The sequence below is a fragment of the Ambystoma mexicanum genome, chromosome 7p (genome assembly GCF_040938575.1).
Source record: "Ambystoma mexicanum isolate Mex_15411 chromosome 7p, UKY_AmexF1_1, whole genome shotgun sequence".
Classification (NCBI taxonomy): Eukaryota; Metazoa; Chordata; class Amphibia; order Caudata; family Ambystomatidae; genus Ambystoma; species Ambystoma mexicanum.
Genome location: NC_090939.1, coordinates 743,615,994 through 743,760,172, shown reverse-complemented (window position 1 = coordinate 743,760,172; position 144,179 = coordinate 743,615,994). Strand labels below are relative to the sequence as shown.

Sequence of the window (144,179 nt, the reverse complement as noted above, 5' to 3'; positions counted from 1 at the left end):
GGGGCTATTAGCGCGACCGCCATAGCCCCCGGCGCTAATAGCGCGGGATCACGACTTTGGCGGACTTGGGAGTCCCCATTCCCCATTGAGCCCATTCGGGAATGCCCCATTCCCCATTGGGCTCAATGGGGAAAATTTGCGCTCTTACAGCCGGCGGATTTCCCGCCGGCGGTAATAGCGCGAATCTTCGGCGGATTTCCCCCCAGCTAAGGGCTGGGGGGAATCCACCGAAGTCCTGATTTGGCGAACCCTTAAATCCGGCGGTAATAGCGCTACCGCCAGATTTAAGGGTTACCGCCAAAGTCGTGATGAGGCCCAGTGTCTGCAAACGTTATAACAAGAGTGTACTGTCCTTAGTGTACTCAGGAGAACCCCGACAGGCCCATAGAGCCGAGGTTTGCTCCGAAGTACTTTAAGACGAGATAGCTGCACCTTGATATGGATGGGGGTGCAGATTTATTACTCCAACACCAATCAATAAGGACAACTCAATGGTTTGGCAAAGGGAGTCTGTTTAATGACTAGTACAAAAAACAGGGACTCATGGCAATCAGCAGTGATGCGATAGTCCGTCTCGCTTCAACTCCAACGAACTTCATACAAACTCATCATAATGACGTGTTACACTTAAAAGTTAACATGCAATTCTATTGGCTAGGAAAATGAAACTTTAATATAGGTACAATATCTGTATATGGTAAGGGAGTGAGGGGATTGGGTAGATACTGTGAGGTGGGCGTCTAAGCCCTTCCTTCAAAAATGACTACTCTAGACGTCACTAAAGTTCTATTAACTATAGGACCCTAGATTATTTGGTCCATTGTGATTGGGTTGGCACCAACCCCATGCATACATTTCCACTTTACTTAGCAGCACGCAGAATGGTCAGCCAGGTGCAGGGTGCCCCCTCAGGTACCTGGCCTTCCTCCAATTGAGGTTACAATCAATCATCACTTCAACATCTATGTATCAATTATGTTACTGTGGTTGGCCTCGAAACTGCATCTTCTGTCTGGGAAAGTTCGGATATCTCTTCCTGGGCAGATGGCAAGTGTAGGTGTGAACTCGTGCTTCTCCTCGCTCGGATGGTCACGTGATGCAGACACTGTGAATTTGCCTAGTTTCTCTCAATTTGTGCATTTAATTCTTATTCGGCTTGTCACCTGCCTACGCTTCCTTTTCTTGACCTTTCAAAGACAGGATATTCTGTTCTTAAGTTTCAATTAGATGTAGCTACTGTTCGTTCCTTCTATTGGTATGACCTTGGCTCTCCTGGCACGAGTTGCATCTGCTGAGTTTCGATTTAGCCGTCTCTTCTCATTTTGCTAGAATATGAATCTTGTCTTGTTTGGCCTCTAGTAATCTGAGTTGATTCTGCTTTTCGTGCAAAGTGGAATCGCACTTATAATAATGTGCTTCGTTTTGAGGTAGATTATGTATAATGGTGCTTGCCGTGCGATTCTTCTACTTAGCATAGCAAGCTGCACTGTTTTCTTAGCTTTCTTGCGGTTCCAAGCATATGTACAGGCCTAAACTAATCGACTGTATTCATTTTGCTTACAGCTTAACTCTCTTACGCTTTGATAGCTTTCTATCACTTTAAACTCACAATCTCTTTTCTCAGGGTGTTTCGTTTCTTTGTGTCATTCTTGGTTCATCATTTGTTCTATCTGTGAGTCCGTCCGGGCTCTCGTGCCGTCACCATTCATCTTCCATTAAGGCCTTTTTGGTTTCTTCTGGGACGGTACTTAGGCAATCTTCATTTCGTCTCATTTGTTGGTAGGGTTTTCTCAATGGATACCTTACTGTGCATGGTTGTCTGGGTATTGGTACTTAAATAGGTGTTGCTCTTCTGATGGGTACTGGGCAGAGCCCTACTGCGGCTCTCTACTGGTTTATTTGCTCATCATACGTCACATATTTTGGTGTGAACGTTCCAGGTACTTCAAAATGGGCGATGGGAGTTCAGGCTTTATTTGGGACCTCCTCTACATTAGTGTTTGGAAACACCCCCAAACACCCTTTCTGCCTAATAATATGTAAAAAATTGTAGGTACATATTTGCAGCCATATGCACATGACCGCCCCACATATGCCATTCCCACCCCACGTCAGCCCAGCTCCCGCCCCCGCCACCTCACTACTCAACTAGCATCATTATCATGTGGCTAAAAACCATAGGGTGCTAATCCACGGATCATCAAAGCCCCAGATCACCAGGAATCATTGTCTGAAGCATATCTTAAAGAATACCCTAAACACTCAACCAACTCAAGTAGCATAACAATCTAACAAGGAGGCGGCATACTTGGTCAAAAATGACCCGAGAGTCCCAGAATTTTATATTCTACCCAAGGTCCACAATACTTTAGTCAATCCGCCCGGTAGACCAATAGTTTCAGGTACTAACTCCCTTTTAGAACCTCTGGCTAAGTTTGCTGATTCCTTTTTGAAAGGTTATGTGCCAGAGATGCAATCGTTCATACAAGATTCTACAAGTGTTATCAACTTGATTGAACATTTTCCCTTTAACAGCAGTGAAGATATATTGGTGACGTTGGACATAGTCTCATTATATACTAAGATTCCACAATCATCTACTTTAGATATGATTGAAGAATTACTGCTGTCCAAACGCACACCTGGTATGACTCCCAATTCGTTTATACTTTGGTGTACAACATTAGCTCTTACGGAAAATAATTTCAAATTCAACAATAATTTTTTCCAACAGATCCATGGGACAGCCATGGGCTCGGCTGTGGCTCCGACCCTAGCTAATCTGTATGTGAACTCAGTAGAACTTCAAAGCATCTACAGTGAGACCAACATTTTTCGTCAACATCAGACCTTATGGAAAAGGTATATTGATGACGTGTTGATGATCTGGCATGGAAATGAACAGCAACTATTGGCCTTTTTTGACTGGCTCAATGGCATCAATCCTTTCCTGCAGTTCACGATCCATCATGACAGACACAAAATTGACTTTTTAGATCTTACAATTGAAGTAAATACCATCAATAACACGTTACAAGTTAAACCGTTTCACAAACCCACTGACCGTAACTCGTTATTAAGGTCTGACAGTTTCCATCCTAAAACACTTCGTGATAACCTTCCTTTTGGTCAATTTTTGAGGTTGAAGAGGAATAGTACCAATCTCGATACATTCTACGAAGAAGCAGCCAATTTGAGTGAGAATCTCATTCAAAGAGGTTATCCTCGTAAAATTGTAAAACGTTCTCTTAAAAGGGCTTCCAATAACCATCGACAAGCCCTTTTAGAGTATAAGAACAAATCTGTCGCACCAGATCCTGATGGTCTGGTGTTTGTGAGTACTTACAGTCCTCTGTCCCACAAGATTGTGAGTATAGTTAGGAAGAACTGGCATCTCTTATCTAAGTGCGAAAACCCCATTTCTGCACCTAGATGTGCGTTTAAACGTGGTCGCAATCTTAAAGAACTTTTAACCAGGAATGATATTAGCAACCAGTCCGAACCACAACTTACCATCACTGAACAATGGGGTCTTACTAGACCTAGTGGTCATACTCCGTGTGGACACTGCAAATGCTGTTCATCAACTAAACGTACCACATCTGTGGATATTGGTTTTAGGACACCCTGGCAACAACATGCCTTCACTAATTGCAACACCAGTGGAGTAATGTATGCGATTTGGTGCTCTTGTCCGAAATTGTATATTGGACAAACTGAACGTAAAGTGAAGACTGGTATCACTGAACATAAGAGCTGTATTAGGAACAAAACCATTACAGCTCCCATGGTCGGTCCTTTTTTGATTAACAATCATGACTGCGAAGATCTACAATGGACAATCTTAAAGAAGATACGCAGTACAAATGGTTGTATTACCAGCAGAAGTATCTTGATGAAAGAAGAAATGAGGTTAATATTTTTAACCAAAAGCTACTTGATTGGTCTGAACGAACAACTAGACCTGGTACTGTGATTCTAGTTTTTGGGTTGTGATTATATTACAACATGAACTATTCATGTTCATCGTCACTCCGTGTTCTGTTGTTTATTTTGGAGGTTTATAATTATGGGCACGGGGAAAGATGTGCCCAATCTCCGCATTTATTTTGAATTTATTTTGAATTTAATTTGGTTTATTTGAGTATGCATATAATTGTGTTGGTGCATTACATCTTTTCACCAGGATACTGTTTGTATACAGTGTTTTGCTTTCCGTGTCCTTTAATTGCCTTTGTTACTACTTAACAGTGCGTCCTACTTCACCTTTTCGTAATGGCCGCCCGTACTTCACTCGGTTTTGTGGTTTCATTCGATCGATACCATGATGCTGTGCGGCTTATATTGAGCCGGCGCATTGTATCTTATCAGTCCCTCTTTTATTTCAGAGAGGTTGTTGTCATTCGCGGAACATACGGGAGTCGGATGCTAGTTTCCGGTAAGGACATGACTTTACAATGATTTTTTATGGTATGTTTCAACTGCTTCCGGTGTCACAGTGGCCACGCATTTGTTTCTTGCAGGATTGTTCCATGGGTACTTGGGCATATGTTCCTTTGTTTGTGTTTCGAAATTACCGTGTCACATGTTACATGGTCCACCTTTCACATGGGCTTACGACTTCTGTCTCCGACATTACGGTGTAGCAGCTCCTTCAAAGCATAAGTTTTATTATTACTTTCATTTGTCGACAGCTGCTGATACAGTAACTGCACACAGCCTTGCTGGCGACAGGGATTGCATGATGTCACTTTCTGTTCTTTTGTTGTTTTGTTCTACTGATTGTTCAATCTAGTGATGGCTTTTTTGCCCATGGGTTTATTGATTTATCAGGCATGGTGAACAGTCAGAGGTGACATACGTTTAAAGCAGCGTCTCTCTTCTACATGACATTTCCCTTCAACTATGGGATTGGATATATTACGGTTCAACTTTATACTACGCTTCTGTTGATACCGATTTAGCCAGTAAGTGTGCTTTATCTTCATCATTCTTCATGTGATATTAATGACATTCTGGGTGTCACAATTTTTTGGTCCCATTATGATGCTTGACACTAGTTTGTGGTATTGCACTTGGATACCGCATACATTTAACATCAACATTTCTTTTGTTTGTTGTCGTGCTCTCTTCATTCGTAGGGCAATCCTTTCCAGGTACTGCGCTTGGTTTTACAGTGCACTGTTCATCACTACACGACCGACCCACTGTCTTGTACAGTTGTTCCCGGCCCACAGCATAGTAAGTGCAATTCGGCGGTATCTCCACTCTGCTTTGATGGCCATTTAGATTTACTGCACTCTTTGTAGACGGTTTATATGCCTGCCCCTTCTTAGTTTATAGTACCATTTTGATACTCCTCCTTTCCCTACGGAGGGCTCGGGGTTTGGTTCTATTGATAAACCGATATCAATTTCTATTGTGCCCTCTATGTTTTGACCGGATCACTATGAATGCAATTTAAGCCATTCATTTCTATTCTACGAGTTTAGGTACTATTACATTGCGTTCGAGTAGTGGTATATTTGAGCCCGGTGTTATACCAATATTCTCCAGATCACTTATGTGTTATTTTTAATTGTTTCTTGCTCTCTTTCAATGCACATTGGGCTTGAATTCTATTAATTTTATTCTTATGCCCTGAAGGTCTGCTCATTACTTGCATTTGACCGGTTGTAGGTGAATTTTTTCTTATAAAGGTCATTTTGATCTTGCACTTATGCCCATTGATAGAGCATACCACATGCATTTACTGAACTCATTGAATGGATTGATATGAGATTAGTAATTTTTTGTTCCTTTGTTTGGGTGTTAGGCCAAGACTGGTATACAGAGTTGTGTAACTGCCCAGTACCATTCACCACTGAAGACTTCAGACCTCAATTTATCCTGATGAATTTCCACTGAACTATTTCAACTATGAAGATGGAAAGAAACATGTCGGTTTTATGATTGGTCTTCTTTTGTGTTGATCCTATTGTCAATTAAGATGACATATTAAGGTTTCCTATTTTCGGACACTTGATTTTCTAGTAGTACAGTACTTGTTACTAACTATAATTCATCTGTGGTACTAGAATATTTTGTGCAAATAGTTTGCTGATGTTGGTGCACTTTTCGTGCACTTTTGAGATTATTATTGTTTTTTTTTAAGTATGCACTCTAGTTTTGTATGAGTTTAGTATGGATGGAGTGATTGGTGATGTGATTGAGTCTGGTTGTGTTGCACATTAATTTGAATGAATACCATTTGATACATATGTATTAGTATGTTTTGAAATGTATTTTATTATCTTTATGTTTTTGTTATATCATGAGATTTTATAATCCTTACGGTATATTTTATTCAATTAATAAATCAATTTTTCAATGATGTACAGGATGTGAATTGAATTTTTTCACCTCCCAGTGTGTGATGCGTTTTATGTGGATTTAATTGTATTAGTAACTAAATGTTTGAACTTTATCCAGTCTTGTCCCTTCACCCAAACTAGGTTTCATATCCCGGCCTCTTAGTTGGTCTATTTTCACGTGCTTTTTCCAGGCACGGCCGTGGGTATTCTTTTGCTTGGAATCCCTCTGTTGTTTTTTGCATAACAATCCCCAGCACAACCACCAGTATTTTGGTTATATTGTCACCTAAAATTGAAAAGAAAATAATCAAAAGCCAAAGGTAGTATTCATTCATTTCTTTTCTGTTGTCAATTTATTGTTAGGAAGCCTCTTTGAGAGATGTCATCCTGTGGATGTTGATGGTTTAAGTGAACTCAACTGCAGGTTTGAAGATGACAACGGCACTTCAAACAGTGTGAGGCCATCTTCATGTGAAGTAATTGTGTAGGTCTTACCTGCATTTTGAAATTTTAAATTAAAGAGGAAAGTCCACCTGTATCGTATTTTCTTTGTTTTGAGTACTTGAACAACAAGCCACATTTTTCTTCTGTATGGAGTTTCACTGAGCAAAATATTTGGAACAGCAAGGATCCTTTCCTTGGTTCTGAAGTCATGAACCTTCACAGGAAGTTCTGCAGCAGGAGCTCTGGGCTATATCCTGCATTTGCCTACCCTGTGCACTCCATCAAGTTTCTAGGATGACTCTGGAGGATCCTCGGTAAGTGTTGTAGCAAGTAGTTGCATACACGCTCCTATTTGGGACCTTTCCGACTCCTCCACCAGAGATCTCCATATACAACAAAAGGAATCACCCTGTATCTTGCATGTCTAGCTAGATATGATAGATTACTTACTATATTGTTTATTTAATACATTCACCATAATATGTTGATCCAGTTACCAATACAATATTTGTGATATTCTCAAATCAATTCATAGCGCCAAACCCAACCACAATACCAAAAATGTGTACAAGATAAGAAAGAACAATACAAATACCCCTATTTTCCTAATCAAGCAATTGCTCAGTAAACCACCACCAAACTACAAACAATAGGTATGGACACATTTTCTCTCAAATAAATTTACTTGCAATATAGGCCAAATGAGCATGATATGTAATTACATGTGGATAATAGCACATATCGGTGCCGTAGCATGGACATATGTACTTACAATGGAATCTGTGGCTATTTGGCCCAAGCAAACATGAGGTGTAAATACATGAGGAAACTGGCACCTATTGGCACAGCCAGCTGGACATATTTCTTACAATTGCATTACTGACATTATGGGCAAAGAGAACACAAGGTGTAATTACGTGGGGATTATAGCACATACTGGCTCATCCAGCATGAACATGTTTTCTTACAATGGCATTAGTGACTAAACAGGCAAAGCAAACATGAATGTGTCGTTAGGTGAAGATACTCATATGAGTTGTTGTAGACAAGGCGGACACGTTTTCTTACATCAGCATTACTAATTACATAGGCAAATAAAAAGTAAGGATGTTCTAACATGGGGATTCTTAAAAAATGTTTTCACAGCCAGCATGAGGATGTTTTTTACCATGACATTACTGGCTATATGGGCAAAGCAAACATGAGGGTGTAATTACATGAAGGTTCTGGCACAAATTGGCACAGCCAGCATGGACATGTTTTCTTTACAATGATATTCATGGCGGTATGGGTAATGCGAATAGAGGCGTGCTCATAAGTGGGAATACTGACACATATTGTACAGCCAGCATGAACACGTTTTCCTACAATCACATAGCTGACTACATGAGCAAAGCAAACAAAAGGCTACTTGCACATATTGGCACCAGGAGCATTTGCATGTTTTCTTCCAATAGCTTTAATGGCTATGTGGACAAAACACACTTGGGGGTGTAATTATATGGCGATACTGGAAAATATTGGCACAGCCAGTTTGAACATGTTTTTTTTAACTATCGTATTAATGACATTACGGGTAAAGTGAATATAGGTGTGTTCATAAGTGGCAATACTGGCACAAACTGGTGGCGCAAACATTAACATCTGTTGATCCAATGGCATTACTGACTATAAGGACAAAGGGATCATGAGGGAGTTCTTACATGGGGATATTGGCACATATTGGCAACTCGAGCATGACATGTTTTTTACAATGGCTTTACTGGCTATATTGTCAGGGGAAACATGAGTGTGTTCTAACATGGGGTTACTGGAATATATTGCTACAACCAGCATTGACATTTTTTTTTAAATGGCATAATGACTGGATAGGAAAAGTGAACATGCGTGTGTTCTGTCCTGGAGATACTGGCACATGTTAGTGCAGCCAGCATGGATATGCATTCTGACAGTGGCAATATTGGCAGTGTGGGGGCTCAGTCAACATGATCATGTCTTAAACTGTCAGAATTGCTCTGATTTTCATTTTATTTAAAAAATCCTATTGTTACATAGGAGAAGCTGAAAAGAATACCCCACACACAGCTAAACTTGGGCTCCCAACTTAACTTTTTAAATAGCTATTTAACAGTGACCTTTGGTTCATCTTTTGTTTGCAGGGCCAAACTTGAACACAGAGACATTCATGAATTAGTGAGGGGTGAATACAACACTATTGATATGAAGAGCATACAGTCCACATGAAGATTGCCAAGGACCAAGCATGACCCTTACGCAGAAACTGATGGGTCACCCGAAAAGCTCAACAGTAAATTCCTAATGTACTACCGAACACACCCACAAGAATCTGTGTGTGAAAGAGAGGCATGAATTAATAAAAATAGAGCCAAAAACTGAGGTCAACAAAACAGATATGCTTTTAAAGCGCTTTGAAAGGAGAGTGAGTTTATGGCCATTTGAACGTGCATCTGTTACTGGATGGGATTACACCAGAAAAAATCCAAGTCCAAATAACCGTACAAACTCAAAAAGATGGCAAGTTGCTGTTTTATTAGCAATTTTCTAAAACAGGGACTTTACAACGAACATCAACTTATGTACGCCCATTCTCAGTGATTGCCACATGAAAAACAATGATATACACTTTTTGTGTGTCAGAATGATGTCACGCTACGTAGCAATAGTGGAAAACCAATTAAGGGTTGGGATTGGTTACGGGACACATCTAGATACAATCATATAAGAGCTAGGTTTGTTATTGGCTGTCCGATATCAGGTGGATCACTCATGACTATCTCTTCAAACGAGTAATTTTAAGAAAAATAAGTTACACAGTGCTTCATTGCTTTCTCAAGCTATAAGGTCCTTCGTTATATGGACTAATACAATTAGTTGCCATGATTGTGATGTCTGGAACATTCGGTTCAAATAGCAGCACATAAGCCAAGACCCAGCTGAAAGTAGATAGGACATGAAGCTGCCCTACCACCCAATTAGCCCAACATCTCTCATCACCTACGCCTTCTGCCATGAAATTCTCTTTGTACTTGCCCTTGTAGAGTATTCTTGTCCTAGGAATGCAACGGGAGTGAGGGCACTCGCTATTGTGTCTGGAACTTCAAGTCCAAGCCCTTTTTCCAGCCTAAACTCACATGACAAGAGACCACAATTCTGTTTATCCTGCAAGCTTTTAAATGTCTTAAATGAATTAAGACTTGGCATCCTTTTGGCTTTTCTTGCACCTTAACATGAGAAGATTCATCCTCTGCACACATGTTCCTTTTCAGCCTAGATAGCTGACCTCGACTTCTCAGTTCTTGACTTCAGGCCAGACAGCCTCCCAATGCAGCTCCAACAACCTTCTATTTTACTGCGACACAGCCTTTCATTTTCTCTCCATGGCGCTTTGGCTCAATTATTTCATGATACCAATGTCCAGTTTCTGTACAATGGTTGCTCTGTCTGCAATTTATTTACTACTTGTAGCTAGCCTATATGATGACTTGATCTATCTTACATTTCAGCGTATGTACATTCTTTATACTTCTGATTTCTGCAACACTTGTTAACGTGTAATCTTCTTCTTCTACACATTTACGGTTCACTTGATTCCTTACTTCATAATTTCTCCTCTAGGATCTATACATCGTCTTGATTCAGTATTTCAGGACATTGTGCATACTTTCTTATGATGACATCAGTCCATTTTCTTAGCTCTTTCTCATATTTCTTCAGGAATCTCCTCCTGCTAGCTGTCATCAACTCGAGGGTACATTCGATATGGTTGTCTTAATGGATTCCTTCTTCCAAATACTTGCTGTGGTATTGGTGTAATAGCTGGTGTTAGACAGGGCACGATCCCATATCTCCAATACAGGGGAGGTAGGAGGGTAGGATCTCCTGCGGATGTGTACATCTGCTCCTCTACATTACCCACTATGGTTGAGTCCTCGAACACCTCCTCAAGTTTTCCTGCTTCTTTGAATCTTCTCTTGAAGAAAGGTTTCTTTGATATCCATATTTACGTCACCCCATTTGGGGTGCCCGTATTTTTTATATGTTCGTCCACACTCCAGGTCATGTAATTGCATTCTCCACTTGGGGTACAGAAGACCCAAAGTCCCACATAATTCTTATGATCTCTTGGATGCAGGAATTTTGTTCCTTCAGGTGCCACAATACTTGCTTTTATGTGGTCTCTGATGGTACTTTCCGTCTGCACGTTGTTCTCTGTTTCATCCTTCACATCAATCATGATCTTCACTCCTTCCATTGCTGTAATCATGTCGAGGACAAACCTGTTCTGTAGGGTCATTAACCTTATGGCCCTCAACTCTTCCTTTATGACGTTAAATCCTTTTGTGGTGACATGTAACAGCTTCCATCTGGTAATTTGCAATCCTTTGGCATTCACTGCTGCTTGGGGTCCAGCCATAAATATAGATGTCATTATTACAATTGCAATTTTCATTGTCTACGAGTAGTGCAGTCCCAAAATACGACTCTGTGTGTGCGAACGATCTTTCGCATAGTGATATAATATATAAAAGTGGTTTCGTTTCAGAAATTTCATCCTTATCTTCTCTTATGTTTTAGCAACACTCCTTCAAGAGAAGTCTTTCATCACAATCTCTGTCTGTCAAGGTCAAAACACAATACAACCTTATAGTCCGCTTCGTGAGCCTCTCCGGGCCTGAGAAAAAAATGGAAGCAGCTGACCTTCACTGTGAACGAGCATAAATTCTTACTTTGCAACATTCGGGGTAAAGCCATCTGTGAGAAGTTGTTTTTTGCACGCCATGTTTGTATATTGTTTGCGTGATATTAAAAAAAGTTTGTTTAAGGGACGTTATGGTTCTAAGTACAGCCGAAAGACCCCTGAAAATCGCAAGTTATGGTAAGCTATGAAAAATAACTCGCGCCACCACCGTGCACTGCTAAGACTAACACCCAGGACATCAAAGATGACATCGCAAATGTCATTGATGAAATCACTGATGACATCACAGGTGTATGTACTTTTCATGGAATTTGTGTACTAGGGATTTTTATTATAATGTTGCGAAAAAGTGTCAAGGATATTGCAATAAATATCATACCGTTATTAGTGCTTTGAACGATGCATTGATATAAATAGCATTGTATTATGGGATTCTATCTAGTATACTGAGCTACTAATGGAGTAACATAGCATTGTGTGCAGAGTACAAGATGAAAGTATAATATTTGTAATGTTAATATGTTGAATAATGAAATGATAATTGTCCTGAAATGTTCGAAAATTCACAAAATGGGGGTGTTCTGAGGACGTTATTCGTATTGTGTGATTGCTTAGCTGTATGCAATGAGGGAATGACACAGAGAGTAAAGTGGACGCCGTCCGCGGACACCGCGGCTGTTCGTGGACAGGGCGTGCTACATCCGGGTTTTTCCAGGAAATCCAACATGGAAAGAAGACTGTACGGATCAGCCAATCAGATGTCGAGTGTGTGGATTTGTGTTGAAAGAGACTGTGTGTAGTGGAGATGGCAGAAGTGGAGAAAGTCAGGGTGTTGGTGCTCGGAGAAATGTTTGTGCATGGTTTACAACAGTACGCTCAATGCAGGCATGTTGCAAAGAACTTTGATGTGAAAGGAGTGGAGGTGGTGTGGAGCACTGTGCCTGATTGCAATGTACAGGGAATTGTACAAGTTTGTGAGGATATGGCCACGATGAACAGTCCGCATGTGGTAGTTTTGCACTATGGTGCTTTCCATTTGGGCAACGTCATTGCCCTACTTTGTTGGCTGATTTGGAACGCTTGGTTCAAGCCGTAATGAAGATCCTTCCAAATGCGAAAGTCATTTTTTCTGGATTACTACCTAGGGCAATATGGGAGAATAGTTCAGTTTTTTGTCCTCAGCAAAACATTGCTAGGTGTGTCATCAACCGAGGCATGTGTGCCTTCATGCTTAGAGCTGGTAAGTTCTTCTGTAATAATGAGAATATTGATGCCAGTAATGCTGTTAATTTTAAAGAAGATGGCATTTTATCTTTTACGGGAAATGCCTTTCTATTTTGGAATGTAAGGGTTGCTTTGGAGAAGGTTATGTGAAGATATTAGGAGTAAAGTAAGAAAAAAAAAAAGAATAAAAATACAAAATAACAGGTGTCTGTCAAGCATCTCTAAAAAAAAAAACGTCTCTTTTCAGAGCCAACTTCATGAAAATCACTACGAGGGGGTTAGTATGTTCTATGTTACATGTATATGAAGTCAGGGATATTATGGTTAAGTTGTGCTACTAAAAACCTATGAAATTCAGTGAAAAAACTTTGTTAAAGGGACGTTATGGTTAAGTTGCGCTACTAAAAACCTATGAAATTCAGTAAAAAAACGTTGTTAAAGGGACGTTATGGTTAAGTTGCGCTACTAAAAACCTATGAAATTCAGTGAAAAAACCTTGTTAAAGGGACGTTATGGTTCAAAGTAAAACCGAAAAACCCCTGAAATTCGGCAGTTATGGTAACATAAGCAACCATAATTCGCGCCACCATGCACTGCTAACACTAACACCCAGGACATCAAAGATGACATCACAAATGTCATTGATGACATCACTGATGACATCACATGGCTGGCTCTCCCTTTTTATCCTTTACTGACATATCAAAGCCACAAAGTTTTCTTCAGTAACAGTCAGGAAGTAAAAATTGAAAAGGTACTATATTTGTAGACTTAGGGTCAAGTCACATCATATGAAACATATACATAGCGGAAGGCACAGGCTTGAAAGAGAGCAATCCTTTCTGTGCATGAAGATAATCATTAGGGTTATCAGCACTTTCTCATAGTTTTATTTTTATTACTCTACCTTCCCTGTTTATGCTCATATTTGTATACATTATACTCACTCTCCTTTCCTTTGGGTGCAGTCACATCATGTCATACACATACATATGGTAAGTAGCAGCTTTGAAACAGAGCAATAGTTTCTCTGCATAAAGACAATCAGTTAGGTTATGAACTCTTTCTGCTACTATTTCTGCTTTTTTGTTTACTTCACTGTCCCTGTATATACTCATATTTGTATGTGTTGTTGTCTCTGTGTTTTGTCTGTAATAATTATGTATTAAGTGGGTTTTATTATCTACTTATTACATGTTCCACAGTACGCTAAACTCTAATAAGAAAGCAGTTATCATTTCAGTATTCAACATGGCAAGATTATGAATATGGCACCTTCATCATGTATGCTGCACACACTGCCTATGTTTCTGCATGAGTAGCTTAGTATACTGGATAGAACTTCATAATAGAATGCTATTTATATCAATGCATTGCTTAATGCACTAATTAGCTCATGATACTTATCCCAATGATCCTTGACAGTTTTTGGTCAGCATTATAAGAATCCCTTGTACAGAGTTTTTATGAAAAGTAAATGCACATGTGATGTCATCAGTGATGTCATCAATGACATTTGTGATGTCATCTTTGATGTCCTGGGTGTTAGTGTTAGCAGTGCACGGTGGCGCGAGTTATGGTTGCTTATGTTACCAGAACTGCCGAATTTCAGGGGGTTTTCGGTTTTACTTTGAACCATAACGTCCCTTTAACAAAGTTTTTTCACTGAATTTCATAGGTTTTTAGTAGCGCAACTTAACCATAACGTCCCTTTAACAAAGTTTTTTTACTGAATTTCATAGGTTTTTAGTAGCGCAACTTAACCATAACGTCCCTTTAACAAAGAGATTTTTCACTGATATATATATACATATATATATATCATGCAAAAGAGTCTAGAAAAACATTTGTGTGCCACACAATTTCTTGTTGAATTGCTAGTCTTCCGGCAACTGAATTTTCTTCTTCCTGAATCATTTTGAATACATGTATTCAAATCACGTTCCTAGTTGCACAATCTGCTCAATTATTGCAATCAAAAGCCTTCTTGTAACCGGGCTGTTCTTCGGATCATGGAGAAAGGTAAGAATATTACAATTTCTCCTACAGAGCGTAGTGTATGACTGAAGAATAAACACAAAAACTGCACCCTCAAACCTATGTGTGTCATTATCGACTGGTATCATGTGTTATTCTTAAAATATATATTTTCCCAAAAATGAATCTGGGTATTGACCTCTCTATCAATTTTTAATGAGGAATTGGCGCTTGGGCATAGTGCCGATCTGGTTTTACTTTTTTCAAAGAATCTCTAAAAAATAGTCCATGCACTTCCTGCTAATTTTTAAGGAGTGTCCAATGAATTCCAGTCCAAAAGAAATGTTTTTTAAACACACACTTGCTTTACCGTCCTTCTTCTTGGTCATCGATTGAGGCGGCACACAAGGCAATTCTTCTTCTTGTCTTTCTTCACAGTCAGCGTGTACTAAACAGAGGGTCTTGCCTTTGTAGATTTTTATGTCACCCAAATGTAACCAAGCTCTACTTCCAGACACCCTAACTGCAGTAGGGGAAACTTCCTCTACTTGGAATGGTCCATTAGATCTTGGCTCGTGCCACCTACATGTGAAATATTTAATAAGCATTTGATATCCAACATACAACTTTGGTGGTGACAAAAATTCACTTGGATTGGTTACTGGGCAATCCTCTTCTGTGTTCTTCAACCCCTCCCTTCGATGCTTGCCTTTATCTGAAATGAAATAAACACTGGTTGTTATGCATGTCAAATAATCGTGCCTCTCATCACATAGATTCTGCGCTACACTCTGGGCATCACTTCTGACTCTAGATGGGGGCATAAGAGGCATCCTCATTTAGCGCCCTGTTACTAATTCATGGGGTGTAAGATGATTATCTCAACCTGGGTGATTTCGAAGGGCATACAAGGCTCGGGGTAGGCAATATAACCATACCTTTTTCAAAGGTAATCTGATATTTGCTATTCTTTCCTTTAGGAGGCCGATGAGCTTCCCACATATCCCATTTGCTTGTGGCCGATGAGCAGAAGAAAACGTATGCTTTGTGCTCAATAAAAGCCCTTTGTGGTCAAACAGCTAATTGACAAAGTGTGACCCATTATCGGACCTCAATACGTAGCCCACAACCCATCTTGGGAATAGCTCCTGTACTAAGAACTTCGCTGCACAGGTGGCATCAGGATGTATGCAAGGACCAGATTCAATCCATCAAGTAAAGGGACACACCACCACTAATAGATACCTATATACATTACATGTCTGCAGCATATCGATGTAATCAATATGTAAATGCTGAAACTGGCCATTTGGACAGGGTTTTACTCCTCTGGCTGTTCTTATTGTATGCCCAGCTGTGAACTTCTGACACACGATGCAATCCACAATGAACTGTACAACGTGTTCCAATAAATTGGAAACAAACCAGTCCTCTGCAATAGCGGCAGCAAGACTCTCTCAGGTTATATGCATGGGGTAATGCAGCTGCTCAAGTGCGACTTTCAGTAATGCAGCTGGCATCACTGGTTTTCCAGTGCTTTCAAGTCTCCATAGTGCTTCCGTGGGGGAATCTCTTTTAGTTGCGTAATTAACAGCATATTAAATCCCTCTTGCACCAGCATTCTTCTATTTAATACTTCTTTAACATTTTCAGTTTCGAAACTCGAAAATTTGGAAGAATACGCAATCTTTTTGGCTTCTAAATCTGTGGATTTGTTTCCGCGAGAAATAAAGTCTGTTTGTTTAGTATGCGCTGTGCATTTTACGAGCACTTTGGCCACTGGGAGTTGTAGTGCCTTAATGGGCCTGTCCAATAAAGCCACATGTTGCCCTGGAGTGCTTTCTGCGCAGAGATAACGCCTCCATTTCCAACATGATAGCCCTGAGTGTACGGTTGATGTCTTTGTAATGCTCAAGTGAAAAGCGAGCTAAAACATGGTGCTGGTAAGTGGCCATTTTGAACATTTGCTTCTGACCACAGTGAAACTCTGCATTTTGCGATTAACCGTTTTAGGAGGCAAACATGATTTACCAGCACCAGCAGTATTCTAGTAAGAAGGGCATGAGTTAATCACGTGGGATAGTTTTACATTGCTCATTCAAGGACAATCTACAAGATCAGGCTGAGATGAGCAGGTGCACTGATAAGGGTGCTGGGAACGGGAGCACAGTAGCATGAGATGGGTTTTTCCACTGTGAGGATTTTTCCACTCTAAGAGTGCCTGCGATGCTTACGGATCGTGAATTGACCAGAAGCACTCCTGGCACCTTGAGGGATTTATTCCATTACATCAACTTCACCTCCGAATTAACTACCCAGAGATAGTGCGGCTTACTCCAGTCCATGAAAGGCAAGACAACCAATCTTGCTTTACGTCCTGAGGAAGGTCTACAAAAAGAAAGGGACTTTATTATCAGTTCCAGGAGACCGAAAACATGTGTCGACTACACAATGAGTTTGAAATTATAGCAAACTATCTAACGACACCAGTAATAAAGATAGGGTCGGAATATGTGGTATAATTATTTTCATGAGCTATGTGTAGTATGAACTTCTATTTACACGGAAAATAAGAAAAGCCATTGCTACCTTGTGAGAGTGTATGGGAATTAATGTTGGAGACTATTAGGGTATGAACCTGATGTTTTGTATTTTTGTTGAAAAACTGTTTTTAAGCTATAGATACATATTAATATCGTAATAAAGATTGCATATATTTTTGTATTGACAAAATACATTTTCATGTAATACATTGATTTAGTGGGACCTTGTCATCCTTCATTCACTGGTCCACCCCTTGATCATATCTAATCTGAGGACCCTACACTTTTTAGAAAGCAAAACATAGTGGCACTCTGAGCAGGGTACTCATGAGGGAATTGATTTAGAGTACTAGACGAATCTGAGCTTTAACACAAAAAGGCAATTTCTTTGATATTCTAGGTTTGATAAGTGTTTGATTGTGTTTTCTGGATTTGATAAGAGATTGTGGAATATCCATTCATCATGTGAGTTCATTACTTATGGGGAAGGGAATCTCTGCATGCAGGGAGTGTCCCAAAGTGAAAATCTTAGGGTGGACTAAGAGTCCATATGATAAACTTGCTCAGACATGGGCTTGTGGTGCAGGTCTAAGTGAGCCATGGGATGAGATCATAGGAGATGCAAGTCCAGCTGAAGTGGCAGCTGGTTTATAGCAAGTGGCTGTAGAAAAAGGAAAGGAGTATTCGGATTTGGGCAGAAGAGGTTGGGTTTTGTTGCATGCGTTTAGAAAGATGCATCAACAAAATGTAGAATTGCGGTTGAATGTCTTGAAATTAGAGAAGGAGTTGACTGCGGAGAAGCAGATTGCGTTACGCAGCAGCTGCAGATGAAATTGTATCATGATAAGGCAGACCGCTATCAGGCAGTGGCCGAACAAGCTGCTGGGAGAGTTGCCCGATATAAATATTGGAAAAGGAGAGGGAGAGTGAATTCTCGAAAGGTGGCAACTGTAATCACCTCCACAAGGGTTGACTGGGATCCCGACTAGTGGGACAGAGACGTATTTGACAGCAAATGTTCAGGGAGTGGTTAAGACAGGGATACACCGTCTAAGCCAGAGCATGACAGGAAGGAGGTGACCGCTAAAACGGTCACACACAGAAGAGCAGGGCCACATCTGCAAAATACAGTGGGTGGGTTAGTAGATTTAACCAGGCTGGAGGAATTTACTCAGCATGAGGTTGGGGGGATTATCAGTCGATTAAGACAGAAGGCAGGTGAGCCTCTGTTAATATGGAAGGTGAGAGTATTCGACGGAAGGGCAGCAGGCCTTCTCAGAGATCCAACAGATTCCTGCAATTTTTGCCATTGTCTCATGAAACAAATATACAGGAGGTCTTGCGAGCAGGGCCGCCTCCTGATGCCCAGGGACGGGAAACAACACTTTTGTTGTTACAGTTAGCAGCTCCATATTGATGATCCAGAACATATGGCACTACATTTGGCACTACTAGAGTAGTGGCACTATAATTTGAACTGCCCCGCCTGCGTCCAAAAATGTCATCAAGACACTGCTGGTAGGAATGACAGGCAATTTAACAGATGAAGTGGTAGATGCCATCCCACAGCTAGCAGACCTGGGTGAATGGGATACAATTGAGGAAAAACCCTGAGAACAGGAAAGAAAAAGATAAGACTGGAGTGACAGAAGCACTGCTGGTAAGAGGTCCGATAGTCGAGATTCTCGAGAATCGAGGAAGGACATGTTTTTGGCACTACCAAAAGATGGGGTGCCGTGGGAATAAATTGACGGGATTGAAACACGAGAAATGTATCAGCTATACAGAAAAAAAGGGCTTGATGGAAAAGAGAGCTACAAATAGGCGAAACAATAGATTGTGAATAAGCAAGATGTGGACACTTCTCTTTCCACACCTCCGGAGAAGGCGGTGGACGAGGGGGCCTCAGGGATACCGTCACCATATCTGCCAACATATGCTGATTTGAGGAAAGTGGTGAGTACCATATTGGAGACTGAATCCAAAAACACGCATTCAAAATACGAATAGGATTGTGGTCAAACTCTAGTAGCATCTGCCCAACTTAAGGTGGACAGGCGACCTCATGTAAAGGTAAAACCTTTTTAGCAATCTGGGAATACACAAGAGGTTCATTCTTTGATTTATACCGGGGCAGAGGCCTCATTGATTCATTGAAATCCTTCGAGATTTAGAGGTCGACATTTTGCTATTACTGGCTTTGGAGGGAAAGAGACACCCGCAGTTCAGACAAGCATTGACATGGAAATTGGTCATTCAAAACGACAGAAATATCAAGTGTTGATTGTTCCGATACCTGAGTACATTATTGATTTTAACATTTTGGAGGGATTGACCTTAGGTTTAGAAAGCAAAACCTTTCAATTCGGAGTGACTGCATTGACTTGCACACCAGTTATTGTGGGAAAATTGAAGCTGCCCCCAGTGCAGGTTCCTTTGGCCAACTAACGTTTGTCGAAGAAACAATACAGCATTCCATTGTTGCACAAAGAAATTTCAGATACTATCAAGGGAGATGTTGAGGCAGGGGTGTTACGTCCCGTGACTACGCCATGGAACAATCCAGTCTGGCCGATCAAAAAAACAGTCCACAGTCCCGGATGCCATTATTCTGATTGAGAATGTGCAAATGTTTTTTCAGGGAATATGATCTGGAATGATTGATTTGGCTAATGCATTTTTCACCGTACCAATTGCAGAAGAGTGTCAAGAGAAGTTTGTATTTTTGTGGAAGGGACGGCAATATACGTTTGAATGTATGCCTATGGGATAATTGCATAGACTGATCATCTGTCACCGGCTGCTGGCAGAACACTTAGACAAAATACTGCGCAAACCTGATGTACAAATTTCGCACTACATTGATGACATTCTAGTGCAGGGAAAAGATGAGCAAAGTGTGTGGATGCACCTTGAAATAATCATGGAGTAATTGGGAAAGGAAAGCTGGGAGATTAATGAGAACAAGATCCAAGGTCCAGTAGAGACTGTAATCTTTTTAGGGATTTAGTGGCACAATGGACATCGAGAAATAGTGCAGAAGGCTAAACCAAAGATACTTGAATTTGCTAAACCCAGGAACATAAAACAGGTTAAGCAATTCATTGGGTTGTTTGGGTTTTGGAGACCGTATAAACCACGTTTGGGACAAATATTGGGCCCCCTCTGCAAAATGACATGGAAGAAAATTGTGGCGGTTGAGGGCAGGTGAGGTTGAACTAAATGCATCTGTACATGACAATTATGCCAATTGGAGTTTGTGGCAAAAGCAAGACAGGAAACGTGTGCCTTTAGGTTTTTGGAGTCGTAAGTTACCCGAGACAGGTGACAGATATACTCCATTTGAAAAACAATTGCTATCAAGCAATTGGGCTTTTGTGGACACAAAGCAGATTACAGTGAACCATGATGTATTCATTAGACCTGAAATTCTGATCATGCATTGGGTACTGAGCTCTCCTAAAACACATTGAATAGGACATGCTCAAGAGTCTAGCATTATCAAGTTGAAATGGTACATTCAAGATCGTGCCAAATCGGGGAAGGGTGGAGCGGCGAAATGACACGAACAACTAGCTGGTGTGCCACCTGTAGACGTTGTACCACAGGAAGTGACAGCAGTCTGGGAATCTCCTGTGAAATGGGGAGTACCGTATGGAGATTTTACAAGTGAAAAACAGAACATTCATGGTTTACTGATGGTTCAGCCCGATATGTAGGGGCTGAACGACATTGGAAAGCAGTGTCATATAATCCCAAAACAAGAAATATTTTGACACCGACAGGGAAAGGACAAAGCAGTCATTTTGTAGAACTGTACGCAGTGCGTCTAGCGTTAAAACAAGAATCTCCTGGTCAGTGTCATGCATACACACACTCATGGTCTGTGGCCAATGGCTAGCTATGTGAATCCAAGTGATTTGCCCGCGGCTGAATTTACCGCGGCCTAATCGTTCGCATGAGAAAGGTGCGAACTACCAAAAGTTTGCACCTTTCTCATGCGAACACACATACATTCTCACACACACACAACACACAACACACCCATAACACCCCCCCACCCACACCCTTAGCAAACCCCCACCCACACCACCAGCATAAACAAACTTCATCTTCATGCTGGTTCCTGCAGCGCCAGTTCCCTTTTACTTCTGTAGTCAGGAACCGGCGCTGCAGGGTCCTTTTCTTTCTTTCTTTTTTTTTTTAACGGAAGGCTGCGGGGGTGTCCCCCGCAACCTCTGCTCAGCATACCATAAAGTATAGTGAGCGGGGTGAAGCGGGGGACACCCCTGCAGCCCTGTTTGTTTTTTTTTTAAATGGAAGGCTGTGGGGGTGTCCCCCGCAACCCCTGCTCACTATACCATGAAGTATAGTGAGCGGGGCGATGCGGGGGACACCCCCGCAGCCTCCGTTTAATTATTTATTTATTTATTAAACATAAGGCTGCCCATAAAGTATAGTGAGCAGGGAGATGCGGAGGACACCCCTGCAGCCCCCATTTTTTTTTTTTACAATGCTACCACCAAAGGATCGAACGTTTGATGTTCAAACCTTTGGTGGTAGCATTTTTAGAACTTTTGATCTTTGCAACCATTTTTTAATGATAATTTCGTCCTAAACCAGCTGTGTGGCTGTCAACATGGCAGAAAAATGGGTGGAAGATTCATTCAAACAAATTGTGGGGAAAAGAATGATAGCAAGATATTGCAGAAATGTTGCAAACAGTAAGGTGAAAGTGTATCACGTAGATGCGTATTCTGTGACAGACTCGTTAAAGCGTTGGTTTAATTCTGTTGTAGATGAACATGCCAAAATGTAATCTGTGGATGCGAGGGATCGAGAAGATGATAATATGGAGGGTCTAGCCAAATGGGCACATCGAAAAGTGGGCATCTCAGAGAAAAAGCCACTATCAGGTGGGCACAAGTGAGAGGAATTGGAATTAATTCTCCTTTGGAAGTAGTGAAAACTGTGATTTTGAATTGTCCAATAGATTCAGCATCAGAGAAATCGACCTATTCCTCATGTAATTCAAGGTACATTGAAGCGAGGTATGTTACCTGGCCAAATTTGGCAGATTAATTATATCGGCAAATGAGTATGTTTTAGCCTTTTTTTGTCTCAACATATGGAAGAAAGGCTTTGTGAATCTTTACGCAATGGGATTGAGAAAAACAGAAAAATGCATTTTTCCAATCGATCACCGTGAAATACTTCGCTTCAACTGGGATGCTACACAATATTGTTGTAGGATTTGGAACTAATGGAAATTCTGCTTCTACAATCTGATTAAGAGGGTGCAAGTACTGGCTAAATCTCCATGACCCTTCTTTTCATTTTTTAATTGGATACACCGCAGTATTGCACAAGGACTCCAATGACACTGGGACTCCCTGTTTCATCAACGCTGAGATAGTCTCAAATATTCCTTAATCAGCTTCTTGAGAAATGGGGTACTGTTTTGCTCGGGGAAAAATTGCTCCTGGCTTCAGTTTTATTTAGTTTAAATTCACCTATTCACTTCAATAGGCCAATGTCATAGGGGTCCATAGTCCAAAGGACACTTGCTACCTTTTCTATGTCTTCCTCAAAGAACCCTAGTCTTTGCTGCATTAGCGCCATTCAATGTGGGACTTCCCTTTTCTCAATTTTCATCCAATATGTAATGCTTCTGAAAAACACTAGCTAATCATCTATACTTTCATCTCTGAACATATATTCATCTGTTATATCAGTCAATCTGTATCCCTTCTCAAGTGCTATAATTGTTCTCCATACCCTGCCTTTGTCATTTACTCCTTTGAGCATTGCTATTTCCCCTTGTACTATGGCTGCTTCCAAATCTATGGGAATTATCTGCCCTTCTTCCTCATCCATAGGTACTTGTGGTCTAAATAAAAATTCATCAGGTATCCTCACAGTTTTCCCTACTAATCCAGGTAGCCATGTTAATAAAATGCTCACCCCATACACAAAGATGTCTGGATCTACTGGGACCCCTCATAGAGCAACTTGTCCTGTAAATGCCAGTATAAACTCTACTATATTTAAATAGTGTATTCCTGGAGTGGATCACACTATTCCTTGATCAGTGAATGAAATTGTCGTGCTACGTTTCGTCATCAAATCTCTACCCAAACTGGCGTTTGTTGGGAATATGACAAGGGGACAGACATGTCACATTCCCCTAAAGAAACAGGTAATTTATCAGTAAAAGGAACTAAATTCATAGCTCCAGAGAACCCTTGAGCATTCATGGCAATACCTGACATTGGGTATTTTCCCCTCTCTTATGCAAGAACGAGTCGCTAAAGTGTCTACAAGAAAAGAAAAATATTTGACTCCTATCATCACATCGACCATTGGCTCCTCTGAGTCTGGTGTTACTGATAGTGCTGAACACATCAAACAACCCTGTGAAATGTCCTATTGACGGAACAAATTCATCCCTGTCCCCATAAAAGGATTCCTTCCTACCAAAGTGACACCCCCTATGGTAGGGGTTTGTGCTGGCCCTGTGTTCACATTCTGTTGTGTCTGCATAGATTCTTGTTTGTTTGTTTGTTTGTTTATTTTATTTGTATGGCGCTCCAAACCCAGAGGTAGAAGGGCGCTTAAGAATTTGGTTACATAGTTGAGAAGTATCTGTGTGTTGCATACTTCGTACAGGTTTATAATATGTACATATATATACAGAGGTCAATAAATAGAGCATGTGTAGTGCATACAATATACAATTTTCAGAGTAAGTACAGTGTCTAAGCTAGTAATCGCGCAGGTCTAGAGTTAGTGGTGTTGTTCTTTGTTTAGCAGCCAGCTAATGACCTGCTTCCTAAAGATCTGGAAGGATTCGAGGGTTTTGATGTTGAGCGGTAGGGAGTTCCAGAGTTGGGGGGCAAGCACTGTAAAGCTTGCCCCTCCAGCTCTTTTTAGGTGGAACCTGGGTACTAGTAGACAAAGAGTGTTGGAGGATCTGGTGAGTCTGGTGGCAGGTTTCAGGGTGAGTTTATTAGCTAGATAGGGTGGTGCTAGGTGGTTGAGGGCTTTGTACGTGAGGCAGATGACTTTTAGATCAATTTTTTGGCGTATGGAGAGCCATTTGCAGGCTTTCCTAGTGGCAGAGATCTGCTCTTGTCTTGGAATGTTGAGGGCTGCGTGCAAGGCGTTATTTTGAGTTACCTGCAATTTATTGAGTACGGATTGATTAGCGCCAAGGAACAGGCTGTTGCAGTAATCCAGTTTGGATTGTATTAGTGCCCTGGCAAGGGTGAGGCAGCTGTTGGGTGATAGGAAGGGTCTGCTGGCCCTAATGAGCTTGCCGGTATAGGCAGCAGCTGAGGCTGTCATATTGGTATGTTTGCTAAGGTTAGTGTTGGCATCTAGGTAGAAGCCAAGGGTCTTTACGCTTTTGGCTATGGGAATGGAATGACCATCGATGGTTATGTTGTTATAGCTAGGGTCAAGTTTGGTTAGGGTGTTGGGGGAGCCGACGATTAGGAGCTCTGTCTTCTCATCATTCAGGCAGAGACCATGGGAGGCCATCCATGCCTGAATGATGGAGAATATTTTGTTGATCCGGGCAGAGTCTTCTTGGTAATTACCAGAGATAGTGAGGAGTATCTGGGTGTCATCTGCGTAGTTAGTGTAGGTGACACCCAGATGGTCCAGTTGGTCGAATAGAGGCTTTGTAAATATGTTGTACAAAGTGGGGGATACACATGAACCTTGTGGGACCCCGCATGTGATGGGGATGGGGTCTGCAGCAGCAGTGGTGGAGAAGACTCGTATGGTTCTGTTTGCCAGGAAGGATTGTATCCATGTGATGGCAGGTGAGGAGAAGTGGGCTGCGGTGGCAAGGTGGTTACAGAGGACCTCATGGCTGACCAGGTCAAAGGCCGCTGAGAGGTCTAGGAGGAGTAGGATTGCGGCATTGCCTTTGTCTTTTATTTCATCAATCTGGCTTTTGAGATCAACAAGGGCGGTTTCAGTTCCGTGTTGAGGTCTGAAGCCAGATTGACGTATTCCTAGTAGTTGGTTGGATTCTAGGTATTCCTGAATTTGGATGTAGGCGACTCTGTCCAGGATTTTCAGTAGGAAGGGGACTGTGGTGATGGGCCTATAGTTTGTGGGTGTGGCCGGATCGAGGGATTGTTTTTTCAGGAGAGGGAGAACTCATGATTGTTTTAGGTTGCTGGGGATGGAGCTGTTGGTGAAGGATAAGTTGATGAGTTTGGTGATGAAGGGGGAGAGCTCTCTGGCTGCATCTTTTATGATTTGAGCCGGGCAGCTGTCTCCTTTACAGTTAGAGGGTTTCAAGGAGGTGATGATTTTTTGAACTTCCGGGATGGTGACTTTTTTGAACGAGAAGCCTGCGCTGGTGTTGTTAGGTGTGGGTAGGCTAAGGTTGGTGACATTGTTGTTGAATAGTTGTAGCCGTTTGTTTTCGATTTTAGTTTGGAGTCCTAAGATTTTGTTGTTAAGGGCGTTCTGGATGTTGGTGCACCAGGATTTGTCTTTTAGGCAGGTTTCTGGGGGCGAAATAGGGTTTTCTAGTTCCTTCAAAATTTTGAATAATTCTTTAGTGGAGGATTCTGCCTGAGTGATCCTGGTGTTGTAAGAATCTTTTTTGGTCCTGATTATCTCGCTTTTGTAAAGTGAGGATAGGTTAGTGAGGTTGGATTTGTTTTCCTCAGTGGGGTTAGTCTTCCAGGTGTGGTGAGCTTTAGCGTTCTCTTTCCTAAGTAGTTTGAGCTCAGGGGTGTACCACGAGTTCAGATGAGCTTTGGGTTTGGCTTTGCGTATTTTCAAGGGGGCAACGGTGTCCATTGCTTTGGCCATGGAATCATTGAAGGTGTCGATCAGCAGGTTTAAGTCAGCGTTAGCTGGGAGAGCATTGAGGGTAGGTAAGACCAATGGTAGTAAGGCTTCCGCAGTGATGTTGCGTTTGTTCCTGGTGGGGCATGCTGGAGCCATGGGGTGCTTATTGGGCAGTACCTGATTGGTGTTAACCTCAAGGGGGATCATGTGGTGATCGGTCCATGCCAGAGGTTGGGGGTCTTTGCAGGTTATGTTGCGATTGCCCTTGCGGTGGGTACATTTGTACTGGCCCTTGCTGTTGTGCCTGCTGGGCTTTTGGCGCCTGTGTCTGATAAGATGTGTGATCCTGGCCACAACCCTCTCATGTTTATGTGCTGTAAGGCGGTGGATGACCTGTCCCCCCGCTTGAATTTTGTCCGTTTTGTTGCATGTTTCCTCGGCTTCTACATACACACTCAATATTCAATACTATCTCCCAATTCCAACACAATGGGTGTGGCCCACTGGCAAACTCACCATTATATTCTCCCTGAGTGTTCTGACTTCCACCCTGGACCTTTTGAAATCCACCTTGGGTGTTCTGAAGTCCACCATGGGTTTTCTGAAATCCACCTCCTCTTCCTCTAAATCCTCCACCTCTACCTCGTGGCCAAAACCCATACCCACTTTGATCCACTGGGTGCACATTATTCATCTGCTGCATGTTGTTTCTTGCATTCCTCCTTCTTCTAGACTTGTCGATACTTCCCCTTATATAGCACATTTTGACAATTTCTTCTGAACTAACTTGGCTTCCTCAATCTTCCTGTTCTCATCTTTCTTTTTATTCTTCTCTTGTAACAACCAACAATGATACAGAAAAGTCAACTGTATCTCAGACCACTGCTTCGCTTCCATTCCTACTTGTTTTTTTCATTTGTCTCTGTACTTTTTCTGGCAATCCCTGACATAAAAGATGATAGTATAGTGCCACTTTTTTTCCCCAAGGTTCATGCGTCTCAAGTTGCCATCTCTCTTGAATATCCTGAAGATAAGCAAGAGGGTCTTCATAGTCTTCCATTTTACGTGTCATAATTGCTCCCATATCTGACGTATCGGGATACTGTACCCTGAGAGCCCTCCATACGCCTGCCCTCCAATTATTAAGTGGCGCTCCATCATGCACCTTGTTGTGTTCCATCACACTTGCATATCCCACTAGTTTCAAATTGTCGTCAACTCTCTCTCCAAGAATAGCTGCCAGTAGACATTTTATGTTTCCTATGGCCAACGTATTTCTTGCTGTCATTTTCTCTAATTTGTGTATCCATTTTCCAGCCCCGGACGTCAAACTAGATAACTTTCATTTTAAGTTATCCTTATCCATCTGGGCCATGAATATATTGCGGTCTTGCCCCCTTCTCTAGCAAGGGGAACTGTGTGAACCTCATTCCATTGCTGGACCCCATTATTCATTTAATCAATCCAGGGGTAATCACCCCTGTTCGTCTTCGTGCTGGTAATGACCTTAACCTACTCACCTAGGGTGGAGCCTCTCCTCCCACACTACACAATCGTCTGCGGGAAAGTTCGGGATATGGCATAGGATCTGGTGTTCTTTCCTCATGGCGTACCAGATCTGACCATCTTACCTCCTTATCCAGATTTTGAATTCCCAATGGGAAGCATGTACCCTCACCTTCAATTGTACGACCTGACTCCCTTTCTTTGTCTGACATTGCTGTACCCCAACTGGTGTGACTATCATCCTCCTCTTCTCTATCTAAATTTAATCTACTCAAAGACAATGCTCTGCATTCATCACTGAACATGTGTATAATATTCAAGTGTGATTGAAAAGGGACAGCTGGGTGTTGTGATATTATTAATAATGGTAGGGTATTGATTTATTGCATCTCCTCTCTGGCCCATTGCAGTTTACTGGTTTTTAAAATACTATGGCCAAATGTATCGAGTGAATGAATATACATCATTACATTGATGCTGTGCAACTCTACTTGAACATTTCACCTGAGAATTATCTGTTTAGACCGCGAGAATGTTGTGTGGATATTGAAGGTTGGGTGTGTAGACATTTCTTTAAATCAAACCAGTCAGAGAGTTGTCACCTTCAGCCACCTCATTGGGCTTTACTCTTGATGCCAGATTGACATTATTTGCCCATGTCATTGCGCTGGCCAAATCTGCCTAACATCAGCAGTTTTCTTTAAGGACGGTAACATCTTTTGTGTCTGTTATTCACTTTCGTATTTTGGCTCAGTCTCTTGTTTTTCTCGCATTGACTGGTAATTCGGTATTGACTGGACTTCCTATTTGTTCTTTAGCTCCACTGAAAACAGTTTTTCGTGTGGCAGCATTGCTGGTGTCTGGAGCTCGGAGGTATGACCATATTTCCCTGATTCTTTTGGAAATGCATTGGTTGACTCTTAATGGGAGACTCATTTTCAAAATATTGTGTATTGAACATAAATTAATTTATCCCAAAACCCCTTTGACAAACAAAAGATTTCTGGTGGTCTTGGAAAGCTGTGTAGCTCCGAGTCTCGATGTTTATACTTCGACAAAATCGTTCTTTGGTGCTGTTGTGAAGCTCTGGAACTCACTACCTGTGGATATACAGAAAGAGGATAAATAGTTGAGATTCAGAAAGGTACTGGATTTGGAACACTGTTGTTTGACTCTTTTATTGTTTTTTTTATCTTTCTTGTATTTTTAAACTATTTTTATTGTTGTAGTATTTGTTTTATTTTTTATAAATGTCATTTTGTACAGCACTCAGAAGCTTTGCCTTGCTGAAGCTTTCTAAAAAATTGGTAATAAATATAAATAAAATGAATAAATGTACATATTATAAGTGTTCTTCTGTGAAACAGTTCCCCAGATAGAAGGATATCTTGGGGGGGATCCCTGTATGAAATATATCTCCACAAGGTTTTCTAGTATTAACTACTGGATAGTGGTGACTGGAATGTTTGGGCATCATTCCTCAAAACTATACCACAGACATCTTTATCGGTGAGATGTAAGCATTGTGACATACCCACACTCCCATATCCATTCTTTAGATATGTTTTGCCAAATTGTTTGTGAATCTGAGGAATGTAGCCCCTCTTCATACATTGCTTAATCAGACCACCTGAATGAAATTTGTAAAATGTTGCTTAATGGTGTGAAAGTCATGAAGCACTATTCACACTACCTTCTCACATAAGATATTCGGATCGAAGGAGTGGCAGAACTGCTTCTTCATGTCCGGGTTAGATTCCAAAAGAATCCCAAATTACATTAAAAGACTTAAATTTATCTTATCTTACTGGAAACCAAACTATTCAAATAACCCATATCCGCTCTGCTGTTCCCCTGTAACCACGGAACATGAATATTGTCTAAGCTTTAATGAACTTGTACCTATGAGCTATACCCATGTTTTTCCTCCACCTAAGTGAATATTCTGTAACAGCGCCACGATGCTTTATGGCAGTTGGGCACTGTATAAATGTAAATAAATAAATACATAAATTATCAGAGTTGGCCAGGAGTATCTAAGATGTGTGTGTGTGTGTGTGTGTGTGTGTGTATGTGACGTGTGTGTGTGTGTGTGTGTGTGTGTGACGTGTGTTGTGTAACGTGTGTTGTGTTATGGTATTGGGATTTATACTTTGCCATTTGCATGATGTCCAAGCACTCTGGCGATCTAAAAGAGATGGGGGCGTGCGAAGTTAGTGGAGCGATAGGGGAAAATGAAAGACAGCTTTGCTATTCTGTCTATTCCCACCTACTGGAAATACCCTCTGTTCTGTCTGAAAGACCATGAGTTGCAAGGTGACTCCATGTCAAGAGGTACACTGCAATCCACTCCTAGGCTTTGCTCTTACCTTAGTTTTACTTCAGTCGATTGTAGTCAATTGAACTGACCCAATGCTCAAACTCCCAGCAGGCAATTGATGGTCAAGCAAATGCCCGGTAATGGTACATGGTGCCTCTCTCTACATGGAGCCATCAGGCAACCCTAAACAGAATCCTATGATTCTTAACCAAGAGGATCAGGGCATTTATGTAAACATTGCATACTTTAGGGGACAGAACACATTACTCAAAGCTCTACTTCCTGATGCGATTCCTTCTGCATCATGTACCTCTTCCATGGATGTATAGATTGCACTTAAGTGCTACAAACAACACTGATATAAGTGCTTTGCGAAGCAACACGTCCAATAATGAAACAATAAAGATCACCGTTTAGCATTTTAATGGTACCTGCTCTATTGAAAGCATGACAGGATGAGTTGAATCTTCTAGGATCTGTACAGTAGAACATATGGGCAGCATATCCTTTTCAGAAGTAGGCTTTTTATGTAATATAATCTTTTTGGGTCTTACATAGCATAACTCCAGCCTCGTGTTGCTCGGTTCTGTGCGAGAGGAGGTATTGCAGTCATCAGGGAGCGAGAAAAAGGCAATACGCGAAAAGCGGATCTGTTGAACCATGACATCTGTTGAAGCATGCAGCTCGGAAGCACCTGCTGTCTGTGTGCTGATTAGATCCTCATTAGATCCTAGCCTCTGGGTCCATTGGGTGAGGTCACGTTGGGTTTGTGCTGCCATAAACTTGTCAGATAGCACAGCGAGTATAGCGCTTGCTTTGACATCCGTGCAGAGCCTACCAACGGCAGGGCCAAACTCATCCTTTCATTCTACCGAGGTCGATAAATGAGCGCCGCACACCATGGGTATAGCAGCCCTTAGATGCCTGAGTGTTCGTAGCACTACATTATAAGAGTATCCCCACGTTCCTGTTGCGTTCTAGGGAGGTGTGCCCTGGAAGCCTTGTGCTCTGGCGGGATAGTTGGCAAAGTGAAGAGAAGTGACTGGAGATTGTTCAAGCAGCCGGGCAGCGGCTGTGTGCATGTTTTCTGATTGGTGTATGCAGTGTCAGATGTAATGAAGAGTGCAATGTGTTGGTTATCAGGTGGGAAGTTTAGGAGTTACTGGCCCGTTGCGGGACTGCTTGGTTACTTACTTGCATCCCTGGTTTCGAGTGTTCCTGAGGCTTTCCTTGCATACCTTGCATTGATGAGGGATCTTATCTAATGGTATGAGTAGGCCATCCCAAAAAAGGTCAATTTTCTACATGTTTCTGTGTTTTAAGAGACAGTCTTGAAGGCCCTCTGCAGGCGATACCAGGAGATGTGTCATCGATGGGACAATTCAATGAACAGTGTCAGAAAGGCATTTTTTTGCTCATTTTCAATGCTTTAAGTGCCTGAGAATTATTTACTGATTTGAATGGGGTGCTTGAGAAACCTGGCGCACGTACTGTTGCCTGATGGCGATCGGTGGTGTCTTGTTCCTGTCGGATTGATTAAGCAGTACCACAAGGCGTTCTTGCCCACTTCTCGATGTTCTGGGTACAGGCGGGACATCTTGCCCCGTGTCCTGTTGCTGGACTGGTGTGTGGTTATGTTTGTTGTCACTGGATTGGTTGTCGCCGGTGTGTGGGTCCAATTTTTCAGTTAGTACAAACTTTGCTTGAAGCACGCCCATGACAGACTGAATTGTCTAGATTTCAGAACTTCGCATCATTTCTCTATTTAATAGGAGTACGCAATAATTAGGATTTGATGAATATTGTCTAGAATATAGTGTACCATAATATTAATAGATTTGGACTGCAAAATATACGAGCAGTGTGACAGCCTTTATTGAAAGATAATTTTTAATATCGATTTACCTTGTAAAAAGAATAAGCATTTTTTATTAAATATTGCATTGTCTATATCATCCATAACACTTTACATCCACCTCTCCATCAGTACATTATGTGTATAGCTTTGAAAAATAAAAAAATAAAACATTGCGCATTTGTTTTTAGATGAGCAGGACATTTCTTAACCAGAGTAAACAAATAGCTTATGACACATAAAAAAAGATCTCTATTGAAAATCCGTCATGCCATGGCAGTTTTAACAGTGAGTGTCTTCATAGTGTTTTATTATTTTATGGCTACTGGTGCCCTCGTGAGAGATTATATATATGAAAATGTATCTTCACTGTAACTCATTTAACTGCCTTTATTCCAGCGCCACATAATGGAGATTGACTAGTATGGCAGCGCCGCCAGGGTCCGACCACGGCGGCGCCTCAGGGGCCATGGCATGGTCTTTGTGCCAGCCAAGCAGGAACTTCCGTGGCGGCAACAATGGGAGGGGGTGTGGCAGCAGAAGGTGGGGACCGCCCTCCTTACCTTTCCTGGCATCCGGTGTCCAGAAGAGGGGGCCAAGCTGTGGCTCCAGTCTCTTTTTTCCACTGCCCATGCCACACAGAAGTTGTTTTAACCCCGCTCGCCTTGCTGTGGCTGTCTCAGTCGAGCCATTATCTGGGGATCCAATTGCCACAATTATGTTTGATGATTTGTGTTAATGGTGTATTATTTGTATGTCGCATTTTGGCACTGTTGACGGGGACCTACACAATCGATTATGAAAAACGTTTGGATCATGACCAAATGTTGAACTAGATGAACTATGATCTTGCTGCCTGGGCTGTGGGTTGAGGGGTCCACCTCTGTCCAACTGGCCAAGCAGGCGGGGACGGAGGCGGTGGCCCCCTCAGGTTGCCCATTGGGTGGAATTGTATCCCAGGCCTTTGCATTGGACTGTCTGGTTGGACATTGACATTTGCATTCTGCAATTAACCATGGAGCAGCTTAGACAGCTAGTGGGCCAAAAAGGCTGCTGGCGGGTCGCCAGGGCTGCCAGGGTCAAGATCATGGTAACCAATTATGGAGGATGTAAAATGGGTGAGGTCCCCATCATAATTTCTGAGGAATGTTGCTATAAAGTGCGGCCTGTTAAAGGATGTGGTTCAATTCTTTTGTATGATACAATGTGTATTTTCTAAAGGCATGGTCATTACGAGTGCACCCCTAAGAGAAAAAGCTACGTCGACATGCTGCCCCGTTACACTGAAGATTTAGAGCAAGTCTGTGAGTCATGGATTGCAGAGCGGCTACAGGAATCCCTGTCTTTCATCACAATGGATTCTGTATGTCAGGAAATCACACTTCTGAAGTCCGATATATTCATGTATTTCAAGGTGTATAAATATTCTGCAGTGAATCAGCGGTTATCGCAGTACTGATTCGGTTTAGTAGCACAAAAGGGTCCAATGAACTGTGTGCACTTCTATGTAGGGAAGCGAGTTGCCTGCCATCTCCCACTCCTCCACTCAAACATGCCTAGCAAAATAGTGATGCTTGTAGGTATTTGCCACAACTAAAATCCCTCAACCTACCTTCCATCTTCCTTTAATCTTCCATAAGGAGCTAATCGCCTCCCGGCACTGGTACAGGAGACCCTATCTCCACGATGTATTCCACTGGATGAACTCCAACTGCCTCAAAATCAACCCAGGCAAAACAGAAATAATGATCATCACAAAAAATGAAGGAGAAAACCACTTCATCCCTTGGCCAAGGGAACACGGGACAACCCCAGCACCCTCACCGATTGTAAAAAACCTGGGGTCCTGATGGACAATAATCTCACGCTAGAGCCACAAGTAAACGCCCTTCTCAAGAAAAGTTTCTTCCTCCTGCGAGCGGCAAAGAGGATCCTACCATTCCTATCGTTCGCCAACAAAATAACCACCATCATCGCCCTAGTCATGTCCCGAGTAAATTACGCCAACAGCCTATATTTAGGCATGCCGGAAGGACTTTCACAAAAGAAAAACTACAACGTATTCAAAACGTGGCAGCCAGACTCCTTCTAAAACTACCCCGAAGAGAACACACCACACCAGCGCTGAAAACACTACATTGGCTACCAATAAAACAACAAATAAAATTCAAAACAATGTGCATCACGCACAGAGTGGTACACAGCGAAGGTGCTGAGTTCCTGAGAGACAAAATGCGTCTACATCAACCAACAAGAACGCTCAGATCAAGCATTGACATCCGCCTGGTACTGAAACCCTACAACAAAAGAAAACTTGGACAATCCTCCTTCTCTCATCAAGCCCCGAAAACATGGAACGACCTTCCAAAGTACATACGTAACACAAGAAACCACCTACTATTCAGGAAACTACTCAAAACCTGTCCTTTCACGTCGTTACTAGAAAGACCAGCCACAGGGGCACGCACACAACTAAAACATCTATGAACGTAGAGAGAGACCCGGATCCACACCAAGCAATCAATGAGAAAAACCCTCAGGAAAATATCCCACAACATACTAAACGACTAACGGGGAGACAGCAGCAATACGACCAAAGACCGTATACACAGCAAGACAAAGACAAAAAACTAGGACAAATCATCAAGAGGACCATGACCTTAAACCATAGCGATGCCCAACAGACCTAAGGACAACAGACAGAGAGGGAAAGGCACTACACCACGAGCCCCAATCCAGTGGGTGAGAAACAGAATGATTCATCATTACACACTGTCCACCTACTACACAGCGGGAAGCACAATGCCCCATCACAAAAAAACGACAACTAAACAACATCCTCAAGGGTGTTCACCCCACAGAAACCAAAGAACAACGGAAAGACAGTCATGACAGGAGGAAACTAACGACTGAATACACAGGCTCACCAAGAGGGAAGCACTAGAACGCCACATCAACACCACTCTGACCCTGAACCATTCAAAACCTCAACTGAGCAGTGCTACACTAGATAACAAGAGAATAGAGATATTACCAACCCAGTCCCACACCCGAAGAAAGGCTCAGACACACCTATCAATCCAAACAATACTCACTATGATACAGCAGGGTCAGCGCAGCACCAACAAAGCGAGTCGGCCCATGAGGAACCAGCATCAACCCAACCCACAGGGATACAACTCTAACAGAATCAGAAGTACCTGAATCAGGACACAGACCCCACTAACCCAGCCCTCAATCTTCTGCATACTTAAACCACACAAAGCCACACAACCCTCTCTCTCCCAGCAATCCGAATGCACTTTACCACACTGCATCAACAACACATAAACATCACCTACAGCACTCGAGGTCTCGCCCGATCCGATACTAGCACCAAAGCCCAGCACTCGGTGTATACTGAGCTGAAGCTGCTAACAGCACATCACTTCTCCCACTCTCCTGCTCCCTTCCTTCCGTCTATCCCTACCCGTTTCCTGTTTACAGATCCCCCAGAGCGCCTTGGGACCAATTCCGTTGGTGATGGTGCGCTATATTAGTACCTTTAAAATAACATTAGACCGAAGTATTTCCAATAATTTCCACCGAAGAAAATTTGGTTTGGAAGCACACCTGTGAGAAGGTTGAATGGCTGTGACTTTTTTAAACGTCGGAGATTTTAGTTTCCACAAAATTACAAACGTTGAAGAAATTCTTGAACATGTCCAGGCTGATCAGATAAATCTGCCTGTGTTTGTCTAAAATGTCGGCATTTTACAGATGTCAGATGAACCATACCTGTGGTGCCCTTGAACATAACAAGTATACAATCACAAGGTAGGCCATGAAGTAATTACACACGGAACACATACACCCATGTTTAAATGATTAGACCTGTTTGCTACAGTACAGCTTAAAAGTCTGTCTGCTTCATTGAAACCGCTTGGAAACATAGTTATGACGTCACATTCCAAGTGTGGCTCTTGTTAGCATGGGATATAATTTTCACTGTTTAACCATATCCGTGTAAGCTTGATTCCACCTCAGGTAGCTTTCATTGTCCTTCCTTTATTCTGATATTTTTTATTCTCAACGGCCGACACGTTTTCTTACTGTACGGACTGAGTTCATGGCTATTTGGACATTCACATCTGTAACCTCCCGGAGTGTTGACGCAACTATGGGAGCAACCCGCTCTTTGAAATGTGCATTCGTCGACATCTAAGAAAAAAAGACATAGGCAATCATTAACACAAACAGCAGGTGCATGTTTAGGCATTCACAAAGGATGTCCTTGCCAAATCTTAAAATCAGAATAAAGGACAGGAAGATATGAGGTAAGAAAGAGTTAAGAGAAATAAATCTCATGATTTCATATAATACTATGCTGTTTTATGCTATGTTAAATTATGTCATGTTATGCCCTGTTAATGAAGAATTAATACCCGATCCGGCCGGCCGGACGGATCAGGTGTTAACGGCCCGGGGCCCGCGTTAAAGGCCCGAGTGTAATGAGGGTGTTTAATTGGGGTTCCCAGGATCTTAAACACCCGATCCGGCATGCCAGAGAGGGTTTTATTTCTCTTAGCAGCCTGGGTTGCCAATTCAGTAAACCGGGGTGCTTAGAACATTGTATTTTGATTCAATGAACGGGACGCAGTGAGCCATTCCATTCATTCAATCAAAATACTTCACTAAGATGGTTGCCATGGATCTGGAAGACGGGGCTCCATACAGGAGCCCCTCTTCCATTTCCATGGCGGCCTGGAAACAAGTGCATCAACAATGCAGCAGCACCGGCAGATGCCGCCGCTACAGAAGAAAGCAGGTAAGTGAGGCTAGGGGTGCGAGGGATGGGAGGATATTTAGGCAAGGAAATGATGGTGGAAGATGGCAGTGCAGGGCGGTGGAAGCAGCAAGCAGGTGGCTTCGAACGCAGGCTTGTATCGATAGATTCAGCCCAGGTTCCGAGCAACCTGATTGGTGTTCACCTGTTCCTGGGTGCTAAATTGTGTTATGTTACCCTATGATATTCCTTAATATAAATCCCATTAAGTTGAGAGATGTTTTGTGATGTTAGGGTGCCTGGGCTTGTTCAAGGAGTGGCGTGTTGTGACACCAGCAGGGGAATCCAGATATTAGTCTACTGGAGCAAAGGAATAATCAGAGGGAAATTAGAGAATAAGAAAGAGGGCAGCAGATGTGACAGATAATGAGAGGGAGGGATGCAGCAGTGAAATAATGTTTTTGTGTTAGGATGAGTGCATGTCAGTCTGACATAGTTGTCCATAGTTATGAAGAGAGAGAGAGAAGAGTATGCCATAATGCGCTTTAGTCATTCAAATGTATATCCAAGTCAGATTTGGATGAATTGCCAGTTACTACTGCGATGTGTGCAACGGGGCCTGGATGCTCCCAGGACCCACACCAATAATTCACATTCACACACGGCTGGTGGCAGGGATCCAATGTTCCATTGGTGGGCTTTCGCCCTTATTTATTAACCCTGCTTAGACGTACGGCATGCTGCCACTCGGCATGCCGTCGACTGTAATCACATGACTGTGTCACAACTACATGCTGTAGCGGTTGATACATTTTTTTTAATGCAGGGTGTTGACATGTTTCATGAATGTTTGTGAGTGACCAGTGAAGCAAAGAATCCCCAACCAACCAACAAGAGTTCCGGGGAGTTCCCCCCTAAGACATTTTCTTTAAATAATAGGTAGAAATACTGCTTTCTACAAAACACTTTCTAGGAAACAATTAGTGAAAAGCCAGACAATAAAGTCGGTTTTGTAGCATTACATATGAAAACATTCAACACTTGCCAGATCACCAACCATTCACAGGAGTATTTTCCAAGGCATTTTCATGATGCTTTTTCCTAGAATATATGCCAGTGGTTTGTCTTTGTTAAAATAAATGTGTTTCATGCTAACTGTGCCCAAACATGTCCATGCTGGCTATGCAGATATTTGGCAATATCTCCATGTTAAAAGATACTCTTGCTTGCTTTGCCCATAATGACATTAATGACACTATAAGAAAACATGTTCATGCTTGCTGCACCAATAAAGGCAAGAATTTCCATGCCAGAACCCTCATCATGTTGGCTTGCCCATAATGGCATTTTAAAAGGCATGCCACTATAAGAAAACATGGATATACTGGTTGCATCAATATAGGCCTGTATGCTCACATGAAAACACTTTACATGTAGGGTTTGTCCACAATGCCAGTAAAAATGCTATGCCATCGTAAGAAAACATGTCCATATTGGCTGCACCAACGTAGGCTCTTCCCACATAAGAAAACTCCCCATATTGGCTTTGCCACCAAAATGTCAGAAAAAATTCCACCCACTGTCAAAAATATGTCCATACTGATTGCACCAGCGTAGGTCCTCCCCAATTGAGAACACTTATCATGTTGGTTTTGCCGATAATGCCAGTAAAAATGCCAAGCCACTGCAAGGAAATAATTCCATACTGGCTGCATCAAGTAGGCCAATATCCCCATGCAATATCACTCATCATGTTGACTTTGCCCATAATCCCAGCAATCCCATGCCACTGTAAGAAAACATGTCTGCGATAGCTCCAGGTGTCTTTCCTTCTACTGCTCATCCTGCACAGAAGAACCGGGAATAGGGGGTGGTGTGAATCAAAAACACCTCTCACTTCCAGATTGCTCACATGCACGGTTAAACCAGAGCACCTCTAAATCATGCCCCAGACGTTCTTAATACTTGGAGAGAAACAGGGCACCCCTTACAAACAATTGAGTCTGCAGTTTCCCAGAGTACGTGCCCAATGGCCCTGCAAGGCTGGGGAAACAAAACACCCCCAGCACCCAGCGTGCACTGTCTGGTGTAATGTAAACCGCATTTCCTTATAACGACACCAGCCCAGGAGCGCTTCCTCAGCTGCTTATTTGAGTAGAGGCAGCACTTATTGTTTTTGCTTTGCTGGCAATTTTAAAAATAAAAAGTTTTATTTAGGGCTGCTCCATAATGGGTGACAGGTCTGTGCCCTTCTGCCCATTACAGAAGAGTCAACACTGTTCTGCAGTGTTAGATGCATGAATCATTGGAGAATGTGCTGGGGCAATCCTTAAAATTGGTGGTGGTGCAGTCCTATGCTATTTTATTTTATGCTATACTGTTGTCTCTTGAATATTAGTAACCGGCGGCGACATTCCACGGGATACACTTAATGTGTATTGGCTCGTTTCAGAGCCATACCACAGTGTAATCCTGTGGACACAATTACGTGGATGCACTTACGTGCATCGCGCACTGGGTACACTGTCTTTATTTATTTTTCTGGCGACCTTGGAAAGGGAGAAGGGACCACACATTGTCCCTTCTCCCTTTCCCAAGGTGGCCAGTTTCCTACCATTCATTAGTATGGAGCAAGTTGGCCCAAAATGGCGCCCTGTTGTTCCATACTAATGAAGCAGTATGTGCGTTCTAGTGTTCCTAGAACTAACGCGTACTGCGACAACCCCTTTTCAAACGGCAAAAGAAATGCCGCTTGAAAAGGTTTCATCAGCATTAGTATTCCGGGGCTGCAAACTCGGGGAAACTAGTATCCCGAGACTGCAGACCCCGGAGTACTAATGACAATAACCGCATCACCGTCGGGACATTACCACCTTAAGGTAATGCCCCAGCGGCCACCGTTAAGGCCCTCGCTACTCTCTGGCCTGTAACTTCAGGCCCCAGGGGCATCACCTAAGGCGGTAATGGCCCACCGGCTCAGCCGTTATTGCCATAATATAATGCAATTCAAAGTTACATTTATTCCAAGCTAAACTATGTTTGGTTGTAGTGATAATATTAATGTGTGTAACTATACAGCACTTCATGATGGATTCCTCCAATTCTAACTGCTTTTACAACAGGCGCTGTTATCACCCAATTTGCAGGTACTCAATACATCAACTTCAGAAAAATGAAGGGTAAAGTCAGCCCTGTTGCGGGATTAGAATTTGCAAAGTGCAGGCTTACCCCATGACTTCAATGAGAGATTGACTGGTGCACTTTTCACCTGGGCCTTAGATGGTGTTATGCTCAGACTCTATATGTATTATGTTCTTTGCAATGTTATGCTTTTTATATTATGTAGAGCACAATAGTTATATGTAGCATGATGGTTACATGTGTGATATGTGTACAACAGAAGATAGAACATGGTGTGGTCGATGCCCACAACATAATGAACATCTCAAGTGTGTTAAACTTGATTACTGAACCTTCAAGGCATGCCATATAATTACAGGCACTTGCCTTGACTCGTAGGTGCCAATTGGTACCATGTCATGTGTGATGCTCACAAGCAGTTCTGGCTTCTCATCCAAGAGCACTTGATGTTCTTTCTCTTGTAGTTTTGTTTTCACATTTTAAATTTGGGCCTAAAAGTCCTAGGATGCAAAGAGCCAAGGCTGGTCAAGTGTCACCAGGCTTGGACTGGCCAGCAGGGCAAAAGGGCAGTACTCAAAGTGCAGGTAATGCTAGTAATAGACAGCTTTTTTTGCTTATAGTGGTGCAGTGTTATGATTATGGCCAAAGTGGGCCAGTTTGCTGAGTTACTTCACTCAGCATCTAGGAGTTTTGACCAGTGTTACGGAAAAATATTATTTAAAGGGCACATATTTCCAAACATTTTACCCAAACAAAAACTCCCCCTTGGGCACTGTTCAAACAGTCTGACACAAAAGGAATTCATTGCCATTTGTGAAGTGAACTTCATGACTACGGGCCCCTTTTTCAATGGCGCCTGAGCCAATTCTATGCCCCATTCCGACCCTGAGTATAACACATGAGATGAGGCCTCTTAGAAGATATGTAGTTGGTTTTGTCCACAACTTACCTACGCAGTGATAGCGGTCAGTGCTAACCCTGTAGCCCCGAGGACAGACACAAAGGAAGGATCCCGGCAGGTCTACGCATTTCCATTCGCACTTCTGCTCGGCGCGCTCCATATCCAAGCACTCGTTGATATCTACAGATAGGGAAATGGGACAGGTATTGTGTCTTTAACCGAAAAGAAAATGGGCCGTTTTAATTAGCATCTGATAAACAAACAAGCCCTCTCTTTGGCTAACCATCCAGGTTGTTCCACCAAATCGCCCAGTAGCACACATGGAGGATAAGGTTCTTGGTGGGCATACTAGGCACACTACAGAGATGCTTCGGATCAAATTTCGATGTCTAGGTTTAGAAAGCACAGATGTGGCAGATGCAAAAGAGTCGCTCTAGATGAGAGAGCTTCCGGACCATCCATAGTCAAGGCGAGAAGTAATAGTGCTCCCAATGTTGAACCAGCCAATGCCCGTATGGTGCCTTTGTACAGAATCCAAAAAAAGGGGAACTAGAAACATTCCCTAGTTCATAGTACACTCACGCGGTGCCATTAAACAAGTTGTAGCAGTTTGTCGAATGTTCAAATCCTATTCCTGAAACTTACGAAATTATAGTCCATAAATCTTAATGTAAAAGTATCCCAATCGCTGTAATTTCATGGAAGGCAATGTGCATCCAAAAATGCGTGTCCGAGGAGTAATTGCCAATGCATTTGAGAGCTTAGTCGATCTTCAGGGCTGGACACTATGAACATGACACCGCATCAAAATATGATACATACAAATAAATCTGGAGCAAATATATACCACACAATTGTCGATCACACCATACATTTGATGTACAAATGATAAAGAAAAGAAAGAATTTGAAAAAAACAGAATCAAAACATATGCAAATAAACCATCCATAGGGCGCTCATCTAGTAAAGCCCTAAAGTCCTCCCCGTGGCTGTGGAAGAGCCTTAGAGCGTCTACAGGGAAACACCCGCATAACAAAAACAATGGCATGTAACATCTGAACAATGCGGCATGAACATGTGTTCAAAGAGTAAAATATTACACATCGATATCGTGTGGGTGATGATTAGCTGGGAATGTGCAGTCATCCTAGTGACCAAATGGTATGATCCATCTCTACCTGTTGCTGATAAGGAACAATGAATAAAGAAAAGAAAACATGTGTTGGAGTAACTTACTCATTTGAAAAAATCACTAATGTAAAAGTCCATCTGTAGCTTAAATGGCAAGACATCTGGTCTTACCTGCCGTTGACAGGTTCATAGTGGCACAGAGCGAGTTAGGAAAAAGCTTGGGCCTCAAGCCTATCTCCATTATTTATGATTCTCTTGCTAACCAACGTGACATTACTGATTTGCATACGCAATGACATCATGTGTGCCTCGCGTTCCGCATGTCCTAGGGACAGGGCGCATGGGAAGGCAGCCACATTGTCGCTGGCATCTTTACCAACCAAAAATATAAGAACATCTCAGAGATGGATGCACATTGTTGTTCATGCCAAATAAGGCAGTGAAGCACTGTAGGTGTATACATTTACCATTGACAATGAGAAAGTGCCCATTGAGTGCCCGTACATCCTTTCTCATGCCCCATGATTTAGAATAATGTGGAGATTAACAAGGGGGGTCTTGGGAGTCCCTCTGCCAGACATTAGTCCTGGTTACGAGAGACTTACCCAGAGTCTTTAGCTCACTATCTTTCACAGAGAAGAAATATCCTAAACATATCAGTCTTTGTCCTGCCCTGGGGCGTCCAGCAGCGAAATGCTAGGCAATTCTCTTCTGAACAAGAGTACCAACAGCAACCCCACACGCGTGTTTCGGTCTGGTTGGATCTCATTAGTAGGGTGGAGCTGTGCCTCTCTAAGAATAGCGAGCAAGGGGTCCACGTCTGGATTCCCCTAGTAACTTAGGGTGAGACCCAAAGTTACTTAAATATGCAGATTAACAAGGGGGGGCTCCTGGGAGTCCCTCTGCCAGACATTAGTCCTGGTTATGAGAGACTTACCCAGAGTCTTTAGCCCACTATCTTTCACAGAGAAGAAATATCCTAAACATATCAGTCTTTGTCCTGCCCTAGGGCTGTCCAGCACCCAAATGCTAGGCAATTCACCTCTGAACAAGAGTACCAACAACAACCCCAGACATGTGTTTCGGTCTGGTTGGACCTCATCAGTAGGGTGGAGCTGTGCCTCTCTAGAAATAGTGAGCAAGGGGTCCACTCTGGGTAAGTCTCTTGTAACCAGGACTAATGTCTGGCAGAGGGACTCCCAGGACCTCCCTTGTTAATTAGAATAATGTGGAACATTGTACCAAGCATATGGAATATTCTATGATGGGGCTCAATGCATTTGTGTTATGGTGAAAGCTCTGTATATTGCAACAAACTGTGTCACAATGTGCTGTGCAACATGGACTCCTTTATACAGCAGGCTACATATTACATTCATACATTTGTAACAGCAAAGTTATAGGACTGTGAATGTATCTGTCTCAGAACAACATAGAATCAAGTACTTTCAACCAATTACAGGGATGAATTGCAATTTGCAGAACGAATTGCAAGACATACAGATCCATCAGTACATAGGGATAAATAAATCTCCAGGCTGTGGACAGCCTAATTATCTTAAATTCAAGGGAATACAAATCAGTCACTCAAGGCTAAAGATAGCATATGAAGTTGATTTATTCGTTAATGCCCCCCCCCCCCGGACCATGGCATCGAGTCGCTCTATCCAATAGGTCTCTCTTTGTTCTAGTATTATGGCTAGGTTCTCATGTATATTCAGTTTCGTAAATACCTCAACTATCTGGAAGCAGATCTGTGAAATATTGTACTTCTTCTCCACCCAATGGCGGGCCACAGCTGAGTTCATGTTACTGTTTCTGATCTGTGTTCGTTCCACCTTAGTTTGCCTTGTCGTTTCGACTGTCCAACATAATAAACCCCACATGGGCATTTAATCATGTAAATAATGTTTGCAGCATTACATGTTGCAAAGCCAGAGGCGTTGCTGGGGGGGTGGGCTAAGGCGGCTATAGCCCCTGGTCTTTTGGTTGTAGCCCCGGATATAATCTCAGGAGCTACAACCAAAAGGCTAGCTAGCCCCCAGTCCCGACAGTTCCGACAATAGCTTAGCCCCGGGTCTTTTCCAGACATAGCAACGCCCCTGTGCAAAACTATTTATCCTAATCTTCTCTCATGTTCTAGGATGGTTGATGGTGTTCCCCTTGGTTACAAAGTCACGACTACTACAATGAAAGCACAGAAAAGTCCCTTTTCTTGTTGTTAGAGGTTGTTTTCTCTCTGGTCTCGTTTAACAAGATGGTCTCTGAAATTAGTGCTCCTTTGGTACGTGAATGTGAGCAAGTCTTGGAACAAATGTTCCACTCTGGAATCACAGGTCAGAGTCCTCCAGTTCCTTTTTATCACTGATTTGATCTGGTTACTTTGTCCAGAGTATTTTGAAACATATACCAGAGAAGGAGTATCTTTCTTTTTCCTTCCCTCTGAAGGAAGTCCTTCTGGTTGTACATTGATTAGTCGATCAGCTGCTGTTTTGATCTACTCCGTCTTGTAGCCACAGGCTAAAAACTTCTCCCATTTGTTGATTTCCTTCACATATTCATTGGGATTGCTGACGATCGTCCTGACTCGTAGCATATGAGTAAAGGGCAAGTTCTTGATAAGAGTGGGTTGATGAAAGCTGAGTCTGTGCAATAAATTGTTGCAATCTGTTTGTTTCCGATAGATGTTTGTGAGATATTTTCCTCGTGTGTCCTGCTGGACACATTAAGGAAATGTATCTGCTCCTTTGATGATTCACTGGTGAACTGGATCCTGAGGTTAATGGTATTCATGTAAGCAAAGAATCCTTCTAGATTTTCCTGTGTCCCTTTCCAAATTCCAAAGATGTCATCAATGTAGCGTACCCACATGGATGTGTAATTGCACCACACCCCATGTTCAAGAATATGTTCTTTTTCAAATGTATGCATAAAGCAATTCGTGTAAGTAGGGGCCATCGTCACCCCAATAGATGTGCCTGATACTTGTAGATAGAAGTTGCTTGTACTGGAAATGGGAATTTTCTGAAATTAATTGAATGGCAAAAATATCAGAATAAATTCTTTGGGGGTGATGATGCCCCTACTTATGCAAATTGCTTTATGCATACAGTTGAAAAAGAACATATTCTAGAACATGGGGTGTGGCGCAATTACTTATCTCTATTGGTATGCTACATTTATGACAATTTTCAGCTCTGTATCTGCTTGGAACATTTGGAGGGAGAACCGAGATGGTATTTTTGAGGCCAGGAAGGAAACCCAGCTTGCTTGGTCAACATTCATCAATGGATGCCAATTACCTCTATGATTCATAAAAGGCTTAGATGCTTAAGAGTTTCATTACAGGTATGGTGGCAATGGTAAAAAGGAGTGCACTTTTAGATACCTCATATTTTTGATATATCACCTAATTAAGGGTTCAGATCACCTGGGTCATTTACCCCATGCCATAAACGTCCAATGAGTTAGGCGGTATATTCAACGTAGGAGGTTTTTGCTTCTACCACCATACCTTTAATGAGGTCCTTATTATATGGACTAATCAACAACATTGTCTATAGGACAATCAATTCTAGGCCAAGTCCTGGCTCATGTCGACCCAGGGAAGGGTTGGGGATGATGTTTAATGGTGGTCTATGAGCTCACAAAGTAATTAGCTCAGTAATTAAAACTATCAGCTTAAAATAGTGACTTGCAAAGCCATGTAATATGCGGTGTGGGAATGTCATAGCGTTGGTCTTGTCCTGTAAAGAATACTGAAGATGATCGAATCCTGATAGCCCATGCCATCTGTCACCAGGATACACAGTTGACAAAATAGAGCATACTTGAGTCACAGAACCCTCATTCAGCAGAACACACTGGCTGCTAGTACAATCAAAAGTAGTACTTGACACATATTGACAGTGGTTTATAGAGTGTATGCGGAAATGGGGTCCAATGAGCTGCAAAACACAACTTCAGAATACATGTCACCCCTATACTCCTCAACACACAGCTGTGTGGCTTTCCCCAACATAGATAGGCTAATCCTCAGAGTGTCCTTCTGTGTGATAGACATCTCCCACACCCTATGTTTCATCAAGCTTTCTCAGTTTAAGTTGGTATCCAGTGATAATAAAGAAAATACAATTACAAAGAATGCTATACCAGAGAAAAAAACAAATGGATATGGGGGTGGGGTAAAGGGGTAAAACGGGTGGGAATGGGGTTGGGGTTGGTTTAAGCACATAGAGAAACGGGGGCGTTTAGGTGGTGAAAAATTCGATATTTGTTTACTGTTATTGTTTTCGTTGAAAAAGCATTCTCTGTAATCACATAGAACCGTTAAAGTTAGCAGCATAATCTTCTTCCTGTCCACCATTTCCCTGGACAGCTTCCAGAAGCATCCTGACACTGCATGTCGGTGGCATACATTTGCCATAAACATAAACAACTATAAACAACCAGTTAAAAATCAACTTCCACGCACAGTTCAAGATTGCCTTTCTGGCCAATAAAGCACTGCCTGGATCACGTCCTGTCAAACTTTTGGGCCACTTCAGATCCACTGAAGCAACAGAGTTACTTCAACCAGGGCTTTGCACCAGACCCTGGCAGGGGTTTGGGGTGGTGCAGTGGTTTTATGCTTGGCCTGGGATCAGTCACTCGCTCCCTGCACTGATTCTATCCAGCATTTTATGTAAATTGGAAGCATGTGTAAGCCGCGCCTGCACTCTCTGCCTCTGCCCTGACTAGGTCTGCTAATTCTTTAAACCTATCGCTCGATCAATATGTACAACTTGATAAATGAATATAAATAATTATTTAGTTTAACTAAATGCCTATTTTGATGCTGTTTAGACATATTTTCGTTCAAATTATCTGAATCCAAAGATCAGTGTTCCAATGAACTAGAGGCTGTCATAGTGAGCATCTTTTTTTTACAAGGCAGCCTCACTTTTGGTTGGCCATCACAGAAATAAATAAAAGGGGTAGTACTTTAATTTATATTACCCATCTGTATAATGATATTTTACATGCATGCATATTTCATGTTCATTAGTAGAATCACACCCGGCATTTCCTTTGGTCTGACCTGCACATGCATCGTCCTCTCTTCACTTTTTTTTAAACTCTTTTTATTGAATTTACAACATGTTGAACCAATACACAACAACCCCCCACCCCTCCCGGAGGCACTTCTGCTCAGCCCCTGGCCCATTCCTTTCACGGGCCGGTCGGCAGGGTTCATTGTAGCTCCAACAGTTTTAGGCGCTGGGGGCACCCGACTACCCTAAAGTCGTCTTTGAGAAATGCCAAAGTTTCTCCCCAGTCCTTTGCAAAATTATGCACATTGTTGTTCATGGCATACGTTGCCCATTAGAGAGCTATAATTTCCCATATCTTTCACAGCCAGTCCTGCATCATGGGAGCTTCCGGGCTTTTTCACCTCTGCGCTATTAATGTCATGGCCGCCAGCGTTAGGATCACTCTCGCTTTCTCACGAGATCTGGGTTCCTCCGCTGCAGTGCTCCCTCTGATTCCCAGCAATATCTGCTCCGGTGGTCGACTCTCCCCTGGCCCGAAGGCCTGATCCTGTGCCCTCTGTATTTCTTGCCAAAAAGTCACAATTTTAAGACACTCCCACCAGATATGCTGTGCTGTGCCCTCCATCCCGCAACCACTCCAGCAGTCCCCTGGGGTTCCCAGGTATATCCTGTGAAGTTGGGCTGGTGTATAGTGCCAGCCTAAAAGGATCTTATACCAAGTTTCTTGCAACTGGGATGCTCTAGCTAATTTGGGAATCTTTCTCCATACTCTCTTCACTTTTAATAGACAGATCGCCCCTTAGAGCAGCCTGTGAGCATTTGACCTGAGCCATAAGCGTGTGCCTGACAGGCCACTGCGGGCCATTGGTTTAGGCCAATATGCCATCTTACTGGGATGTGTGGCGATCTCCACTGCCATTTGCATGTTCACCAGATGCTGTGGCAGATCTGAAAGTGGTGGTCTGTTAGGTTAGTGAGGAACGAGGGCAAATGCAAGATATCGTTCCTGTTCCATTGATGTGTGCACTATGTAACAAAGAAGTGTCCTAATAGTCAGATTCTGTGGGCACAATATGTGCATTCAATTGCAGGGTTCACAGTAAATATCTGTTAATTCCCCATTCAGCAAAAACAAAAGACCATAGTAATTTTAGCTTTTATAAAGCTGAGACAACGCGATGGGCAGACTGCTGGAGGTGCAGATAATTTTGAAGTCACCTAAAGCAGATCTTCATATGGTTTAAATCAGGAAAATGGCATGCAAGTATATAGGAGCAGCTGAATGTCCATACAGGAAGTCCTGCCCCCATCTTGCCTATATGTTGGAAACCGGAAATCGCAACATGAACGACACCAGTGATTGTGCCGATTCCACAGAGAGTCTTCGAGAAAAGGTATCCATTAAGAAAACCCTATATGCTGTACCCTCGTAGAGATGATAACCTTTTGGAGGAGATCCCCGAAGGAATATGAAGATGAAAGGAAAAGAGGCTGGTGACGTCACAAGAAATGAGCCTGACGCACCAAGAAGAGTGGTCTAAGAAGAAGATGCATAGACCTTATAGAATTGATGTCGGATTAAAGAATCGAGTGAACTTTCATATGCGGAATGAAGATTGCACGTGTGAAGAGCATTGCAGAAAATGAAAGTTGTTTTATAACTGTACAGATGCAGCAACGCAAGTAGACTAAGTGTTCATAAAGGCTAGCTAATCATAGTGACTAGACTGCAGGCAGTGCCGCCATTATATAGAATTCTTGACATTGCTGTCACATATTTAGTAAGACCCATGAAGAAAAGAAGGATTGGCGGGCTGTGTCGCAGCAAGAAAACAGCTGAAGATCGAGGACAGGCCTGGAATAGCTGTCTGACCTGGTGTCAAAGGATGGAGCAGCCAAGAACTGGTTATCTATCCTTGAAGAACAGCAGTGAACATGAGAAGCTGAATAAGCCCTTGTAAAGGTGAAAGAAAGAACAGCATGAGGGCCAACGTTTTTAATTAAAGACAATTAAATGCTGCAAAACAGGCCAAAATACGGTCTCCTGTCACGTGTGTCAAGGATGGGAATAGGAGTTGGGTGTACCGACCAGAAATGCAATAAGACTGTGCCTATCAGGAGCAGTGAATGTCAGAAGGCATGAGCGATGAGAGATGTTGGGAAAATTGAGAGGGGAGACATGGTCAAGTCCATCCGCTGGCACCTGGGGTACCAGCTTACGTGCTGCTAGTGAATCGAATGTTCCAGAAGGGTGCTAGCATGCCAACCAATTGTGGAAAGCCACTTATCGAAGGACCTTATAGTTTGATAGCCAATGGTGTGTCATGTATCTAGTAACTAATGAAGATGACTTGCAGTAGCAGTGGGCAGAAGTTGTCCACCTGACTGAAGAGACCCAATCACAACCCGATCCCTTAAAGAAAGTATACTTAGATGTTTCCCACAGTCCTATCACAATCTGCCATAGGTTTTTCTTAGTTTGCTTCGTAGTATGACATCATGTATGATGAAGTTTTGTTATATAAATGTGTTTTTAATGCAAAATGATTGAGAGCACGATCGAACGTCCATTGATGTCCATTGTAACTCCCTGTTTTAGACAATTGAAAATGAAACACTCAGAGGAGACATTTTGCCAACTTCCTGAGTTGGTCTTATTATTTGGTGTAAGAGTTATTCTGCATCCTCATCCTTGTATGACATGTTACTGATTAAAAGGACCCTTCAAGGGTTCAAAAGACATAGCAAGGAAGTAGAAGTTATAGCAACAAATGAAAAAGGCATAACACAGCATAACAGCTTGGTGTCCCACTTCCCCCTGTGCTCCTACAACTGGCCTCTGCAAGCAGCTCCCGGTTCATTTTCGCACTTTGGTTACTGTCAGTCCCCGCCCCCTCCCTTTCTCTACCTCTCTCTCATGCTCTCTTTCTCTGTCTCTCTCTTTCTCTCTCCAATAGGTACAATGTAACCAGTATACAACAAGGATCTAGATATGGTGAAAATATGCATGTCAATTACTGAATGTGTTGCACTTCACAGTGCATCAGTACCTGGTAAGCCCAAACCAGTTTTTCGAGCCATGGTGCGCACATCCACACACAAGAGGCGAAGCATAGCATGTGACCGCATTCACACGTTGTTGTAAGCTTTCCTTTTGTACCTGGCGGCTCCTGGTCAACTGTGGAAAGGGCCACTTCTCAACATTGGTGAGGAGAAGATCCTACTGCCTGACTTGTTTGATGAAAAAACTGTGCTGTGCTGGGGGACTGACTGAGGACATCCACGACCCCCAATCCCAAACAAAAAAATACTCTGTCACTGACTGTAATTTGCAGCCAGCCCCATAAGGTACCATCTTTAGGATGACGGATTTGGGTGCAGCTCTTCCTGCAGAACTGAATTGGCTGTGGGTGCTCTCATGGGTAGTGAGCTGCTGTAAGTTCTGATCCGGGATGCAGAAATTGTGGGAAACTATATATTATGGCTGTTCCTCGTGGTCTGATAATTGCAAAAGAACAGGAGCAAATAGCTCTTGCACAAGGCTTGACATCATTATTAATGACATACAGCCTCGTTGGGAAACTGCCGGTCTGGGAAAAAAGTGCTGGTATTTCCGTATACCAGCACTTTTTCGGATCGGCAGACTACAAACTTGGTGGTGGGGTGCATGGAAGAACCCAAACAATTTTGCCTAGTGCACACCTTTTTCTTAAATTAGTTAAAAGTATTAAGATGCTTAGCGGGGTGCAGGGGAGAATATCAACCCTGACACTGGGTTGTACCAAACTATGTGAAAACAGCAGGTGTCCACAACCTTTGTGGAACACTCCGTCCCTTGCACACCCTGTAGTTGAAAACACAACCAAATTCTCTTGCGTAATTTCAAAAATAAAACTTTATAAAGGGATGATTTCGTCATCCATGAATTTTGTACCCTAATTAAGGTTAATTTAGACAAACAATAATTCAACATTCAATTTGTATCAGACAGAAACTTGGCTACAACAGGCAGCAGGCCCAGCATTCTCTCTTGCCTTACCAGAAGGCTACAACATTATCAGGGTAGATAGAAACTCAGGCAAAGGAGGAGGAGTGTCCTTCATCTGAAAACCCCCCCTGGCCCTCAGAGTCACACCTCCTACTAGCTTCCCCTCCGCAGAGCTCCAGTTGGTGAAACTTGCACTCTCGCCCACCCAAACGATACTCATTCACCTCATTTACCACCCCCCGGCCCCTCTCCTTCTTTCGAGGAAGACATCACGAACCTCCTATCCACCAACAACAAACTTGCTTCTCAAAACATCCTCCTAGGAGATCTCAACCTAGGCCTTCAGGACCCCAACGACCTTCACACCCTAGCTGTGGAAAATTCCATCACACATCTGGCCTTCAAACACAGAGTCACACAACTGACTCATTCCAAAGGTTGGACGCTGGACTGGGTGTCCGACCTCAACTGCTCAATCACAATTCTCCAAAATGACCCAGTAGCCTGGTCACATCACCACCTCATCCTGTTTTCTATCCTGGGATCCTCCCCGTCTAGTGCCACCTTAGCCCCCCCACTCTATCTAGAAACTGTCACAACATCACCATTGATAGCCTCCAACCCCTCATCAACAACATCCTAGACGAGTCCAAGTTCAAGAACCTTGATCCTAACAAACTGGTAGACCTCAACAACAATAATCTTAATTCAGCGGTAGATATTGCGGCACCCCTCAAACTAAGAAAAGCTAAACCCATCGCACACCTCAACAAGTGGTTCACATCAGACCTAAAAACCCTCATAAACACTAAAAGATCCACCTGGCGGAAATCACCCACCAATAACAATAAAACAGCATTCACAGCAGTTTCCGCAACCTATAAAGTGGCTATCCTATCCCCAAAAAAAGAAGCCTATGACTCCAGAATCCAAAACACCAAATCAAGTACCAAAGAGCTTTTTAGCATCCTAAAAGAGCTCAAATCCCCAGCAACTCCCTCACAGGACTGCACCAAGGATGCAGAATGGTGCACAAAAATCCAGCAAGCTCTTGCTGACAAAGTCACCCTACTACAAAACAAGATTGAGCTAAAAAAAAGGCTATCCTCTCTAATGGCCCCCTTCCCTCACCGGCCACAGAGAAAAATCTACAACACTGCACACCCTTCACGTTCTCGCAAGTAACTCCAAAGGAAGGAAGTAGAAGAGATCATAAAAAGCCTGAAACCCTCTCACTGTCAGGGTGACCCCTGCCCAGCCTCCATCATCAAGGAAGGAGCAAAAAACTTAGCCCCCTTCATCACCACTCTGATAAACCCTTCCTTCTCATCCAACCAGGCACCCAACAATCTAAAGGAAGCCTGGGTTATGCCCCTCTAAAAAAAAAAACAACCTTGATCCAAACATCCCCACAAACTACAGACCTATCACCACCACCCCCTTCCTTCTAAAAATCCTGGACCGGGTGGCCTACTTGCAAGTTCAGAAGCATTTAGAGGAAAATAATCTCCTAGGCCTTAGACAATCTGGTTTCAGGCCCAGACACGGAACTGAGACAGCTCTCCTAGACCTAAAGATCCAAATGGACGAGGCAAAGGACAAAGGCAAGCTAGCAATCCTCCTACTCCTGGATTTATCTGCGGCCTTCAATGTGTCGACCATCAAATTCTCACCAGGCACCTCACCTCAGCTGCAGCATTCTCCACGAATGCATCGGATTGGGTCAATTCCTTCCTCTCCAATCAGACCACCAGAGTTTTCTCCCCTTCAGCCTCAGCAGACCCCACACCCATACATTGTGGAGTCCCTGAAGGCTCTTGTGTATCACCCATATTATACAATATATTTACGAAACTGCTATTCGATCACCTGGACAACTTGGGTGTCATCTAAACCAACTATGCAGATGACACCCAAGTCCTCATCCCCCTCACGGGCTGCTACGACCAAGACACTAAACTTCTGAATGACATCTATCTTGAAATCCAAGCATGGATGGCCACCAACAGTTTATGTCTCAATGATGATAAAACCGAGCTAATGATTGTGGGCACTCAGGCACGTCTGAATACACTTAACTCCAGGTACTCAGCCTTTGACATTGATGGCAACGTGATCAATGTTTCCAAAAATATAAAAACATTAGGGGTCTATCTTGACTCAACACTGTCCCTCAAAAAACAAGTCAGCAGTTTGGCGACTTCCACAGCATATACCAATAAACTGATCTACAGCTGCAAATCATACTTATCTACCAGTAGCTCCCTAACACTCGCTAGAGAACTAGCACTGCCAAAATTAGACAACTGCAACACACTATTCCTAGGTACCTCTGAACTCAACCTAAACAGACTCCAGGTCCTCCAGAACAATTCACTGAGAGCAGCACTCAGCTTACCCATATCTAGCCATATTTCTACTCTTAGACGCAGTGCCAATTGGCTGCCTTTTCGTGATAGAATCACATTACGCACCCTGGCTATCACGCACAAATGTCTTACAAACACAGCCCTAAATATCTATCCGAAAAAATCTGCAAACACCAATCCTCCCATACCACCAGATCGACTCACTCTCACAGCCTGGTGGTACCAAGATTCAACCTAAAAACAGCTGAAGGAGCCAGCTTTCCAGTCCAAGCAGCCAAACGCTGGAACTCCATTCCCATCACTCACAGACAAGAACCATCCTTCCTGACTTTCAAAGCCAGAATAAAAAACTGGCTGAGCAACAAACCCTCCATTAAGAAGTTACCCATCTTTGTATTGCTACCATACCGCACCTCTACCCGACCGCCTGATGCACCGCTGATTATTTGTCCTATGTTTATGCTTCTGTACACATGCCTCTTGTATCCATTTGCTGTCAGACCTATCTGTAACCTGGGTCCCTCATTTGGCGGCATTATTTGCCTGTCATTGTACATTTCCTCACCGTGTATGTCACTCCTAAGATTCTCAAGCGCCCAGCTGCCCTAGGGTTCGCTGTGCAATATAAATAATAAACAAATACAAAATACAAAAAAATACAAAATTGTTGCTTAGCTTACAATAACAGGCAAATTTCTGAGGTTTTTTCGGTTTTACTTGTAACCATAACGAGTTTTTCCATGGAATTTCATACGTTTTTATTAGTGCAATTTAAGCATAATGTCCCTTTAACAAAGTGTTTTCAGTGAATCCAGGGATATATAGTAACATAGAGCTATATCCACTCACATTGTAATGACAGAGACCAATCGTAAATTCATCAAGATTCTCGTTACTGTTTTAGATGAGTTGAAATATTTCATCTCTGCAGAGCTTCAGTGCTGGTGACAAGGTAGTATTGATGGCTAGGGTAATCCCTGTTCTTGCACTTGGGATGAAGCCAAGAGCTGATTGGCATGTGAGGGACCCCCAATGCATGCATTAGACTTTTTCCCTCTTCTGCAGATGGAGACGGAAAGCTGCTCAATTTGACTGTGGACACTACTTTTTACCGGATATTTCGCAGCAATGAAATAAGTACTGTAGGAAAGAATCCCTTATTAACCACACTGCACATTGTCCTCTAAGCGAGTCGTGGTAGGGTCATGCACCTCTGGCTGGAATGACTAGAAATCGTCGATCACATTATGAAATAATACAATCTTCCATTGAAGGAAGGGGGTGCGTGATCCCTCTCTTCCACCTTGGTAGTCCTGTGGGGGTATCCCTGCGAAACAAGTTAAGACCCTCCCGAGACAGATCTTCAGTTGTATTGTGCTTCCCCGTTTCCAGCTGCCACCATATTACTGGCAGAGTTTGAAGTGGGCGTATAGTAATGATACGATGTTCGTCTACTTCATTGTGCCCTTACTTTTTGTCCGATGAGAACCTCGGCCCTGCTGGATCTGCTGGAATATCACATCCTGTTGAGCTTTCCTGCAGCCGCTGGTTTGTGTTGTTTATTTGGCATTGGTAGAGTACTGTGCATCCGAATTGGTCACAGGAGAATTGGTCGCAATCCTTTGTGCGCAATTTGCTGCATATGTATGTGTGGGGTGGGTTTAGGGGTATAATAAATGGACAAGGGTTAAGGGTCTCCCCCACAGATACAATCGGCAAAATGCAGCTAGCTGTCAAAAAAAAAGATAAAAATTCGACCAATTCTCCAACGACCAAGTTGATTCGATGTAATCAACCCAAACCGTTTATTTTAGTAGTCTGCTTGGGACATCAAGCTCATTCTCAAGCCGCCTCAGAGCCCTGCTCCGGCAGTATTCCGCGTTTGATTGTATGCAACCTATGAATGTAATAGTACTGCAGGCACAGCTGTGTGTGTAGTTAATGAGTGGGTGGGAGGGTTGGCTCTAGTCTTTTACGCGTCTCTTAAAAGGTGCAGATGGTTATAAACGGGAGGTTGTATGAAGCTGGACGCTGTAGGGGACAATGACTGACAGTAATGGTGGTCATTCAAGATGCATTTTCTTTCACTGTGTTTGTTTCAGGTTCTGTAGTGCAGTTGTAAAACACAGTAGTGGAGAAAAGGTAGGACCCAGGTGTGGGGTTTGTATTGCGGGGTGGGGTTGGGAAGCATGGGCGTAGGGTAGGTGGGCAGTGGGGGCGGGCAGGGCTGGGCCAGCAGAGAACACATCGACTCCTGATTACTGGTTGAGAGTAATTCTCAAGGAGAGTAAAATTTGAGGAGAACCATCTCCGGTTCCGGAAGCACCTCAAGACCTTCCTCTTTGCTTCTGCCTTCGCTCCCCCTCTGATCTGTTCTCCCTCGGCACTGTGCACCTGGTCACCCTCTGTCCTCCGGGCCCAGGTACCTGCTCACACTGTCACCCTCCCGCACTCCCTCCGGGTCACCCCTTGCAATGGGGTCTGTACCTTCACCTATACAGGTCCCCCCTCCCTTTCTTCCAGCACTTATCAAACATACTCATTCTGCCGCCTTAAACCCAGCACTTGCCACTTGCTGGCTGCACTACCATTGTTTGTTGCCTTATTATTTATCAATTTATTATAATTTATCTCTGTCTCCTTCCTCTGCACTCTCCTTTTTTCTCCCCCCCTCCTTCCACTTTTCCCCTTCCCCCTCTCCCATGCACTTGCACGTTCTCAATGTCACTGGGCCTAGTAAGATTGTTGTTTTGTTCTCCCCTGTTTCCCCTCCCTTGCCTTGTCGTGCTCTGAAACACCTGTGTATGAGCGCGATATCAATAAAATATATCATATCATATCAACTGCGTTGAACGTCCCCCAGGCACATGCACTCCATACAACTTGCAAAGTCGAGCAGAGTTTCTCTGTCAGAACAGATTTCCTGCCGGTGGGGACCCCAAACCCCATCACTGGCATTAGGATCCGCCCATCGGGAACCATTGTTATCTCCTGGCAGAGAGACTCCCCTACGTGGTAGCCAGAGTGTCACTGGGCAGATAAGTGTTTATTTATTTTTGCATTTGTTAAGCGCACTAAACCCGAAGGCATCAAGGCGCTGAACTAATGCATGGTGTGAGCAGTTGTACCAACATCATTTGTAGAACTCACCAACACAATACCAGCTGTTTGTGCTCAATCTGTAACCATCTGGGCAGTTGCACTGGAAGCTCCCAGGTGCATTGACACAGCCAAGAGGGCATCCAACTGTGCCAATGGGCAGAAGGCACTCGTTGATATCTGCAAATGGGATTGAAAGTATGGGGTGTAAACTGACAGTGTGAACAGCATGGACCAGGTAAAATTCAACACGGAACAGAAGGCCTGCTACCTCTGCATGATTTTTGATCCACGTCAACTTCATATCCTGTTGGGCAGTAACACATGGAGCTTCCGAAGGTGTTGGCACAATGGTGCGAGCAGCCGCCGTTACTGACAGTGCATTCATCCAGGTCTGCAAAAGAAGAAGTGATGAGGGTGGAAGACTCCAGGACACACCACACCACTGGCTGCTTGCCCATCAGTGTTCAGCAAAGAAGTCAACATGAATCTAAAACATCTCCTGAACGAATTGCTGTATTTGTACAACACATTTACTGAACTCGTACTGTTTTCACCTCTTCAAATCAGCTTCACCAAAATCATTTAATGGGTGAGCTTGAACCAGATCACTGGTTATCTCGAAGTCAACAATCCCTGTGAGTCCCTCCAATGTGTGCTCCACAGTCTCCACTCCACAGAAAATGCACTCAGCCATTTGTATTAGCACCCTCGGTGGGTGTAGCAGCCAATGAGGTTGCTTCAAACCCGGGCTGAATCTACCGATCCAAGCCCAGGCTCGGAGCTAACCGAGTGGTCACTGCACCCGGCGCTGCTGTTGTCCCAGCTCCTCTCCCTCCTGGTCCCATATCCAGCCCCTACACACCTACACCACCCCACTCCCACTCCATCCACCCACCCAAATCTCCTTTCCTTAAGGGTTCCTCCACCCGGGCCGCGTAGCTTCCTGTTGAAGCCATTGACATGGAAGAGGGGCTGTGAGTGGAGCTCCGCCTTCTATTTCCATGGCAACCCTGACTCTCCCCGGCCACTGCTGCGAACGAAGCAAAGTGGCTGTTTTTCTTTTCTTTTCTATTGCTATTCGTACCTACAGGGTTTGCCTCAGGGTGCTAATAGCAATATTTGCGCATTCTGCAGGCTTCATCAATCCAGTAACGGCAGTGGGGCCCAGTGTTAAGCCATTACCTGCCAGTGAAGCCCACGGCACGCAGGATTATTGCTTAAACAATAATAATTCTTAGCGCAATATAAAGACATCTTTAGCGATGTTCATAGTACAGTGCTTAAAGCACAGTACATTATAGTCAGGCAAACATTACTCAAACTACTAATATCAAACAACCATATGCTACAAATGTGAAAGTTCCTCTACTTACAGTAAACACAGCCAGAGCACCTGTACACTGAGATCGCGCCTCTATAAACACAGCAACAGTACCTGTACACCCAGATAGACCCCCTCTGTATGTTTTAGCTCACGCCACCCTGCCAGAGGAGAAATACCCATCTCAGGAGGATCGCTCAGGGGCAACGTGCTCGCCTTGTAAGCAAGACGACACAGAGCACCACAGGTTCGATCCCCGGGTCCACGCTTAGAAACCTCTGGGTATTAAGCATGTTATAAATAACCTATCATATCATATAATATCATTTGTATAACAGCCTGATCCTAATAACAATGACAACTCAACACTGAAAGGCCAGGCAATTCTTCTCTGAACAAGAACACCAACCACAACCCCAGGCACGTGTCTGTCTTGTTTGGCATCATCTGCGGGATGTGGTTGGGGTTAAGCATCTCTCTAGAAACACAGAGCAAAGGTTCCCCATCTGGATTGCCCTTATTGATTAAGGGTGAAACTCCAAGCGTTTTAACATTTGGCAAAACATGGAATTATCCCTCTGGAATCAAAGAAGGGTAACAAAGAAATGAATGTTTGGGAGGTGGCCACCCACTTGGAGGGTGATGTATGGTATTGTATCATTGCAACGGTCACATGAGCTGACATTACAACTGCCAATGAGAAGTACTATAAAGAGAGAACCTACTCATTTAAGTTTCGTGGCAGCCATAATTTAGGGATGTCCATGAAATATTCGAATGCAAAATGTCTGAGGGAGAAAAAAACGAAGGTTATTTAAATGCAAATGACTTTTGTTTTTTTCTACCACTGACATTTCTGGCAACCCGCCCCCCACCCCCCTTATTTACCTGTTGGCGGCACACCGTTGTCTCCTCCATCCCTCTGCAACGCTGGTCCCCTTCACTTATGTAGATTGGAACCGGTGCCGCAGGGTCCTCTTTTTTTCTTTTTTAGTTTATTTCATTGGGAGCAGGGCACACCCAGCACCCCCTGATGCCATTATAGTGAACAAGGATAAGGGGACACCTCCATAACCCCCGCTCCCCTTGTTTACTATAATTGTACCAAATGGTATATTTATTCAAAATAATCAGCTCTACGAAATATTTGTACAGCCGAAATTCGAACAAATATACCATTCGTTTTTTTTTTCTCTAATAGTTCTGTGGATACCATAATTTAGTGGGAATGTCACTTGGTTTCCAGACCATTAACCATCCTTGCGCTCCAATCACAATTTACTAAGAAGCTAAACATGTTTCCCGGCCTCTTGTCACTCAGGTGATTGGACCAGTTTTTACTAGCAATATTACGAACAACTGTCGGCCACATATGACAAACATATGACAAACATGTGTGGTCTCTGTAAGGCTTAATTATCCGTTCATTATCCGTTGGATAACACATGGGCGAGTAGAGCGCTCGCTTTCACATCTGTGCAGAGCCTGCTGACGCAGGTTCGAATCCCAACAGGTCAAACTCAGCCTTTCATCCTTTCATTCTTTCGAGGTTGATAAATGAGCACCACGCATCGTGGGTAATAATAAGCAGTGCTAAGGTGCCTGAGGATTCGTAGCGCTATATAAATGCTACATTATTATTATTATTAGTTTTATTATGATTCCTATTTATGATACACTCTGAAGCACCATTTGGGCTTAAATCAATTGTTTGCAGCATCACTTTAGAACATTATCCTTGTCTGACCCAAGAGGTCAGCATGACACGACTGTTGCAAAGGAGACTACTGTTAACCAGAGCCGCAGGCACCTATGACCCCTTGTACATGGGGAGATTTTACACAGCAAAATTGCACCTGGGGATTTGAGTATGTCCCTAAATCCATAATCAAATGGATGTATCTGAAATCTATAGAGCAATCTTTTTTTCTTGGACCGGATTATAACAAAGCAATCATTATTATACGAAGAGTACTATATCTCTCACTTTAGGTGAAAACACCTGTACAAAAGGTAAAGCTAATGTTGTAGAGAACAGTTTTGCCTCCCATAAAATTATTTTAACTCTTTTTAGATCATTGTCACATGCCAGAATTCTTTGTGAGATGGTTACCAGCTGCCTGGGTTTCTATCTCTTTCTGTCAACAGCACCGGACCTTGTTGTGACATGTGTTGTTTTTTGGACACATGCAGAGTCAACACCTGGCCCTACCTAATTAGAGCTGTAGCGTGTTCTGGTTTGAAGGTAGTTTAATATGCCATTTGGCAACCCTTCCACATTGTATAAGGGTAAAGTCACAGAGGAGTACTGTGATCAAATAGAGGATCGGGACCAAAGGCTGAGTTCCTTTATTTATTTATTAATTAACATTTATATAGCGCACATCAGCCCTTAGGCATCGTGGCGCTGAAGGTCATAAGGTCACGGAATTCCGAGGTGACTTGCAATATCCTTTTTACATATGTAGGGGGTATTTTATTACTTATAATAAACGGCCACACATTGTCAATACCTGGCCTCTTGCTTAATCTATTGTAAGTGATCTTCCATTTGCTGATCCATTTAATCAATATAGAAGCTGTTTGAATTTAAAAAGGTAATCTGCAGCTTTGCATGTGTTGCAGAAAAATAGTTTAAACATTTAATACAATGCATTGGAAATCTTGTTTCTTTTGCACATTAAGATAGGTAATAACATGCAGCTTCTTGCTCACGTGTGTTAAGCTTCAGCAGTGCACACATTAAACATTCTCCCATAAACGGTTCCTTGTCAATTAATCGCTGTAAAGTATCCCCGAAAACAATTTGGCAAGCAAAGCTTTTGAAAGGCGTGTAACGGCTTTAATGAACTCCTGCAGTGACATCTGGAATTCTGACCTTTGCTGGCTCAGGCAGCAGGCATTGTGATGTCACAACTGAAGCATAATAACTGATGACAGAGCAGTTCTGATTTCACAATTAGCCTGCAATAAGAACACTTTTTCCAGGCTTTCATACTGATATATGTGATTGGATGACGCAGGGACGTCATTTGGGGGTTGCAAGGGGTCGCCTGAGGTCTCCTTTTCTACCCCTGTGGTCTGCCTTGCAACCCCTAAAAAAAACTTTAAAAAACAACTTCTTTTTAAATTGAAGCTCCTGGGCTGTGGCCAGCGCCATGTGACTCTTTGTTTCTGGAGTGGCAGGCTTTCTTGTTCAGATCGCTTAAAAAAACACTTTGAGCAGTGACCCTAAATAAGAAAGAATAGGAACAACACATCATTTGTCGTTCTGGAATTCTGTACAATAATTGCTAGACTCATTAAAGGTTTATTTCAGGCACACTTCAGGGGGGTGAGCCACTAATTTAGTCTTTTCCTAAACACCTCAACATAGCCTTTCATCCTTCTGAGTTTGATGACTACAAACACACGTTGGGTGATATTGTATGTATATTTGTTCTATATAAAGCGCTTAAGCATAAGTGCTTTATGAAAACACATCATTATCATTTGGCTTTGGACGTCTGCTTGCATTCACAATAATTTGGTAATATGGGCCTATACACACTGATATTAACGATATGATGATCCATTCTTGTATGAAATGTATATCACATTTTAGTGATATCATAACCATATTTTTCGTAGTGTAGTTAGAAATAATGCTATGTGATGCACATTCCTGTTTTGTCAAAGGGTGAAAGGGTGTGTTCCATCGCTTCTGGTGATGTCACTTTGGGGTTGGGTCAAAAGACATCACTTGCTGTGATGTCATCAGAGGTCAAGGATTGTGTGATGTCACTTCCGCTACCCCAGGCATTTTGGTGAAATGACGTCCCAGGGATGAAGCTACAAAATCTGCCACGCGGCGTACTCACCGTTGCATGTGCTTTCGTCGTCCTCCAGGCGGAATCCTGGCCTGCAGCTGCATTTGTAGGAGCCGAAGGTGTTGGTGCAGCTCTGGTGGCACTGGTGTGATCCGGTAGCACACTCATCAATATCTAAGGGGGACATTGGAGGGAAGCAAAAGAGAAGTCTTTCTTCTTTAAAGGTGGAGAGACATTGACAGGCACAGCTAAAGAATACTCGCAGACAAACATTCTGCCAATGTGACCATCCTTCGCTATTGTGGTGAGTGATTGTCCGCGGACCTCTGCAATGGATGTGTACACATTTTATCTGACTAGAAGTTATTAATAGTGGGCAGAATTTATTAAGCCGGAAATAAGAACAAATAATGTTTTTCTGATGCATGTCCAGCAGCCACCCTTGAATGCAGCTGACAACAAACACAACAAAGCATAAAAAGCACACACTCATGTTCACATTTTGGGGTGGCTGAAATGAAAATGGTGGTGAGACCCACATCAGTTTCTGCCCACTCCCTCCTGGAACTACTGTTACACTGTCACGTGGCAGCCTTTCATCCTGTGTGTTTTATACCTATTGCAAAACAATACAGTTTAAAATGTCATTCCGCATCACTATGGGGGCCTTTGTCAAGATGCCAAAAGACCCCTGGAGGCATAGGCATCGGGCAATTATTTTTGTCCTGTGGTCTACTACATTTTCCATTGGACAGAGGTTTCCAACCAGCAGCTCTCTAGATGTCATGGACTACAAATCCCATGATCCAGCAGAATTGACTATTCAGGCTAGCGCTGATGGGAACTCTAGTCCAAATTATCTGGAGTGCTGAAGTTTACATACCCCTGCCATAGCAGAACAGACCTGTGGGTCTTTGTAATTTGGCAAATGTTTGCACTCTGACAAACAGGGGTATCTGTGCAATGTTCAGTAATGATGTGATTTCTAAAGTGCGAAAATGCTGGGGATTGATAATAGTCTTCCATGTGGGGTCATTGTACTGATCAGGTCAATACACCATTATTTGATTGGATCAAGCAGCGAGGGGCAGGTTGGCCACTGAATGCTTGAGTGATGAGAGTGGAACTGCCTTGTGTGAACTGGGCAGGCATGTTCTTTGTCCTGTTGTGTCCATCCACTTTCACAAACCTGCTCTGTGCAGCGGGAGCCACGGACACACCCTCAGTAGAAAACTGTGCCCGCCTTACCTACTATCTGTAGCCATGAGCTGTCTAGGTGTAGTGGGTCTAGCTGATGAATTTGTTGCAGTGGCAGGTCCAGATGGTTTGTACTACACTCCAAACAGCCCTAGCCAGCAAAGTCAATGGTAGAGATCATGGGATTTGTAGTCCAAAACCTCTGGAGAGGCGCATGTTTCAGACCTCTGTTGAATCACGCGCCTGTCCAGCATTTGCCCTTCCAGTGTATTGTAGAGGCTGGGTCTTAGATTTACCCACCTCCTTAGACCTCCACGGAATTCTCTAGGTGACCGTATGCTGACACCTGCAGCTTCTGAACGCCAATGTATGCCACTGGTATTGAATGTACTTGATGTATAAGTTGCGTATGATACGTAGATGGAAAATAGTGGACGTGTAATACTGCTAACGCCCATCAGCTTATGTAGTTGGAACAGAGCAGGCTTTTACTAAAGGGCTGATGCACAAATGTTAATGGGTATCGTTTTATAAACTGGTGCACTAAGAAGGCATTACTGAATGCATTATCATATAATTAGTATGCAAAAATAGTGAGAGAACCATTTACACATGCGCAACTGTTTAAACAGAGGTGTAGCAACACTTTAGAAATGCATGACTACTTACTAATTATTGTGAAACATCCATATTACTACTGGATCTGGGGTCTTGCTGAACAGAATTAATGATTCACAGGTAATTTGCCAGTGTTGAAGAGGGACAGAATTCGGCAGCACGATTGGTGGCCAGGCTGCTGAAGTAGTGTTTGTCCAGTCCTGAACAGACTTCACTGGCTCCCTGTCGAGCGAGAGCAGAGTGAAGTTCAAGGCCCTTTGCTTGGTGCACAAGGCGATTCACGCTCTGTCTTCGAGAGAAAAGTGTTCCATAGGCCCCCAACCGAGGTCTTCGCTCAGCTAATCGTCATCTTCTGTCTGCCCCGCTTTTAAGGAAGGTAACCTAAGGGGTTCTTTTCTGAGGCAGCTCCCTTAATTGGAATTCGCTCCCTTTGGCTCTTAGGAGATCACTACCTTGCTTTTCGTAAAACTCTCAAAACATTTCTCTATCCTCAATGGATGCTTGCTTTCTGTCTCTTCCATTGTTTTTTCTCACATGACCCTTTTAGGTTTATCCTGTTACAGCGCCAAGATACTTTCGGGTGGTAGCAGCGCTATACTGAATTTCTGTAACCTAACATAACTCTCAAACAGGTGCATTAAGGCCAAACTGTTGGGGCCCAGATTGCTCCCCTTTCCATGTGTCTTATGTGGAGCTCTGTGTGGCACGCCATTTGTGCCACTGTCACTTTTCTCAGTTGGGAAATATGCACTTAAAAGACACAGGGAAAGGAGATAATTGGGGGTCTCAAAAGTGTGCAGTAGGCACAACTATGTGTGATTCCCTCTTTAACACCAGTGACTCACTCATTCTGCACTGAATGACCTTTGAGCCAGCAGTGATGTGTATGTTACAAAATGATTAGTAATTAGTTATCCATTTTTAAAGTGTCATTACCCCTTTGTTAAATTAGATGCTCATTAATAAATAGGTTCTTAAACTTTTGATGCATGTGAATTGTACAGTGGCAGCTGGTCCATAATGGGCTAGGGGGCATCGACCCACTGGGTCTTGGCCCCCTCTCACCCATTATGGAGGAGCCGGCAGTCGAGGAGCCAGGCCAGACAGTTTAGTGCCCCAGCGCACATGCTTAATGAGCCATGCAAGGCTGGGGGCGCTTTGCTTCACCAGCCTTGCATAGCCCACTGGAAATGCTGGCTGGTGAACTGCATGTCTGTATTTGCGAGGGGGCACTCCTGCGCCTCCTTGCACATACAGACATAGCAGGCAGGAGTCGGGCATCTCATCACCCACGCTCAGGCCCCTGCACACATGTGCAGGAATTAGGAAGCTTCCTGATTCCTGTTAATGCTATCGGGGGCTGGAGCACTGGGGAGGAAACTTCATGTATTTATTATTTAAATATGTTTACGGATGCAGGCATGCTTATGATGATGGGTGCTCGTGCGAATGAGAGAGTGCTTGCTGTGTGTATGTTGTGTAAATGTGTGTTTTCCTCATTTATTCATTATTTAAATATGTGTATGGATGTGTGTATGCTTGTGTTATGAGTGAGTGCATGATGATGGGTGCTCGTGTTAATAAGAGAGTCCTTGCTCTGTGAATGTTGTGTGAATGTGTGTGCGTGCTGGTCCGTGGAGCTGATCTTGGCCAGTAGGGGGAGGAAGGTTGTACAACAAAGGCATTTTAAAAATGCCTTTGTTGCACAATCCCCCTCCACACTGGCCAAAAACAGCTCAGCTTCAGAGGGGACAGGGATGGTATTTTTTTTACTGAACATCTATGAAGCTGTCTAGTAAAAAATACCATGCCCACCCCTGGAGCGCCAGTGCCTGGCATACACACATAACCACATTGATTGTTTGCGTATGTGAGGAGCTGGGGACCCAGGGGAAGTTATGTCATTTTTTTTACTGAGCATCTATGATTGATGTCCGGTAAAAAATACCATGCCGACCCCTGTTCCCCCCCAGCGCCTTGCTTACATACAATCACATTCATCGTGTGTGTGTGACTCACTGGGGCCCAGGGGACAGGCATGGCATTATTAACTGGGAATGTCCAGTAAAGAATGCCAGGCCACTCCACTGGGATTCCTAGAGCTGAACATGCAATGTCATGCCTGACCCCTCAGCCCCCCAGTCCCTCGCATGTACACATAATTGATTATCTGTGCATGTGATGCACTGGAGGCCTGAGGGGTAAGGCATGTCATCTATTAATAGGTATCTATTATAGATTCCCAGTAAAAAATGGGCCCCCGCAGCACCTCACACACACATAATTAATGTGCCTGTGAGGTGCTTGGGCCCCAGGAGGTGGGCATGGCAGTTCTAACTGGGCATCTATGCCTAGTAAAAAATGCAATGGCTGTACCCTGGGACCCCATTGCCTGAAATGCATCTGTCCACAGGGCCCCCAGCACCTCACACACACGCATAATCACATTAATAATTAATGTGATTATGTCTAAGTGCAAGGCGTTGGCGCACCATGGGGCAGGCATGGCATTTCTTACTGGACATGGTTGATAAAGCAAGCATGATAAGTGGTATTATGAATCTAGACTGTCATTTTTATGCAATCAGTCTAGCCATTTCTTACTGTGTCATGACATTTTGTATTGGGCCTCTTTGGTAAAGCAAGCATGATAAGTGTTATTACAAAGCTAGACTGACATTTTTATGCAACCAGTCTAGCGATTTTTTTTTACTGTGGCATGACATTTTGTATTGGGCATTTTTGATAAAGCAAGCATGATTAATGGTATTATTATTTCTGTGGCATGACATTTTGTATTGGGCATCTTTGTTGAAGCAAGCATGATAGGTGTCATCATGTAGCTCGGTTGGCATTTCAGTGCAGCCAGTTTGGACATGTTTTCATACTGTGGCATGCATTTTTAACATGGGGATACTGCCACATATTGGCAGAACAAACGTGGACATATTTTCTTATAGTATCATTGCTGGCATTATGTGCAAAGCAAACATGAGTATGTTCTTATATGGGAATAATTTGGTAATAATGGTGCAGTCAGCATGGAAATGAATGGGCACAACAGCCAGTGTGAAAATGTTTTATACTGGCACATATTGTGGTCAAAGGCATCATGAAAATGTGTGGAAGAAATGCTCCTGTGCCCTATTGGTGACTTGCATCTATTGGATTTTCTCACGAGTTACCCTACAAAACCAATTGCAAACTGTTTGGCTTTTTACCCAATTTTTCTTAACAGTGTGCTCTAAACTGCACTATTGTAACTAATTATTTCTTTTTTTAAATCATGGGGGGAGAACCCTCCCGAGCACCCCTTCATTGGATCGGGCTCCCTCGCTACGCTCGGTCGCTGTGTGATATGGGGGAGAGATATGTACGCCCCTCCAGTTAAAAAATTAACCAGCCTCCACTGGAATTGCACATCCTTTAATGCTTAGTTAATGCATTTTATTGTCAATAATTAGGTATTAAGGCAATGGGTCTGTGAGTTAAAGTGAAAAAGATACAGGTTTTGTGAGGTTTACAACTTGCTCCATCAACTGTAGCGGTGGCACAGGCCTGCCAATATATGATGGCCAGAATGGTACTTAGCATGACTTACAGAGTGTAAAAAACGTATATGTAGCACATTTCTATCCATCGTTTTTGATAACATCAGAAAAAATGACTAGTTGTCGTGTACACTTGGTTTATCAACTGAATCAAACATTAACGATTAATCGAAAGTTGAACAGATTAATAATAGAAAAATCTACTTATTAATCCAATGATTCAAATAAACATAGTGTGATTTAGTTTATAAAATTAAATAATCACTACCACCATACTGAGCCATTAAAATGTAAACGAGGAATAGGGTTTCCTCTTTTCTACCACTGAAATTCAAGGGCTATTTATTGCAGCTCAGCATATGATGTTTTCAGGCAATTTATTCGCAATAAAGTTAGCAGAATACTGTGATTAAAAAGCATAAAAGCTAAATAACAGTTCCCTGAAGACACCTGTAATTTTGGTACACCTTGCTTTACCTTTGCACGTTCTTTCATCGTCCAATAGCTGAAATCCTTCTCTACAGCCGCACACAATTTCCTTTTGCTGCGTTGGTTTGCAGAGCTGCGAACAACCGCCATTGTTGATGGAGCACGGGGAGAATTCTACAGTAGACACAAAATACCCATGTGTAGTTTTGCAAATAAATCACAAAGTAAATCACTTTACGTAAGAAGTCTAATCAAGAAGAACACACAGCTGTTTTACAGGATAATACCTAATAAGTGTTTTAAAAGAATATTACAAAAGTACAGGTTTTGATTGCTTTAATTGAACGGACTTGTAGAGGAGATGCCAAGCTCGATTCACAGTCCAACCGCCCATTTTGAAGTACCAGGAATGTTCACGCCGAAATATGTGACGTATGATGAGCAAATAAACCAGCAGAGAGCCGCAGTTGGGCTCTGTCCAGTACCTATCCAAAGAACAGCACCTGTTGAATTACCAACACCTAAGAAAACCTGGGCAGTAAGGTACCCATTGAGAAAACCATATCAACACGTGAGACAGAATGACGATTGTCAGAATACAATACTTGAAGAAGCTAAAAAGATACTAAAGGAAGACGAATGGTGACGTCATAAGAACCCAGACTGACTCACATATAGAAGATATGATGACCTATGAATGATGAAAAGAGACGAAACACCATGGATGTGACATCATGAGCCTAAAGTGAAAAAATTGATGTCAAGATATCAGAAATTATGCCATATGCACGATGAAGATATTCAGTTAGTTTAAACGTGTACATTTGCAAAGTAACTGCAAGAAGCACAGAAATCGTGAGGCCTGCTTATGCTTAGTAGTAAGCAAGCGCCACCTATACATATATCTACCTCAAGGAGCACTTTGTATAAGTATGCTTCCACTATGCACAAGAGCAGAATCAACCAAATGTTACTAAAGGTCTCAAGAGGAGAGTTTTGCAGCAAACAAATTGAGAAATAAAGACAGAGAGAAACTCAGACGAGGGTAGCCATGCCAAGAAGCCAAGGTCATATCAGCTGGAACAGGCCGACAGTGGATACAATGAAGCGAAAGAAGAACAGAGTATCCTGCTCGTAAAGGTCAAGATAAGCCACAGATGGCAGACGGAGGGCAGAATTCAATCAAATACATGAAATTGCATGAAGGAAAGGCCGATTTCACTGTGTTGGATTCACGTGACCAAGCAGGTAAAAGGGATGAAACTTTCACACCTACGCATGGACCTTGGCCATGCACAGACGCCTTAACTTTTCCAGACCAAGAAGCAGACTCGAGGCCAACCACAAAGAAATAATTGACACATGACCACTGAAGTGATGATTGATTGTAGCAATAATTGGAGGGAAGTTGGAGGGAAGTTGGGGGTGCAGATGAACACCCTGCACCAGGCCGGCTATTCTGCATGCTGCTAAGCAAGTGGAAAAGTCTGAGTGGGGTTGATGCCAACCCAATCATAGTGGACCATGTAATCTAGGGTCCTATAGTTAGTAGAACCAATGAGACATCGTACTTTTAGTGACGTTTACAGTAGCCATTCTGAAGGAAGGGCTTAGTTGCCCCACCTGACATTGATTATTCAATCCCCTCTCCCTGTTACCATATACAGATATAGGGCCTGATCATGACTTTGGCAGTAACACCAGCGGTAATTCCGCCGGTGGTATTAGCCCTACTGCCGAACTCCCCGGCGCTAATAGCACCGGATCACGAGTTCGGCGGTAATGTAATTCCCCATTCCCCATTGAGCCCATTCGGGAATTCCCCATTCCCCATTGGGCTCAATGGGGAAAATTTGCGCTCTTACCGCTGGCGGATTTCCCGCCAGCAGTAATAGCGCAAATTTTTGGCGGATTTCCCCCCAGCTCAGAGCTGGAGCAAAATCCGCCGAAGTCCTGATTTGGCGGACCCTTAAATCCGGCGGTAATAGCGCTACCGCCGGATTTAAGGGTTACCGCCAAAGTCGTGATCAGGCCCATAGTACCTATAGTTAAGTTACCTTCCTAGAACCAATTAAGTTGCATGCTAATTTTTAAGAGTTATATGTCAGTAATGGTGAGTTTTACTATCAATGTCATGTTTTTTCTGAAATTAATTGGAGTTGAAGCGAGAAGGAAGATCGAGCGATTGCTGATATTCAGAACTCCCCGTTTTTTGTACTTGTCATTAAATGGACTCCCTTTGCCAAACTATTGAGTTGTCATTGATTTGATGCAAGAGTATTAATCTGCATCCCCATCCATCTCAAGGATGCTGCTACTCATCTTAAAGTGCTGTTGGGAAACCCCCAGTCCTACGGGCCGGCTGGGGTCCCTACTGTACACTTGGAAGCAGAGATTGATGGTTCGATTAGAATCGATTAGATAAGACACCCATTGGCCGTCAATATAAGTAACTCTGGGTCCTCGGCAATATCACGAATCCTTCGCCATCCGGCTAAGTAGAATGAGAGGCTCCCCGTAGATAGTGGTTAGTCTAAGTGAAAACCCTGCAGGATAGGTCTGAAGGAACCTGTGCTTTCCCCCACAAACCCCTTCCCACTTCTACGAGCAGCTAATCGGACGAACGGCAAGGAGAGGCGGTAATGAAGTCAGTGATACCGAGCATCCAGAGAGGAAGAAAATGCGAACAGTGAGTGAAAAAGACTAAATGCTTTGGCAAAAAGATACATGCCTTAGAACAAGTAAGGGAAGGTAACGGAGGGAGGTGGGACAAAAATAGCGACAGAATAAGAGTATAATATAGATATGAAGGGAAAACATTGACTCGAGGGTGGCCGAGCAATAGAGAGAAATACCGGGAGGATACCCGAGAGAAAACAGAGAGATACCGGGAGGATATCTGAGAATAGAGAGAGATACCAGGAGGATACCTGAGAGAAAACAGAGAGATACCGGGAGGATATCTGAGAATAGAGAGAGATACCAGGAGGATACCTGAGAGATAAAGAGAAGAGTATACGCCCAGATACCTAGGTTTCAATGTAGCGCTAGAAGAAGCCTGCATTTAAAGTCCTGAAAAAAATAGGACACTGTAGGAGACCAAAACGATTAAAGACGTTTTTGAAAGAAATGGGCTTACATTCCATGTCGGAATAATGATAGGGGCATGAGATTTATGTAGCTGGCCAGAGTAATGTCTAGTCTGTCGTGTCTGTCATTTTTGGGGGAAATAGCATGAAAATGGTGGGATTGAATAGAAAAAATGTTGTATGACATGAATTGATGATTGTTGTTTGAAAAAGTAAAAGTAACATTTTTGTGAAAAAAAAACAGGATTGCGACAATTGGTGCTCGCTCATATTGTTGATTTTGTTTGAGAAACGTAAAACATAACAAAGGGCCTCATTACGAGTATGGAGGCAGCCATGCCCTTAACAAGGGCATGGCTGCCTCCATACCGAATTCCAGTACCGGGTTCTTCCAGTGAGGATTTACCGGGCTATTCCAACCTAGGAGGACCCGGTAAGTCCTCATTGGAAAAACGCATCCCCATTCCCATTTCAGCACCCATAGGGCTCAATGGGAATGGGGAGGGAGCTAATAACAGGCCTATTAATAACAGGCCCATTATTAGCTCCCTGGATCCTCACGGGACCCGCTAAGGACGCCTGGTTTTACCAGGCGTCCTTACCGGGTCCCGCAAAGGGAACCTCGTAATAGGGCGTCCTATAATGAAGGGTGCCGGTCCCGTACCAGGACCCTTCATTACGGGAGCACCGCCTGCCTCGTAATGAGGCCCAAAGTGTTATATGAGGAGAAAATAAACTGATTTAAGCATGGAAAACGTTACCCCATTAGTACACTTGTGCAAACAGTTGCCAAAACATGCACCTAAACTGAAAAAGTACAGTGCAGAATGGGTTAAAGGAACCACCCACAAAATGTTTATGACCCCAAGGCGGATTGCTATCTAAAACGGTCCTGCAACACATGACGACATATTTGCACGCCACGTGTACTGGGAAAAAGTGAGTTAAACACCTAACTAGTTTAGAGCTTTGGAAGATGTACCCAGAAGAAAAGAAGGAGGAGCCACCGTTAGATTGGATACTTAATATATGCACACAGGGGGGTGAAACGCCTTCTGCGCCACCCGCCCCGTCTGAACCAAAAAGCAAAGCCAGTAACGACGAAGGATTATACCCATTGAGAGAGCTTAAAGCAGCCACGGGATATAGTAACCTGGCATATGAGTCACCTATGCAAAGTAGTGACGAAAGCCCAGAGAAATATAGAGATAGAGATATCACCTCCAAAGTCCTGAGGGACAAGGAGAGAAAAAGAAAAAGGAGACCAAGCACAAGCATGTACATCTCTAGATATGAGTAGAGAGGGAAAGAGATGGAAAGGAGATGAGTACAGAACTAATGATATGGCATTCACACAGAACGAATGGATGGGAGGTCAGATTTTATTGAAACTCGACGGTAAACGCATTGAGGATGTGAGACAAAAGGGAGAGTCAGATGATTCAAAAAGGAAAGAGAAGGAAAAAGAAAAAGGATTGAGAGATGATAAAATCAGAAAAAAGATAGACAGAGACGAGAGCAGTTGTATCACGAAGAGCAAGAAAGAAAACGCGATTATAAGCCAAGAGCAGCTAATGCTCAGGACAGGCAAGAACAAAAGAGAATAGAAGAAGAAGAAAAGATACAGGAAAAGAGAATAAAGAGACTAAGGGATGAGGAAATACGAAGGGCAAATGAACGTAGCGATGCGAGGAAACAGGAAGAAGATAGGGCCAGAGAGGAAGCGAGGAAGCGCAGAGAATTCATTGACGACATAGAACGTAAGCGAAGACAGAGAGCACAAGATCTTGAATATCTGGAAAGAGAGGCTAAAAAATCTAATCCAGTAGTAGACTGGGAAGATATAGAAGAATTCTTTCCTGAGTACGATTCAGTACCAGACACATCTAGGGCAAATATGGAAGATGACTTCGACACCAGAAGCATCGGCGAGACGATCGATAGAATATATGATGAAATGGGGCTACAACACGCACCCCAAGGCAAAGGAGAGGACGACCGTCTGGAGAGCACTCAGTTGTACGACACTGAGGACACCTCCCAAAGTAGCAGAAATAGAGAACTGTCCCCAAATAGGTTGACACTAAACAGGAATGAAGAGGATGAGAGAAGTTGCACGAGTTGAGCACAGACAATATCAGACACAGAAAGAGAGGAATATGAGGAAAAAGAAGATGAGAGAAGACGCGAAAAACGCTTCTCTAGAGGAAAGGGAATAAGATGGTCAGATTCTAGTGAGTCTGCACCTAAGGCATCAGAGTCAGCCACACAATCAGATCGACATGAAGGAGTATCTTACAGTCAGAGGGGGGTGTCTCCACCACCCTATGTGAGCAGACTGAGGACATTGCCAGGTAGACTGCAATGCAGGAATATTACACCTGCAGTGGATAGGAAAATGATGAGAGAAGACAAGGAGTGCCATGTGTTACAATTCCCGTTACTAAAAAAAGGAGGAACAAGGCCACAGTACATACCCTGGCCACACATGGATCGAGAAAATCTGAAAAAAAAGCTTCCAATGTTGACATCGGGAGCCAGAAAATGGATACATGATTTAGAAAAAATTACGGGAGGGAACATGTTACCTATCAGGGATATTAAGGGACTTTTAATCGCCATACTTGGTGATATAGCTGACGATGTGTGGACACGTGCAGGTTACCCTGGCATAACTACACTTAATACTGCGCATGATGGAGCACCATTTAACAATTGCACATCCCTGGTGTGGAAAGCATTACGATTGCTGTACCCGGACACTTCAGACATGGGAGCTATAATGGCACGAAAAATGAAGGAGTCAGAGGATCCTTTGCTTTACATCCAGAATTTCCAAGACGCATGGGTGTTGGAAACTCGCGAATCTTGAGGGAAGTCCATACCCGTGCTTTACCATATATTATGCCAAGGGCTACCAGATCAAGTACAGAAGCAGCTCAAGAAATTGGTAGCAAGAGAAAAATCGCAAAAAAGAGGCTGCACGAAAAGCTGAAGAGGCAAAATTAGTGCAGAAGAAATTTTCAAAATATGCCATTGAAGGGGCAATGATAAGTAGCACAGACGGATCGAACATACAGCAGGTCAATAATCAAAGGCAGGTTGATCGAGGCAATAATGGGTTTTTCCCCAGAGGGAGAGGCTTTCGAGGAAGAGGTTTCCAGAGTAGTCATCCAGAGTAATCAGAGAGGTTTTCAAAACATGCGAAACGGCAATCAGGATATGTCAAATAATCAGACCACTGCCAATATGTTGGACGAGTGGGATGACAGGGCATCTAGCATGCACATGCCGAAGCCAAGGCATGGTGCAAAATGACCAAGGAACAAGAGTAGGGATGGTGAATCCACCTGTGTTTTTACAGCAGGGTGGAAATGGAGTTGCACAAAATCACATGGTGCAACAGCAAGCGCCGGGAGCACAGCAAAGCTTGCAACCACAGACTATGACACATTTTCTACAAGGACAGTCTCAACAGTCACTGATGCAACTGTTACAGACAACACGTACAGGACAGGTACTGAATTCTGGAATAAGAAATAACACTGGTGATGGAGGAAGTCCATTCTCTCAACATGGGACAAAATTATATATGGACTAGGACAACTCACTGGGAAACCTGATGTGTTTTATCCTATCAGTGACACCATGAGGAACCAAGGGTAGATGTCTGTATAGGGGATAAGGAGTATTATTTCTTAGTTGACACAGGTGCAACACGCTCGTGTATACGTGAAGGCAAGTTTTCTTTATCCGGCGATGCCATAAATACTCAGGGCTTCACAGGAGCAACAAGTCGTGTTCCTTTTACCAAAGAACTTCCAGTTTCCATAGGAGAATGTGACATGAATGTGACACTGCTATATTCAAGGCAAACCCTAGTAAATATATAGGGATGAAACCTAATGACGAAGTTAAACATAACAATCTCGTTCACGGAGTCGGGCATAGTATTTTCAACTCCAGGAATGCATTATTTGAACATATGCGAAATGATTAGAGCATATGCAGGACAAACGGCTATGACAGCTGTTCCATTGGAACTAGAAATATTCGCGTATGGAGTGCCTATATTAATGTCATGGCTACCAGGCATTACAGACAAACAAATGAGAACCCCAGATGAGTTTTTATTTAGGCCAAGAATATCTATGCATGAGGAAAAGGGACAAGTGTTTCCCTTGGCAATACACACAACCATAGTGCGAGGAAAGATGGCAATGATCAAAGTTGTGATGATGAAGGCAGACAATGGTGCACAGTAATCGCCATTGAGGAAGGATACAGATTGACTGACATCACTGATGGCGATCTGTTTGAAGAACAAACAGGTGTAGATGAAACAACAGTTGAGGTTAATCTCATTTATTGGGTGAAAATGATCAAAAGACAAGTGCCCCAGAGAATGATGCTGGCACAAAAACGTCTTGAATATTTTGATGATGACATGGAAAAAGTGCATGTCTCAGTGTGGACTACAGGCCCTTATGACGTAGGCTTGTTGAAAGGGGTCGGAGAAATAAAAATTAAATTGAAGCCAGGAGCAATTTCACCAAAAGCACAACAGTATCCCATGTCCAGGAAGGCAGTTGAAGGGATTTTCAAGACAATTTCTGCTATGCTGGAGCAGGGCATTTAGTGACATCAGAGTCGTCAGCAGTTTATCAGATTAAAAAATCAAAGTGAGGGTCTTGGCGTCTAATCCAAGATCTTTGCCCGATAAATTATATTGTAGAGGCCGAGTTCCCTCTAGTAACTAACTAGTCCACAATCCTATGTAACATACCCATTGAGGCGAAATATTTCACAGTGATTGACAAGTGCGTCTGAAAAGTACAAGGTTACCTCAGGGGTACTGCGAGTCTCCTTCGATTTTCAACAGGGTCCTGCAGATGGACTTAAGCAATATTGCATTAGAGAGTGTTGTCTTGCAATATGTGGATGTCATCTTAATTTGCAGCACGACAGGGGAGACGTGCAGACACGATTCTATGCAGCTATTGACTGTATTGGCTGAGAAAGGATATAAAGTTGACAAAGAGAAGTTACAATACTGTCAACAAGAAGTGCTGTACATAGGCCAACTGATCTCACATGAGGGGAAAAGGGTTACCCCTGAAAGGGCTGAAGCCATATTAAACACAGCCAAGCCACACACGATAAAACAAATGCAGAGTTTTCTAGGATTATGCCATTATGTCAGGGCATGGGTCTTTGACTACAGCTCTTATACCAAGCCCTTGTAACAAGCCCTATAGAAAGCACAGGGGACGAAAGAAATAATTGAATGGACCGAAACCATGTAAGAAGGGTTTAGCCAACTAAAAAAGGACATTTGCACGGCACCAGTTTTAGGGATTCCCAATTATGCAGAGGAATTCTACCTGTTTTCATACACGAATGGCAGTGTTATGACAGCAGTGCTCACACAGAGAACCACATTGGCGTACAAGCCCCTGGTATACTACAGTGGGAATTTGAACCCAGTGATGAGAGGTCACTTCCCGTGTGAACAAAGTTCAGCTCCCACAGCATTCGCCATAGAGAAGGCTACAACCATTGTGATGGGATGCTCAATGATGTTGTTCGTCGAGCACACACTATTTGCCATTCTAGAGAAACCGAAAAGCACAATGACATCTCACATAGCTTCTGATTATGAAGTGATCATATCAAATCTATCGATTAAGATAATTCGATGTAAGATAGTGAACCCGGCTATGTTTATAGTAGAGCCGGACACTGAAGGAGAGCCAATCTATGAATGCGCAAACTATGAAGAATTTTATGATGAGATTCCCAGAGTGAAAGAAAATGCATTGGCAGAAGGAGAAATCGTCTTCACTGATGGTTCTTCAAGAATCAATCAAAATGATGGGTAGAGATATGCAGGCACTGCTCTGATGAAGCACACGGCAAATGGAGAATTTCGAGTACTCATTAGTGCACGATTACCATCTTATTATTCAGCACAAGCTGCAGAATTATTGGCGTTGATACTCGCATTCGAGAATCATGCAGATCAGGAAGTGACGGTGTACAGTGACTCCGCCTATGTAACATCAATAGTGCACGCAGGCCTAGCGCGCTGGAAAAGGGGGGGCTACCTCCAAGCGGACAGCACGCCAGTGCAGCACGCAGCCTTATTGGATAGGCTCATTAAGGCACTACAACTCCCAGTGGGCATAGCGGTCGTGAAATGTGCCACCCACTCGAAAGGGATAGATTTTATCTCACGTGGATGTCAAGCTGCAGACACGGAAGACAAACGCGTGGCGACGAAAAACGAAATAATAATGGATGTGGAAATAACTGATGTGCATGAGAGAATGATTGTTGTATGAAGTGAACCTGAAGGTTATAGCAATATGGAGAAAACCTAGTTAATGGAGCTCCAAGGGGAGGCACCACAGGAAGAGAAAACCCTTTGGAAGTGGCGAGGGTGGTCTTTAAACCCCTCTGAGAGCTCGTGGTGACAAGACAGCACTGGTAAACCGGTGATGCCTATAGCCCTATTGAAAATAGCACTGGAACAGTTACACTATACAGCACACATGAAAAAAGAGAATCTAGCAGCGACAATTGCTGAAGACTGGTTTATACCGAACTTGGCAGAGCACCTGTTAAGATGGATTTCTGAACTCTGTCCTGGAGGGGCAGAGGTTCAGAAGGCCAGCCTAGTTTCTTGGAACAGGGTAACCTCTGGACAAGCCAGACCAATCAGGGTAGCGATCGCAGCGGTCAAGACTAGGTCTCAAGAGGGGTGAGAGTGACTGAAAGCCCGCAATGAGCACACAAAGCGAGGACACTTACAAATTACTCCAAGCAGGTGTTATATTAAAAATATAGACACATTTATTACAAGGCCTTTGTAACATTGACCGTAGCGAGAAATCACAATAAAAAACCAACACATACCAAACCAATACAATATATATACAAATACAAACGAGTCTAACGAGTTAGACGCACGAAATGTGTAGACCACCTAGATGGGGAGGAAAACAGGCAGTGCGAATAATAATTAGACCCAGTTCGCCTTCAGAGGCACCTAAGTAAAAGGAAGTCCAAGCCCTACGAAGAGTGGAGCCTTGTGCTCAAAAGTACCTGCACACGCTGGTGCCAACGGGCAAAAGGGGAGTCTCTTTGAGGGAATCAGGCAGTTTAGTTCGATGAACAAATGAAGATGAACAGAGCTCCGCGACTCAAGCGCAGTCTCCACTGGGCGCAGAAGCAGAGCGCGAGTACACAAAGGCGTGCTGTTAGACACAGCGGGGAAAAGCTATGGGCTCCTGCAGGAGGGCGACCAGTTCCTAGCGATGCTACTCACCGGTCTCCAATGCAGGCAGACCCAGGCTTCTCCGCGTCAGTTTCAGTACTGGCAGGTTCCGATACGAGCAGGGGACGTCTCGGCGTCGTGTAGATTCCACAGCAGCAGAAGTAGAGTTGAGGATGTCCCAAACGCAGTGAACCCGCACAGTTTGTTACCACAGCAGGGCAACGGAGCGGCCGTGTGTATTTCAGCCCAATGTACACTAATCACTTCAGACCTGGGAGTGCCAAGTGTACGAATCGTATGAGAGTGACAAGGACTCGTAATACAACACAACCTGACGGCGGTTACAGAGCAAGACTCCTGGGTAGGCTGGTCAGTCTGCTGGATGGCCCAGAGACACTTCCGAAGGCTTACGTGCAGGAGATGGTGAAGATACCGAGAATAGTTGTTCCCACTATTCCAAGGGGTCGAAGTACCAGTACAGGCCTTCTCGTTCGATCAGAGGTAGAAAGGGTTTCACAAAGCGACAGCAGTGCAGAGGAGCAGTCCTTCAGCGGGTCACCAGCGATTCCTCGGTTCAGCCTCGTGGTTGCAGGATATTTGGCTCCTGTATTCCTTTGTTCGTGAGAACTCAGGAGATCGACATGGTAGTGGTGTTTCCAGCCCCCTCTTATTCACGGTTCCCTTTGTGCCAAAACAGAGTGGACCCAATGGGAGATCTGCTCATAAAACACTCACACCATACGTGGACCTATCACGGACCACGGGGGTCCCAGGAATTTACGACACCCTAGACTATCTGGCGCCCAGGATGTGTATTGGGACCAGACATACCAGCCCACATTCTGGAGGCACACACAAGGCCTGTAGACGCCCGCGAAAGCATCTGTGTTTCGCGGGAAAGTACATGCCCAAATAAGGAAGGCCCCGGGTCAGCTCGACCTGGGGGAGTTGAAGGGGGCAAGACGGTCAGCGGACAGGACAAAGAGCCTCGTGGTCTGGCCATTTGGAAGCCAGGCCACCATTTTGGGCTAAGCACGAGCAACGCGCTTAAACGCCAAAAGGAGCTCAAAAACACAAGAAACAATCGCTGCCACCAATCCCGTCCGTGATTCACTTGCACCGTTCATTTACAATCCAAAGAGAGTATCTAGGGCCTGTAGAAGACTAGAGACCCAAGAGAGCAGTAACTTAGCTTACAGTGCCCTCTTGTGCCATGTTGCGTGAAAGCTGCAACATGATAAAAGAACTACGGAAAACAATGTTTCCCGGTACTGACTGTCTTAAGGGCATGTCAGTTTCCCCGTAAGAATGGAGCGAAAGCCCAGAGGAGTGCGGCAGAAGGCTGCAATTCGCTGGCAAAGTCTAGATCATGGTGAAAAAAACAGCAAAAATGTTAGGGGTTGCCACATGGAATTAAAATTACCCACAATTAAGAAATCTTTCCTAACACTCGCCCCTCCCAGACTATGGACAAGGGGAACTAATCCACCCCTGGATGAGTCTCGTATTCAGGTCAGTTGAACATTCTGGACAACCCATCAGCATTGCTATGTTGGACACCTGGCCTATGCTCAATAGTGAAGTCGAAGCCTTGTAGACTTATGATCCACCTAAGCAACTTTGGATTCTCCCCCTTCATGTTCATTAGCCACTTTAAGGGCTTAGGGTCAGTTTGCACAGTGAAGTGGGTCCCATTGGGTTAGGGCTTCAGCTTCCGTAGGGCCCACACAATAGAGAAACGTTCTTTCTCCACTGTGGACCATCTGAGCTCTCTGTCCTTAAGCTGGCGACTAATAAAACCAATAGGGTGTTCCTTACCCTTCTCATCTACTTGCGATAGTACAGCTCCTATCCCATTGTCAGAGGCGTCCGTCTGCACAATAAAAGGTCTTTGATAATCAGGGGCCCTGAGGACAGGGGCCTGGCACAAGGATTCTTTTAAGCCGTTGAAGGCCTTCTCACACTCGTCGGTCCAAGTTACCTTCTTGGGTTTCTTCGGAGTAGTGAGGGCAGTCAGAGGGGCAGCTATGGTGCCATAGTCTGCCATGAAATTGCGGTAATACCCCGTGAGTCCTAAGAAGGCTCTCACTTGGGTCTGTGTAGTGGGGGTAGGCCAGTCTTGTACTGCTTGAACTTTACTGGGAAGAGGCTGTATTCTCCCTCCACCTACTTTATGTCCAAGGTAAACCACTGAGCCTTGTCCAATCTGGCATTTACTAGCCTTTATGGTCAAGTGTGCTTTCTGAAGAGCCTGGAGCACAATCCCGAGGTGTTTCACATGGTCTTCCCAGGTGGCACTGAAAACTGCTATATCATCCAGATATGCAAGACAGAATTCACCCAACCCATTGAACACATGATTCACAAGCCTCTGGAAAGTGGCAGGTGCATTCTTCAACCCGAACGGCATTACCCTGAATTGGTAAAGGCCGTCTGGAGTAGAAAACGCTATCTTCTCCTTGGCATGTTCTGCTAAAGCTATTTGCCAATAGCCAGCAGTGAGGTCAAACGTGCTGAGGTACTTGGAGGCACCCAAAGTATCCACCAGCTCATCTGTTCGAGGCAAGGGGTGTGCATCTGTCTTGGTGACAGCATTCAGAGCCCTGTAATCCACACAGAACCTCAATTCAGAAGTGCCTGCCTTTGGAACCAAAACCACAGGGCTGGACCAAGGACTACTAGAGGGTTCAATCACCCCAAGGTCTAACATCTTGTTGACCTCGGTCTTAATGTAAGACCGTACTTTGTCTGACATCCTGTATCCCCTACTTTTGGTAGGTACACTGTCTCCTGTGTCTATGTTATGTTTGCACTAAGGTGTCAAACCAGGCGACTGTGAAAACAGGGGGGAAAACTGCCTAAGCAAACTTTTCACCTCAGCCTGCTGATCAGAAGTCAGGTGAGGGGCCACTCGGACACCCTCAAAGGAGCTATCTGAAGGACCGCTTTGGAACAGGTCGGGGAGAGGTTCAGACTCCTCTTCCTCAACATCTGAAGCCAGTAGCAGTGCTGCGATTTCGACTCTTGGGACGAAAGCCTTCAGCCTATTTACGTGGAACACTTTTGGAGCCTGTCCAGGCCTTCCAAGGTCCACTAAATAGTTAACCTCACCCAGGGGCTCCACCACTGTGTAAGGGCCTGACCATTTGTCCTGTAAAGCTCGAGGCCTTATGGGGTTCATGATCAGGACTTGCTGACCAGGTGTAAAGTTGATGAGGGAAGCTTTCTGGTTGTACCAATGTTTCACCAGCGCTTGTCCTGCCTTCAATTTATCACTAGCCAAGCCCATCAGAAGTACTATCTGTTTTCTGAGCCCCAGCACATAATCTACTACGTTGGTAGTAACAGGGGGAGTGGGCATCTCCCATCCCTCTTTGACTATGGCTAAGGGTCCCCGTACAGGATGACCGAACAGAAGTTCGAAGGGGCTGAAGCCAACACCCTCCTGTGGTACCTATCGGTAGGCAAACAGTAAGCATGGTAAAAGAAGATCCCATTTTCTTCTCTGAGGTTCTTCCAGAGCCCCAATCATGCTCTTTAACGTTCTGTTGAAACGTTCCACCAGACCATTGGTCTGGGGGTGGTATGCAGAAGAGAACTTGTAGGTGACCCCACATTCTTTCCATATAGCCTGCATATACTTTGACATAAAGTTGCTGCCTCTGTCAGACACAACCTCTTTAGGGAAGCCAACCCTAGTAAAGATGCCAAGTAACGCTTTTGCAACTGACTTGGCAGTTACAGTTTTCAATGGGATGGCCTCAGGATATCTGGTTGCATAGTCGACTAGCACCAAGATAAACCTATTGCCTGAGGATGTCTGCGGGTCAAGGGGACCAACGATGTCGATCCCTACCCTTTCGAATGGTATTCCCACAACTGGGAGGGGTACCAATGGAGCTTGGATTGTTGAGCCACTCTTACCAGATAACTGGCAGGAGGCACAACTCCTGCAGTGACTTTCTACTTGCGCCCCCATCTTGGGCCAGTAGAAGTGCATGGATAACCTTTGCTTGGTCCTCTTAATACCAAGGTGACCAGCAAGGGGCACTTCATGCGCCAACTGCAGGAGGAAGGGTCTTATAGCAAGGGGAACCACCAACCTCCTATGGTCTCCTTCTGTAGACTCTGTGGGCTCACTATACAGGAGTCCACCTTCCCAATAAATCCGATGCGTCCCAGGAGGTTCACCCTCAAGCTGGGAGCAGGCCTGTCTCCTTAGGCCTTCCAGAGATGGGCACTCACGTTGGCCTTTACTGAATTCTTCGTTGTCAGGACCACCTTCTACTAACAAGTCTTTTAGTTCAGGATGGCCGTTGGGGTCAAATACTTCAGGCATCGCCACCTCCTCGTCAGGCCCGGGCGATTGACCAACTTCCTCCACCACAGTGGTAGGTGAGTTCGGGGGAATATTTTCCTTCCCTCGTTTTGATTTTCTTACTCCTTTAGCCTTGGGTTTCCCCTTTGGCTGGGGCAGCGCATTGGTCTTGGCCAATGCTGCCCGTGTTTGAGACCGTGTGCAGGGTCTGTCGGCAGTGTCTCCTACGAGCCTTAAAGCCCTGAGATCATTGCCTAACAAGACCTTTCCTGGGACGTTTCTCTGAATGCTCACTGGAATCCTGACTGCTGTACCATTTAAAGTAAGATTTACAGGTATTACGGGAAACATGCGAGGTGGGCCGTCAGCCAACTTAGTGGGCATCAGAGTAGCTCTGGCAACTTCCTCTGAGTCTACCAAGGTAGAATCCACTACAGTTCGACTGCACCCACTATCCCTAAGAGCTGGAGTATCCACTCCATTGATAAGCACGTCTCTTTAAAGTAGTGCTTGTTATTATCTGGAATCCTAGCATAAGCCTCTGCGACTTTAGGCTCCCGGGAACCCAGGGAAACTAAAACTACCTCAGCTTCTATCCCGCTGGGGAAGGAGTCTGAGGAGAAGGATGCTCCTGTAATCTCTTCTTCCTCGTAGGAGGAGAAGGCCAGATTAGCGGAGTGGACCCCCAAAGGTTTAACCTTACACCGGGGATCCCCCTTCACGTGGTCAGTTGCTCCACAAGCAAAACAAGATCCATTGGGTCTGTTTACATAGGGAGGCTTATTGTAACCAGAGTTCTGTTTCGGAGGCTGACCTCCACTACCCTGTGAGTTCTCTTGTGTATTACCCTTATTTTTCTTTTTGTGGCCCTTTTGAGAAGAAGATTTATCAGATTCTCCACCCTCCTTAACTTTGGACTTTTTCCCTTCCTCTTGCTTACCAGGATGAGTTTTGTCCTTATGGGACACTCAATTGACACCTATAAATCTGCGGCAATGGCCAGCTTCTTAGGATCTATCTCCTTCGAATCGGCCAAATGCTGCTTAAGCTCTGGGGAAGAAGATGCAAAAATATGTTCCAGCATGACAAGACTTATCATACGTTCAAAGGTAGAAACCTTATAACCTTCGACCCAGCCAGTCAAGTTTATTAAGGATTCGGTTACATAAAATACCCAAGTACCACCTTCTTTTTTCTTATACTCTCTGAATCGTTTTAAATATTGGGCAGGAGTCTTTCCAAACTTTATTTTTTTTTGTTGTTTTTTTTGCTTTTATCAATCTTTTGATTTTGCAAAGTAGTTTGCTTCGTGTCCTTTTTTTTTCTGTGTTCTTTTAGTTTCTGTTTGTTGTTTCGTTACCCACCATTACTTTATGCAGTTGAGTTTTCTATTAGGCGTTCTGGGACCTTCTTTGCGCATTCATCCAGGGCAGCTTTTAGAATTTTTGCCGTCGCTATGGACCACGAAGTCCTAGACCCACTCATTAAGCGAGACCACCACACTTCTTCGTCGTATTGAGAAAAAGGTTCCAATAGGGGGCCGAGAAAGGATCTTCTCCATATGATGGCCTTTGGGCAGCTTAAGAGGAGGTGTTTTACTGACTCTTTTTCAGATTGGCTCTTGCACAGACGACAATGGTTTGTAGCAGAGAGGCCCCTTATGGCCCGGACCTCGTTGGTTGGCAGTAAATTCAGCCTTGCCCTGATGAGAGTTGCACGTAAGACTCTGTCTTGAAATCTTTTGAATATTTCGAGAGTCGCATCCAGTTTTTTCGGTGGGGCAGGTAGGTGTTTTAGAAGTTTGTTTTTTTCCGCAATTGTGTGGGTTTCGATCCTGGTCCATTTTCTTTTTTCTTTTTATTGGATTTCCGATCAGAGTCTCTTCTGTGCATGCAATGTTTTCTAGGGAAATTCTTTGTTTGGATGCCCATGTGGTCAACATTTTGCAGGTCTCGTTGTTCATTTCTGTGTTTATCAGGTTATAGAGCGGAGTAGATTCAGGCATGAGAATTTTCCTGAAGAGTGACATTTCCCCGGCCTCTTTGGCTGCTTTCAGGGATCTGAGGCCTAGTTCTCGTCTGATCCCTGCGATCGGCGTCGAATTAGGAAGTTGGAGTACCTTCCGCCAGAAGTACCCCTCCAATTTTCCCCAAATCGCCGTGGGAAAAGTGGGCAGGGCATCTCCTCCATAGACCAGACAGGGGACCACTTTTCCTTTGTAGAATTTCAGGACCGGTAACAGAGAGAATCGTCCATACTTCCTGTCGATGATCTGCGCTTGTGTTGTTAGCTTTCGTGTTTTTTCCCACATATGTTTCTGCATTGCGACTTCTGATTTGGAGCTATCCATCATCACACCGAGGTATTTGTAGTTTTTGACAACCTCCAAGGCTGCTTTTTCAATGTGCCAACTCGATTTCTTTTTTGACGTCTTCCCTGTTGGTTTTTCCATTATCAGGATTTTTGTCTTTTCTTTGTTAATCTCCAGATTGTTAGCGGATATGTATGAAGCCAGATTGTCTAGTTGTCGTTGTAGTCCTATTTCTGTCTGGTCAAGGAGGATGATGTCATCGGCGTAGAGAAGTCGACCCAGTGGTGTTTGGCCTATTTTTGGAGGGAAAGATCTTACTCGGTTTGCACTTTCTTTGTAGTCGCCCAGAAAGGAGACAAATAAGGCCGGGGTCAGGGGGCATCCCTGCTTGACTCCTCGGAATGTTGGAATGACTTCCGAGAGTAAGCCTTGGTGGTTCAGTTTAACTCGCATGGAGGTTTCTTTGTGAAGGGCTTTGATGGGTTCCAGTAGCGATGGCGGGCAATTCCAAGCGGACAATTTGGACCATAACCTCTCTCTGTCGACTTGGTCGAAAGCCTGGGTAAGGTCTATGAAAGCTAAAAAGACCTTCCCAGAACCTTCCATGATTTTGCTCTTCAGAACTTGAGTTCCGCAGTTTTTCATGAAGCCCGCTTGGAACGGGTCGTTGCAGTCAGCCGATTTTGCCCAAGTTTGAAAGCTCCTTTGTAGGAACGAGCCGTAGATTTTTCCAATAGTGTCCAGCGAGGCAATGGGGCGGTAGTTTACAGGGGCCGACCTGTCTCCTTTCTTGTATATAGGGGCGACAACTGAGGTGGACTAAGAGACTGGAATCGAGTTGGACAGGGTACAATTCTGAAAGACTTGACTGATGAAGGGGGCCCATTCTGACGGGTGATTTTTCAAATCGATGTTGGTAATTCCATCGGGACCCGGGGCTCTTGAAGATTTTAGCCTTCTTATGGCTGATGTAATGTCTTCGATATCGGAGAAGTCCTCCCAAATATTGTGAACCAATGGCGGGGTTGTACTGGGAGCATTCGGCTCGGGGAGTTTGAAAATAGTGGAGAAATGAGTTGTCCAGGCAACCTCGCCGACGCAGTTTGATGTTGAGGAGGACGTTCGGTTGTCATACTTTTTTATCAGCTGCCAAAAGGCTCCGGAATTTTTGTCCGCCAATTTCTTTAGCATTTCTTCAGCGTCATGTTGGTAGAAAGCCGATCGATGGAATCTTAGCCAGGATTTGTAGCTTTTTTCCTCTTGCAAGTAAATTTTCACTGCATCGCTTGTTTTTAAGTTTGCCGCTTGTCTCTTCAGTTTCTGAAGTTCTCGCCTTCTGAGTACTAGCTCTGAGTTATACTCATGCAGCGGGTTCGTTGAAGGCCAATTTTTTTTGTGTGGTTTCACGTAGTATGGAATTAGCACAGGTTGGTAGTCTGCTAGATGGTTAGGAGGCCCAGATTCTCTGTACTGTTGACTTCCATATTTTTTCGTCAGTTCTCTGATTCTTTCGCTTGTAAGTCTGAGTCGGTTTCCTTGGGCTGTGGGTTCCGGGGCTTCAGGCAGGAATACTCTTGTGCTATGCTCCACCGGCCAGCTGGCTTTCAGGATGTTGTGATTGCTCTCAGCGGTCCGCAGTATCTCGAATGAGGTCATCCGGGCTAACATCTCCTCGGATGTAAAGATGTAGTCTATAGTCCTCTTTTGCGCAGCCCTTTTTCCCAAGACGGGATGTGGTTTGATGGGAGGAGGGCCTCTTCGATGTTATAGAGGTTTCTGGTATTCATCAGTGTCTGCCATTTCTCCCCACGTGACTCAGCCTTGTTTTTTACTCTCTGGTAGATGGTTTTTTGTCTCTTTTTTGGGCACGTCGCGTTTAAGTCGCCGCTTATTATTATTTGCACTTCTTCTTTGGCTGCCAAAATTCCATCTATCTCTGTTTCGATGATGTTAAGGAATTTCTCATCCGTGATCGACTGCGGGTTCCAGTACGCAGTGATTATGGCCAACCATTGGGTCTCTTTTTGGTTTTTGTTTCTGTTCTTGTATTTCTCGGCCTTTGCATCAAAAGAGGGAGCCCATTCAACAAGGACTGCTAGGTGGTTTTGAGTAGCGGCCAGTCGTTTCTTGATTGAAAGACCCACACCGTTCCGGACTGCTATCAAGAGACCAGAGGACGGGCGACCCAGACGACCCTTGCTGGCAGGGGCAACCATGATAGAAAAGCCATCGATACCTGGTTTGTCAAGCAGCCATGTTTCTTGTAGCGTTATAATGTCATATTGCGCCAGATTGACTTCACCCGGTCTTGTAAGGTGACTGAAACCTCTTGTGTTCCAGGACATCATTGTGATGTCTGAGCGGACTTGAGTCGTTGTGTGTTGTGAGGCTGCTGAAATTGAAAGTTGGGTTGTTTCTCTGTTTAGCAGACTCACTGCTGTTGATTGCTATTTTGTCGTCGAGTACTTCGGCGCTTTAGGCAACCACGCTAGGAGTTGTTTTATAGGCGCGAATGATGATGCAGAGTTTGAGGCTTGCGGGGCTAACTTCGCGCGCGTCTCTTCGTTTGAGATGGCGTTCATTTGATGCAGAGTTTGAGGCTTGCGGGGCTAACCTCGCGCGCGTCTCTTCGTTTGAGGTGGCGTTCATTTAATTTCTTGATGTTTTAGGAAAGCCTTTTGGAACTGGGCTTGTGTTACTTCCTAACTCCGATGGTTTTAGGTTTGCTTTCCTTTTAGGACCTGAGTCCTCTTTGGCAAGATCATGTGAGTGAGCCGTCCGTTGGCTTGAAGGTTTGACTTGATCATAGGTGCTACAGTTTGTTTCTGTTGCGGGTTGGTATTTGGTGGACTGCACGTTCGTTGCAGAATTGGTTTCCTTTTCAGCAGTACTTGTCCATTATGTGATGGTGTACCCGCATTTGAGGAGATCGCTGGAGTCGGCTCTTGAACCCCTTCTCACCGCGTGAATTTTGACGTGGAGGAAGGCCTTAGCCCTATGCCCTTTATGGTAAGGTTCCACTAGCGTAAGGTCTGCCGTTGTCAAGTGGTTTAAGGTTTTGGAGTGTTTCAGGATTTTTAAGACCGTTCCTCTGTTCAATGTTATGGCTTCTGAATTTTGTGGAGTCTGTTCAATCTTGAAAATAATAGACGGCGGGTAGTTTTTCTTAGGTCTGTGGACTCGTGAAGAGAATTTTAGTCTGTTCGGACTAATTTGCCTTTTTGGGCTGTAGCGTCTCCTTGGGCTGTCCGGACTGCTTCTGCTTCTTTTCTTGTGGTAGTCGTCATCCTTTACTTCCGCTTCTCTTTGGCGGTTTTTTGTTGGTGATAGGCAGTTTCTTATTTCTTGTGGGCCTCTCGGGTTTCTGGGGGTATTAGCTTGGAACTCGTCCTTGCGAGGGCCGCTCTGTCGTCTACGTTTTTTCTGGAGAAGAGAGACAGGCTTGTTGCTTTTGGATTGGCTTTTTTGGTAACCAAAGTGCCAGTTCTGTGGTTCGGCAGCACTCGTCGGTGACAGGTGGATTGTTAGGTTCATGAGGTTGTCGTCTCTCATAAAGTCGTCCGTTGTTATTGGGGACTTTCTTGAGTTTAGCTGGACTCGAGGATTCTTTCTGAGGCGCACCCGATGATGTTAGTCTCGGAAGTTCTTTTATTTTGGGCCTGGCTGAAGGGCCGGTTTGAAGCGGTTGGAGATTTAAGGCCTTGTGTGCACCACACTCTGAGGTTTTGTCTGTCTGTAGTGATGCCTTTGCTGTCTCCACCCTCTTTGGGGACGTTGACACACCGTCCAAAGTTTTCCTCTGGTTCTGGAATTCCTGCAGCTTTGTATGTTGACCTTTAGGTTGTAGGTGCGGGGTTGAGGGCTCTCGTGACCCGTTTGCTGTCGGAAGTACATTGGTTAAGGCAGGAAGAGCCATCAAGGACAGGCTCTCTTTTTGTTTGTTCAGAGAGCCGGAGAGTTGACAGAAGACTGCTTGTTCCCCGGCCCTCGTTGGTGGGATGTCAACTGTTGCCCAATTGGGAAGCCGTTTTCTGTTTGGGAGCCTTGATCTGCGCAATCTTTAATCTCGATGGGTCTCTGACTCGTCGATGTAGGGGTCACTCTGGTGGTCGTGAGCAGGATTTTATTGAAAAGTTCGGAGTCCAGTTTTTCTTTTGCTGCAATGTACCCTTCCAGGTAAATCAGTTTCGTATGGGTCATTGCAAGCAAGGTAGTTTGATCTTTGAGTGAGTCACTTATTGCCTCGTATAATTTGCCAAACGGGGCAAGTGCGATGGTAATTGCAGACATTAGGGTTGCTATGTCAAGCCGCTTGGGAGATGACTCTTTCTGAGTTTCGTCCTGTTGCCGCTCCCCTGATTTGCTTTTTCTTCTTGGTGTTCCCATGGGCGGTGTCAAGAGAGGGGATGGATTTTGCTCCCGACTCTTTATCCTGTCTCTCCAACTCGAGTCCTTTGCGATTGGAGATAGGTTCACTTGTTGTGGGGAAGGTTGATGGGGGAGCTGGTCTGGTTTCCCTTTCCGTTTCCCTGATTTATGGACGCTGAGGGGTGTTCTGTTTGAGGAAGAGGTTCCTTGGAAATCTCCGCTTGACCCATATTAGGGGAGAGAAATTCCGGCAGCGACAGTACACTTGGAGTAAGCAATGGCAAAGGGTTCGGTGTGGTGGAGTTGGGGGTTACTGGTTCCAGAGCTTCACAGTTAGTAGGGTCCGTATAGTTGATAGGAAATTATGGATTTTCAGGGACTGGTGAGGTTAACGGACGCGGGGGCGCCTGGGTTGCCTCTCCTGTACAAGGAAGATTAGACGGGTCTTTTGCTTTATTGTAGTTTCTGAAGTCAATTTGGGCAGGCATGCTTCGAATTTGTGCTGTTGGGTGCTCGATGGTTACTTCTAATATCTCTGCGTCCGTGAGTTCTTTTAGGACGTCGTATTTTCTTTTCCGTTGGCTCACAAAGTATTCCTTCAGGGAATTGTATATCACCGTTTTGGACAAAGATTTCAGGGCAGATGGTTTTTTTGTTTTTGTTGTGGGCGGTTTGCTGAATGAGTTTTGATTTTTTTAACACTGCTGGATGTGCCGCCTTAAGACCCGGTCTTGGTTTGTAGTTTTTTTTCTTAAGAGGAGGAGTCATTGAAGGCGAGGAGGAAGACTCTGTAATGTCTAATTCCACGATCGAGTCGTCTATTTGGACACTAGATTCCGAAGACGGGGCTTGCAGCCTTAGCCCCTCAGACAACGTCAAATTTTCTTCTGCTGGGCACCGCTTTGCTCCGCCTTTACTTCGGGGCGGGGTCGCGTTTTCAGAGGCGTGGAATAAAGCCGCCGTCCGCTTCTGTTCTGATGACGATCCTTGGCCCTCCACACCCTCTGGTGCGGCGGGGAAGTTCAAGCCGATACATCGACCGGGAAATGCGTGGATTCACACGGCGAGTGAAGAGCGTCCGTAGATGGCGGCGAGGAAACGGTAGGTGGAAGTCAGTTCCTGGGCTCCGAGACGTGATCCTTACACGGCTCGTGTGCGGATCCAGGGAAGCAACAACAAACCGGCAGGCGAGTCCCTCGCAGTCCGCTCTTCGGCAGGCTGCACTGGGGGCGAGCCGGGAGTTTGCCCCGCCACGGGTTGCGCCGGCTGATGAGGCACGTCCTTTGCAGATATCTGTGAGCCTCTCGAGGAGTCTTCGGCCTCTTACGGGCTGCTTGAATTGGTAGAATCTACCGTACCCGGGACGGCTGAAGTGAATGTCACCTGGCAAAGGGGTGTAGGAGACCCCACTCGTAGCATCGAAGTTACTGATGGTGAAAGCCCGCTAATGGTCCCTGAGGCGCTGGTACCCTTGGGGGCTTTGGTGAGAGATAGAATTAGAGGCGGGCAACCTCGAGAGCCTGTGGTCAATCGGGTCGATGAGCCACTGGAAGGCTCTGGTCTGTTGTGTGAAACGCTGGTGCTCCGCATCCAGTGCCGGTCTTCCTCCTTATCCAAAGGGGGTTTCAGGACCATAGTTGGGAGGCTGCTAGGCCTGCTCACGGACTGCCACAGACTGCAGCTACTCAACTCTGCTGCCAAATCCGCGGCCGCTCTGCAGTTCTGAAGGGGTTTTATGCACCTCCCACACACTCTGGAACTGCAACTGAAGAGAGACTCGGGTCACGGTAGGGAAGGCCAGAGTAGACTGCCACAGACTGCAGCTACTCAACTCTGCTGCCAACTCCGCGTGAGTTTGCTTTAACATTGCGAAATCCGCTCGCTCAGCCTTCGACATTTCCATAATGGCACTACAGCCAGAATGGGGCAGTTTGCTGAGTAACCAGGCAATCTTATCAGCATTGTCAACTTGTTGAACTTCGCATGCATACTCAAACGTATTCAGCCAGTCCATAATGTCATTCTTTTCCTCATACACACTGAGCAGATCTTTTGGAAACCGTGGATGAGAGGAGGCCCCAGACCCATGTCCAGGACCCTTGGATCCATTTGCAACCTGAAGCTTGGCCAGTTCCAACTGGTGATCCCTGTCTTTCTGTTTTTCTGCCTGTTCTATTTTTAGCTTGACCCTATTGAACTCAAGCTCTTCCTGTAGTTTGGCCATATTGAACTCAAGCTCCTTCTGCCTAAACAGCAGCTCTTGCTTCTTGAATTCAAGCATTGCCTCCCCATCGACACTGGCAGAGGAAACATTAGACATCTCATCCTCCCTGTCCTCGCGGTCGTGGCGGATCAGTGCAGCGGCAGAACCGTCGGTTCTACCAATGAGAGCAGCCCCACCTCCTTCCGCACTGTCCTCAGAAGTTATAGCGTCAAGCTGCGCTTCTTGCCACGCCACGATTTTTTGGATCATATCCATTTTGGTGCCTTGAGAGGAGACACCTCTCTCCGCACACATCTTTTTCAATGTTTCAGATTTAGAAGCATTTAAAGTTAACAAGGTATTTGTTTCCATACTGTTAGATAGGACTATGGCCTTTTAAAAGTTATACTACGACAATTCACTACGTGTCCTGGTAGGAATAACTTGAAATGCCTTCGCTCGTGCGCAACACTGGATACCTTCAGTCGTGTCCCACCCCTGCCACCAATTTGTTAAGATGGATTTCTGAACTCTGTCCTGGTGGGGCAGAGGTTCAGAAGGCCAGCCTAGTTTCTTGGAACAGGGTGACCTCTGGACAAGCCAGACCAATCAGGGTAGCAATCGCGGCGGTCAAGACTAGGTCTCAAGAGGGGTGAGGGTGACTGAAAGCCCGCAATGAGCACACAAAGCAAGGACACTTACAAATTACTCCAAGCAGGTGTTATATTAAAAATATAGACACATTTATTAAAAGGCCTTTGTAACATTGACCGTAGCGAGAAATCACAATAAAACTCAAGTAAACCAACACATACCAAACCAATACATTATACATACAAATACAAACGAGTCTAACGAGTTAGACGCACGAAATGTGTAGACCACCTAGATGGGGAGGAAAACAGGCAGTGCGAATAATAATTAGACCCAGTCCGCCTTCAGAGGCACCTAACTAAAAGGAAGTCCAAGCCCTACGAAGAGTGGAGCCTTGTGCTCAAAAGTACCTGCACACGCTGGTGCCAACAGGCAAAAGGGGAGTCTCTTCGAGGGAATCAGGCAGTTTAGTTCGATGAACAAATGAAGATGAACAGAGCTTCGCGACTCAAGCGCAGCCTCCACTGGGTGCAGAAGCAGAGCGGGAGTACGGAAAGGCGTGCTGTTAGACACAGCGGGGAAAAGCTATGGGCTCCTGCAGGAGGGCGACCAGTTCCTAGCGATGCTACTCACCGGTCCCCGATGCAGGCAGACCCAGGCTTCTCTGCGTCAGTTTCAGTGCTGGCAGGTTCCGATAGAAGCAGGGGAAGTCTCGGCGTCGTGTAGATTCCGCAGCAGCAGAAGTTGAGTTGAGGATGTCCCAAACGCAGTGAACCCGCACAGTTTGTTACCACAGCAGGGCAATGGAGCGGCTGTGTGTATTTCAGCCCAATGTACTGGGAATGCCAAGTGTACGAATCGTGTGAGAGTGACAAGGACTCGTAATACAACACAACCTGGTGGAGATTACAGAGCAAGACTCCTGGGTAGGCTGGTCAGTCTGCTGGATGGCCCAGAGACACTTCCGAAGGCTTACGTGCAGGAGATGGTGAAGATGCCGAGAAAGTTGTTCCCACTATTCCAAGGGGTCGAAGTACCAGTACAGGCCTTCTCGTTCGATCAGAGGTAGAAAGGGTTTCACAAAGCGACAGCAGTGCAGAGGAGCAGTCCTTCAGCGGGTCACCAGCGATTCCTTTGTTCAGCCTCGTGGTTGCAGGATACTTGGCTCCTGTATTCCTTTGTTCGTGAGAACTCAGGAGATCGACATGGTAGTGGTGTTTCCAGCCCCCTCTTATCCACAATTCCCTTTGCGCCAAAACGGAGGGGACCCAATGAGAGATCTGCTCATAAGACACTCACACCATACGTGGACCTATCACGGACCATGGGGGTCCCAGGCATTTACGACACCCTAGACTCTCTGGCGCCCAGGATGTGTATTGGGACCAGACATCCCAGCCCACATCCTGGAGGCACACACAAGGCCTGTAGACGCCCGCGAAAGCATCTGTGTTTCGCGGGAAAGTACATGCCCAAATAAGGAAGGCCCCGGGTCAGCTCGACCTGGAGGAGGTGAAGGGGGCAAGACGGTCAGCGGACAGGACAAAGAGCCTCGTGGTCTGGCCATTTTGGAAGCCAGGCAACCATTTTGGGCTAAGCGCGAGAAACGCGCTTAAACGCCAAAAGGAGCTCAAAAACACAAGAAACGATCGCTGCCACCAATCCCGTCCGTGATTCACTTGCACCGTTCATTTACAATCCAAAGAGAGTATCTAGGGCCTGTGGAAGACTAGAGACCCAAGAGAGCAGTAACTTAGCTTACAGTGCCCTCTTGTGCCATGTTGCGCGAAAACTGCAACATGATAAAAGAACTACGGAAAACAACGTTTCCCGGTACTGACTGTCTTAAGGGCATGTCAGTTTCCCTGTAAGAATGGAGCGAAAGCCCAGAGGAGTGCGGCAGAAGGCTGTACTTCGCTGGCAAAGTCTAGATCATGGTGAAAACAACAGCAAAAATGTTAGGGGTTGCCACATGGAAGGAAAATTACCCACAATTAAGAAATCTTTCCTAACAGCACCCTGCATTTTTTATGGTGAACTGTATAATCTGCCAACAGTTCACGGCTGGGCATAAACTACGTGTAATTAGAGGAGTCATCCCAAGACCCAATGGACCTTTTCAGCACTTGCATGTCGATTATGTCGATATGATTCAAGTATGTAACGGGTACAGGTACCTAATTGTTGTGGTGTGTCCATTCTCTAGATGGATAGAAGCAGGCCCATGTACACACCCAAACTCTACCTGTGCGACCACATTTCTGATAAGTGAGGTCATGAGGTCAGATAATGGTCCTCACTTTGTTAATGCAGTATTTCAACAGATAAGCTTATTGATTGGTATAAAGCACAAGTTTTCTTCGGCGTATCATCCCCAAGGAAATGTGATATGTGAGAAGCTCAATGGCTTGTTAAAGGAAAGGATAGCCAAGTTGAAGCTTACTCTAAAGAAAGGATGGCTACACTGCCTTCCACTGGCACTGTATGTGCTCAGAAACCAGTCTGGTTCTGACCACCTCTCATGCCGCATGAAATTGTGACAGGCAGAAGGATGCACACGCCACTAACACCCCGAATTAGAGCTATATGTTATGCTCAGCCAACAGGGGAAGTGTTCGGATCAGAATTGCAAAATTACTTGAATTGCATGACATCTTGTTTTTCTGTAATTTCAGGACAGCTGCAGCGACGACAAAAGGGGTGCAGGGCAGCACAGAACACAGAAGTAGATACTACAAGAGACAAAATTCAAGGTTTACGTCTACCACAACTGTTCCCTGGGGACACGGTCCTGGTGAGAAACCACACGAGAAAAAAGTGGGACGAGCCAAGGTTCAACGGTCCCTACAGAGTGGAAGACGTCACTCCCTCTGCAGTCAAGTTACAGGGAAGAAGAGCCTGGATATTTTTGGGTGCCATCAAGCCATACATCGGAGAAAACCCTCTGCCCTCACCCCAATGCGTAGATACTACAGACGACGGGGACGAACCACAGCACGTGCAGACGAGATCCATGACAAGGAAGAAGGACGCATGACCAGCAAAGCAAAGGCAAAGATTTTTTGTGCAAAGTTGTGGCTTAATTTTTGGACCTTTCCTCTGAGCAAAATAAGGGAATAAGGACATACACACGGACACTATGTGCATCCTAAATGCAGGGTGAAGAAGAAAATTACACGGCTAATCCACAACATAGTCTGTTGACTTTGAACTTTGGACTGAGGCATACCGAAGCCTTGATAAGAAATGATATGCCAAATTTTGATCGTGGACACATAAATTGGAAGAAAATACAGTATCCAGACTCTTTCAACACAGAGGGCCTCATTACGAGTTGCCCGGTAAAACTGGGTTCATTACCGGCATGCCGGAATGAGCGGGTCCGTGCTCGTATGAACCCGCTAATAGCAGGGTGATTACGAGTGCGCGAGCACGCGTGTTACCCCATGCCGGTAGTTGCAAAACCGCTATGCCGCCAACCCCCCTATACCGGCATTGCGGGTACCGCCCATTCCGTAACCGCGTCATAACAACCACTAAACACTGGCACGGTAATACCGGCACGGTATTACCGTGGTCACAAAAAAGGACCCAGAAATTACGTCATCGCGCCGGAACGGGAAATGAGCCGGAGGCCATGTTTAAAAACACAATCCATTGCAATCCTCCATAACCACCACTACACTCGTGTTGTTGTGTGCCACAACTGAAGCAGGATGTCGAAGGCCACCAGTAAATCCTCCCAAAGGAAGATGAAGCAGCGTTTTTCTGATGCTGAAATGACTATGCTTGCTAACACCCTCGAACAGCATGCAGACACAATCAGGAGCACAGACCTCAGGCATGCTGCACAAACCAAAAAAAACAGGTCTGGCAGGAGGTTGCTCAGAGGGTGTCGGCAGTGGGGAGCACCCCAAGGAGTGTATGTGACTGCCGGAAGCGCTGGGACAGGAAGATCCTGGCGGAGAACAGGAGGGCCGCAATGGCGACAGGCGGTGGCCCACACTCCCCTGTGAAGCTCACCGCATGGCAGGAGACCACAAGTGCATTCATTGACCCGGAATCCATAGAGGGTATAGGAGACCAGGAGTTCGGTGCTGCAACTACCACAGAGGAAGGTGAGTGAACCATCACATCCACGTATACCAAAACATGATGTGGCACAAGTGATGTGGAAGTTAGACTAGGCAAGGCAATGCATGTTCCAAGGCTACATCAACACATCCATAGAATAATGAGTGCCACACCCTGCACCACATGCATGCTGAGTGAAAATCCCAATCCCAACAGAGGTGCAACATGACCCAACCATGCCCATGGGACCCACCACACAGACACCAAACCAATGCTATGCCACCAGCCATGCATTTATTGCCAACATGTCCCCTCAGTACACCAAATGCCACACACCAGAAATGAAATGATGCCTGAATGTATGAACATATCACACCGCAATACATCATAGCTGCCATTTGACAACATCACTGATGACCTGCATCTCTTCTATCTCCCAGGCACTGATGAGGAAGGTGGAACACAGGACAGGGGCGCGAGTACATCCAGTGCACGCAAAGGGACCAGGGCCACCGCCACCCCCCCGTCCAAGAAAATGCCTGCAGCAACACCCAGTGTGCCACGCAAGGCATCAACCCTGCAGGGGGCACCTGCAGCAACAGAACAGCAGCAGGCACCCAAATAAGTGGGAGTTGTTCCGCCAGCCACTACAGACGTTGTGTCCACAGAGGTGGATGATGAGGCTGGAATCATGTCTGGAATACCCACCCCAAGCCCCACTGCCAGCCCCCACCCACCTGCGGAGTCTGAGAGCCTGGACGATCCGTGTCTCCATGACTCTGACCTTGGAGAATCAGACATTGGGATCTTCCAGGAGGACAGTGCCCAGGACGAGGAGCCCACGCAGGTGCCTTCCACCACCCTGCCAGCCACCACCCTGACAGCCACCACCCTGCCAGCCACCCGTACACCTGCGGCCGACACCTCCTTCGAGGCTCGCCTGGCAAGGGTAGAGGCCCGCCAAGAGTCAATGCTGCAAATCATGCATCGACAGGTCGACGCTGGGAATGAGGCCATGAGGGCCATAGCCACGGCCATTGCAGCCAATACAGCTGCTGTGGAGGCATCTACGTGTGCATTCAGGGAGTGCAGGGGGTCACTGTCACAGGCCCTTCTTGCAAACATCCCGCAAATGCAGCGGCAACACTTTGGCCCAGCCATGGGACTGACAATAGACACCTCCACTACAACAACCCCTTCCACCTCGGTGCAATCGATCCCTGTGCGGTTAACGCGCAGGAGCGCACGGCGCTTGGCCATGGCACCCCCAGACCCAAAAGTCTCAAAGAAATAACAGTATGGCCAATGACAATGTGATGAACTACATTGGTGAAAGGAACACTGTTTGTTGCACACATGGGGACATTTGGGATCTGTGGGGTGGGTGAGGGAGTTTGTTGGGGTATTTTCTGGGGTTTGTGGGGTGGGTGAGGGAGTTTGTTGGGGTATTTTCTGGGGTTTGTGGGGTGGGTGAGGGAGTTTGTTGCGGTGTATTCTGGGGTTTGTGGGGTGGGTGAGGGAGTTTGTTGGGGGGGTCTAGGAGGGGGGAGTGGGCCCATTTTTGCAGTTTTAAATAATACACAAGTAGTGAGAAGAAAAATCCATGGCTGGACATTGTTATTTTTCATGTGCATCCATTTAATGTGCTACGGTGTTCAGTGCCCAACTCCCAACATTCTCTGTGTGCATGTTCATATTGGCCCAGTGTCTGACTGACACAAGTCTTTCATAGTCCCTGTGTTTCAGAAGTATACTTGAATTAGTGCTTGCCGTACAGCATGGCCATCCCGTGCATCACGTACTGGCAGTGGGGCTACTTCACCTCCGTCTCCGTCCTCATCATCCTCACCCAGCCCATGCATGTCAATGTCAGGTGACAATGGTACATGTCGTGCAACATGACACAGGCCATGGTGATCTTTGCCACCTTCTCAGGCCTATATAGGAGTGCCCCACCAGACCTGCTGAGGCAGCGGAACTGCCCCTTCGACAGGCCAAAGGTCTGCTCAATGACAACACGGGTACGGGTGTGCACACAATTGTACTCCTCCTCATGGCCATTCTGCGGGTTAGGCACGGGGGTGTGTAGCCACGGCCTCAAGGGATATTCTCCATCACCAGCAAGCAGATTCAAATAGGTGTGTGTCACTCTGAACTCCCATAATTCAGGGAGCACAGTCATGCCGCCAGTTATTTGGTGAGGCCATGCACATGTCCCTGTAAGCATGAAAAAATGTTATCTAGGTGCAATCTGTACTGTCATGAGGTGTGGTAGTCTGGTTGGCATTCAATAGATGATGCAGGGTGTAATCATGCATGCTGAGGCAGATATGCTGTGGTAGTGCAACGATGTTTTGACTCCAATTCATGCTGTTCATTATTTACTATGCATGGTCACACTGCCCACATAGCCACACTTGCCATCCTGTTCATTCATGCATTGCTTGCCATAACCATGGTGGCCTGGTTGTGCCTCTTAATTGTTCTCATTGATATGCATTATTTGTGATATGTGGCCCAGTGAAGTGTCATGTATCGTTTGACTGGTTCAGGTCAGGAGTGTTTGGCTCTGCATGCATTCTCCAATCACCGGCTATTCCCACCCAGGTGCAGTATTGCCCCCCCCTCATGCATCCCCACACATCAGTACCCCAAAGCACTGCCATGGGACGGTTGTGCAACTCACCAAGCAGCCAGGCACGTGGTCCGGCATGTCGCTCCATTTGATGGGGTACCGTGGATTTACCCAGTAACATGGCATCATGTGTTGATCCAGGAAATCGGGCGCAGCAATGGGTGATGATCTTCCTGGAGTCACATACCATTTGCACATTGATGGAGTGGTGTTGTTTGCGATTGCGTTACACGGCCTCTATGGCATGGGTGACTATCAATTCCACATGGGTGCAATCGATGGCACCGACACAATTGGGCATGCCTGCCAGTGCATGGGAGCCTACTTTGGTTTCGGCTATCTCCTGGGCAGTCCGTGGTAGGGATATGTGGGTGCTTGCATGCTTCAGGAGGGCATCCAGCACTTGCTTCAGCATGCGTGAATATAGTGGTTGTGAAATGCCATGCAGCTGGCCCACTGTGTGTTGGTAGGTGCCTGTGGCCAGGAAGTGTGGCACAGACACCACCTTTAGTACTGGGGGGATGGCAGTGCATATTTCTATGTGGCTGGCAATGTCGTTCTGTATCATGTGCACTATGGTGGTGATGGTGTCACGGTCCAACCGGTACAGGGTGTGGATCTGCTCAGGGGTAGGGTTGAATGGGCTGGGTCTGGTGCGAGGTATTGCTGGCTGCCTACGAGGCTCTGGTGGCTGCGCTGGTGGGAATGGATGGGCCTGTCTCAACCTCCTTCTCCTCCTGTGTCTCCTCTGTGCTGCCTGTTCTTGCTGCTGTTGTTGTTGTTGCAGTTGTTGCTGTAGTTGTATCAGTATAGGCAGGTCCTCCTGCGCCATTTTTGCAAATGCTAGTGGTGGCATTTTGGTGTAGGAAGGGGTGTGGTGTTTAGTTGTGCTCCTTTTGTACTGGGCAACTCTGCATTGCCTACACCGGGGGGGGGGTTGTGGTGTGTGGGTGTGCTCAGTTCATACTAGCACAGCCTCCTTTGACTCCACCTGTGGGGATTGTGTGCACCTGTGGCAGCTGCCTTGTATCTTGCTTGCTGTTTGCGGGTGGTCCGCGATGCCTGTTTTGCCGGCATCATGCAGCCCGTTATTACCGGGTTCGCAATGCCGGTATTTGCATGTTTGCGTGGGTTGAAATTACCCCCTATTACCGGCATGCCGGTATTTACTACCTGAAGAGGCGCGTGTACGCGCCTATGCTGCTATTAGCGGCACCGTTGTTTGGTATGCCGCTAATACCGGGGTTCCAGCTCGGAATGCTACGGAACGGTAAATGATGCCAGTATTTACATACCGGCATCGTTTTTCCCTTACTGGCATACCTCGTAATGAGGCCCAGAGACTTTATTCTGACTCGCCTATGGTGTCGCCTATGGTGTCGCACAGTAGTGACATCACTAAAGACATCTTAATCTATTTCGAGTTAGTATTGAGATCGTACCCATCGTTAGTGGGAAGGCTCACTAATATCACTAATATCACTGAATTTCTTCAAGATCCAGAAAACGAAAAGACAATAAGGAGGCTGCTCACTGTGATTGCCGACCAGTTCCTTTTGCTTCCGGAATACAGGGAGGTCAAGACAAATGTCTCTGTCACCAGAAGATAGCAGTTTAGCAAGCAACGTCTTATTTCGCCTAATTGAGGACTTTCCAGATCTTGTGCCAGTGTTGGCGCTCTCACTTTCATCAGAGACGCAGCAAACTCTACACAGATGAGCATGCTCCTGCATGGTATTGTGATGCAGGTCGAACTTTCTAATCATCATCAGAATTTCCGGAGAAGAATGTAAACTTTCCAATGAGGGACGATCGAGAAAGTGTTGCCAGAGAATTCACTCTTGTTTATGCTGACAAGGACACTGTATGTCTTTTGGAGTGAAACAGATAAGAGGCATTGACTGGGAGCTTGTTTATTTTGAACACGCACAATAAAGACTTGCTGAACATATTACCTTATTTGACATTTTCGTATACATAAAAGAGAACAGTTTCCAGAGAAAAGAGACAATATATTATCCCTGCAATCGTTCCACTATCTGCAACCTACAAGCAGAAACAGCAGAACCCGGAGATAACAACATTACCTAGAATGTATTAAAGAGTTAAGGCCTCATCACGAGTTTGGCAGTAACCCTTAAATGCGGTGGTAACGCTATTACCGCCACATTTAAGGGTCCGCCAAATCAAATCTGCCGCGATTTAGCTGATTTTTGGTGCTATTACCGCTGGCAGTAATACCGCCGGCGGTAATAACGCCACACATTTCCCATTGGGCTCAATGGGGAATGGGAAATTCCCGAATGGGCCCAATGGGGAATGGGAAATTACCATTCTGCCAAACTTGTGATCCGGCTCTAACAGCGCCGGGGGTTTGGCGGTAGGGCTAATAGCCACTGGCGGTAATACCACCGGGGTTAGCGCCCAACTCGTGATGAGGCCCTTAGTCTTATTTCCTTAGATGATCGAGATGGGCAACTAAAACAGCAATCTTGTCATCCCTCAGGAGGAGAGGCGCTCGTATTGTCCCGGAACTAAGTGTTGTAGGTTAACCTATAGAGGAATCATGTACCTATGCATTGTATTCATCATTGTTTTACTGTCACTGACGATTCGAACTGCATTTTTTATTGGTGCACAAAGCGTTTCGATTCCAGTGCACCCAACTAATGATGTAAGCATGAAAACCACAAAGGCACCCAGACCTTACATAGTCATTCCAGTCCCTAGAAGGTCTAACAGAGGAATGAGTGAACTTGAGATGGATGTGATTAGCAATGACAAACACACACTTTTGGTAACAAGCAAGTTGAAATTCCGGAAAAAATGTCGGCAGAGCAAGCATGAGAAAAGGTTAATGAAAGACTCACACACGCAAACGATGAGTGCACATACACCAGGTCTAGTGTCAATAACTGCAGAACCATAGTCTAAAGAATGGGAGAAGTTTGGACAACCTACGATGAGAAGCTCCACACCAAGAGAAGTCAAAAGGCAAATGGAAAAAGCTGAACTTTTAAAGAGACAAGAGGAGTTGGAGAATAAACAAACAGAGACAGCATTGACAAGCACCCCCAATCCAGCAATGAAAGGGACAAGTGCAAGTCCTACAAAACTATCACGTGCAAAGATGATAGCCGAATCAATATGGCCATTCCTAGCCAGAGCCAGGAAAAGACAAGAGAACAAGGAAAGGATTACCAGACTTTCTCCTACTGAAATGGTACAGATGAAAATGCCTGGACCATGGATGGAGATACCTGAGAATCCTCCAGCGAGAAGAAGCTATATGGATGCTATTAAGGATGTGATGATAGAAAACTACATGAAAACCTTGAGAATCAGGAGAAGCGCACAAGAAGACAACAACAAACTAAACGACTACCTGGACAGTACAGCACACTTGGCAAATAACATCTGGTACCAACATATGAAAGAAGTTGGATGACAAAATTCTGAGGAAGAATGCTTTGTTTGCGCACTCCTACCTTATAGCATGGGGAAGGCAACGATCTTCGAAGCTGTGGAAATTGATGTCCAGACAGCCCACTGTCTATCACAAATAGAAATGTGCAAGACCAGAGGCCAGTTCATGGGAAATGATGCTTCACTCAAATGGGCAACTGAAGCAACTGACCCAAATGAAGACGATTATGTCCAGGACATAAAGACAAGAAACAATGGAAAAATAAAGAACATTGTGATCAGATATGAGAAGCCTGGAGTTAAAGGAGCAGAGATCAGAAGAGAGGCAAACCAAACACTGAACGTTCAAGGAAAAACACCACAAGAAGCTTGGAGTTGGAAGAACAGAGGCCAAATGCAAATTTGGGGAACAGTGTTTTCACCAGACGGATGGGAGAAAGGAGTAGTGATCTGCAGAGCATGGATGGTCATCGACCGTTACCAGGGTACTATTGATATAGTACAGAATGGATGCAAGCCATTATGGCCAAAGCTTGCAAGACTGCTAACATGGGTTGAGGACAGAGGAGGACCCTTGCAGGTAGTACCATTGGAGAGCCCAAAATTCTGCTTCAGAAATAATGGTACAAGAGAAATGGGAGAGAATCAGATTGTGGCCGAGTCTTTGACTCTCCAGGAATAGTACATGGTACTGCAGTGATCATGGATCATTATTGGGCATGTGGATCCAAAGAATATATCAGATTGCCGAAAAATTGGGGAGGTATATGCACACTGGTGAATGTCCATGTTCCAGCGCTGGTGATTCCAAAAAGTGATCAGAATATTGACAGTTTTCCGAAAGCAGATGCTCACCTGAGAAATAAGAGCTCTATGGAACTGATGAGCTGAATGAAGAGAGAGAATTACTTTTCTGCTAAATCAGAAGAAGCCTTTCATGCGATCCCGTATGAGCACAGGTTGTTCAGCCTAACCTCATCAGTGTTCATGACAATTCTGATGCCAAGAGTTCAGGTTGGAGCAAATACTAAATGGTTGCAGATAACTAGATGGGAGTTACTGCAGACCATCAACACAACCATAAAAGGATTCAATGCAATCAAGGAAGAGTTAAGGGCGATTCGACTAATGACTCGCCAGAACAGATATGTCCTTGACATGATCACAGCTATGGATGGAGGTGTTTGTGCAAATGTTGGAGAATCATGTTGCACATTCTGACCTTCGCACAATGATGAGAATGAAACTTTAACAGAAGCCATAGGTATGCTGACAAAACAACAGAATCCGACGAAGTTCACTAAGTTGATGATGACAGTTGGTTTGGATCACTATTTTCATGGGTTCCACAATGGATGGCAGATGCATTCAAATTCCTAGGAGCACTTCTAGTGATGATATTGCTTGGATTCTGTGTTATCAAGATAATAATATCTCATTGCCAGAAAACTGCAAAAAAGGCCATAAGGATGAAGATCATGATTGATGTCGAGTCAGGATGGAAGCCTAAGGACCTGACTGATGAAGAAATAAGAGACTTTGTGAAAACCAGCCTTTATGCACCAGAAGGAACAAATTTTCGATCCATCTTCTATCCAAGAAAAGGTGTCCAGTCAATTGGTCGAAAAAAAACTGGTCGACTGCAATTTGGTCGACGCAATTTGGTCGAAAACCAAATGGTCGAATTTTTTTTTATTCATATATTTATTTTTCGGGTTTTCGTTTAGTAAAAAAAGGGGTTTTTAGAGAAAAAAAGGAGGTTGGGGGGGGGACCCCCCCAAAAAAATAAAAAAAAGGGTTAAAATAAAAAAAAATAAAAAATTCGACCATTTGGTTTTCGACCAAATTGGTTCGACCATTTGTCTGGTCGACCAATTTTTTTCGACCAAATGTCTGGCAACCCAAGAAAACATAGAAATTATGAGGGAAGATGGATCTATTGTAGTCTAAGTGGACAATGTCAACTAATGACTTGGAACAAAGATGAGCACATAAAAACAGCAGGAAGCTTGAAGGGAGTCATAAAGATATGGACCCCAAACAGATATTTCTTCAGACCTCTATGTGTGGATCCAGAGGATGAGGCAAAAGTGGATCCAGAGGATGAAGTAAAGGTGGATACAAAGGAAGAAGTGAAAGTGGTCGAAGAATCACCCAGAAGGGGGGAGTGTAGAGGAGGTGCCAAGCTCGATTCACACTCTGACCGCTAATTATGAAGTACCAGGAACGTTCACGCCAAAATATGTGACGTATGATGAGCAAATAAACCAGCAGAGAGCCACAGACTGACTCACTTATATAAGATATGATGACCTATGAATGATGAAAAGAGACGAAACACCATGGATGTGACATCCTGAGCCTAAAGTGAATCAATTGATGTCATGATGCCAGAAATTATGCCATATGCACGATGAAGATATTCAGTTAGTTTTAACGTGTACATATGCAAAGTAACCGCAAGAAGCACAGAAATCATGAGGCTTGCTTATGCTTAGTAGTTAGATAGATTGTGGCAAGCACCACCTATACATATATCTACCTCAAGGAGCACTTTATATAAGTATCCTTCCACTATGCACAAGAGCAGAATCAACCAAAGGTTGCTAATTCACAAGAGGAGAGTTTTGCAGCAAACAAGTCGAGAATTAAAGACAGAGAGAAACTCAGAGGAGGGTAGCCATGCCAAGAAGCCAAGGTCGTATCAGCTGGAATAGGCGGACAGTGGATACAATTAAGCGAAAGAAGGACAGAATATCCTGTTTGGAAAGGTCAAGATAAGCCACAGATGGCAGACGGTGGGCAGAATTAAATCAAATACATGAAATTGCATGGAGGAAAGGTCGATTTCACAGTGTCGGAATCACGCGAACAAGCAAGCAGAAGGGATGAAACTTTCACACCTACGCATGGACCTTGGCCATGCACAGACGCCTTAACCTTCCCAGACCAAGAAGCAGACTCGAGGCCAACCACAAAGAAATAATTGACACATGACCACTGAAGTGATGATTGATTGTAGCAATAATTGGAGGGAAGCTAGGGGTGCAGACAAACTCCCTGCCCCTGGCCGGCTATTCTGCATGCTGCAAAGCAAGTGGAAAAGTATGAGTGGGGTTGATGCCAACCCACTCATAGTGGACAATGTAATCTAGGGTCCTATAGTTAGTAGAACCAATGAGATGTCATACTTTTAGTGACGTTTACAGTAGCCATTTTGAAGGAAGGGCTTAGTTGCCTCACCTGACATTGATAATCCAGTCCCCTCTCCCTGTTACCATATACAGATATAGTACCTATAGTTAAGTTACCTTCCTAGAACCAATCAAGTTGCATGCTATTTTTTACGTCAGTGATGATGAGTTTTTACTATCAATGTCATGTTTTTTCTGAAATTAATTGGAGTTGAAGCGAGAAGGAAGATCGAGAGATTACTGATATTCATGAACTTCCCGTTTTTTGTACTTGTCATTAAACGGACTCCCTTTGCCAAACTATTGAGTTGTCATTATTGATTTGATGCGAGAGTATTAATCTGCATCCCCATCCATCTCAAGGGTGCTGCTACTCATCTTAAAGTGCTGTTGGGAAACCCCCAGTCCTATGGGCCGGCTAGGGTCCCTACTGCACAGACTGAAAATAATATACTTTGTCAACACAACACGTAGAGTTTATTATATAAGTATATCAGTAAGTTTATTTTAATACCCAAATATTTCAAGATCTTAAAAAAGTCAAAATCCACAGGGTTTTCCCTTCAGAAATGGGGTGTCACAGCTAAAGCCTCACACGTTTCCCAGTTTACCTTATAAAAAGAGAAACTGTAGAACTCAGTGATTAGTGATATGAGTTGCTGGATGGATTCTTTTGGGGATTGTACTACCATCAGCACTAATTTGTAGGTGTACACAAGTGTTTTAACTTTGCCTTAGTCAGGTGAGTCTCAGGAGCAGCCATATTCCCTTACCTTCTGGGCTGCAATCTCAAAGGATATGGTAGGGAAACCACTTGGGAAGCAGCCTTAGGGGCTGGTTGATGATCAGTGATTAGTTGTACATTCATTGTAATCCGTTTCTGGCCTGTTTCATGTACTCTAGTGGAGGGGTTTGAGTGTTTTTTCAATCATTTTTTTTACCAACTTGTGCTATTGTGATAGGGTTCTCTTTTATTTTTGTATCTTCTGACCCTGTTTTTCTGGGCTGGCCTGCACAGAGTCTGCAGACCCTGGGGTGTAGTTCTTTCTTTGTGTCTGCTTTCTCCCAGTCCCGCCCTCCCCCTCCTACCCCCCAGCAGGCCCACCTCCCCTGATTGGTAAGTCTACCTGGTCATAACTGACCTTGCCAGGGCAGCCCCTGCAGCTAAGGGCCCCAATACAAAGGGCGGCTCCCACAGAGGTGGCTCCAGATTGTGTCAGCAGGATAAGCCATGGGCCAGCCGTCAACCAGCAGCAACCATCCAGGTAGGTGTGGCCTGGGTGGGGAGGAGAGCAATCACTCTACTCCAGAAGCCCTGCCACTCTACCTGCCCTCAGACCATTGCAGAGCAGGACATTCACACTAACCTGCTTAACAACTAGATAAGATGATGAACATTAGCCTTTGTCGCATCGAGATTGTGAAGGTTAGCCAGTGCCACACTTACAACTATGAACTTTAGCAAGTGCCACACTTAGATAGAATTGTGAACATTAGTCTGCTCAGGACCCAGACAAATTGTTTATGATAGCAAGTACCACATTTAGATAGAATTGTGAACATTCGCCTGCGTCACATCTAGACAGGATTATTAATGTCGGCCAGTGCCACATCTAGATAGAATTGCGAATGTTAGCCATTGCCACATCTAGACTGCATTGGGAATATTACCAATGCAACATTTAGATAGAATTGTGAATGCTAGCTTGCTTCGCATCTAGACAGGATTTTGAAGGTGGGCCGGTGCCACATTTGGATATACTTGTGAACATTGGTGTGCGTCATATATAGACAGGATTGTGAATATTAGCCAGTGTCGGATTTAGGAAGAAATGCAGAGCTATTCACACGCCACATCTAGAAAGAACGTGGAAATTTAGCACATATCACTTGTAAATAGCGAGGCCAATAACCAACCCACTAACAATTTCATCCCTCTGCATACACCTCTCAAACTCTAACCAAACACAACCACAACAAACCACACAAACTTTACTACACTGCAACAACAAAATAAACCACACATAGCTTTGCACAACAGCACACAACGGCTACCGACTGTAAAGCACCCCAAGCTCAGCGAACAGTGTTAACCAAACTGAAGCTGCCAACACCACATCACTGCTCTCTTGAACTTATCCCGCTCGTTCCCACTAACTCACCCCAAACCCCCTTTCCTTTTCAGATCCACCAGAGTGCCAGGGGACCACTCCTGTGGTGACAGTGCGCGGTACAAATATCCTTTAACATGAACATTAACATATTGATGTGGTTGTGCCTTTGATGTGAGTATTTTGATCAACCGCAACGGTTCTAATACAAAATTTATTAGGGACATAAAGGACAGTATTAACTGGTCTCACAAGTGATGTTTAAAGGAACTGAAATTTACCCTCCCCTGAAGATACGGGCTGATGGATTTTCATACAACAGTCAAAACTCCAAGATAAAGTCATGGTCCAATCCAACTCTCTCCATCATTTCAAACAACTTTGACCACTCAACCCTTTATAATGCTTTTTCAACATCCAGTGATAGGACAAGCTAGCGTGTGCTTCCCAGGGGGTATGAAGAAGTAGTGTCAGAATAGATCCAGTCATCACAATTTAATGAAATCCTGTTAAAAATTCGATAATCGCTAACACGCTAGGCTTGTCAATGTTTAGTTGATCTTCACAAATCATGCAATGACAATTAACGTTGATCTTAATGTAAGCAAACAACCTCCCAGTTTTAACTATTAGTACATTGAACATGTGTACTTCACAATTGCTTTTGCATGTTCCTTCAAGAATAAACTAACCCCTGGTGCCCACTTTTAAGAATGCTTTATTTCTATGCTTGTGCAGATTATCCAGGATATTGCGGCATGAGAGTGATTATTTTGTGGAATAAAAAAAGCGAATTGTGTGGAACAGGGTTGTATTTGTTGTGGCACTTGTGTCGCACATTTGTTTTAATTTACTGGAGGATGTGAGAGAGCCAGAGTGTAAGAGAGCCAAGTTGTGAAAGAGAGGAAGTGTGCGTGAGAGAGCCAGGATGGTATTATTTGCACTTTTTGCATGCTTTCATTGCTATCAATTTAACTGAAAGAGTCCTCAATGTCCCAGACTTGACATAACAGGGTTTGTTTTGCTCAACATTTTTGGTTTGAAACGGAAGGCCTATTTTATATTATTAACTTTATTGATCATTATTGTTTATAATGGTGCAAATATTCACACTCTATGTTGTCCAATGATCCAAAACACACACCTTCTCTCACCATTTTTCCATCACAACTTAAACTTACAAACCTCCCACTCTGCCAGTCATGTGCATACTCACTAGCTCTGTCACACAATCAACTCACAGCTCACACTCCCCAGTTCCCGACACACTCCCAACCAGCTTCCCACTCACACCTTAATCTCCCCATTTCTCTTGAAGTCTCCAGTCCTTCATTCTTTCTCGGTATCTCTTTGCATGCTTACCGGTAACATACTTCCCAGACCGCCATGCTCGTAATGAGGGCCACTGTGTTTTTGCAAAAATTGAGTTTTAGGCGCTCTTTTGAAAAAACTTGCAGATTTGATGGTGTTTTTATTAATCACGAAAACTGGGGGTCTCTTGCAAGCCGGTTCTTTGGGGTTATTTGTGGAACTCTCTACACGCTTCATAGGAGCTTCGGCACATTGAGGGTCCTCATTGTGGAGTGGCAGCAAGCTGTGGAGCGACAGCTGACTCATGATGGCCTTGGGGAGTGAGATAGCAGCTAGTGGAGGATTCTCGCAGAAAGGTGCATCTAACGATCAGGTCAACATAGCGGAAACCCCATCTGAATGTACCAAGAGGGTGGAGATTGAGATGGAGAACTTGTTTGACTGATCTACTAATAGACCATCGTGGTTGCTTAATATGGTGGCCAGGCCTGAATGATCAATGTAGGGAGTCTATCTTGATCAGCGTCTACTGAGCCTTGTTTAGGAAATGTTTATGTAAATACATCTTTTTTTTGTGTGATAGTTTCATCTAATTCACAATTCACTAATGAATTAGCGTGCAAAGAGACCCATTAATCTAGGGCATTAAGAGAAAAGGGAATGGATCCAATAGGCCTTTACAACAATAATTTGAGAAATCTATTTTAATGACTATCACTCAAAGACAAGGTTTAACCATTTAACAGTTGGCAGTATGCTCTGAGTGAAGAGTTGCGGTGTACATTTGTAGCGCATTAATTTTTAGTACTCTCAAATCACTACCTAAGCTTGCTAAGTTTGCAGAGGATATTGACAAGAAATCAAAAGGATGTGAATCAGGGCGTGGCTTAGTGCTGTACATGATGGTGGCTTAGCTCTTTAGCTCTGCTCCTGGCAAATCAAACAGAGCCTTCTACGAAGACATAAGGAGTCTAAATGCACCTTTTCCCGGCGCCGGAGACTGTCTGTAGGGTCCAGTTATCCACCGGAGACTTTATGTAGCAAGGCATGGCATTTGCGGGTGGTACTGAATGCCCTGCGTTGAATTGCAGAGAAGCAGCCTTTGCTGATGCTTCATGCGCCCTGAGGCTCTTACCTCACAAGGACGACCTTTGGCCTTTGACGGAGCCCTATACACGGTGAGCAGATTACATTCTACAAGAACGAGCGTTAGTAAAGGAAACGAAAACATTAATTTAGTGTATCTCCCCATGTGGCTCTTTGGGAGATATTTTTTATTCCTGAATGTATCAAGATATTTTCTATCACAATAAATTGCTAGGTGCACATTGAACGGCCCTGGGTCTTTCTCTAGCAAATGTCAATCTGAGGCCTACAAGTGACTAAACCATGTTATAAATAACTTTGGGTCCTAAATAGACATTCAGGTGGGACTGCAACATTGTTCAAAATGTCTAACATAACATTATGCAACTTTTTAGAAAGTGCAGAAGGTTTTTGGGACTGTTGCAAGCGCGGGAGGAAGCGTGGCTTTCTCTGAGGTTATATTAAGAGCTGCATAGTCTTTATTATGGCCTCTTCTAAATGGAACCTCGGTAAAGAAACATCACACGCACCTGCAAGCGCGCATAAAATACCAAAGAGTGCATATCGCCCTTAAAAAAAGAGGCAAGTAGTAATACAATGACGTTTATCAGTTACATACAAGTGGATCCAAGGTAAAATCCCGATGCGGGTCAGTCATAAGAAGCCACAGGGTACAGTGACAAGATGTCTTAAATGTGTACCTTGTCTCAAATGTGTGAAACCTTGGTCTCAGCCTAGTATGTAGCGCACAACTGAGATGCCTTTCTCTTTATTTTATGCAGATTCAATTTGAGATGGTACACAACTCGTATCACAACCCCTTTTTGAAATACCCCGGGTCACAATGTACCATAAACCAGGCCGGTTGGTGAAAATACAATATATATATTTTTTTAAAAATTCTAAAAAATCATGCAGTATTTATATGAGGCAGCAATCACCAACGGGGTGATAATTACAATGAAAATGGAAGCAATGCACTTAATTGACCTTCTCCTAGAACATATATGAAGCAAAAGTGAATAGGAGCACTTTTTGAATTAGGCAGCAGGTAGTCAGGAATAAAAGGCACTAAACAGAATCAAAAACCGACCTTCCCTCATACAATAAAAGGCAAAAAAACAGATTTTAAAACAGGGGCGTTGCTAGGGGGGGTTAAAGAGGGGTATAGCCCCTGATCTTTTGGTTGTAGCCCCGGATAGAATCTCAGGAGCTACAACCAAAAGACTAGCTAGCCCCCAGTCCCAACAGTTCTGACATCAGCGTAGCCCCGGGTCTTTTCCAGACCTAGCAACTCCCCTGTTTTAAACCCTTTGCAAAGGCCTAAAATGACACTCGAATTTTACAAATAATTACTTAATGTGTAGTCACATTATGACATACATATGTTTTATCCCAATAGCATGTATGTTGTATCACTGGCAACCACAAGGCAATGGATCAGCAAAAGGCATACAATTCGAAAACTAGTGGAAACATGCTGCAGCCAAATGACACGTTGGAAAACTTGCAATTTACCTAATTCCTGTTTAAAAATGACACAAACGAATTTGAGGAAAAGACGGGTGAAATTCTTGAATTCTCAATGCGGTTTTTGGGCTGGGCAATGGATGTATATCGCAGGGAAGGTATACAGGTGGAAATAGGTCTCTAGCTGGTGGATTTCAAATCTACCGTTGAGAATACTTTTCCCCCTTCAATTTCTGACAACAGACAATCAATCTTTGGCAATGGAAACCTATCTAACTAGGAATGTAAGACATTCCTATTTAGCCCCCTCAGGTCAATACATAGTCTCACACTTCCATTAGGCTTGCGCACTGCTACTATGGGGCGTTTCCACTCTGCTGCTTCTGCTTCTTCGATGGTCCCTTCACTTAACATACATTACAACTATTTTTCGACATCCGCATGTGAAGTCAGAGGTATATCGCGTGCCATGGACCTCATCAGCATGGCACCTGGTTTCATCTTTATTAAATGTACAAATCCTTTCAAACAACCAGTTTTCTTCTCAAATATTTTTGGAAACCAGAGATACAATACAAGGCAAAAACAATGTGGCTACAACCACCAGACAAGGGTTTCAGAAAATGTGGAACGTGCTCGATGTGTCAGTACGCTTTGGATAGCACAGTTACCTTCCAGGATTGAAATGGAATTTACATCAACATCAAAGAGCCAATCAACTGCCATTCGAAATATGTCATATATGCTAATGTATGTACCTGCCAGCTTATCTACATTGGCAGCACTGTCCATGAGTTACGGACGAGAATTAGAGAACATCTATCAGGAATTGGCAGTCAAGATAAGAACGTACCAAACATCAAATGGTGTCCGGTCAAAGGATCGAATGCAATAGGGTCGAGTCAATAGGGCCTAAAACAAAAGGGTCAATTTTTTTTTTTAAATGTATATTTTTTGGGGGGTTTCCATATAGGAAAAAAGGTGATTTTTACACCAAAAACAGTGGTTTGGGGGAACCCCCCCCAAAAAAAAATCATTTGACCCTTTTGTTTTCGGTCCTTTTCATTCGACCCTATTGTATTTAGATCCTTTTGATTCGATCCTTTGACCTACAACCACATCAAATACCTCAGACCTCAGATTTATTGGGATCAACTGAGTTTCCCTAAACCAAAGAGGAGGCAACCAGGAATTGAAACTCTGAGAAGAAGAAGCAAAACTTATCTGACAATTTCACACAGTAGATTATGGTTTGAACTCAGACACCGAGATGTCATCATTCCTCTACTAACAATTGAACGAAACTGAGAGTGACTTTGGATTAAGACAGTTTAACCCATATTGTTACATATTGTTTTTGATCAGGAGAAACGTCCAACTGGACTGGTCTGCATCAACAGTACAGAGTGTATCAACAAGAAATGCCACATGGTTCTAGACAGCATCGAATGTACAATGTGCACATAATACGTGTATCTCTTGCTTTCAATTATTACATCCTTTTTCTGTTAACCGATACTCATCTCCACTATGCTATGGCTTGCTATTTATGCACTACAATTGTAATTAGGGGATAAATCCCAGCCTAATACATTCAAAATAGCTTCCTAATTTTGAATGCAGCTTTTTAAGGCCCACCAACAAGTGCCACTTTCAATATAATAGGGGATTTATACAATCTATTATTTATATGCATTACGTCTAAGTAGCAACACGTACCAGGTATGTAATTAAGGGATAAGCCCCAACCCAATACATTAAAAATATCTTCCAAATTTCTAATGCAGTTTTCTAAGGCCCACCGACAAGAGCTACTTTCAATAAAACTGAGAATGTATACATTCTATTATTTATGTGCATTACGTCAAAGTAGCAACACGTAATAATTTAGGTTGACGTTCCTAACACCCATTCAGTATTCATGCCGTCTATTAGGACGGTTCCCAAAAGATGGCTGCCAACATTTTTCAAAGAGTGGAAACTAAGGAAGGACTATGGACTTTCAAGGAGACACTTTTAAATAGAACAACAATGGTGCCGGTCCCATTAAACCAACGCACGTCGCGAGATACGATATTCCATTCAGGTAAGCCCACTGCCGAATAGGGGGTCGTGTTAATACGACCACCATTTATTTTAACATAGAGCACGTATCTTCATAATACGCTGCACCTCGTGCCTGCGCGCTTAGACACCCAAGTCAATCTGCATATTATTTCCACCAGACTATCGGAGGCTTGTTATGGGGTGTACAAACACACGGTACCTCTCGGATTAATGATGCAACTTCTCAATGTCTGCATGTGCATGCACACGGCAATCTAATTGCATTAAATACACGTTACAGCTTTAGAGTTGATCTCAACCTTTAAAATACGAAAATAGAACACATCACAACCGGAAGAATTAGGCCCTAAAATATACGCATCACCAGAACAAACCATTTAAATTAATTTTTAGGTGGGATTTACCCCAGAAAATTGTCATAAGAAAGTGGAAAATCAATGTAATTCGAACTTGGTCAAAGATAAGGGTAAGATGGTCCACAATTCAGAGGCAACCTATACTGAGACAATTGACCATAAATCTAGTCATTGCAACACTGTAAATGTAACAATAGATCGGCACCACTGAATCTGATTGTTGGAATTTATAATAAGGAGTTATGCAAACTTATGAATATTTTATCATAAACAAATCAACACGAAGGTATAAAGTAGTCATGCTAACTTAGTGACACTTCACTATAATTGAATCATCATAAGAGGAATATATGTAAGAATGCTAGCAGCTTTTTCATAAGGAATGTTGTCCTATTTATCATCATACAATATACTGATGCTACGTTGTGTGTTTTTTTTCTCCCGTTATCTCATTTATTTTATTTTATTTCATTTCATTTACATTAGTTTACTTTTCCTCTTTTTTCTTTTGCTCATTTCAAACAACCCTATCAATCCTACCTGACCCCCCACCTAAATCTCTGTGGTTCTCTTCACGTTACATCATTTTTTCTTTCCAAAACACTGTGATTTGTATCATGCTTGAATTATTATTTACAATATTGACAAATTTTAATTTGATTTTTCAATTTGCACTATATGTATTTTGTATATTGTACTTTTTATTACTTTGCTGCAAAATCTTTAACTTTAGATTTGCCCAGATTTGACAAAGACAGAGTAGTGTCGAAACACGTGTCATCACAAAGGGCCATGATTAAACTTTAGTTTTAACCACTATAACAGATGCTGGTGTTTTAATGTATGACCTATGGCGCAGTAAATGGTGTGTAAGAAACCTATACAAACACACTGTTTAAAAACGGAGTCGAGGAATCATGTGTCTCCGTAGCTTCCCACACCTATGCGACATTTCCTAATGGATAGGTAGCAATATTATGGTCGCGCAGGTCTAGCGTTGATACCTTGAAAGGTTTCTCATTTTTACTTACTTTTGGAAGCCATCTTGTGATGTCATTTTTTTCCTCTTCCACTAACTCCACTTTTCCTGGGTTTTTTCATATGACCATCACTTGTGTTGGGTGGTTCGAGGTCTAGTCTCAGACCCAAATTAGCCTGTGCATCCAACGACAGTAGGTTCCCTCCTTTTTCTGTGACTCTCACCATCCCTTGAGCTTCACCTTCACCATACTTGAAGAGCGCCCAGTACTCCCTACAATATCTATCGGTATGCCCCCATAAGCATGTGCTTTCACAGTGGGTTCATGTAGTTCGCACAGGTTTTTCCATCCATGTGCCAACATTCACAAGTGTGTAGTCTGCTCTGCTATCAATTAGTAAATTCACTGGAACTTCATTTATATCAACCAATGCATGTGGCGTTATTCTTCTTGGTCTCACATCAATTGCATTTACCACATATGTTTCTTCTTCATCGCTTGTATCACCATGCTGCCAGTAGCTGATGCATTCCCAATTGTCTTGATTCCTCCTGGTTTGCATTAATGCTTGCAACAGCGAGAAATGTGACCCTTTCTGCCATACTCTCTGCATACTATATGATGTGCAAAGCATTGATTGTTACTTGCAATGTGTTCTGGATTGCCGTGCCTGTAACACCTTTTGTTGGGGAATCTTGTGTTGTACTTTTGTTGTACTTCCATCTTCTTCCTTGGCGCTGCTCTCTCCTGCTCCTTATTCATAGGATGTTTTCTTGGTGCCATCTTCTCTACCATGTTGGCCGCTGGTACATCAATGTTACCTGCCTCAGCATCCAATGCTCTTATGGATCTTTCCCGTGTGTTCTACCATTTTTGCTATTTCAATTGCTTTTTCCAACGTTATGTCTGTGGTGCATCCTCCTTCCTGCCACAGAGCTTCTCTGATCTTTTGGTCGCTGCACCTTATCATTAGTTGATCCCTGATATGTTCATCCCTACAGTGATCATATTTGCATTTTATAGCCAAACCGCAAAGCACTGTTACAAACTCCTCAATGGATTTGTCTCTTTTTTGTTCTGACATGGCAAAGTGGTATCTTGCCAAGAACATATTCTCTTTGACAACAAAGTGTTGGCCCAGTTTGGCTAGACTCTGTTCAAAGCTTGTTAAACCTTCAGCTTCACTTGCAGGCAGTTCTGGTAGTTTCTTGAATATTGCTTGTCCTTCTTGCCCCAAGCAATGATAAAGCAAGGAGTCTTTTATATCACTGGCAAAATTGCTGCCATATACCCCATGTATATATCGGATGAATCCTCCCTTCCAATCATCCCATTTCATGTTTGGTTCCCCTTGATGTGGTAGAAACAATAATGGTCCTGGGATGTTCATTTTCTGTCCTTTACTCCAAGGTCACCTGACCTTAAAGAGCCTGCACAGCCGTTTTTTGGCACTTTCCTTGTCTGAAAAATCACTTTCCTGACCATATGATGGCCGCCTTGCACCTTTCTGCCTGCTATGTCCGGATGTCGTCAACATTAAAATGGCTGCTGCTGCTTTTTTGAGGTTGCCTGACCGTACAATGTCTGTTTTGCACCTTTTTTGCAAACACACACCTTCACGTTTCATTTATTGCTGCTGGTGCACAGTACCTTGGATGGATGAGGGCTATCTCCGGAAATGGTGCACTATCTCTCTCCGCTTTGCTTTTAGGACCTCAACAGGATTTCCACGTCGCTTTGTGTGGATATTTCGCTTTGTTTCCTCTGCTGCACTTCTCGCCTTCGCTTTGTTTCCTCTGCAGTTCCTCTGAAGTATGGCCACAGGTAGGCTCAGGCTAGGGCTGCTTCAGTAGATTCTCCTCACCAGTAATGAGATGCACATTTGAGGCACATTGAAGTATTTATAAGCATGTATCACTTCCATCAAATTCTCATCAAGTTACATAGTAAGCAGCCCAAACCTGCCATTTCATCAGCCTGCCTTCTTCCTTCAAGTCATAACATCTCTCTCCAAAGACAGTACCCCAATGTGTTATACTGTACACTCCATGGGCTACAAACATTCAAGGTTAAAAGGGCAGAATAACATATTTACACATGTTTGTAATGGGAGAACAATGTATTTACATATGTACATATTTACCTGTTACAATATTGTTCTCCTATTTTTTATCTAAAGATCAAACTTTTGGATCTTTCTCAGAGTCCATGCTCAATATCTTGCCTAAACCTAAAAAGGATCCTGACCCACCACCCCCCAAAATGACAGGCCTATCTCACTTATAAATTGAGACTTTAAGATACATGCACAACTTGTAATCAACCGTTTAGCCCCTTTTCTTTCCAGGCTAGTCAAAATAGACCAGGTCGGATTCATCAAAGGTAGGGTGTCTTCTACTAATTCAAGATTGTTCCTAGATATTCTAGGTATTGTGAACAAATCAAATGATTACTTTGTGGCTTTAGCACTTGATGCAGAAAAAGCATATGATAGAGTGGAATGGGATTACTGTTTGAAGCACTGAATTAGCATGATTTAGGACCTACATTCATATCCATATTCTAATGCTAAAACCTCTATTTTCCTTAATAGGCATATGTCCTATTTTTTCTGTTATTTAGGCATACTCTCCAAGGTTGAACTCTGTGTCCCATTTAATTGATTCTTGCTTTAGAAACCTTCTTAGAATCAAATAGGCTAGATGATAATAAACAAGGTGTAAAGATGTCTGATATTAGTATTAAACTGGCTGCCTATTCTGAAGACATTTTATTTCTGAAGAACCCACATAGCTCTGTAGATCACCTAATGCAAACACATATCCTTATTATCTTCTGTTTCAAAGTATAAACTGAATAAGGATGAATCTGAAATGTTACCATTAAATATTCACTATACGAAACATGATCTCCAACAATTTGGCATGAAAAGGTGCCCTAAAGGCATTACATAACTGGGATTCATATTTCATACAAGAATATTATGAAACAGAATACTAAATTATTAATGTCTAGACTTAATGGCCTAATCAATTCATGGTCACTGCTATATTTAACTTTGTGGGGTCACCTTGAATCTGTTAAAATGATAATTTCACTGATTGTACTTTTGTTATTTAAGCACTATGCCCCAAGCGGCGGGGCATTACCGACTCAGGTAATGCCCCGGGGCCCACAGTTATAGGCCTGTGGCATTACCTGAGTAGGTAATGCCACCGCCATGAGGGGCATATCACTATTAGTACCCCGCCCTGCAATATATGCATGACCGGGGCACTAAAAGCATTTTATTTTGTCCCGAAACGCTAAAGCGTATAGAATAAAAACAGGATCGAAATAGAAAAAGAAAAAAAAAGGACCAAGAAAATGGGAACCGGGAAAGGGAAAACAGATTCAGTTTTCCCTTTCCATGGCGGCCATCGGGAGCGGACGCGCTGAGAACAGAAGTGTTCCCAGCGTGTCCATTCCCGAAAGAAGACAGAGAATAAGGTAAGTGGAGTTGGGGAGGCGGGAGGGGAAAAAAAAAGGAAAAAATAAAAACGTACCTGGGTCCCCGGCGGGGGACGATGGAAGTCTCCAGCCGTGTGGAGGCGCAGAGCGGGGATGGACCACTCCGAGTCTCCACACAGCTGCAGGCTGCCATTGTCCCCCACTGGGGACAAAGGAGCAAGAAGGTAAGTGGGGTGGGGAGGGCAGAGAGGAAAGGGGAAGGAAAATATAAAAAGCCTTATCTGAGTCCCCGGCGGGGGGCAAAGGCAGCCTCTCAGCCGTGGGGAGGCTCGGAGCGGGGATGGCCACGCTTCGAGCCTCCTCATTGGCTGAGGGGCTGCCACACCTCCCGCCGTGGACAATGGCAGTGGAATCCCGACCGAGGGATTCCCGGCCGGGTAATGCCTTGGCGAGGGCCAATCAGAAGGATTATTTTATTAGTACTAATATATATTCTTTCAAGTATCCTTTTTTATGTCTTTCTTTAAGGCAATTGATTTTTGTTTGGTAACATTTTTATGGGGAAGTAAGAGGCATAGAAAACCCTAAGTAAGCTTAAGAAACCGACATGTGATGGGGGATAAGATTTCCTAACATTAAGCTTCATCATTCAGCTTTTATACTTAAACAGATTCAAACATGGTTAATCCCCAATGATAATCTAAACTTGCCCTTCTGGTGTTTACTGGAGAAATATCTCCACTTTCTCTGGAAGATGGCTATTTCATAAAAGGGAAGAAACTGATTATTCAACTCTTTGATTATCAAGGTGTCAGCTGATCATGTTAGGCATTTTTTATTTCCACATATTACAAAGCCAAGTCAATTCCTGTCACATTTTGGTTGAACAAACATATTCTCATCAATGGAAAATCTTTTTTTGGGAAACATTGGTAATGTAAAGGCATAACATTTGTTAGCCAATTCCTGAAGGAAGAGACTCCTATTTCTTTATTTGAATTCAAATATAAATTCTCCCTCCCCATCTCATACTTGCACCAATTTGCTAAAATGATGGATGCTTTAATGGAAAATCCAAGAAGCTAGTTAGTAGATATTGCTTTACTGAACCAATCGAGGAAAACACATAGGAATGACTGCACATACAAAGACCCAATGTTTTATAAAGTATTAATTGCTTGCAATGTGGATGAACAAAAATGGAGGACGGAAACAATTTAGGAACGGAATGTGATTTGGCTGATGTGGAAAATATATGGCCTCAAATCTGAGGAACGGTCTCGTATGCTAGCACATCAGCTAGTTTAATGCAAACGCTGTACTTCCCTCAACATAGAGTTATTCTTACTCCTTCTAGATTATTCACATGCAATCTCTTAGATGACATTACATCCTGGAATTGTTCAGAATGTGAAGGTTCATTCTGTTAGAAACTATGATTGAAAAACAAATGCCAACCTTTTGATACTAATTGTTCTCCAAACTATACCATTTAAATGGAAGCAATTTAATAAGATTACTCACAAAATGTGGTGGAATTCCATATGCAACATTCATAGAGTTGAACAAAACTTGGCAGCTTCCACTCCACTTCTCTTAAAACATGAACTAAAATGGAACTTATTTGTGAACTTTTTGACAAGCCCCACCATTCCTATATAGTAACATTAAAGTGTAATCTTGTGTTTCCTTCTCCCATCCATGTGTAGTTATCACTGATCCCTATGTGTCTGTGTGTGTACAGTTTATGTCTCATCTTTATTAGGTAAGTCCTCAGTGATTATTATATATAACGTACTTGTATTAATTTATGTTGTATTAATCTTCTTTAAACTAAAACAAAAAGGCTGGGCATGCATAGATATACTAACCTAAACAAACTGGCGTGACTCCGCTCCACGTTCCATTGCCCAGGCAGTAACTGTAGATATCTCCATTGCTCATAGCATAGCCGGGATAACAGGTATACTGAATGTAGTAGCGAAACTGATCGGGCTCAGGGTTAAATATAGTTCGGAAATTAAATGTTCCATGGACTGGAACTGGAGGATACATGCACAAGGGTCTTTTCTTTAAGGGACTTTGTGTTTCCCCCACATTGAGTGCTTTAGCACTGCCGAGAGGGGCCATTGTTGGTGTTCTTGGGTTCCCATTTTGATAATTTGTAGCTGACCGTGAGGTAAACTCATGAGTCTCAAGAGACAACAGCGAAGAACTGTTGGAGAGATTAACATTTCTTGCCCTCTCGCCTCCTGGAAAAATCAATTGCCCATTAATCTTGAATATGGAGGCAAGGACTGCTGAGGGCGACACTAAGGATTCACTGTTCATATTTGCAATGGGTTTACCATCATCGTTATAAAGAAAATGACTAATGTTCGACTGCTTCACTTGTTTGTTCATATTGCCGATTATTGTTGTTGAATACGCAGGTTTAATGGGCATGGTCTTCCATGTTCTGGAATAAATGTTGTCCTCTGAAGCCTTATTTTCAATTCTTGATGTATATCTTGAGGCCGATGAGGGTGTACTATTAAAGTTAGCATCCACCAGCATTTCCAGGCTAGAGCCACCAGGAGACTCCAAAGGATGTAACTCAGAAAGTGATGATGATGTTGGGGGTATGACAGGAGTATATGAGATTGTCTGTGACAATGCTGCTGAACGTGCCATCACAGAAGGCTTCATGGAGTTTGGTTCAGGTGCCATGTTAGACAATGCTGAGAAAGAGAGCAAAGTAGATCTGCTCCTAACACTGCCATACTCTGAAAAAGATCCCTTTGAAACTGCTGTTGGGCTAATAGGCACCTCCTCTTCAATTGTGTTGAATGTCGACAATGACAGAGCATTGACAGATGCTGAAGTCAGCCCAGGCTCAATACGTGCAGGTGACATGCTTAACAATATTAGTCTTGTTAATGTGGTGGTAGCAAAGGGTAATGTTGGTGAGGTCTTAGTTACTCCTTCAGCATGTCCTGGTGGTGTGGCTGATGTGGTTTCCACAGGGGCCGAAGTTGTTGCTTTTGTATTTGACAAAAGAAGCACCTCTTCATGGTCCTTATCAATCTTAGCAAACTCTTTTGAAACCTCCTTATGTAAACCTTTACCCCTATCCACATTTGGCAATTGATATTTGTAGGGGTAATGAATGTCTTTGTCTATTGGTGGATTAGATTTGTCTTTCACACTCAGAGGGACATGTCTTTGAGAAGACAGAAAATCCAGTTTGAAATCACTCTTGGGCACAGTGTTTCCTTGAAGAATGTTGTAAATATCTCCAGGTAGGTGTTTTAGACTTGATAGTTGGTTCTTGTTCTTTTGTAAACCCAATTTCCCAGATTCAAGTCCATTCTTCTCCATAACTGTACTCATCATGTCAAAATCTGAAATGATACAAAAGCACAACAATGTTGTAAAATGTTACTAGTTACTGTTTGTTGCTTGTTGTTATTAACAATGACCCTGAGTATTCAACATGCAGTGTTTTGTGGTCTAGGATCCTATGTTCCCCCTGCAACGTCCCCCATTGTTCCCTGCCAGGGGCCATGCTCCTGACTATCCTGATATCCCTTTCCTCCTCCTTGCTGTTCTCTCTCTCACTGTCTCTCTATCTCTCTTCTCTCCCGCCTCTATCTCTCTCTCTCTTTCTTTCTCTACATCTGTCTGTCTCTCTCTGTCTCCCTCCTTCTTTCTCTCACAGATTACCCCTGCCCAAACCCCATCTTTTCCCTCCAATCAAACCTCATGTACCCTAGCCACATCTCTCCATTTGACCGAGTAACTACCTCCTCTACCTAAGCTCCGCCTAATGATCTCTGACTCCTTTCTAAGTAGTCCTTTCAATTCCCAGCTCCCAAATCCCTTGGTGATGGCTTTCAGGGAAACCTGAATTTCCCCTCATAATACCTCTACCCTGGCAGCCCTTGCAACTGACTTTGCTACTTTCTTTCACTCCCCTCAGATCCCCCAAAAAAGTGTTGGTGTTGGTTGCATGACTAGCAAGGACATCCCATTGGCCCTCCTTCCCCTCTAATTTCATTTCCTCTTATTTTGAGCATACATCAGTCCAACTCCTCGCTTCCACCCTCTACATATCCTCCTCATCTACCGCCAACCTTGCGCCCTCACTTCCTCTTCACTGATCCTGACGTCTTATTTGAAATGCTCTCAGCTGATGTCCCTGCCGTCATAATGGGCGTCCTCAACCACTCTACAATGTCAGTGGCATACAGGTCCATCTTGACTCCACTCTCTCTGATAAGTCAGTAGTCAAGCTATTTTATCCACACCCAAAACATTGTTTTTAATTTATAGTCCTATCTTCCATCTTGCCCAGCTCTGACCCCTCCACTCTGGCCACTCGTTTTTTCACTTTAACATCTTTATTCCTCCCACGCTCTTCAATTCTCCATTCCTGAACTATAACCAAACATGAATTAAAGCCGAGAATTGTAGATTAGTTAAGGTAGTCATTAATTGTTACTGGTTTTATGTAACTTTAACTTACCTTTCCCTATTTCTTGCAGCAGACATAACTGCTGCACCAGCCCTGTTATCTTGTTCAAAGCTTGCACAATTTTTATCACTGTTTTTTAATATACATTTTCTACCATATGTGTCTTAGTTTGTTATTCTACATTCTGTAACTGTATTATTTTGTCTATAAAGAACCCACTAAATCTGAGATGGGTACTTAGCCTGCCTTGCTGAGAGAACAAGATGGCCTGAAGCTACTGCCCTATGGGTGATCCCCCAGTTTTGCCCAGCTATTCCAAGCCTTAGATGAAAAGCTGTTCCCTCGTGCCAACATGGTCATAACATCAACCCTCATCCTGGTCTATAAAAATTCCACAATGTCCAGAGAAATATGAAAAACAAAGTTGGCAGATGTTCTAGCATCCTACACATGGTCCCTCACTTGCTTGGCTACTCAGATCATCTGTTAATGTAAAGCAGAGTGAGACACCCTGGTTCACGACCACTGCTTACAACCACAAATTTGGCTCACGTGAAACTAGCAGAGGCAGCAGGTGGGTGAGGGTGGTCATATTGGTACCTCATACACCGTCAGGCAGGAAGCAGTGACATCGACATCTCATAATTGACTAACAAGACACCGGATTATTCCAAGATGGTGGTCAGCTCTGAAATAGATTCAGGGGGCAGGCCACTGTGCAAAAGAGTTTAGATTCGAGTACACACAAGTCTGTAGCAATCATTTTCTCTGTTCCCAGCCAGTGCTCTGCTACCTCCCTTTCAGACTTGATGCACTAATACCCAACCCAGATAGAATATAAATGCGGAGTGAACCAGGAAAATGGTGCATGAGTTACGAGTCCGATGACGGAGGTGCAGGAGATGGAAAGAGTGCAGAGAAGACCATGTCAGAGAAGTGAGGAGGCAAAGAGTAGACGGGAAGAGGGCTGAGAGGAGGAAGATTAGAGTGGATATGGAGTCGAGGAGAGAGAAGTAGAAAGGATGAGAAGGAGAGGAACGAGTGGATGAAATGGAGGAAAGGGAATCTGTGGAGAGAAGGAAAGGGGTGGAGGTGGAGAGTTGTGAATATTATAACCAAGATGAAGGAACACAGGAGCAGCCACCATTGCAATGTTGGGGGGATACTGAATGTAAGATGTACAAAAGGTTTGCATGGTGTGGGGGAGGGGCTTACTCAGTGACAGTGTTGCACAAAGAGTTACACATTTACACCACCACAAAGTTTGTTTGCTGTGACATGAAACATGCTGCAGAAGTGTACTGCTTTGAATTGTCGCTCAGGATCTAAATGGATCGCAGGTGCCTGACTTCTATCTCATGCTCCCTACCACATGAACCATCACCCCCACTGTTCTGTCATCCCACATCTATCACTGGTGGGAAATTCCTCACCACAAGGAGAAATGACTCGAGCAGTAAATTCAATTGGCCCACATTCAGGTTCATTAGCGGATAATTTCACTTTACCTTTTGTTAGAAATTCCTGACATTGGCGCACAATGTTAGAAAGGGTTATTTGCATGCAACCACCTTACCGCTCACTGTGCTAGATGTCTGCAAACAATGCTTCACAGACCCTACAACTGGAATGTGTTTCTCCTGGGGCCGGACCAGTGACTTAAACTAGCTCTTTCCGCCAATCGCTGCACCTGATAGAATACGTCCCATGACAAATTTGGTCCAGCTGTCACACAGTCATAGATAATTTCCTCCTTAATCCTGAACTCACTACGCCTCATCTTATTCTTTGCCATTGCACTACTCATGTTCACTATTAACTGTACTACTCCGTAGATTATATCAACCACTTGCATGCATTGCGATTCTCCAGTGTTTCACCTCTGTTCAAACCAAGGGCCATAGAAATCACAGCACTTTGAAGCCATAACACATGGCAGCAGGCGCTCTACAAATGCCACATAACATAAAATAGTAGAATGATTATTTGAAAATACATAGAATGTTCTAAAAGCAGTGTCAGCACAAGGTGGCAGGATCAGAGTTCAGTAGAAATGTTGCTGCTCTTTGCTGACTACTAGGACACAACACTCTTTCTTGACTCATCAGTAAATTCATCACTTTAGCACTCAGACGTATTGCAATGCCCGAAGAGGAAGAGCCTAGCAGGGCAGCTGGTAGGAAAGATAGGGAGAAGAAGCAACAGTCAGGTCCTGGAGGAGTAGGGTCAACAAGGAAAGGAATTGCAATGACCAAAAGTGGTCCAGGTGCCTCTAAATTCAGGCTTCACGTTACAACTGGGCACCCAAGACAAATACTGATCGGGAGTTTCACAGTTAATTGACTACAACTTAAACAGATGTGCATTGTGTTGGCTCTTTCTCTAGCATCACGCAAGGTTGAGAGGATAGGTAGTTGGTTGGACCACTTGAGTCTCTGCTCCTATGGTCCTACAGATCTTTATAAATGGGGCACTGTTGCTGGAATGTCTATTTTTGTTGGAGTTGGAGGTTTCTGTGAAATTGCCAAATAAAGACAGGCACCCGCAGATCTACTGCTCAGAGCGCAGCACAGTCCTCTGGCCTCACCTCTCACTGTGCTGTTCATCATCACTCCTCTCCTCGACAGGCTGCATCAGCTGATCAGGTCCAGGCACCTCCCCTCCCCCATCCTTTACTGGTTGCATTAGGATGAGTGGGGTCGTTATAGCTCGCTATTCACCCTCATAACAAGGGATCATCCTCATGTGTGTAACATAAGGGTCTTAGAAGAGGTGAAACCCCCCCCCCACTAATCAACATGACACTATGTTGCCGCCTTTCTTATCCTGTTAGTGCTTCCTACTTTCTCCATCAGTGTCTGTCAGTGAAACAGGATTCCATCAGCATGAACTTCCACCCAATCGAGTCCTGCAGCGCTGATATGGCTCTGGTAAAATCCTATAGCACTGGGAGTACATGTAGAGGAGTTTCACAAAGCTAGAGTAGTGTACTTCTGGAGAAAGCTTACACTGCTGGGTTACTGTTGAATTGGCATGGCCTGCAGGGGTCCTAAGTGAAAAGATAATTTATAAACATCTTTTCGCTAAAAGACCGATTTAGAAAGACCGCTCCGTGCGAGCTAAGTCAAACCATCACGCCCCTGCCGCTCACGAGTGCGCGCAGGGCTGACAGGCTCGGAAGGACCTGGAAGTGGAGGCCGAGGAGAACGTGAAAGTGTGTGGGTTTGTGTGTGTGTTGTTTGCACGGATGTGTTTTGGTTTGGGCGGGTGGGGTAAGCGGTTGAGGGGGCTGTAGCTGAAATCCAGCGGGACAGGGTTGGGGTGAGGTGGGGTGGGGCGGCGATTAGAAACAATGAAGGGCTTGGGGGTGAATCCACCCCCCAATATTTCATAAACAACCAAAACGTATTTTAAAGGTCTCAAGAGAAAAAAGACCTTGACATTGCTGTTTTAACAAACAAAAGAAAATAGGGCATTGCACATTGGTCTTTTACAATTGAGACCTTTAAAATGAGGTCTTTTCACATAGAACCCCTGCAGGAGGCAGGTCACATACATGGGGTTGGTGATGCAGGAGATGAGCTCCATACATGGCACTGCATGTTTAAGATTAGCATGTTGGACAGTGCAGCGTTTGCCGAGAGTCAGGCATAGTTAGAGGTTAACTAAATTTAACATATAAAACAGCTGCCAGAGCTTGTTGAAATCAATTGGAATTAAGTGCATGTGTTATAGAGATGCAATTATGGAGGCTGATTGTGTTACAGGATTGTCGCTGAATAGGTCTCTGCATTTAGCAAAGTCATTATTATAGAACTGTTACACACATGCGTCAGTGTGTGTGTGGCGTTGAAGACAAACTACATAGGATCTGAATGTGCCCTAACACTGTAAAAGCACAGCGTGTGTGTGTGTGTGTGTGTGTGTGTATTAAGAGAATATGAGAATGCTGCTGCACAGGAAAGTGAAAGTTGTTAGAGTATAGCTGTACTGAACTGTTTGTGACTTCTGGCAATTTAATCTACAGAGAAGTGTGCAGTTATTTATTTCTGTCGTGTTATGTTGTGCATTTATTTTTTTGTAAAGCGCAGTGTTTACCGTTTCCATAGCTTCTTTGCTCTGCGCACTGTCACAGAGGCAAGTTTTTTTTTTTTGCAAGGCGTGGAATGCCCCAGCAAAGTGATCCCCAGAAGGGGAGCAGCAGTTCAACATACCAGACGCCATTGAGTAGGTTGTGAGTATGTCTTTGGATAGAATGTGGTCAGGCTTTGAGGCCTTCTATAATGCCTGATTGTGGGTGTGTTCAAGCAATGCACAGAAGAGTAAACTCCCTTATACTCATTCCCTAAGCACTGAAGGGCCAGGTTCCACAGACAGGAAATATGGGCGAGGGGCGACCCTGAAATGTGCCTCCACTGGGAGGGGAAATGGCAATATGCCGGAACGAAAAGATTGGTGTGTAATGCTTGATCCCTCTGGGACCTGGGGTGGATCCTTCCTGGAGCTATCGGCATAACCCAGCCTGGTCCACTCTTTGCTACCTGGCAGTAGTTTTTGTTGTCTTCTGAAGAGGGCTGCAGGGTGGTCATGGGTCCAACAAGTGGGCCAGGCCGGCTTATCAGCTTGTATTTGCAGGTTTACTTTGGGCATCAATGCCCATTTGGTGGAACAGTGCCTCTTTACATGTATCATTTATTTGGGAGGTGCTACACGTCACTTTTTGATCTAGACTCATATTGATAAGCCTCCCTAATTGTCTTATCTTATTGGGTGACCGGTGGAGTATTCTCCGATTTGTGGAGCCTGGTCCTTGGGCAGAGGATTTGAGGAAGTAGTCCCTGCTCCTTGCATTATTGTACTATACTTTATGCATATGGCATTATAATGCAGATCTATAGGCATCAGAATACAGAGAAAAAGACATCTGGAGTGGATAGGTTGCCCACACACGATATAGGACTGCATGAGCAGTCTATAATATTTGTAGGTCATGGTACAAAGCACAATTTAAAGGATGGTGTTTGCAAAAACCTGTTAACCCAAATTAACTAACTATGCTCCATGGGTGGAGCACATGGTGCATCTTGTACTGTTTGTGCCTTTGCATTCTGGTACTTGTTGTTTTTCTTTTCCATTGATAACACGAGACTGCAAGCGGCACGATGCAAGGAACGGAAGCAGGGGCAGATATGCTATTCACAAGCGGAATGGGACGGGATTGCACGATCTTTACCGAATGCACGTTTAGAGCACATTCAGCAAAGTAGATAAGATCTAAGCCCATGATATATTCGAACAGGGGTGCAGAGTTGTCTCCCACAACTCAGGTTCAGTATTATGGGATACAGGGATTGCAAGGGTGTCCCACGCATACGTTACAGACAGTGCGGGGGACAAACAGCCAAAATCCCAAAAGACCAAATTACAAAATGCGGGCTAGTGGGCTACGTGATTTTGTAATTCGGTCTTTTGAGATACGATATTATAACGTACAGCGGAATGGGACACCCTGAGATATCTGCAACTGGCCACCGTGGTTGCAGTTCAACGAATAGTCTCCTGTCTGTATCATTGTTTAAAACTGATAAGCGCCTTCCTGTTCTGTATTAAACTAATGCTTGCGAATCTATTGAGTGTTGCATAGTTTTAAATGTATTTAGTTTATCTGTCACAAATGAATGAATTGATCACCTCCAGGGTGTGGTGAGGATTTGGAACTGCCCATCCGAGTCTTAACAATCCAATGAATCAATAGTTTGACCCATCAATTGCCACCTGCCAAGCATTCCTTGACTGTCATAAAAGCTGTATATCTTCACAGCTGTGAGCAAAACAGAAACAATAAAATGGAGGAACCCCAGGCATTCTCACAATGGTCCTGACATAATGGATGGGACCTTCTGCACCTAGCACCAGGATAAACAGGTGGAAGGAGTGGGATGCTGCACATTATCAGTGCACTGCTCTAAAGACTTACAAATATGTTACTGCCGGATAGCTCAGGGGCAACGTGCTTGCCTTGAAAGCAAGACCACGCGTTCGATCCTGGGTCCATGCTTAGAAACTTCTGAGTATTAAGCGTGTTATAAATATCATATCATATCTGCTGCTAGTGTCGATAGTCTGTGAATGGGAGCATTGGCAGAAGAAGGGAGTTGCAGAAAGATTGGGAGGTACCAAAAGAAATTTTTGATTGTTTGAGGCTGCCAGGTCTCCCATAACCCCCCCCCCCCCCCCGCAAGCCCCCAAGGTAGTTGTGCTAAGTGGGAATGAGTAGGTGAAACATCTAGGGCAAGAGTGGTAGAAGGAAAACAGAATAACGAAGGAGGAGAGCAAAAAAGAAGGGAAAGGGAAAGTTTAAGCAACAAGAGAAAGAGGGATGTGAGGCACCTAGTGCAAGGAGGAGATGACTTCAAGGACAAGGGAGGAAAGCTACACGTGGGGAGGGGGTAGGCCACTAGACTAAAGTATTTTTGCATCCTGCGTTACAGAGGCTGGTGACGGCGTGTTGGAGCCCTATACAATTCCAGAGACTTTCAGTGGTTGTTTAACTCACTAAGTGGGCAGTTCCCAGCTAAGTGAGAAGGGAGGGATTGAGGACCACGGTCCTAAAATGGGAAAAGAGCCTGGTCTAGTGCCCATATGCTGATGTCACACTCACTAATCTACTCCCTGGTGGCTCAGTCAAACCTAATCAATTTGTGGTGTGATCCTACTGAAAATAAGTGAACCTTCTAATAGTTCTTGAGTCATTTGCTGAGCTCCTGAGTGTGACACTTCCTAATTCATAATTGAGACTACTGTTTACTGTCGTTCAGTAATGAGCAGAAAAGAAAATATGTTTTGCTCTGGTTGTAGATGTTGTTCTTATGTCTTTCTTCAAAATAATTCACTGGAGTCAAATATTAGTGCTCAATTGTTATATATTTGCTCCATTTATTTTCAAATCACTCGTGCAATTTGCTTGGTTGTGTGACAAACCCTTGTTAGGTGTGGGCGCTGACTGGATTTGATAGTCCAATTTTGCAAGTTTTTGCTGTTTGTGACAGTCTTGTGATAGTCCAGTCATTGGATCATAAGCATGGTGATGTGTGGCAAAAATGATGAAACATTAAGCCGACACGCGTTACAACCAAAGTCTTTATCAAGGCAAAGGTGAAGTGGCAGCAGGCTCGTGGTAAGCTGGTGGCTGGTCGGCCCAGGTTGGGGTGCCAGGTGGAGGCTTATAGGCCTTGTCTGTGGCCGGGATCTACGCTGCGTTCCGGATGCCATAAATCCGGAAATGAGTGCGACACTCATTTCCGGACCCAACCTGGGCCGACCAGCCACTTAACAAGGGTTTGTCACCCCACCAAGCATAAAATCACCCGGGAACCCAGGAGCTGGTCCACAGACAAACCATGTGCCAGGCTGCAGGCAAAACTACAAACAGCAACAGGAGGTGCGCAGGGGACCGGCTGTCCTGACACTAAAACTCCTCACCCCCTTGAAACTTTCACTCCTGCAGTATGTTCATAATATCAAACTTTGTAATTCTAGTTTTTGCGATTCAGGTCTTTTGCCTACTACCATAAACTAAGATTTTTCATGGAAGCCCTTTCAACTAACTGAATAATCAGATTGAGGACGCATATGAATTCTGTAAGAATGGTTAAATAATGATAACAGTGTCATTTGGGCCATTATTGCTAAATAGAATTCCGCCCAGTACTGAATATTTATTTATTTATTTATTTATTTTATAACGCTCCTATGAGTTTGGTTTCTATGCGTGGATCCGGACCTCTGTTGCTCTGCGTGGTCTTGCTTCCAAGACCAGCGCGTTGCCCATGTGCTAGTACCCTCCGTTCACAAATCATCATTTACTACATTGTTGACCATGCTCAAGATGTACTGTATGGGTTATGCGGGAGATATTGTTGTAGGAATCTGGACTCCTAGATGTGTCACAGCATCAACAAGCAACTTCAGTTTGCTTCGAGGTTTCAGCCGCACAGAAATGCTGCCCATGCCCTCCTGAAGAAGATCAAGTAACAGACTATCCAGGTGCCATGCAGAGGGCTATAGAAAAACCTTGCACATACAATATGTAGTAAAATATCTAACTCGCTTGCCCACAAACGTCTGGGGTGGCACTTTAAGGATGTGCTGCCCTAGTTGCCAAGCTCACCTTTTCTTCACGGTACTAAAATGCCAGAATATTATTTTTCTTAATTATCTTGCGCATCCTACACTAACTCTGTGCCTTTTTTTCACTTTCACTGTAATATTTACATCTTATATCATTGAATTCTGGAGCAAGGCAATGTTATGTCATTCCCCTCATTTTCCATTTAAATTGCTGTTTTCGCCCGTGTTTCTCTATGAACCCAGCTATTTGCATAATCAATGTGTTTATTCGTTTTCAAATTGTCTTGTGTTAACCCATCATGCGAGGAAGTTGGAAATGGATCAGTTTCCATGATAGATGAGTGAGGCTTTGCTATGTGGCCTATTTCTTTCTCTCTTAAGGAAGCCCACTCTGAGGATCTATTTTGACGCATTGGGATTTCTTGGGCACCTGCAATAGAGTAGAGACAAATCTTGGCCCATTGAGATCCAAAGGGACGTTAAAGGAATTTTGGACGGAGGCTGTGAAATGAAGGAGTTTGAGAAACGCAAAATTTGAAACCAGTTGTTTGCCATCTGATGCTGGTACCTGCTCCCAAATGCTCCCACTTCATCCTTCCAATATGACAATGAAGGACTTCTTCCCTTACTGATCTGCACGCCCCTGAATGCATATGCCCAGCATTCTCTAATAACCCTGTGACTTGCGATTTCCATACACAAAAACCACAAGTGGCTGAATAACCGTCTGCCTTTGGCTTAGAGGACGGTTGTGTCAATGCTCTACACCATCTCCAACACATCTAACCATCCTTTAACAGCAGCAAACATCTCCACGGCACGACGAGTCACAGTATGTATCGAAATCTAGAGGTAGCACAAATTAGCAGCGTCCACCCCCCGCTCCTCCATGATGATAATTTCCCAACCTTCACACACAGGGGTGGTGTCGTTCCATCGCTTCCCATCACAATATATGGTTGGAGATCCAAAAAGTTTGTAACCTTTATTACAAACGAAGGTGAGGACTGAGCCGGCGTGGTTGGATCGCAGGTGACCATGTTGGCTCATCTCAGGTATCGGACATCCTCCAGCTGATGACAAAAAACAAAATGGACACTTGCTTTTATAAGGCTGAGATCTTTCAAAACACTGAAGTAACTATCTGTTTTATTACACTGAATTGATACTTTCTGCTCTACCGTTCCTCGTGTATCTGCTACACAAATACACATATTCACAACAGTTTACCATACGACATTAAATTATGAAAAATATACGTTTTGTGTCTCATATCAGCACATTGAAGTCATACTGAACCATTCAAAATTCTCGGATTGCAGTAAATAATCTCGGTTTTGACCTTATTTCAAATATTCTGACTTCAGCAGGAGCCCAAAAGCCAGGACTGTATATACTATTTTATTGTATTTTGCTGCAACATACTAATATCCTTGTAATACCTCAGAAGTGGTCAATATCACTTGGGATAAAGCCCCTCCCAACTTGGTGCAAGCATTATCTTGCGATAATGACCCCTTCCTCATGTCCTTCCAAGATTTTTTCTTCTGTGAAATAAAATGTGCCACACATATCTCACAGTGGATACAATGTTTCCACTATGGTAGTATTTGAGTTAGTCTTCACTTGTTGCCCTTTCACCTGAAACATGTTCATGGCGTCCATAAAATGAGCTTTACAATGAGGTAAAGGACGACAGGCAGCTTGATTCTAGCTATGGATAGCTACTGCTCCCTGAAATAATGCATGCAAAGTTATTTCACTGAGAGATTGTTATTCTTTTCAATACACATGAATTGGATTGCTTGCAGCAGATATCCATGGGGATATTGTCAAAGGCTGTATGGTGATTGGCTAAAAAGTCTTGAGCTAAACAGCTACTAACAGAAATTGCAGTTGTTAATATAGATTGTCTTAGGTATCTATATCAATGCTATTCCAACACAACAAAGAAGAAACACAACTCATGGGGCCTCATTCCGAGATTGGAGGTAGCCATGCCGCTATTTTCGCCATGGCTGCCTCCACTACCGGGTCCGGCGCCCGTGTTGTTCAATGGGGACTTACTGGTGCAGTCCGACCCTGGCGGGACCGGTAAGTCCCCATTGAACAAACCATTCCCCATTTCCATTTGAGCCCCCATAGTGCTCAATGGGAATGGGGAGGGCGCTAATAACGGGCTCGCAAATGGCAAGCCCGTTATTAGCGCCCTGGTCCCTTACGGTTCCCTCCAAGGGACCTCGGAATCGGGCGGTAAGGGATTACCAGCACCGGTCTCCTTACTGGTGCCCAGTATCGCTTACTGCCCGACTCGTAAGGGTCCCCATGCTCTGGACTCCGTCCCCTAAGTAAAAAGCAAGCTTTATTCAAATATTATTAAGAATCATCACATCATTCGAGACATCTGCTGACATGTGTTTCGCCTCCAACCAGGCTTTTCCAAGGCCACTCCAACAAAGTCCTGACATAGTGATGTGAAATGTACGCCATCACCACACCTTGGCAGTGAGTCATGTCTGTATCGCTTGACACACAAGGATGCTATGATGAAAAGAAATTAACTCCACACATAGCTAAAATTAATGTATATTAAATATGAAGTTATTGCAGAATGTCCATAGGGTGCCTGAAAGGGCTCACACATTTCTCTCACTTGCTCACCGGTAATGACTATCCCACGTTCTTACGCCCCAGAAAATTGAATGGAAGGGTATGGTTGCCCACATAGATACAGAGTGCCTTGGACCGTCACCATATGATTGGATTTTAAATTGTTTTATTCTTTATACAAAACATCCACACAGAAGAAAGCTTGCAAATTGCTGTATTGATCAAATGCATGAAAAGTAAACATCTGATACCCCACTACCCTGCTTCCTCCCTCTCCCCTATTAGCATGTAACATTGCCTGAAAAGAGTGCCTAAGTTTGTAAAAAACAAGAAAATAACACGGTGAAGACGCTGAGAAGTTCCAGGGCCTACAGATGAGTAGGACAAGTTAAGTCTTTATTTTGGGACTTTACATATTCCAGGAACAGGCCCCAAATTGCAAACCTTTTTATGAGACAATCCGGCAAAATAAAGTTTCGTTTTCACTAAGAAGCATTTCCATCATTTCTTTGGGCCAATCATGACTATAAGACACTTGTTAGGATTGTCATCAAATACTTCCAATGCTATACATAACCATGCTATCAGAAAGCATCAGGGGGATCCAGACGCCCTTGCATGGGGACCACGGATTATCCTGCCCATAGTGCAGTCCAAGCAAGCATAACTCAGGTGCTTTCAGTAAAGTAAGGATTGTGATGTCATTTACCGCTACAACCAAATCATAAAGAAATCTTGTACGTTTAGGACAGGACCACCAGATGTGTAAGTTGGTTCCCATACCTCCACAACCCCTCTAACAAAAATCCCAGATATTCCTTGAGAAGTGTTTCACACTTTCCAGAGTGAGGTACCAGCTAGACAGCATTTTGTGAGCTTGCTCAGTGGATTGGACCCTTTGGGGGGCCTTTGCCGCACGACACTAAATCTTCCACCATGTCTCTGGGTCAGGTTGCTTACCTAGATCGTCATGCCAAGAATGGACGTAGGAGGGGTAGGCTTCTTTAGAAACTTGGATGAGAAGCTTACAGCTATTAGAGATCTGGCCTCGTGGGAGAGAAAGCAACCTTTCAAAAGGGGTTTATATCCTCATTGGACCTTCTTTTACTGCCTAGCTTAAAGCTCTGTGTAAAAGCTCGGGAGGATAGTTCAGGGGCAACGCGCTCGTCTTGGAAGCAAGACGACGCAACACAAGTTCGATGCCGAGTCCGCGCTTAGAAAACCTTTGGCCATTAAGCACGCATTATAAATAACCAATTACAATTACAAAAAAAGCTGCAGATACGGCTTATGTTCTGATCTCCCACTCCAAAGGTAGTTGTGCAACTCTCAAAGGACATACAAAATCACACACCTACCCCCTTTCTCCAGTTGGAAAGACCCACTGGTTGTATGTTGGGGAGAAGCAAAGGTTGAAATGTATTATGGTAGCAAAACCAGGGAAGCAGGTCAGGTGCGCCCTGAATGCCAGCTTTTCCCAAGTCAAAATGATGACTGCGATGATGGCAGCCTGTATATGGCTGGTGATGTTTGGTACTTTCGTAGCCAGGTTGTGTAGAGCAATGATCTACCCAGAAAATGATCCTCCGAATACTTCCATATCTTAGCAGTGGATGGGTTCAACCATTTGAACATAGTCCGCAACTGGGCCGCTGGATAATACTTAACTATCTTAAGACAACCCAGACCCCCTAAGTTAGTTAAGTATTGTGAATCAGACAGAGGACTTGCTGCCTGGAAAGACATAGGGGTCATTACGAGTGCAGCGGTTAGGAGTTAACGGCACCAGTAAGGATGCCAGTGCCGTTAACCCCCTACCGCCGCATTCCGAGGTCCTTTAGCGGGACCTTAGTGGAAGCCGCTAAGGGACCAGGGAGCTAATAACGGGCCCGTAATTTACGGGCCCGTTATTAGCTCCTTCCCCGTTCCCATTGAGCCCTATGGGGGCTCGGATGGGAATGAGGAATGCTTTTCAGAATGGGGATTTACCGGGTCCTTCAAGGTTGAAATGACCCGGTAAGTCCCCATTCTGAAAATACGGACCCAAACTCGTAATGACCCCCATAGAGTTTTTGGGCTAGCTCATGTAATTAACTTTTGCATATTAAGTCTACCGTTCTGTACGCAAGAAGTGTGCCTTCTAGGACTGCCACAAGCAAACTCTGAAACAAGTACAGCAAGTGAGGAAGCATCGACATTTTAATTGAGGTAATGCTCTCGAACCAAGAGACTGCCCTATCTTGCCTTGAATGGACATGATTCCTTATTTGGAGCAGAAGTGGGGGACAGTAGGTTAGACATGTCAGGCACTTGGTGATGAAGAACCCTGGATATTTGTTTTAATTTCGGCCCAGCAAATTCGAATGCATTCATAGGGGCTGGTAGGTTTACATCGAAAAATTAACTGTCATCTAGGTTAACCGTAAAGCCAGCCACCAAGACAAATTCAACCAGGAGAGAAAGTAGAGACGGTACTGAGGTAAAAAGCTTTGTAAGAATTCATTTATTTATTTATTTTTCCATTTGGATGGTGCGATAAGCCCTTGGGTATCAAGGCGCTGTTACATAAAGCCAGTTACAGAGGTGGGCCATACAAAAACATGGTGCGAGTTCTCAATTGATGTGCATTCTTTGTTTCGAAGCCTCATGAGGACGGAGTAGTGCGAGTCAGAGTTAGGCAAATAACAACATTTTTGCGCTTTCCTGAAGGCCCATTTAGACTGTTGGGCCCGGAGAGTAGGCAGGAGTAGGTTCCGCTGCTTGGCAGAAAATGTTGGGAAGCTAGATCCCCCAGCTTTTGCCCACTTGAATTTGGGCAGCTTAAGCCCACCATATAAATGGTGGGCTTAAGCTGCCCTGGGCGGTCTGGCAGAGGATACTTTGGAGATTTTTTGGGTTAAGTAGGGAGGTGCAACTTTGGATAGGCATCTATGCGTGATGGGGAGGGTTTTGAAGATAATCCGCTCAAGGATCGGGAGCCAGTGTGCACGTTTTCTCGCTGCAGTGATGTGGTCAGCTTAGGGGATGTTAAGCGCAGCTCTAAGAGCGTTATTCTGAATGACCTGTATTTTCCGAATATTGGCATTTATGGTACCTGTGAAAAGGGCATTGCAGTAGTCAAGTCTAGATCCTATGGTGGCTCAGTCTATAGTCATGCATTTGTCTGGAGAGATTAAAGCTCTAGAGGCGTTGATTAACTTGGCTATATAGGCTGCGCTGGAGGCAATGGCGCTCACTTGTCGTGTTTTCAGTACAGGCGAGACCAGGATTACTACTTTATCAATGTTCAAGTATGAGTTTTGGGGGCTTAGTTTTTTTATTACTGAGGGGGGGACGCACTATGAGAAGCTCTATCTTCTCATCGTTAAGACATAGTCGGTTTGTGGCCATCCATGATTGGATTGTCAAGCAAATCGATTTGAGAGAGGCAGAGTCTTCCTGGTAGTTCCCAGAGAGGGGGAGTAGGATCTGTGTGTCAACTGCATAGTTGTAACGCTCACCTGATTCCCACGGAGGCGCTGGTCTTGGCAGGGTGGTAACTGTATCTTGAAAAGTGAAGTGCAGGACTCGATTGGCTTCCGGGGCTGGGCCTCTTCGCACTGTGTGTCTAACTCGAAGAGTAAGATGTCTGCAGGTGAAAGAATATGGGGTTAATGACTTGGGATTGTCGGGTGTCTCTCTCTCTCCCCCTCTCACTTTTCCGTGGAGCCCCAAGGTCAACGTGCTCACCTTAGATAGGTGAATGCTGGACTCTCCATCTGCGTCTGGTGCAGGGTGCCGTTACTAGTTCCTTCACTGGGTTGAAACGTAGGCCTCTTGACTTCAGAGGATTGCTAACTGTCGTTAACTGCACGAACGGTGAGTTTCCGGGCACCTTGAATGTCCTTACAGTCTTTAGGTGCGTGGGCAATGTTCTTTTCAAATGGTGCCTTTTGTCTTGCAGGGCTCTTGAGGCGGAAGATGGTGGTTTGAAGAGAGCCGGAGTTCGAGCCAGCGCATAGGAATGAAGCGCTTGGGAGTGCGTAAGTAAGTGCCTGTTGCCTGCTTTCGAAATGCACTCCAACTGTCTCTTTTCTTTTGCAGGTTTGAGTTCGGATGCTGAAGAGACTCTGGAAAACGCCGGGGTATTTGCAGGCGCCTAATTGTGGAGGGCGCGATGGCGCGTGAGTAAATAGCCTGCCTAATGTCTCCCCTTTTCTCTTTCAGGTGCAGGAATGCAGCGTTGAAGAAAACCGGAATTCGAGGGGTGCCGGTAAGTAAATTCCCCACAGGAATAATGATGCTTTTGTCTTCACAGGCTTTTATAATGGCGGAGGAGCAGCGCGAAGAGTTGGTAACTGCTGATGGATCAGGTGAGGAAAGCGCTGCAAGTGAAGGTTGCTGTGCTAACCTGTTGTTTCTTTGTCTTTGCAGGTGCTTCTGAAGGCTGGATACAAGAAAGTTAAGCTTTTGTTCTCACAGGTTCAGGATCGGAAGAATGAAGACTGGAACCGACACGGTGAGCGTTCTGCTGCAGATGCAGAATAACGCGAAGCACGTTGCATCAATCGGGTGTGGTTTAAATAGCCTTGGAGTGATGAGGCGTCTTCCTCCACTGCCTCGCCCAGGAAAGAAAAGAGTTCCTGTTCTAGAAGAGTTCCAGTGTTGTATCCAGGGAGTGGAGCCTGCCCCACCCAGGTAAGAAACTAGTCCAGGCTTGTAGAGGATTCCCATATGGCTGGTAACTAAGCAGCATGGTCTGCTGCAGGTAAGTCCACCCAAGCATCTTTATACATGTTATGAGCCCGGCGCTTCCAGTGCCGGGACCAGTGATTCTGATGAGCCTGGTGCCACCGGCGCCAGGACAGGGTCCAAAAGGTCCCAATGGGGACCGGCTGGTGCCTAGGATGAAGGTTAGAGGCCTGCTTCCAAGGACGTTGGGCTGGTCCTAGCCCCTTGGAAGCAGTGATCATGACAGCACCCCCCCTCAAGGCCCCTCCCAAGCGCGTCTTCTCCGGGGGTTTTGGCTTGTCGGGGTGATTTAGATGGAATTTCTTGACCAGACGAGGTGCATGGACATGTTCTGAGGGTTCCCAAGACCTTTCCTGAGGGCCGTATCCTTTCCAATCAACCAGGTAGTATAACTTAGATTTGGAGATTTTGGAGTCTAGGATGTTCTTTACTTCGAACTCAAGTTCTCCATCCACTAGAACAGGTTCTGGGGGTTTGGTCAATCGGGTTTCTGGTTGTACTGGTTTTAGTAGGGAGACATGGAATACTTGATGTATTTTCATATGAGAAGGCAATTCCAATTTGACAGCCACCGGATTAATTATGGCAGAGATGAGATAGGGTCCTAGGTATCTCGGGATGAAAGTGCGGGGTCCTTTTAGAGGCAGGTGCTTAGTGGATAACCAGACCTGATCTCCCACAGAGTAGTGAGGGGCCTCTTTACGGTGTAGATCCGCTCCTTTTTTGTATAGTGCTTTAGCTCTTTGCAGATGGGCAGTGGCTTCTTTAAAAGCATGAGTGATCACCGAGTGCAAGTGATCCACAGCAGGTGTTTCGAGTTTTTGGGGAGGGTCCAGGTTAGAGGTCCTAGGATGGGTTCCGTATAACAGGAAGAAGGGAGTCTTCCCGGTTCCAGAATGGATCGAATTGTTATAAGCATATTCAGCGATCCAAAGGATGTCCTTCCAAGGGTTTTCAGTTAGTTGGAGCATGCAACGTAAATATTGCTCCAGAGTTTGATTTGTCCTCTCGGTTTGTCCGTCAGTTTGGGGATGGTGACTAGTTGAAAGTCTCACATCAATCTGGGCTAAGCGACAGCAACTTCGCCAAAAGTGGGAGATGAATTGACTTCCTCTATCGGAGACCAAAACCGAGGGAAAACCGTGTAACCGGACAATGTTTTCTAGAAATTCTCGGGCGAACACTGAAGCTGAAGGTAAACCCTTTAGGGGAATGAAGTGAGCCATCTTGGAGAATAGATCCACGACTACTAAAATGGTATTATACGCTGAGCACGGAGGTAAGTCAGTGATGAAATCCATGGACAGGGTATGCCATGGACAGGGAGGGATGTCAAGCGGGTGTAAGAGGCCGGCTGGTTTCTCCTTCTGGCTTTTATTCTGAGCACACACACCGCAGGAGATTACAAAGTCTCTAATGTCCTTCTTCCATGATGGCCACCAGAAATGTCTTTTGACCTTTTCCATGGTTTTGGTAATGCCAGGGTGGCCCTCCATTAATGAGTCATGATAACAGGAGATTACCTGTTTTTGTATTTTCTCACAGGGCAAGTACAATCGTCCTCGGAAATATGGTAGGTCTTGATCCACTGAGAAGTCCTTCCCCTTGAGTTGCCAGTCCTGTAATTCTGCCGGAGTTAGGAGTGATTTGACCGTTGTCTCGATGTCTTCAAGGGATTGAGCGCTGACCAAACCCAAAACTCTTTATTCAGGGATTATGGGTATTGGTTCAGGATTGGTCAAGTGTTCATCTATTCCCATCCGGGAGAGGGCATCTGCTTTTCCGTTTTTACTGCCTGGTCGATAAGTAATTATAAAGTCAAACTCAGCCAAAAACAGAGCCCAGCGGAGCTGCCTGGAAGACTGAGCTTTGGCCGTCTTCAGATATTGTAAGTTGCGGTGATCTGTCATTACTGTGACTGTGTGTCTGGCTCCCAAAAGGTAATGCTGCGAGGCCTTAAAGGCCGATCTGATAGCTAGAAGTTCCTTGTCTGTAATAGTATAGTTGATCTCGGGAGCCGAGAATTTGCGGGACCAAAAGGCTACAGGATGTAATTGGTGTGTAACTGGATCCCTTTGTGATAAAACTGCCCCCATAACAAGACTAGAAGCATCTGTTTCAACGATGTAGGGGAGTTCTGGGCGGGGATGTTTCAGAACAGGTGCAGAGATGAATTTAGTTTTTAAGTCTTGGAAAGCTTGTTCCGCCTCTGTAGACCACTCAAAACGTTTGTTTTTCTTTAACAGAGCGGTGATGGGCTGGACTATTCGAGAGAATTTCGGGAATGAACCTGCGGTAAAAGTTAGTGAAGCCTAACATGCTTTGAACTCCTTTTACAGAGGTTGGTGAAGGCCACTTGATGATTGCATCGACCTTTTTTGAATCCATATGGACTCCGTTAGGCGACAGTATGAATCCCAGGAATTCAACTTCAGTTACGTTGAAAATGCATTTTTCAAGCTTAGCAAAAAGGTTATGTTGACGCAATCTCTCGAGGACCTCTTTAACGTGTTTCCGATGTTCCTCTTCAGATGGTGAATAGACGAGGATGTCGTCAATATAGACAACTACACACACATCTATGAGTTCTCTGAGGACGTCATTCATAAAATACTGGAAGGCGGCCGGAGCGTTGCATAGTCCAAAGGGCATAACTTGATATTCAAACAGCCCATACTTGGTGCGGAAGGCTGTCTTCCATTCATCGCCCTCTTTTACTCGTACCAAATGGTAGGCTCCTCTGAGATCCAACTTTGTATATATACATGCGTTTTTGACTTGGTCCAGGAGTTCAGGGATCAAAGGCAATGGGTATCTGTTTTTAACGGTGATTTGGTTCAGGGCGCGGTAATCTATACAAGTTCTAAGGTCTCCTTCCTTTTTCGGAACGAAGAACAAAGCCGAAGAAGCTGGGGATCTTGAAGGACGGATAAACCCGTTAGCTAGGTATTGGTCCAGATATTGTCTGAGGTGGAGATTCTCTGGCTCGGTGAGGGCATAAATCCTACTGCAAGGAGGAGTAGATCCGGGTATCAGGTCTATTTGACAGTCGTAAGACCTATGAGGAGGCAGGGAGTTAGCTTGGTCCTTCTGAAAGACGTCTTGGAATTCCTGGTATTCAGGAGGTAGTTGGGGAACCTCAGAAGAGATTGCTGCCAGTGAAACGTCGGGCTAAGGATAACAAGTGGGGATACATTCAGGAAACTGAACCGTCTTTGCTCGCCAATCGATCTGAGGATTGTGCTTCTCTAACCAAGGAATTCCTAGAATGATCTGAAACTGAGGGGCCTTAATCACATCGAACACGATTTTCTCCCGGTGTCCATCTTGGCTCACTAACGTCACTTCCTGGGTAGTGTGAGTTACTGGTCCGGAAGCTATTTCCGTGCCATCCACTGTAGTAATGACGTCTTTTACTGCCTTAGGACAAAGAGGTAGATTCATCCTTGATACCATTTCACGGTCCACATAATTGCCGATTGCTCCGCTGTCGATGTAAGCTTCAATTGCATGTAAACGATCCGGACGTTCAGGGCTAATGAGGACCATAGGCACCACGAAATGCGAGGTCACGGAACAGATTTTAACGCTCGGCAAGAGGACCTCTACACTTGTCGGGCTAGGCCGTTTCCCTGCTCAGAATTTGTGGTACAGGTAACTGCAGCTCCTACAGCCTTCTTAGCTGGTTTCACTGGACAGTCTCGAAGAAAGTGCCCAGAGTTTCCGCAATAGAGGCATAATTGCAGCTGTCTTCTCCTTTCTCGCTCTTTTTGGGTTAATGGTCCTTTCATGCCCCCTATTTGCATGGGTTCCACGGTGTCAACTCCCCTAGCTAAGGTCTGCGGTTTGGAAAACACTCGGGTATCAAATTTGGAACGATCAGCCTTCCTGTTCTGTAATCTGTGGTCCAATTGAACAACTAGGTCAATATAGTCTGAGCAGTCTTGTGGAGGATTCACAACTTGAGCTAACACATCCTTGAGCTCTCCACGCAGGCCTCTGTAGAAAAGCGTAATTCTCTTATCCTCAGGCCATTGAGTTTCCACTATAAGTCTGTTGAATGATGCGATGTAAGTCAAAAGGTCTTGATTACCCTGTCGTAATGAAAGGAGTTCATTGTCCAAGGCCTGCCCTTGTGAATGTCTTGCGAACAGTTTCTCCATGCTGGACTGGAAAGCATGGAAATTATGAAGAACCGGATCATCCTGAGTGACTAAAGGGATCGACCAATCTGCGGCACTGCCACTGAGATAAGAAAGCACGAAGGCCACCTTGGCCTGATCTGTTGGGAAGGCTGCTGGCCTACATAAGAAGTGTAAGCGGCACTGGTTAATGAACACTGCAAATCTCTTTGGGTCACCAGAAAAGCGTTCGGGCGGAGCCAAGGGCACATTACCGGGTAGATTGATTTGCACTGGGTTTGTGGAGGATGCTGAAGGATAGTTTCCTCCTGAAGCGGGCAGAGGTGTTTGTCCTGCCTGCATTTGTAGCAATTGCCTGGCGAGGTCATCTGTTCGCTCCTTGGAAATAATCAGCTCTCTTCTTAGAGCGTTCGTTTCCTGACGAGCTGCATGTACTTCCGCTTTTAGTTCCCCAAGTAACTGGGCCAATTGATCGGTATCTGAGGTTTCCATTGCGCCTGGGTAGGAGTTTTGCGGTGGGCTTTGCGTTCTGTAACGCTCACCTGATTCCCACGGAGGCGCTGGTCTTGGCAGGGTGGTAACTGTATCTTGAAAAGTGAAGTGCAGGACTCGATTGGCTTCCGGGGCTGGGCCTCTTCGCACTGTGTGTCTAACTCGAAGAGTAAGATGTCTGCAGGTGAAAGAATATGGGGTTAATGACCTGGGATTGTCGGGTGTCTCTCTCTCTCCCCCTCTCACTTTTCCGTGGAGCCCCAAGGTCAACGTGCTCACCTTAGATAGGTGAATGCTGGACTCTCCATCTGCGTCTGGTGCAGGGTGCCGTTACCAGTTACTTCACTGGGTTGAAACGTAGGCCTCTTGACTTCAGAGGATTGCTAACCGTCGTTAACTGCACAAACTGTGAGTTTCCGGGCACCTTGAATGTCCTTACAGTCTTTAGGTGCGTGGGCAATGTTCTTTTCAAATGGTGCCTTTTGTCTTGCAGGGCTCTTGAGGCGGAAGATGGTGGTTTGAAGAGAGCCAGCGTTCGAGCCAGCGCATAGGAATGAAGCGCTTGGGAGTGCGTAAGTAAGTGCCTGTTGCCTGCTTTCGAAATGCACTCCAACTGTCTCTTTTCTTTTGCAGGTTTGAGTTCGGATGCTGAAGAGACTCTGGAAAACGCTGGGGTATTTGCAGGCGCCTAATTGTGGAGGGCGCGATGGCGCGTGAGTAAATAGCCTGCCTAATGTCTCTCCTTTTCTCTTTCAGGTGCAGGAATGCAGCGTTGAAGAAAACCGGAATTCGAGGGGTGCCGGTAAGTAAATTCCACACAGGAATAATTATGCTTTTGTCTTCACAGGCTTTTATAATGGCGGAGGAGCAGCGCGAAGAGTTGGTAACTGCCGATGGATCAGGTGAGGAAAGCGCTGCGAGTGAAGGTTGCTGTGCTAACCTGTTGTTTCTTTGTCTTTGCAGGTGCTTCTGAAGGCTGGATACAAGAAAGGTAAGCTTTTGTTCTCACAGGTTCAGGATCGGAAGAATGAAGACTGGAACTGACACAGTGAGCGTTCTGCTGCAGATGCAGAATAACGCGAAGCACGTTGCATCAATCGGGTGTGGTTTAAATAGCCTTGGAGTGATGAGGCGTCTTCCTCCACTGCCTCGCCCAGGAAAGAAGAGTTCCTGTTCTAGAAGAGTTCCAGTGTTGTATCCAGGGAGTGGAGCTTGCCCCACCCAGGTAAGAAACTAGTCCCGGCTCGTAGAGGATTCCCATATGGCTGGTAAGTAAGCAGCATGGTCTGCTGCAGGTAAGTCCACCCAAGCATCTTTATACATGTTATGAGCCCGGCGCTTCCAGTGCCGGGACCAGTGATTTTGATGAGCCTGGTGCCACCGGCGCCAGGACAAGGTCCAAAAGGTCCCAATGGGGACCGGCTGGTGCCTAGGATGAAGGTTAGAGGCCTGCTTCCAAGGACGTTGGGCTGGTCCTAGCCCCTTGGAAGCAGTGATCATGACAATAGTTTGCATAGGATATGCCACTTGAGTCAAGGACTGTGAATAATAGTTTGGTGAATATGTTATAAAAAGTTGGTGACACAAAGGATCCTTGCAGAACCCCACAGGAGATGGGTGCTGGTGGTGCACTGGCATTCTCTGCAAATACCCTCATGGATCTGTTCCCTAGGAAAGAAGCTATCCAGGCTGAGGAATCTGCAGAGAAGTTGGCAGAGGTGGGTAGGTGCTGACCTAGGATTGTGTGGTCGACAAGGTCGAAAGCAGCTGAGAGGTCTAGGAGAAGTAGCAGGGCAGGCTTACCTTCATCCCTGATATTACAATTTGGATTTTGAGGTTGATAAGAGCCGTTTCTGTTCCATGGTCTGGGGATAAGCCAGATCGGCACATGCCCAAGATTTGGTGACTTTGGATTTGTAGATAGGCTGCTCTGTCAGGGATTTTAAGTAGAAAGGGGACAGTTGTGATTGGGCGGTAGTTGGTGGGGATTGCAGGTCAAGTGAGGTTTTTTTGATATGATGGAGAGCCCAGGCTTCTTTGAAGTTGGGGAGGATATGCCAGTGGAGAAGGATGTGTTGATGAAGGAGGTAATGAGGGGGTCAAGGAGGTCTGAGCACTCTTTTATGAGATTCGCAGGACAAATGTCGCCCTTGCAGAGAGAGGACTTGAGGCCTTTAAGAAT

The 144,179-nt window shown here is 44.3% G+C and overlaps 1 protein-coding gene across 1 annotated transcript; it reads right to left on the bottom strand.

Annotated features, from left to right (window-relative positions):
* Nucleotides 1-31,757: 31,757 nt before the first annotated feature.
* Nucleotides 31,758-120,812, bottom strand: LOC138526290 (uncharacterized). The gene is made up of 7 exons (XM_069636858.1): nt 119,308-120,812; nt 67,163-67,288; nt 61,371-61,493; nt 56,458-56,580; nt 56,238-56,366; nt 40,615-40,746; nt 31,758-35,959 (listed from the first exon to the last, which is right to left on the bottom strand). Exons 1-7 carry the CDS (start codon nt 120,809-120,811, stop codon nt 35,793-35,795), a joined length of 2,304 nt encoding a protein of 767 aa, XP_069492959.1. The 5' UTR covers nt 120,812; the 3' UTR covers nt 31,758-35,792.
* Nucleotides 120,813-144,179: the final 23,367 nt, after the last annotated feature.

Excerpts from the sequence above, each read along its gene's own strand:
- LOC138526290 (XM_069636858.1), bottom strand. The coding sequence starts at position 120,811 with ATGATGAGTACAGTTATGGAGAAGAATGGACTTGAATCTGGGAAATTG. Across the intron at positions 67,289-119,307 it reads AGTCACGCCAGTTTGTTTAG|AATTCTCCCCGTGCTCCATC; the intron begins GTTAGTATATCT and ends TGTCTACTGTAG. Across the intron at positions 61,494-67,162 it reads CGATGAAAGAACGTGCAAAG|ATATTGATGAGTGTGCTACC; the intron begins GTAAAGCAAGGT and ends TGTCCCCCTTAG.